Source organism: Cenococcum geophilum, assembly GCF_001692895.1.
Source record: "Cenococcum geophilum 1.58 unplaced genomic scaffold K441scaffold_33, whole genome shotgun sequence".
NCBI classification, from domain to species: domain Eukaryota; kingdom Fungi; phylum Ascomycota; class Dothideomycetes; order Gloniales; family Gloniaceae; genus Cenococcum; species Cenococcum geophilum.
Genome location: NW_027137591.1, coordinates 372605 through 513730, shown reverse-complemented (window position 1 = coordinate 513730; position 141126 = coordinate 372605). Strand labels below are relative to the sequence as shown.

At 40.7% G+C, this 141126-nt stretch overlaps 23 protein-coding genes across 23 annotated transcripts; 14 read left to right on the top strand and 9 right to left on the bottom strand.

Annotated features, from left to right (window-relative positions):
* The first annotated feature begins 35956 nt into the window (after positions 1-35956).
* On the top strand, positions 35957-36539 carry K441DRAFT_727127 (uncharacterized protein). The gene has a single exon (XM_067654157.1). The coding sequence runs from the start codon at positions 36037-36039 to the stop codon at positions 36361-36363; it is 327 nt and encodes a 108-aa protein (XP_067501644.1). The 5' UTR covers positions 35957-36036; the 3' UTR covers positions 36364-36539.
* A 144-nt stretch (positions 36540-36683) lies between these two features.
* Positions 36684-37163, top strand: K441DRAFT_727123 (uncharacterized protein; the record flags this gene model as incomplete). Its single annotated transcript, XM_067654156.1, has 1 exon — positions 36684-37163. A coding segment is annotated over exon 1 (162 nt), but the record flags the coding sequence as incomplete, so codon positions are not given.
* A 21003-nt stretch (positions 37164-58166) lies between these two features.
* K441DRAFT_679071 (glycosyltransferase family 34 protein) lies at positions 58167-59028 on the bottom strand (the record flags this gene model as incomplete). The annotated part of the gene is made up of 2 exons (XM_067651219.1): positions 58167-58851; positions 58913-59028. The coding sequence occupies 2 exons, from the start codon at positions 59026-59028 to the stop codon at positions 58167-58169; spliced, it is 801 nt and encodes a 266-aa protein (XP_067501642.1).
* A 5263-nt stretch (positions 59029-64291) lies between these two features.
* K441DRAFT_679070 (uncharacterized protein) lies at positions 64292-65139 on the bottom strand (the record flags this gene model as incomplete). The annotated part of the gene is made up of 3 exons (XM_067651218.1): positions 64292-64527; positions 64597-65019; positions 65076-65139. 3 exons carry the CDS (start codon positions 65137-65139, stop codon positions 64292-64294), a joined length of 723 nt encoding a protein of 240 aa, XP_067501641.1.
* Positions 65140-65987: 848 nt separating this feature from the next.
* Positions 65988-68337, bottom strand: K441DRAFT_571247 (uncharacterized protein; the record flags this gene model as incomplete). Its single annotated transcript, XM_067643973.1, has 5 exons — positions 65988-67105; positions 67156-67828; positions 67887-68113; positions 68171-68255; positions 68305-68337. 5 exons carry the CDS (start codon positions 68335-68337, stop codon positions 65988-65990), a joined length of 2136 nt encoding a protein of 711 aa, XP_067501640.1.
* A 13350-nt stretch (positions 68338-81687) lies between these two features.
* Positions 81688-83530, top strand: K441DRAFT_663339 (uncharacterized protein). Its single transcript, XM_067649182.1, has one exon. It carries the CDS (start codon positions 82058-82060, stop codon positions 83441-83443), a length of 1386 nt encoding a protein of 461 aa, XP_067501639.1. The 5' UTR covers positions 81688-82057; the 3' UTR covers positions 83444-83530.
* Positions 83531-87120: 3590 nt separating this feature from the next.
* On the top strand, positions 87121-89905 carry K441DRAFT_706796 (uncharacterized protein; the record flags this gene model as incomplete). Its single annotated transcript, XM_067653683.1, has 2 exons — positions 87121-87733; positions 87783-89905. The coding sequence occupies 2 exons, from the start codon at positions 87121-87123 to the stop codon at positions 89903-89905; spliced, it is 2736 nt and encodes a 911-aa protein (XP_067501638.1).
* A 1100-nt stretch (positions 89906-91005) lies between these two features.
* Positions 91006-92676, bottom strand: K441DRAFT_679066 (coatomer subunit delta; the record flags this gene model as incomplete). Its single annotated transcript, XM_067651217.1, has 3 exons — positions 91006-91095; positions 91173-92621; positions 92674-92676. 3 exons carry the CDS (start codon positions 92674-92676, stop codon positions 91006-91008), a joined length of 1542 nt encoding a protein of 513 aa, XP_067501637.1.
* A 615-nt stretch (positions 92677-93291) lies between these two features.
* Positions 93292-95220, top strand: K441DRAFT_185578 (uncharacterized protein). The gene is made up of 3 exons (XM_067640400.1): positions 93292-94520; positions 94589-94760; positions 94844-95220. Exons 1-3 carry the CDS (start codon positions 93435-93437, stop codon positions 94885-94887), a joined length of 1302 nt encoding a protein of 433 aa, XP_067501636.1. The 5' UTR covers positions 93292-93434; the 3' UTR covers positions 94888-95220.
* Positions 95221-97018: 1798 nt separating this feature from the next.
* K441DRAFT_663336 (DUF803-domain-containing protein) lies at positions 97019-99636 on the top strand. The gene is made up of 8 exons (XM_067649181.1): positions 97019-97525; positions 97594-97637; positions 97694-97719; positions 97815-97905; positions 97957-98047; positions 98100-98260; positions 98336-98627; positions 98684-99636. The coding sequence occupies exons 1-8, from the start codon at positions 97512-97514 to the stop codon at positions 99222-99224; spliced, it is 1260 nt and encodes a 419-aa protein (XP_067501635.1). The 5' UTR covers positions 97019-97511; the 3' UTR covers positions 99225-99636.
* A 237-nt stretch (positions 99637-99873) lies between these two features.
* On the top strand, positions 99874-103042 carry K441DRAFT_663335 (uncharacterized protein). Its single transcript, XM_067649180.1, has 6 exons — positions 99874-100209; positions 100299-101383; positions 101432-102127; positions 102200-102266; positions 102323-102478; positions 102529-103042. The coding sequence occupies exons 1-6, from the start codon at positions 99987-99989 to the stop codon at positions 102915-102917; spliced, it is 2616 nt and encodes an 871-aa protein (XP_067501634.1). The 5' UTR covers positions 99874-99986; the 3' UTR covers positions 102918-103042.
* A 1823-nt stretch (positions 103043-104865) lies between these two features.
* K441DRAFT_663332 (glycoside hydrolase family 125 protein) lies at positions 104866-107053 on the top strand. Its single transcript, XM_067649179.1, has one exon. It carries the CDS (start codon positions 105044-105046, stop codon positions 106583-106585), a length of 1542 nt encoding a protein of 513 aa, XP_067501633.1. The 5' UTR covers positions 104866-105043; the 3' UTR covers positions 106586-107053.
* Positions 107054-109595: 2542 nt separating this feature from the next.
* Positions 109596-111764, top strand: K441DRAFT_697937 (uncharacterized protein; the record flags this gene model as incomplete). Its single annotated transcript, XM_067653023.1, has 3 exons — positions 109596-109627; positions 109685-109895; positions 109956-111764. The coding sequence occupies 3 exons, from the start codon at positions 109596-109598 to the stop codon at positions 111762-111764; spliced, it is 2052 nt and encodes a 683-aa protein (XP_067501632.1).
* Positions 111765-112546: 782 nt separating this feature from the next.
* Positions 112547-114465, bottom strand: K441DRAFT_185397 (uncharacterized protein). The gene is made up of 2 exons (XM_067640399.1): positions 114314-114465; positions 112547-114256 (listed from the first exon to the last, which is right to left on the bottom strand). Exons 1-2 carry the CDS (start codon positions 114354-114356, stop codon positions 112680-112682), a joined length of 1620 nt encoding a protein of 539 aa, XP_067501631.1. The 5' UTR covers positions 114357-114465; the 3' UTR covers positions 112547-112679.
* Positions 114466-114825: 360 nt separating this feature from the next.
* K441DRAFT_614891 (uncharacterized protein) lies at positions 114826-115463 on the bottom strand (the record flags this gene model as incomplete). Its single annotated transcript, XM_067645702.1, has 4 exons — positions 115437-115463; positions 115328-115363; positions 115140-115255; positions 114826-114879 (listed from the first exon to the last, which is right to left on the bottom strand). Exons 1-4 carry the CDS (start codon positions 115453-115455, stop codon positions 114826-114828), a joined length of 225 nt encoding a protein of 74 aa, XP_067501630.1. The 5' UTR covers positions 115456-115463.
* Positions 115464-115655: 192 nt separating this feature from the next.
* On the top strand, positions 115656-117428 carry K441DRAFT_663330 (putative glutathione S-transferase). Its single transcript, XM_067649178.1, has 3 exons — positions 115656-116162; positions 116306-116682; positions 116733-117428. The coding sequence occupies exons 1-3, from the start codon at positions 116119-116121 to the stop codon at positions 116963-116965; spliced, it is 654 nt and encodes a 217-aa protein (XP_067501629.1). The 5' UTR covers positions 115656-116118; the 3' UTR covers positions 116966-117428.
* A 1080-nt stretch (positions 117429-118508) lies between these two features.
* On the top strand, positions 118509-121176 carry K441DRAFT_679059 (uncharacterized protein; the record flags this gene model as incomplete). The annotated part of the gene is made up of 3 exons (XM_067651216.1): positions 118509-119493; positions 119555-119752; positions 119810-121176. The coding sequence occupies 3 exons, from the start codon at positions 118509-118511 to the stop codon at positions 121174-121176; spliced, it is 2550 nt and encodes an 849-aa protein (XP_067501628.1).
* A 67-nt stretch (positions 121177-121243) lies between these two features.
* Positions 121244-121806, bottom strand: K441DRAFT_185316 (uncharacterized protein). The gene has a single exon (XM_067640398.1). The coding sequence runs from the start codon at positions 121595-121597 to the stop codon at positions 121310-121312; it is 288 nt and encodes a 95-aa protein (XP_067501627.1). The 5' UTR covers positions 121598-121806; the 3' UTR covers positions 121244-121309.
* Positions 121807-122014: 208 nt separating this feature from the next.
* On the bottom strand, positions 122015-124190 carry K441DRAFT_697933 (uncharacterized protein; the record flags this gene model as incomplete). Its single annotated transcript, XM_067653022.1, has 4 exons — positions 123837-124190; positions 123718-123779; positions 123624-123656; positions 122015-123571 (listed from the first exon to the last, which is right to left on the bottom strand). The coding sequence occupies exons 1-4, from the start codon at positions 123889-123891 to the stop codon at positions 122015-122017; spliced, it is 1707 nt and encodes a 568-aa protein (XP_067501626.1). The 5' UTR covers positions 123892-124190.
* A 1026-nt stretch (positions 124191-125216) lies between these two features.
* Positions 125217-126867, bottom strand: K441DRAFT_663327 (uncharacterized protein). The gene has a single exon (XM_067649177.1). It carries the CDS (start codon positions 126635-126637, stop codon positions 125495-125497), a length of 1143 nt encoding a protein of 380 aa, XP_067501625.1. The 5' UTR covers positions 126638-126867; the 3' UTR covers positions 125217-125494.
* Positions 126868-127153: 286 nt separating this feature from the next.
* Positions 127154-128533, top strand: K441DRAFT_697931 (uncharacterized protein; the record flags this gene model as incomplete). Its single annotated transcript, XM_067653021.1, has 3 exons — positions 127154-127343; positions 127607-127843; positions 127910-128533. The coding sequence occupies 3 exons, from the start codon at positions 127154-127156 to the stop codon at positions 128161-128163; spliced, it is 681 nt and encodes a 226-aa protein (XP_067501624.1). The 3' UTR covers positions 128164-128533.
* A 1531-nt stretch (positions 128534-130064) lies between these two features.
* On the top strand, positions 130065-130968 carry K441DRAFT_727094 (uncharacterized protein). Its single transcript, XM_067654155.1, has 2 exons — positions 130065-130411; positions 130462-130968. The coding sequence occupies exons 1-2, from the start codon at positions 130202-130204 to the stop codon at positions 130576-130578; spliced, it is 327 nt and encodes a 108-aa protein (XP_067501623.1). The 5' UTR covers positions 130065-130201; the 3' UTR covers positions 130579-130968.
* Positions 130969-133511: 2543 nt separating this feature from the next.
* K441DRAFT_697930 (uncharacterized protein) lies at positions 133512-134576 on the top strand (the record flags this gene model as incomplete). The annotated part of the gene is made up of 3 exons (XM_067653020.1): positions 133512-133672; positions 133731-134042; positions 134104-134576. The coding sequence occupies exons 1-3, from the start codon at positions 133621-133623 to the stop codon at positions 134574-134576; spliced, it is 837 nt and encodes a 278-aa protein (XP_067501622.1). The 5' UTR covers positions 133512-133620.
* Between the last annotated feature and the right edge of the window lie 6550 nt (positions 134577-141126).

The window sequence follows — 141126 nt, the reverse complement described above, 5'->3', positions numbered from 1 at the left end:
AAGGATATATTTATATATATAGCGCCAAGTCCTTAGCTGAACCCCTAACTTAGCCCCCTATCTAGGTAATACGTAATAATACCATTATATATAAGATCTACGAGCTCTACTTATATACTTTATATACTTTATATACCTTACCTATATTATATATAAAGGGATTTCTTAGGAGTACGGTTATATATTTAAAGGACTATAGTCCTTACTTAGATAGTTCTCTCTTTATAGTAAATCTTAGAATATAATTAGAGTAAATCTATTAGATATATACTCTACTAGTTAAAGCTTATTATTTTACTTCTATCTATATACCTAGCCTATTAATATATCCACCGTAGTATTTCCTATAAGGCTTTATTATATATTTACTATTATAGTTACAGTAGACAGAATAATAAGATACTACCTATAACGGCGCTAGGAGTATTAAGCCTATTACGAACCTTATATTAGCAGTAGTACGACTAGTTAGGGAAGATATAAACGAGTTAGTAGCGATAGTGCAAGAGGCGGTAAAACTGGTTAAACTATAGGATAAGGGGTAGCCAAGTTATATAATAAATTAAAGATATATAACTTGGAGTATAGGAACGAGGAAATATAGAAATACGCGGCATACCAATATACTAACGTACTGATATACTTAGTATATTTCTTAGGAGGTAGTATAAGGTATATTGCTTAGGTATACGGTAAGGAGTAAATAAGCTAAGTATAAGTTATAGAAGAGTTAATAGAAGAGGACGATATAGTAAAAAGTATAGTAATATCTATATATAGAGAGAGATAAACTAATAAGTAGGGAAGGGTTATAAGCCTAAGTAAGGGATAAAAGATCCCTTATAGTTCGGTTATATATTTAAAGGACCACAGTCCCTACATTAGGAAATTTTTTTTCGGGCTCGTTGTTGCAGTTTGCGGCAATTTGCGGCAAACTGTACAGTCGCGGCAGTTGTATATAGTCTTGTGCGGTTTACGCATTTTGCGGCAAACTGCATAGAGCCTACGTATTTTATAGCAACTTATAGCAAACTGCATAGAGCCTACGCATTTTATAGCAACTCGCAGCAAACGTGTAGAGCCTATATATTTTACACATTTTGTATATTTTATATATTTTATATATTTTGCATATTTTGCATATTTTATACATTTTATATTTTGTATATTTTATATTTCTATATAACTATATAAAATGTAGAGCTATTTATTAAGTAATTAAGATAAGGGGGATACTCTTTACAAAGGCTCTAAATTATTAATTGGCGGTATTCCTAACGATCTGCTNGCTATATACNGATTTCCTAACTAGGCCTAGTGCCTNCCTNCCTGCCTNCCTACCTATCTATCTNTCTATCTATCTNCCTNTCTACCTATCTACCTACCTACCTATCTGTCTATCTGTCTGTCTATCTATCTATCTATCTATACCTACCTATACCTACCTACCTATGCCTACTATCTATGCCTACCTGTCTATACCTACTATCTATGCCTACCTATCTGTACCTACCTGTCTATACTACCTGTCTATGCCTACCTATTTATACCTACCGTCTGTGCCTACTGTCTGTGCCTCCTGTTTATACTACCGTCTATATCTACCTATCTATAATTTAGGGGAAAGGTTGGCCCGATCGAAGGCTCCGCCTAATTTAATTAATCGATTAATTGTATTAATTTAAATTGTTCTCTACGGCCGTTCGCTAGCTATATATTCGAACAGTAGTCGTCTAAGGTGCCTACCTAGGAGGCCTTAATTTAATTTGGCAACGGGCCGATATTAAAGCTCTAGTTTAATTTAATCGATCGGTTAATTAAATCGTTTATAGCGTTTGCTAGATAGTCGTTTAAACGGTGGTCGTCTGGTTCTGGTGATAGTTGTCTACTAGCTGTTGTTCTAGTGTCTCCCTAGGTAGGGAGGATATAAGGAAGGGTAGAAAATAAGGTAGCTATTTAGGTGTATATAAGGGGTATCTTAGTAGAGGCATATGTAGAGGCTATTGGGAATATAGCGGGGACCCAATACAGAGCTTTGTGTAGAGCCTCCGTACGTAAAGCTTTGCGTAAAGCCTTATGTAGAGCTTCTATACGTAGAGCTTTGTGTAGAGCCCTATATAGAGCTTCGTATAGAGCCTTATGTAGAGCCTCGTGCAAAGCTTTGTGTAGAGCTTCATGCAGAGCTTCGTATAGAGCCTCGTATAGAGCCTCTGTACGCAGACCTTTATATAGAGCCTTGTGTAAAGCCTCGCGCAAAGCTTTGTGTAGAGCTTCGTGCAGGCTTTATATAGAGCTTCGTGCAGAGCTTCGTGTAGAGCTTTGTATAGAGCTTTGTGTAGAGCCTCGTGCAGAGCCTCTATACGTAGACCTTTGTGTAGAGCCTTGTGTAGAGCCTTGTGCAAAGCTTCGTGTAGAGCTTTGTGTAGAGCTTCGTGTAGAGCTTCGTGTAGAGCTTTGTGTAGAGCTTCGTGTAGAGCTTTGTGCAGAGCTTCGTACAGAGCCTCGCATAGAGCCTCTGTACGCAGAGCTTTATATAGAGCCTTGTGTAAAGCCTCGCGTAAAGCTTTGTGTAGAGCTTCGTGCAGGGCTTTGTGTAGAGCTTCGTGCAGAGCTTTGTGTAGAGCTTCGTACAGAGCTTCGTGTAGAGCCTCGTGTAGAGCCTCTGTACGCAGACCTTCGTGTAGAGCCTCGTGTAGAGCCTCGTGCAAAGCTTCGTGTAGAGCTTTGTGTAGAGCTTCGTGTAGAGCTTCGTGTAGAGCTTTGTATAGAGCTTCGTGTAGAGCTTCGGTGTAGAGCTTCGTGTAGAGCTTCGTGTAGAGCTTCGTGTAGAGCTTTGTGTAGAGCTTTGTGTAGAGCTTCGTGTAGAGCTTCGTGTAGAGCTTTGTGTAGAGCTTTGTGTAGAGCTTTATGTAGAGCTTTGTGCAGAGCTTCGTGCAGAGCCTTAGTAGAGCTTTGTGCGGAGCTTTGTGGTATTTTTATTGCAGCCAAAAATTAGGGTCTGCTTAAGTCGCGATTTTAGCAATTTTAGCAATTTGCAGTAACTTGCACAGGCTACTTGCGTATTTACAGCAATTTGCACAGGCTACTTGTGTATTTATAGTAAATTGCTGCAAATTGCCGCAAATTGCCAAAATTGCGACTTACGCAGGTTTTGCAGACCCCGATTTTCGCTTGCGACAACGTGCCCAAAAAAAAATTTCCTAATGTACCTAGATAGTTCTTTCTTTATAGTAAATCTTAGAATATAACTAGAGCTAATCTATTAGGTACTTACTTTACCATCAAGCTTATTAACTATTGTTATCTATATACCTAGCCTATTAATAAGTCTACTGTAGTATTTCCTATAAGGCTTTGTTATACTAGTTATAATAATAAGTTAATAATGTACTATTTAAAGCGCAGACTTAACCGGTTATAATACTATCAATAGTAGTAACTTCCTTAAGGTTAGGAGGAGATACTAGTATATAGAATACCAGCTTACAGACAGTTATAATAGTATAACTTAAGAGTTTTATAGAATAGGTAGATAATAATTAACTAGCCGTTATTAAATAGCTCGCGGATTTTAAAAAAGAAGATATTAAGATGCTATTAAATAAAAGGTTTATAGAAGGAAAATATAAGCTAAAAGGATTCCTTATATAAATATAACTTAAGATTCGTTATAAAGGACGCAAGTTAGCGAAACTAATTAACTAAGTAGCCTATATAGGGTTGTTTCTAACAGGAAAGGTATTAGAGTGGTTTAACCCCTATTTTACAAAGATATAAGTTAATAAATTAGTAACTACTAATTTAAAGGCGCGGTATATATTCTTAAGCCAGTAAAGATTAGTTAGTAAGCTTATAGAAATATATAAAGACTTAGAATTAATAGCTACGGCCAAAGGAAAGACATATTAACTTATATAAAAGGGATTAGCAATAGAGTATATAACGCAGTTTTAGACATTTGCGGTATAGACTAAATAAATTAAGGGGCGTTAATAGTATAATACTAATAAGGATTAAAGGCTAAAGTTTAGAATATAATAATACTAATAGACGATCTAAGCGATATAAGAGAATTAATTAAGTAAGCTATTAAGATAGATAACCGGCTATAGAATAAAGAATAATAGAGACCGGCGTACGCGAAGGAGGTATAGTAATAGGTATTTAAACTATAGTACGGCGTAGAGCTAATAGACTTAAGTAGTACTAAAATTTTAAAAAAAAAGGAAATAGAAACCTATAGAAACCTAAAGGTTAAGGATTAAGTAATTATAGGACTAAGAAATAGAGGCTAAACTAGGGATATTAGTAGTAGAAGACGTTTAGGTAGACTCTATAGTAGAATAAATAGTTTAAAAAAGGAGCTTATATACATTATAAAAAAATAAGGATATTATACTAGAGGCTATAGGAACGGTTAGAGTACTAATATAGTAAGGGGCACCTGAGATATAAACGTATTAAAAAAATATTAGTATACTTAGAGGAATAAAGGAGTATTCAATTAAATACTTCGGCTTTTATTATAATAATATATACTAAATTTACAAAGACGCTAAGTATAGCGTAAGCTATTGGTTATAAGAACCTAAGTTAAGAGGACTATAAAGTATATAGGAATTGGGTAATAAGTAAGATAAGCTTTAGTATAGGAAAGATATATATAAATATAATATACCTAAGGATCTAATAAACCTATTTAGAATAAATACGGAATATAGTAATAATAAGGCAATAGAGGCGGCTTACTAGGAGTACGTAAACCTTAAGGACGTAATAATAGAGATAGAGACCAAAATAGCTATAGAGTAAGGATCGGTAATAAGGGTTATAACTCTATTAAATATAGTATCTATCGTTTTATAAAACGTAAGAAAGAGTATTTAAATAGTTGCTAGTATTACTTTACTACTTAATAAAGGTAAAAGGCTAAAAACCTAAGGGTCTATAGGAATAGAAGAAATAGCTAGAGAGAAAAACTATTAAATAGGTAAAAGGAGCTAACAAGCCGATAAGGAAGAGTTTAAGTAGACTAAGGTAGTAGCTTAGTATTCTAATGAGTGGATAAGTATAAAACGTAAGCTCTTAGGGAACTAAGATTTTAAAGAACGAATAAGGTCTAGTATATTAGAAGAGTATAGTGCTTAGCCTATAGGTTAAAAATTCAACACTATAATTAAAGGTTTAAGAATCTTAAAGATCTACTTACTAGATATAGGCTAGAAAAAAGCTAAATAGAATTTAAAGAGCGAATTACTACAAAGTAAGAATAGAAAGGATATTAAGGGTTTAAAATACAAGATGTTTAAAGAATAGAGTATCTATATAAGAGGTTACTAATAGGCTAAGGGTATGTATACTAAGGGCTAAATGGCTATAAGAACTAGAATAATAAGAGAATTTAGAAATCTTAACTAAATTTAAAAAACGATATATAAAACACTATTTCCTTATAAAAAGATTATAAAGGCTTGTAAAATTATACAAAAGGTGGTATAGATAGCGAGATAAAAATAATTAAAAGAGTTTTTACCTATAGTTAGATAAACGAGTTATCCCAGACTAAGTAATTATAGAGAGATATATATGAAGGCCGACGGCTTTAAAACCGGTCCAATTTTTTAAGCAAGTATTTTGCGTATTCTAGGCCCGCGATAACAAATAAATAGCAATTGCGCCTTGAATTTAACTATTGTAAAATTCTGGGGAATAACTAATCTGCTTCTTCTCTATCGTATAATACTTTAATTAAGAGTTTTGGATATTGGGTTAAAATTGTATACAAATTCCAAAAGGTAGAGATTTTAGTGTTCCTTGCGTTTTAGCAGATAGACCGTTTTCAAAGCCGTCGGCCTTCGTAGGTTATATTAAAGGAGTAGTAATTATAATATTAAAAGATTTAGAAGAAAAAATAGAGGATTAGAGAAGTAAATAACGTATTTTAATGCTAATAGAAATGTTAGTACTATTTAGGTTAATAAAATAGAAGTTTAAACTTAAGAAAGGTAATAGGCTTAGAGTTAACCTAAAGTACTTAGCGTATTATATATTGGCGTGGATTATATAAGGCAATTGTAACGGGACTAGCCCAGTTACAGTAGGAATGTCTTAGTGAAACACTTAACAGATAAATTCTAACGCTTTAACCAAATTCTGCCAAATTCTGCTAGCTTAATTAACTTCTGCTAAATTCTACTAGATTAATTAAATTCTACTAAAGTCTATTAAAGACCGCGTGCGTATATACGCATACATCGACTACTAAGCCCCTAACTATTTAATTATACGATTCTCTTATTATTCCCTTTCTCTTCTTTACGTAACGTCTTGTTCTTAGCGAGAGCTATATACCCTTAGATTTAGATAGAATTTATATTATTTCTTTAAATCTTCCCTAAAGTCTCTTAGTGCCCTTATACTATATTACGTTAAAACAACTACTATTAAAATAGTAAATAAACTTAAACCCTCCGCGTTAACTATAAGTATTATAGCCCTAGTTAGGGAATAGTTAACTATAATATAACAGTGCTTTATAGATGCTTTGGCCCAATAGCGAGCGATATTAAAAACTTAGCACTAGTAATTAATAGGAGCAATCTATAAAGAACTTTATAACCTTAAAGCACTTACGTTAAAGACCCTAATAGCAATATCTATAAATAAAATTAAAATAACTATATATAAACCTAACCTATTAAATATAAACCCTAAACTAATAATAATAGCTTAACCTATACCTATAACGAACCTAATACCTACTATAAAATCTAAAAAGCTTCCTAACCCCCTAATGTTTAATAAAAATTAAAATAACCTACGTCCCTTTATAACTAAGCTCCATCTTAAACTTTTAATAAACTATAACTAATACCCTACTAAAGCTAGCAAGATTAGCTATAGAATGTCTTATTTAAATAAAGACGCTATATAAACTATAGACCCATTTTTCCGTAATAGCACCTTTATTAATTTTAAAATCTTTATCTCTTTACTAGAATAAATATATAATAACGCTAGCCGCGAATATATAGCTATTACTAAACTTAAAAACCTATAATAACGGAACCGAGACTTTACTAGTTTCTTTTTGGAATTTTTAGGCCTTATTAGCAAACTAGATTAGAATAAAGCCGCTAGAGTTACTATTCTCCGTTAAGCTATTTTAGATAAAATTAGAGTATAGTTAGTAAGTAGAGAACTGCCAAAGGATGTACCTAAATTTGCTATAATATGTTAACAAATTAATAAGGACCTTTAATATAATAAATAGACTTATTCCCTAAAGCTAACTACACCTTACGTTTAAAACTTTATAAAATTAATATATACTCTAAAGCGCGATCCGTCTTTAAGACCTAAAAGCCCTATATATAACCCTATAAACCTTAACACTACTTAACCCTATATACCCTTAAAAACTAATAAATAAAGAATATAAGCCGTAAATGGAGAATATTTTAGATATGGAAAAAAGGGATATATTTAAAGGGATTGCCAAACTTACCCTTTTAAAAAGGTCCGCCATAGCTCCTTTTAGTCCTTAAGTCGCACTTATTCTATAAATTATACTCATTTTATAACTTATACTTAGTCGCTATAAAGTACTTCGCCTTTAATTAATTTAGAAAATAAATTATCCTTAGGCTAAGTTACGCCTTAAAATAAAAAGTGGAAGAGTATAAGTATTTAGGCTCTTTTAGCGCTAATATACAATATAAATCCCTTAATATACTTAGCAAAATTTAAATACTTAGAAAATAGAAGGAAGTATAAATCCTTAAAGATAGCGGAGCCACTAATATAGGCTTTATTAATATAAACTACGCGAAAACTTATATCTAAATAAGTTCGAACGGGAATTTATGGACGCAGTCACGTGAGCTAAGCGAGCTTAGGAAACCCCTTAAATTCTACCTCTTTATGTACGATTAGAAAGACAAGTCACCATTATTTAAAAGAGCATATAATACTATACGTATTTCGTGCCCCTAGATCTAACTTACTCGTGCTATTAAGTTAGTATAAACACTAATTAGTGAGCGCGCATAGATTAGCAATTACTTAATACCTCCCCCTAAGCGATACTTGACAGCAACTACCCGTTTAGACTCTTAGTACGACCTACTAGAAGGTTAGAAGTTGGGGATTACGGACTATTACCAACTCTATATACTTATTTAAGTCTTAGTACGGTTTACTAAAAGTATAATAGACGCGAATATAGACCTGTATAGACTCCTACCCTTAACCTCCTTCAAACCTTAAACCCTCTCACCCTTCTATAAACCGTTATGGACCCGTTAATTACTTTTACGGACTGTTACGGAGCACTTTTACCCTTCTACAAACTACTACGGACCTATTAATTGCCTTTACGGACCGTTATAAGATCTTACGAAAACCCTCTACCCTTCTGTAAACTACTACAGACCTGTTAAGACCCCTTACGGAAACCTTTTACCCTTTTGTAAACCGTTACGGACCCGCCAATTACCTTTACGGACCACTATAAGACCTCTTCCACCCGCTACGAGCCACTACTACCCGCTATTATACTATATAGTATGGCAGACATTAGAAAGTAAATTAATGAAGGTTAAGAGAAGTGGAGTTAGGGAGTCGACCTTACGTCTATAAACAACATTAATGACTATATTAAGTTTAAAGTTATTAAATACGGACATTACAATTTTTTAAATAACGATATGTGGGAACTATATAAGGAAGACTTTGTAGACTTTATGGAAGCTACCTTTAAGACTTATAACTATATAGCTCTCTACAACCTATAAACCCTCCTATATAACTAAGGCGTATAGGTTAATAAGCAAGTCACTATTATACAATCTTTATATAATATACTGTGCGAGGAAGACTAAATAGAATGGACTAAAGAAGAAATCCTAGACCATATTAATACCAATAGATTCTTCGCCACTTTTAACCTTAATAGGATCTCTGGTTTTATAGGACCAGAGATATATATAAGTCTACCACTGCCTAAAAGAGAAATAGTAGGACTCTTGCCATATATAACGTTAAAGGAAGAGACTATTAAGACGTTAGATAAGGATGAGACTTAGGTAGACTCTAGTAGAAATTGATAGGTAGACTCTAGCGGAAATTAAGACCAAGCGAACGATTAAGAGAATGTAATAAGCCCGTAAGCCTTAAAGAACAATCCTCTACCCAACCTACCTACCCTAGCTACTATAACAGCTCCGTTAATATAAGCCTCGTCCGTACAAGCCCTCTCTGTACAAGCTACGTCCGCACAAGCTCCACCCATATAAGCTCCGCCCGCGCAACCTCCGTCTATATAAGCTCCGTTAGCGCAAGCTCCGTCTATACAAGCTCCGCCTATATAAGCTCCGTCTCCATAAGCTCCGTCTATATAAGCTCCGCCCGCATAAGCTCCGTCTGCGTAAGCCCCGTCCGCGTAAGCCCCGTCCGCGCAAGCTCTGCCCACGCAAGCTCCGTTTGTATAAGCTCTGCTTGTAAAAGCTCCGTCAGCGTAAGCCCCGCCTGTACAAGCTCTGCCTACGTAAGCTTTGTTAGCGTAAGCTCCGCCTATATAAGCTACGTCCGCGTAAGCTCCGCTAGCTTTACTATCTTTGTTAACTAAAGCTAAGGAGCCACGGTAGCTAAGCTTATATAAACCTCCGTAAACTGCCTAGTAATTACTGCCTGCGGCAACTGCCCTTACCCTACCTAGTCTTCCTCCTGCCTAGTATCTTTACCCTAGTGCTGCCAATACTAACCCTAATATGCAGCTGTATATGGACTAACCTACGTATGACCCCCTAGGGGCGTATATTACGTCTACTTACTAACTAAAGGCCTTATTTAACCTACCCTTTGCTACCTAGTCTTTAGCCGTTATATAGGAGAAGGAACACCCTAGTTAAGGAATATATACTACCTCCTTTATAGACCGCCGCTACTGCTAGTAGTACCAAAATCCACCGCCTGTACCGCCGTTTTAACTACCTATTAGCCGAAAAGCCGTTCTAGTTAAGGCGTATTAGCCTATTAGGCTTATTAAGTAAGCTTACCTAGCTTTACGGAGTACTTATAGTTTATTTACGGCCTATTGGAAGGCTATATAGTTTATTTACGGCCCACTAGAAGATTATATAGCTTATTTATAGCCTGACGGAAGGCCGTATAGTTTATTCTATAGACCGTAAGCAGGATTTACGGCTGGCTTAAAGCACCGTTTAGAAGACGACCAAAAAGGTACTTTAGGAGGGATTTCCTACGCATTTCCTTTATGTTTTATAGTTTTATTTTTACGCATTTCTCTTATATTTTATGGTTTTATTAAAGCAAATTACGGAGGCTATATATAAGCGGTTCTATTTTTAAGTACCGCTAGTATATAATTATAGCACCTATTATATAGAGGAATTTCCTACGTATTTCTTTGGGTTTTATAGTTTTATTTCTTATATATTTCTTTTATACTTTACGGTTTTATTAAAGTAATTACAGAGGCTATATATAAGTGGTTTTATTTTTAAGTACCGCCAGTGTCTAAATAAGTTTGAACGGGAATTTATGGACGCAGTTACGTGAGCTAAGCGAGCTTAGGAAACCCCTTAAATTCTACCTCTTTATATACGATTAGAAAGACAAGTCACTATTATCTAAAAGAGTATACGATACTATACGTATTTCGTGCCCCTGGATCTGACTTACTTGTGCTATTAAGTTAGTACGAACAACTTAACGCTTAAATTTAAAGAAACTTAATAAGCCCTAAGGCCTATAAGCCTTTAATAGTAAGCCTTTAATATACGGTAAATTAACGCACTATACTCTTATAAAGATATAGATAGGCAAACACCTTAAATACATTTCCCTATTTATAATACCCTTAAAGTATTATAAGGTAATACTTAGATATAGATAGCTAAAACGATATAACCCTTTAATTAGCTAGGTTAAAGAAATACTAAAATTCCGTATAACCTACTGCTAAAGTTATTACTTAAAATACTACTTGCCTTATAAATATATATAAAACTATTTAAATTTAATATAATATAAATTGCCCTTATTACAAACCTTAAACTAATATAATAAAGTTATAACTATTAACTATAGTAAAGAATGAGAAGATAATATATTAAAACCCTTTAAATTTTATATAATACAAGCCGCACCCTTTTATTTGTTAGTAAGAAAACGAGACTATAAGATCTTTACTATAATACTAGAAGATATTAAGAAGGCGTTAAAACTAAAGCAATATATTAACCCCCAACCTCTTATACCTAAAGAATATTATAACCTAATTAATATATTTAAGAAACAATTTATAAACTAACTACCCCTATATTAAGATAAGCACGATTTTAAGATAGAACTTAAACCTAGTATAACGCTAAAGTTTGGCCTATTATATAGTATATTATAAGAAGAGCTGCTTATAATATAATAATACCTTAAAGAGTACCTAGTGTGAGGTAAGGATATAGATAGGGAGTCCAATGATAGAACAATAGGGTATATTGTACAGTAGACGAATCCTTAAGGGAGAAGGAGGAGTTTAAGGTGCGAGGTAAGGGGTTTCTATAGGCACGTGCAGCGCACGTGCCTTATAGGTAAGTTACCTGCGGGTCGCCTGTACCTCGCAGCTATATAGCTATCTACTTAGATTTTACCTAATAATGCCCCCCCCTTTAAAAAGGGTCGTCCCCGATCCTTTATATGCTTAGGCCTTGATAAAACCCTATAAAAACCTTAATAAGGGAAAAAATTAGAAGAGAAAGAGCGTCCTGATTTTGCGTATAGAGAGATAGGTAGTACACTTGCGGCGCGAAGATGTTAAGGAACTTTGACCGCCGGTTAAAGTTATCTAATTAGTTAGATTTAGCTTGCCAAGACTTCCCTACATTTTACTAAGCCAATAGCGATTTTATATACCCGGTATGGAAAATCCTAATTGGTCCATTTAACAGGTAGAGCTAGTAGCTTAATACTATTGCCCGAATTTGGTAGACAAGAAATATTCCAAAAGCTTACTTGTGTAGGCAGGTCGCTAGTACCTCGCGGGTAGGTTATAGGTTACTTATATACAGCTAGATTTAGGACGGTAAGGCTATATACCCATTAAACCCGCTATTAACCCTTGCTTTAGCCTTGCGCTATATAGGCATAGCGCCGTATATACTTCGCGGGTAGGTTATAGGTTACTTACATACAGCTAGTTTAGGACGGTAAGGCTATATACCCGTTAAACCCACCGCTAACCTATGCTTTAGCCTTACGCGTTATCTATATAGTATATACGTGGAATAGTGTAAGTTATTAGTACAGGTTACTACTGGCAGGTTACTAGTAGGTTAAAGACCCTAGTTAAAGGACCTTAGTTATAGACGGACCTATCTAGTATAAGTCATTAATATAGGTATAGATGTTGGGTTGTGATGCGCCTGTATAAGATATATTTAGGGGTATATAGTATCTAAGTCTTCTTCCTATCTAATATTGGGTCGCGATACGCCTGCATATAATATACATTTAGGGTATACAGTATTTAAGTCTTCTTTTCCACTTAAGGGTCTCCAGTAGGAACCCGCCTCTAGGTTAACTAATTACATATAGAGCGTATAAAGGCGTCCCTTATACTCTATAAATAGACTAGTAACTTAGGGGTATTCCTTAAAGCCGTTTTAGCTAGGGCAGTCACTATTACTACTTATTATAGCACGAGACTCTGCGTAAAGTTAGTGCTAGTAAGGTAACGTGCGATACGCAAGTCCCTTATAGGGTTATTATTATCGGGTCGCGATACGCCTACGTAAGATATGCGTTTAGGGGTATACGGTATCTAAGTCCTCTTCCTATCTAATGTTGGGTCGCGATGTCCCAGTGATCTTATTAGATTGGCGTGGCATAGATCTAAGGTCAAATCCACTCCATCCACCAAATATACAATTTAACGCCAGAAGCGCCGCGGCGCTTTAGTGTAGATATATACTATATATAGAAAGTCTTAGCACGATTTTGGTGTTGTATTTAAGAAGTAGAAGGTAGTTAAACCTATTAAAAAGACGTCAGATCAACTTCCCTAGAGTCCCCCCCAATAATCTTATCGTCCTCAATATCTCCTACATTATCGCCAGGTGTATCCTCTTCCTTAAAGCCCTCAATTACATTAAATTCCTCCTCAAAGCCCTTACCCCAAGATTCTCCAACTACTACAGCTGGTTAAGGTTAAGTTTCTACAGCTTTATAAGCCATAGAAGCTTACGCAGATAATATTAATAGAGCTACAGGCTCTCCCTCTACCTCTCTAACATCTTAATCATTAAATACACCCTTCTGCGGAGGCCCATACAAGTGTTAAAGATACTCGTTTACCTTAATTATATCCATCCGCAATTAAGAACAACGATCTTCTAAAAGGATCTTATAACTGCTAAACAGTCTCTCGCATTTGTCTAACATAGGGGGTATTATAAGGATATTAAGGGCAAAGCAAGCAAGATCTAGCTGACTTTTATAGCAATCTAGCCAGTATTATATTATATTAAAGTATTCATTTTCGTTAATAGGCTTACAGTTCGTTTCAAGGTAGGATTTAAAGCTGTCCTTATCGGGCAACTAAGTTAAATTAACTTAGTAAGAGGTTTTTAGGCGCTTATGAGCTTAAGCAAAGGTATACAACTTCTACGCCTACCGCAGTAGAGAATTTAAAGTAGGTAGGTTTAAGAGGTCTAATAGATATTTACCTTTATATTTAAGCCAAAGCTCCTTAACTAAAGTTTTAACTATTAGAATCCACTTCTGCTTCTTATTTAAATTCTCCTATTACTACTTAAACCACTTCATCTTAAGCATTAGGTTAAGTACGATTACTATATAGTATACCGCAGTATCATCAGCCTTCTTATAATACTTCTCGCACTTTTCCCATACAGCTTCCGCACAACCTACAAGATGTTTATAACTTTACGCTTCCTAGCAACCCTGCCGTTACTTCTACTTCTTAATTAAGAGCTTAAAAAACTTCTGCTTTATAGTATTAAGCTTATTTAAAAGCCAGTTAAGTGTTTAAAAGTAGTCCGTAAGGCCTATTATATTGCCTTCTACCATAAGAGTAGCCTTATAGAACGTTTCCAAGTAGTTATATAGGTGTTCAAGTTCCTACTAATAGTGCGTATAAAGTACATCATCCTTCAAGAGAGGCTTTAAGCTAGATATCGGTGTATAGCTATCGCAGAACTATTTTACGCGTTATTTACAGTTTAAGAAGCGCGTAATAGACATAAAAAGAGAATTCCAACGCGTTTAATTATTCTAGATAAGCTAGGAGGTATTAGTACTAATTTAAAGGTAAATTAAATATTGCAACCATATAGAGACTCTACGCAATTCTCTACCGGAGTATAGAAGATCTATAACCGAGCCAATTAAACCCCTTAATTTTCTTAACACCAAATTCCTATATAAGAATTACTCACCTCTAAGCTATCAAATTCAGCCAACAAGCCTCCCATTTAGATCCTCGCGAAGAAACTATAACACTAGGGCGTTAGTTAAATAAATCAAACAATATTATAAAGCAATCCAACTACTCCGCGCTTTCTCCAGAGCTTCTTAACGGTCGCTATGTCTATATCGCGATATATAATAGAGAGCTACTTATAAATCTTCTCAGAGTCCTTCCCTATAATAAACGCCTAGGCGCAGAGGTTCGTAATATAGCCAAAGCAATATAGTTAACGTGCCTTTCGCTACTTTACTAACATATTTCAATAGAGAGCTTAAAGGACCGCATTAATATACATATCGTTTAACTCCACATTATTAGCCATAAAATATCCTATATTGCCATAGATTTTATACTCCTTAAAAAGGGTAATAAGTACACCTACTTAATTCTCACCACTATATTTACTAAGGACCTCTCACAAGCCTAAAACAACCTAGCGACGCTTACCTCTCTAGTTAATAAAATAGGCAACTACACTAAGGACTATATAAGAGTTTAGTGACGTCCAAAGATTAAAGGATATTAATATCGCGCTTTAAGCTTCCTTAAAGTCCTTCTTTAAGTCTTCCTTCCGTCTTTTATACGCCTTAATTACCCAGCCATAAATTATACTTACGGCTTTTAGAAGAAGCTTTACAAGGCCTAAATATAGGAAGAAGAAAAGCTGGCGGAAATACTTATTCTTAAATTAGAAGAAGGCAATATAGCAATATACAATCCATCGAATTAGGAGCTATTTAAAGCTTATAAAGTTATAATAAAGTTTAAGCGACCACTAAACAAAATACTCCTCAATTATTAGCTAATCTAAATCAGAAGGACGCCTTTCTTCAAGCTCGCCAGTAGACCTATTTATATTATAATTATCATAAAGGTAATCTAAAGCTATATATCTTCCCTTTAATACAGTTATAAGTTTTTAGACTCGCTTTTATTTCTTATAAAGCCAGCAGTAGTAAAACGTTATACTACTGTTTAAATCCTTTAGAAATATATCCTCCCCCTACTACTAAATTGGTAATATTTATTACTTTATACTCTTCAGCTTCTTTATTAGAGCTTTACACCGTATATACTATTTACTATATAACCTAAACTCGTTAAAGTCTTTAAAGTCGTCTACCTTTAGATTAATTAATTTAGGCGCTAGGATAACATTATCGGAGGGCTCTAATACGCGTATAGGGAAATATTGCTACATAGTAATTAAGGAAGGCAAAATAGAGTCATAAAGTAGTCGTGTATAGAGGGAGGTAGTAAAAAGGGAAGGAAGATAAACAGGCTTCCTAGATTATATGGAAAAAGACTTATATTTTCAAACTCAAGTCATTATACAACCCTTCCGATTAGCTCTACATCACGCTTTAACACCTCATTAATCCTTCCTCCTCAGCCTCCTCCTTCTAATTAGGTATAGAACTGGCGCTCCAGGAGCTCCAGAGCTTTAAGATCCACTCCACGCCACCCATTTAATCAGTAGATCCACCGCCAATGCAATCCAAATCCAGCCACGCCACGCCAAATTGCCGCCAATCCAACAAGATCACTGCGATGTCCTACGTATAATGCGTTTAGGGTATATATTATCCGCGTCTTTTTATATCTAACATTAGGTCGCGATGCGCCTATATAAGGTGTGCGTTTAGGGTATACAGTATCCTAGTCTTATTCTTTAACGTTAGGTTACAATATCCTACGCATAATGCGTTTAGGGTATACGGTATCCTAGTCTTAGGTAGCTTGGCATTAAGGTTGATTTGGCACCTATTATTATATTAAGTATATAGGCGGACTTCGCTAGGGCGTATCTATCGCAATATATACCATAATACATTCCTCTTTTCCCTCCGTATTAGGCCCTAGTTATAGCTAAGAGGTGCGCCGCTAGGGCCTTAGGTTTTCTAAAAGCTGCGTTTGTCTAGCGATTTGCATTTATAGCGCCGGCGTTTAGGGGGTCCTTAGAGCCGTCCGGCTGTTAAGTAGTCTCCCTTAAAGCTTAGTTAGGAAAGCGTCGCCTTTTTAGGGTTCTGTCCTCTAAACCTAACCCTGCGGAGCCTATACTACGACCGCGCTTTAAACGCGAGGATCTGCCGCTACTAGCTGCGCGGTCTTCCGCGAGCTTTGTAGTGTAAAGCAGTTACTTTATACGGCGGATTTCTGTAAAGAGGTCTTTAGCAGTTCTTACCTATATAGCAAAGTTCTAGCGGAAGAGCTCTACTTATAGGTAGGTTGGGAGGCATAAGAACTAAAAGTCTACCTCTTAATTAGGGTTGACGAAAGGGGTGTATAAGAAAAGGTCCTTTAAGCTACGTATACGGGCTAAGAAGGTGTTAAACTTCTAGTTCTCCTTTATTACAGTTGTATAGTACATAATAGCATTTTTAAAGCGTCTTACTGTAGGGTTCTTAATCTAGTCTTAGACTATAGTCTTAAGTTCGTCCCATAGTAGAGGACCCTTATCTTTGGCGCCTAGACGGCGATACACTAGTTAGGCGACTGTCTTCTCTTTTATAAAACCTTTAATGGCCTAGCGCGTACGTCGCTTGCAGTTATAGTTAGCGTTGTAGATCTTAAATCGATTCTTAATTACAGCAATCTACCAGTTGAACTTCTATTAAGTAGTGCTACTAATATTAGGCGGTGACTTCTTAACTAGGGTGTTGAGATTTATTCGTTGTATGCGTTCGCTATACAACTTATGCTCTTTACTAGAGAGACAACGGGAGGGCTTTATTAAGTCGATAATGCTCCATAAGTTGGCTATTTTATTAGCCAGCTTATCTAGCTCCTTTAGGTCAGTAGTATTTAGTAGAACGCTGGTAACCTTACTAAGCTCCTATTAAGCCCAGGTATATAAGTCAAACTGGTCTCTAGCGTTCGTAGATGTCTAATCTTAAGATTTAGAAGGTGGCTTAGATTCTACTAGTGTGCTAGTAGCGTTTTTATCTACACTAGATGCTAAGGCGCTCTGTTGTTGTATCGCGGGCGTATTGCCGTTAAGTGTAGGCGTTAATCTTGTCTTCGGAGGTATTGTGGATCGTAGGAAATTAAACCGGCTATCCTCCTAAGGGGATTAGTAAGGATTTAAATGTAAGGTAAGGATATAGATAGGGAGTCCAATGATAGAACAATAGGGTATATTGTACAGTAGACGAATCCTTAAGGGAGAAGGAGGAGTCTAAGGTGCGAGGTAAGGGGTTTCTATAGGCACGCGTAGCGTACGTGCCTTATAGGCGGGTCGCCTACGGGTCGCCTGTACCTCGCAGCTATATAGCTATCTACTTAGGTTTCACCTAACACCTAGAGAAAGGATTTATTCGCCTTAGTTAATTACTATTTGCCTTATTTATACTATTTATTAAGAAACCTAAAGGAGGCTTAAGGTTCTGTATTAATTATTAAGCCTTAAATATAATTATAATTTAAAACCAATATCTAATTCCTTTACTTTAAGAAATGCTTAACTACTTAATAAAAGTATAATACTTTATAAAGCTTAACGTAATTACTGCCTTTAATCGAATCTGTGTTTATAAAGGAGATAAGAAGTATATAGCTTTTTATATATAATAGGGACTTTTTAAATACTTAGTAATGCTATTTAGTAAAAAGAACGGTCCTAGTACGTTTTAGTAATATATTAATAATATACTTCACAAATTCCTTAATATATTTATTACCGTGTATATTAATAATATCTTAATCTATTTATCTTTACTTTCTAAATATTAGAAGCACGTCTAAATAGTTTTTAAACGCCTGCAAGACACGGGCTTATAATGCGATATTAAGAAATACAAGTTCTACGCGTCTAAAGTTACGTACTTAGGCCTAATTATATCCCGTAACGGAATTAAAATAAATCTTAAGAAAATCGCTATAATTATAAATTAGGAAAGTCCTAGTAGTATATAAAATATCTAAGTATTTCTAGAATTCGCAAATTTCTATTCTTAATTTATTAATTACTTTTTAAAAATTATTTAGCTATTAGTAAACTTAATAAGGAAGAATATAAGATTTAAATGGACTACTAAATATAAATAAGCTTTTAACGACCTAAAATATCGTTTTATAACTGCTTTAATTCTTACCTACTTTAATTTAGACTTTAAATATATTATTAAAACAGACTTATCTAATTATGCACTAGGAGGAGTATTATCGTAATATAATAAGAGTGGTAAGCTATGCCTAGTAGCCTTTCTCTCCTAGAAACTTACCCCTACTAAATTAAACTATAAGATATATAATAAGGAACTGCTTATAATTATTAGATGCTTTAAAAAATGGCGTCTAAAACTTAAAGAATTATTATTCCTAATACGCGTATTAACGGACTATAAAAACCTATAGTACTTTATAACTATAAAGTAATTAATATAACACTAAATTCGTTAGGCTGAATACCTCTTATAATTCGACTTTAAGATTATATACTAACCTAGTAAACTTATATCTAAATAAGTTCAAACAGGAATTTATAGACGCAATTACGTGAGCTAAGCGAGCTTAGGAAACCCCTTAAATTCTACCTCTTTATATACGATATAGAAAAAAAGTCACTATTATCTAAACGAGTATATAATACTATACGTATTTCATGCCCCTGGATCTAACTTACTTATGCTATTAAATTAGTATAAACACTAATTAGTAAGCGCGCACAGATTAGTAATTACTTAATACCTCCCCCTAAGCGATACACGATAGCGACTACCCGTTTAGACTCCTAGTATAACCTACTAGAAGGTCAGAAGTCGGGGATTACGGACTATTACCAACTCTGTATACTTATTTAAGTCTTAGTATAGTTTACTAGAAGTTTATAAACGCGAATATAGACCTTTATAGAACCCTCTATCCTTAACCCCTTTAAACCTTAAACCCCTTTAGACCTTATGGAAACCCTTTACCCTTTTATAAACCGTTACGGACCCATTAATCACTTTTACGGACCGCTATAAGACCTTCCCCACCCGCTACGTCCTATACTATACTATATAGTATAGTAGACCTAAGTAAGTAAGTTAATAAAGGCTAAGAGAAGTGGAGTTAGGGAGTCAACCTTACGTCTATAAATAACGTTAATAACTATATTAAGTTTAAAGTTATTAAATATGGATATTATAATTTTTTAAATAATAATATATAGGAACTATATAAGGAAGACTTTGTAAACTTTATAGAAGCTACCTTTAAGGCTTGTGACTGTATAGCTCTCTATAACCTATAAACCCTCTTATATAACTAAGGCGTATAGGTTAATAAGTAAGTCACTATTATATAATCTTTATACAATATACTATGTGAGAAAGACTAAATAGAATGGACTAAAGAGGAAATCCTAGACCACATTAATACCAATAGATTCTTCGCCGCTTTTAACCTTAATAGGATTTCTGGTCTTATAGGACCAGAGATATATATAAGTCCACTACTGCCTAAAAGAGAAATAGTAGGACTTTTGCCATATATAACGTCAAAGGAAGAGATTATTAAAAGGTTAAATAAGAACGAGACACAGGTGGACTCTAGAAATCGTTAGGTAGACTCTAGCGGAAATTAAAACCAAGCAAACGATTAAGAGAATGTAATAAGCCCGCAAGCCTTAAAGGACGATCCTCTACCTAACCTACCTACCCTAGCTACTACAACAGCTCCGTCTATACAAGCCTCGTCCGTATAAGCCCTATCCGTACAAGCTACGTCCGCACAAGCTCCGTCTGTATAACCTCCGTCCACGCAACCCCTGTCCGCGCAACCCCCGTCTATACAAGTTCCGTCTACGCAAGCTCCGCCTACACAAGCTCCGCCTATACAAGCTCCGTCCGCACAAGCTCCGCCCGCGCAACCTCCGTCCGCGCAAGCTCCGTCTATACAAGCTCCGCCCGTATAAGCTCCGCCCGCGCAAGCTCCGTCTACGCAAGCTCTGCCTATATAAGCTCCGTCCGTATAAGCTCCGTCCGCGTAAGCCCCGTCCGCGCAAACTCCACTAGCTTTACCCTCGTTAACTAAAGCTAAGGAGCTACGGCAGCTAAGCTTATATAAGCCTCCGCAACCTGCCTAGCAATTACTGCCTACGGTAACCACCTCTACCTTCCCCCCACTATATATGGACCAACCTACGTACAACCCCTACCTTCTCCAAAACAAGCTATATAAGGCAAAGCCTATAGCTAAGGAGCCTATTATATAGGAGAAGGAACACCCTAGCCAAAGAGTATATACTACCTTCTTTACGGACCGCCGCTACCGCTAGTAGTACCAAAACCTACCGCCTGCACCGCCGTTTCAACTACCTATTAGCCAAAAAGCCGTTCTAGTTAAGGCGTATTAGCCTATTAGGCTTATTAAGTAAGCTTACCTAGCTTTACGGAGTACTTATAGTTTATTTACGGCCCATTAGAAGGCTGTACGGTTTATTCTACAGACTATAAGTAGGACTTACGGCCGGCTTAAAGCACCGTTTAGAAGACGACTAAAAGGTACTTCGGGAGGGATTTCCTACGCATTTCCTTTATGTTTTATAGTTTTATTTTTACGCATTTCTTTTATATTTTATGGTTTTATTTTTATATATTTTTGCATTTTATAGTTTTATTAAAGCAAATTACGGAGGCTATATACAAGCGGTTCTATTTTTTAAGTACCGCTAGTATATAATTACAGCACCTATTATATGGAGGAATTTCCTATATATTTCTTTTATGTTTTATAGTTTTATTTCTTAATTTATTTTATATTTTATAGTTTTATTTCTTACGTATTTCTTTTATACTTTACAGCTCTACTAAAATAATTACGGAGGCTATACACAAGTGGTTTCATTTTTTTATTTTCTAAGTACCGCCAGTGTCTGAATAAGTTTGAACGGGAATTTATAGACGCAGTTACGTGAGCTAAGCGAGCTCAGGAAACCCCTTAAATTCTACCTCTTTATATACGATTAAAAGAACAAGTCACCATTATCTAAAAGAGTATACGATACTATACGTATTTCGTGCCCCTGGATCTAACTCACTCGTGCTATTAAATTGGTACGAACAACTTAATTAGAAGCCTAACTTATTAATATAATAATTATAAAACTTACCTATAAACGCCTCTAATAAACGGATTATAAATTCTACTGCCTCCTAAATGCTTTAAGAAACTATACCCTATATTCCTAAATATAGAGCTTAATAGAAATAAATTAGAAGTTAATAAATAGGAAATAGAAATTAATAAGCTAATAGAATACGAATATAACAATAATATATGGATAATAGATATAATAAAAGCAATTTAAATAGGAAAACGACAGTATAAGGGTATTATACTCGCTAAATACGAAAATTAAAATAACCAATTATACTATTAATAGAAGATAGTAGTTTCGAATTCTAAACCTTTACGATTTAAGATACTCGGATTTATATATAACTCCCTAGTAGTAGGACATCCTGGCTATATAAAGACTTATAAGATTATTTAATAAGTATACTACTAGCCTATAATATACGACTATGTATAAAAATACGTTTAAGTATATAGGATATATGTGCGTAAAAAGACCTCTTATATAAAGAAGTAAGGAGTACTTTAACCACTACCAATTCCGATATAAAGATAGCGCAATATCTTAATTAACTTTATAGTTAACTTGCCTAGCAGTAATAAGTTTATAAATATTATAGTAGTTATTAACCGTCTTATAAAAATATAATATATAATCCCTATAGACTTAATTAATGCGGACTATTAGGACTACTAGGACCTCTAGGACTATTAGGACCATCAGGACAATAATAAAAATTCTAGATTTAAAAATAAGGTATATTAACACTCCAGTATTTACAGCTAGCCAAAAAATAGAAATTTAATTTAATTATATATAATCTAAATAATCCAAATCAATCTTTCCTGCCTACCGCCTATGTCTGTCACAATCGCTTAGGCGTCAGGCGATCGACTAAGGAGCCTCTCGCGGAGGCTCCAAATCGTCGATCGGTGGTGTTCCCGATGATCCGCCGGCCGTATATTGATTTCCTAACTAGGCCTAGTACCTGTCTGCCTGCCTGTCCTGCCTGCCCTACCTATCTATGCCTACCTGTGCCTATCGTGCCTACCTGTCTATACCTACCTGTCCGTATCTATAATTTAGGGGAAAGGTCGGCCTGATCGAAGGCTCTGCTTAATTCGATTGCGATTAATTATATTAATTTAAATCGTTCTCTATAGGCGTTCGCTGGCTATACGGTGGTCGTCTGGGGTGCCTCTCTAGGGACCTATATATAAGTCTAGCGAATATCTTTAATATAAAGCGTAGTAGCTATAAGTAGGATTTAGGATCCTAGTTTTAGGGTACCTATATAGTAGATATAATAGCTTACCTGAGGGGAAGTTACTCTATTAGTAATATAGCTTAAAAATAGATTATACTTTAGGTAAAGGGGTATCCTAAAGCCTTACCTTACACTTATAGGATAAAATACTTTTTACTTTTTACTTTTTTTAATATAATCTTAGGCATTTTATAATATCTTAAATTATTCCCTAGACTCTCTTTATTATATACGTTACTTTATTTTACACTTATAGAATAAAATACTGTATTATAAAATACTTTTTTATATAATATTAGACCTTTTATAATATCTTAGATTATCTCCCTATTTCTCTCTATTATATATTTTACTTTACCTTATATTTATAAAATAAAATACTATATTATATTTTTGTTGGTTACATAAGGTAATGTCACGTAGCTACGGTTCGTAGATAGTATAATAATTGTTATTCTATATTCTTCCTGCTTAAGGAAGGGCGAGGAGCTTAAGGCTCCTCGCCACGCTAGTGCCGCGGCGATACGTGACGGCAACTTGCCTATATTCCTAACACTAGCAACTCTTTTTTTACGGTTGCTATCTATATATATATACCGCTCGACTAGTATAACAAATATTAATCCTTATTACTTACTATTGCCATTATAATATAAGTCTTACTATCCTAAAATTTGCCTCTTAGTATATAATACTTTCTTACTTAGGAGTTATAGGTAGGTATCTTATTTAGAAGGCCGCTAAGGCACTAGTAGTAAGCGAGCTAATAGTAATTTTCTATCCTAGGAATAGAAAATCCTAATTAGCTAGGTTAAGTTAGGGTCTATAAAATATTATACTCCCCCCTCTAAAAAAAGTCTTAGTAAGAGAATCTAACTAATTAGATAACTTTAACTGCTAGTTAAAGTTCCTAAACATCTTAAGACCTTATATAACTAAGAAATTTCTAAGGACTCCCTTTTAACCTAACCTTTAACTTATATATATAGAGTATTTATATTAACAAACGTCTCTAGTGCCTTATTTAGGTTTGTCTTTATTATTATATCTACTAGGTTATCTTAGCTATTAATCTATTAAATCTTAAAGAGTTTTTAACACTTATAAAATTACTAAAGTGCTATAATATTAATTATAAGGCGCTTTTTTTTGTATTAAGCTTAACTAAATACTTATAGAGGGAATATAAGTTAATATATATAATTATAGGGATAACAGGAAGTTTAAGTTAATCTATAATTATCTTTAGGGTAGTTCTAATTGTAATTACTATATTAACTCTGCTAACCATTCTATATATCTTTAACGCTAAAACACTTTAGGTAACGCGCTTACTCTTAGTTAAGCTCTAATAAATAAGATTGCTATAGATTATAAAGTTATTCTCTCTAGTAAATTCGTTTATAATAATAATCTTATATCCCAACTAGGAGCTAAAATCTTTATTATTTATAAACGATCTATTAACAAATATAAAGAGCTTAGCGGTAGGAAGATTAATAGGCACGTAAAGTAATCCCCAATTAAGATAGTTTATTTACTAGGAAAGACATTTATTTAGGGCAAAAATATTATCCTTAGTTAGTTTCTAGTATTAGGCGGTAACGGAAAGATTAAATAAAGCCTTAGGTTAATAAATAGAAGTAATATAAGCTCTATAAGCGCGTTACTCCACATATCCTTACTTTAGGGAATTAATATTAATAATATTAATCTTCTTACCTTAACCCTTCTGGCGTAAAGCAATAGAATCCTTATTTAGGGAGAGGATGCATCTATTAAAAAGTAATAGTATTATTAAATTAAGCTTTTCCTTCGGCTTTACTATAAGATTTACCTTTACTAGCTTATCCTCTTTAAAAGCTAAGAATTAGTTGTCTCTTAAGATAATTATATTATTAGTTTATATACTAACAATTCTAAATAGGGTTCCTGTAGTTATAATAAGGAAGTAGGGATTAAATATAGAAGTAGTTATTAAAAGCTTCTCTTTATAGTGCTTACTATAGGTAGCCTACTAGTAAGTTTCTGCCTTTGCAATTCTATATAATAGCTTAAGAATAACTATAATTATATCTTTAGGATACTAGTAGCGAATTTACTCTAGAAGGTATGCTAATATTAAGCGCTAAAGGTGCGTCTCTAATTAGGTATAGGCTTAAGTAATATCTTATAAATAAACCGCCATTCTATTCTTTATTAAGGAGGGAGCTANNNNAANAATAACTNNCTAACTAGCTNGTTAAATNNTANGAGANTNNATAANAATTANCTCNTTACNATTATNGTTNTANCCTTAGATAATAAGCCTTAATTTCTTAAATAGGGCGTTAGTAGCTTTACCCTTAATCTTATTAACCATCCTTAACTTAAAGATGTAAACTTTATTAAACTTAATAGGGTTATACTTCTCAAATTTAAAGACTCCTCTTATAATAAGACTATTAATCTCTTGCTTATTAAATACTTAGAAAGGAGCTCCTAAGGTTATAATATAACCTTCCTTTTAGAGCTATTTTGCAAGCTTAAAGTTAGCCTTCTCTTTAGTTGTTATAAAGGCCATTAATAACTTAACTTTATTCTTAATAGCGGCAATAAATTATTCTTTAAAATTAACAAAATGTTGGCAATTTTATAATCCCTTTAGGCGACCTCTACTACGTCATAGTTGTAGTATATCTACTACAATTATATTAAAATTATAGTCGCCTTCTAAAGCACGTTAATTATAGTTCTTCTCTAAGGTATCTTTTAGGGCATCCTATAAAGGCTTAAAATTATTATCTTTATAATAAGGCTTAATAACAGTTAAACGGAATTAAGTGGGTCTATAAGGCATCTAAATAGTATAAGTTTAGCCATTAATTATAATAAGTTAGTATAGGCCTAACTATCCTCCCTTTTTACACTATACGCGTATTTTAGACTAGAGTAGTAGATTAAGCGCAGTTAAGGTATTTAGGCCATTTCTTATTCCTAGTGCGTTATTAACCTAATATATAGCGTAAAGACATTGCACCTCCTTTATTGCCTTGCGAATAGCCTTAGCTTATTATATAACGGAGGGAAATAGTAGATAATTATTAGTTATTTAAGGGTAGGCGTTAAAGACTAATAACGTAGGTATGAGTCTATCTAGGCCTACGGAATTATTAATAGCTTTAATAGCTATTTATAAGGTAAGTTCTTTACTAGCGTCCTTTAGTTCTAAAGAGATAATCTTATATACGCGGCGTAATAGCGTATAATATCGTTCTACTTTTTAATACTATTATATGCCTTAACGGGGACTTCCTTAACCTTAATTACTATTACCTTTATCTATTATTAAAACTCTATAAATAAGAAGTTCTTTCCTATATTATGGATAATTTAATTAGGGGGTTCTAAATAGATATTAATCTAGTATAACTAAAGGGTATCCTATATATTTCTGGCTAATATATCTTTTAAAAAACGCGTGGCTTAAAAGGAGGTTAAGAAGTTAATAACTTAAAGCACTGGCTTGCCGCTAAGATATATAACGTTAATAATAATATAGAAGTTAAAGTCGTAGTTATCCTTAAGGGTAAACTTAAATCGGCTAAGGGACTTTTAGTTTATTTAGTAGTAATAGCAGTACTTTATAAGATACTTAATTACCTTAACTTTAACTTTATAGCCTACTTGCTAAAGAACCCTAAGTAATTAATAAACGGATAGGTAGCCAAAACGATGGTGTAGTTGGCGTAATTCTAACTTAGTTAAGTGGCTTTAAGTAATACTCTTTTCTAGTTAATAAAGGAGTAACTAGGGGTAATCCTACTTGCGCATAACAGGTACCTAATTATCTCCCTAAATAAGTATATTCTTAAGGTTATTAAGCCTAACGCCTAATTTATTTATATCTTTAATGTAAAATAGAAATGGAGTATTTATAGGAATAATATAGAAGGTAATATACCCTAAGGGGGTTTAGACCCTAATTATACTAAGAAAGGTTATAGTACCCTTACCAAAACGAATTATATATTAGCTTACTGTTAAATAGTTAATCTAAATAGAGCTATTAAGCTGTTAAAGGGCTTAAACTTAAGGTTCTCCTACTATAGATACTCCTGCGGCTCTAATATCTAGTATAATACTATAGAAGATATTTGCTAAGTATTTATTATTAAAGGAGAACACGGAGCTCTCCTTTAGCTTATTAAAGATATCTAACTTTATAATAGAATAGAGTGTAGATTAGTTATTAAGAATAGCAACGGTTTATATACTATCTACCTTACTATACTTAGTAAAGTATTAGTTAGGAGAGTAGTTCTTAATTTCCATATCTATAAGAAGCTATTTAGTCTTATTAACCTCACCCTAAAGATCTTCTACGCCTTTATATTAAACTAGGAAGCTTTAAAAGTAGGCCGCAATAACCTTATAATTTTTAATATTTTTTATACTCTAATAGAACTTATTATATACCTCCTTTTGCTTATTAAGGGAGTGTTTAGTTAACTAGTAATTTAGCTTCTTATAAATATAGCACTTTTTTGGTAATTACTTTAAAATAAACCTCTATAAGGGCCTCTATAATTACCTTATAGTTAACGTTAATTATACCCTTTACTACACTCCCTACTACAGCCGCCATATATTTAATTAGTCCAGTTATAATTATATTGATTAGGAACGCTTAGTTAGATAGAGCTTTTAGTATAAAACTATTAAGATTCTTATATTTATATTATAGTACCTATAGCGGAGCGTAGCTTAGTATATACTCCTTTAAATATATTTATAGATTTATATAGCGCTAAATTATACTTAGAAACGCTATAGTAGGCTAAGATAACCTAGTCCCTTAGGCTATTCTTATTTTTGTAAGTTTTGGTAAGGCTACATTGGATTTTCTAGAGTTTATTAAAGAGTAGTTAAAGGCACTCTAAATAAGTCTTTATTAAGTTAGAAGTAATAACTCTTTAGAATATAGTCTCCTATTATTTAGATATATAAAGCTAGCGATTTTTATTAGTTTTAAAGTAGGCTTTAGTAAGCTAAAGTATTATATTAAAGCTATAGTTTCTACCCGTAATATAGTTATAATAAAATATTGCTGCCTGTCCCTTTAATATAACCAAAAAGCATAATAAAACTAGTAGTATTAGATTTTAACCTTACTGCAGCAGTTATAAAAGACCTATAGTTTTATTCCAAGTATATTATATAGTTCTCCTCTAAACTTCTTCTCCTTGTCTAAATATACCTTTATTAAATTCGTGACTTCTTATAGTAGAGGCTTACTAGTTAGCTAGGGTAGAGGAGCTAGAGGCGGCAGAGGTGGAGGAAAAGTACCTTTAGGTAGGAGAGTACCTTTAGGTAGGATATTAGCGTTCTAGGGGTTTTATTTTAAATTAAAGTTGCCTTTTAAAGAATACGGGTTAGTTCTAGGTTTCCGTAGTTAATATATAATCTTAGCTTCCGTCTATACTAGTTCTTCTATACTAATAATAACGGCCTAAATATTTCTAGTAATTAGGTTACTATTCTTAGCAATATATACCCTATTCCTATAGAGGAAGTCGCAAAAATCCTAAATAATATTAATATTGCTAAGTACCTAGGTATTAGCGGTCCATCCTATAAAATCCTCCCTAAAATATTCCTACAGCTATAAATTGGCGTAGTGTCTACTTTAGTAGAATATAATATGGTGTAGGAGAAAGCTATTAACTTATTTTACGGTACAAGTTATTATATTAAAGGTAAATTCGTCCTAATTTTTATTAATAAGTTTCGCGTATAAAGCTACCCCTAGTGGTAAAAAGTCTTCCTAGTTGTTTAAGGTAGGCGTAGCTATATTTTTAGAGGAAGGGAAGTATTATTAGTATAGGGATTGTCATTTAGTACGCGTTTGTGACATATATTTACGATTATAGGGCTTAGGACTAGTTCTAGCCTTAAATCGCGAAGACTTATAAAGCATATTATTCTGCGTAATAAACGCAAGAATCTATAATCTTAAAAAGGCTTAGGACCAGTTCTGGCCTTTAAATCCTTAGATTTATAGAAGAGTTTTATTTAAGGTTTAGGACTAGTTCTAACCTTAAAAAATAGCTTCCTCTAGCACGAGTAGCACTGGTATAGTGGCTTATCTTTTCTTAGTGGAATACCTAGCTGTTCTATAGTATAATAGTAAAGTTAACTACTAATCAGTGTTAGTTATATAAGGTAATATCACGTAGCTATGGTTTGTAGATAGTATGATAATTATTGTTTTATATTCTTCCTGCTTAAGAAAGGGCAAGGAGCTTAAGGCTCCTTGCCACGCTAGTGCCGCGGCGACACGTAACGGAAACTTGCCTATATTCCTAACAATTTTACTTTTTTATATAATCTTAGACCTTTTTTAATATCTTAGATTATTCTAAACTTATTTCCTTATCTTTTTAAAGCTACTTTACTAACTAGTTATAATATAAAGAATAGAATTATTAGCTTTTTTTATTGTTATATATTTAGTCTAGTTACTTAAGTATACCTATTAGGATATTTATTATCCTATCTATAACTCTTTAGCTTTTTATATAATATATCTAATAACTAATATTCTCAGGCTTCTATTACAGGTCATACTTATTTTTATATATTTTACTATTTATATCTTATAATTTTATTTTCTTAGTTAATAGCGTAAATCTTACATCTTATTTTACTACATACCTTTTATTACATTTCTTACTTTAAGTCTTATATTTTATCCTACTTCTTATATTAAGATTTATATTCCATTCTATTTCTTATATTACTCTTATTAATATCCACTATTATTTTAAGTTAATACTATTAGCATACGTTTTTATTATTATAACTATATAAATAGGGCGCAAATTGTTAAAGTTAGTGGCGGTTAGTTAAAGTCTTAAATTAAGTTTTATTATAAAAGGATATATAATACGTATAATATATATAACGGGATTTCTTAGGAGTATAACGGAACCTTATAGCAAGTACTACGGTAGGCTTGTTAATGGGCTAGGTGTATAAGTAATGTAAATTAAAATTAACAACGTAATATGTTATAATATTCAATTACGCTATTACGGCTCCCGTTAGGGTCCATGCAGCGGGTCTATATGGGTATATATATATATATGTATAAGAGGGGAACCGTACCGCTGGGGCCGGATAAAACCTCTCCTTCTCTTATTATACGGCCTATATAGCTTGTTATGCGGCCTATATAGCCTCTCTTCTAATTAGTAACTGCCAAGCACCAGTAGACGTCTCTTTAAGGCGCTATAGAAAAGCTATCTTAATGCGTACTCCTGGGTTTATCTAGTGGGGTGTATAGCTAGGGCCTAGGTTCCGTTCCTGGCTGCTCCGGTTATCTAGGTAGGGCATAGGCTAGTGGCCTATAAGGCTAGTAATGGTGTAAAAGGTTCCGTTATTTATATCTGCGTTAATATACGCAGCTCTATACCTTGCTAAGTTTTATTAAGTTCTGTTAGGATATTAACCTCTGCCAAGTTCTGCCTAGTTACTAAATTCTATTAGATTCTGCTAGGTTGCCAAGGTTCTGCCAACTTCTATTAGGTTATTAGATTTTACCAGGTTGCCGAGATTCTACTAAATTCTATTAGGTTGCCAAAACTCTACTAAATTCTATTAGGTTGCCAAAACTCTGCTAATTTCTATTAGGTTGCTAAAACTCTGCTAAATTCTATTAGGTTGCCAGAATTCTGCTAACTTCTATTAGGTTGCCAAATTCTACTAAATTCTGCCAGGTTAATAAGTTCTACTAAATTCTACTAGGTTACTAGAGTTCTGCTAACTTCTACTAGGTTACTATCTACCAAATTCTAAATTCTGCCATATTCTACTATCCCTATAGTATTTATCCTCCGCCTCTTAAAGCACTTCCTAGCCTCCTCTCTTTACCCTAGCCAGCTCTCTAGCAAATAAAAGGTATAGTAAAAGGTTTATCTATATAAACTAGTCCGCAACCGCCTTAGTAGCCTTTAGCTTAATTAGGAGCTCTTTATATAAGGATATTCTAGTATAGTAATACATTTCCGCCTGGCTAGTAGCGTGTCTAGGGCAGAATACTACTACGTACATTATTAATTGTTAGCTATAGCCGCATAGGTAAGCCGGGGTTAGGTGCCCTAGTACTTTTTAGTAGTAAAGGTATCTATTAAGCTCTATATGCTCGGTTTTAAGCAGTGTATTAATTATGCTCTCTACCTTTATAAGCCTTACATGGCGTTTAAAGACTTCCTTATTCTATGGCTCGGCCTAGGCTGTTGTATAGTGGGTAAGCATACTCTAGTACTTTTCCTATTCCCTTTTCCACCGCTCTTTAAACGCCTCTTATACCCTAGCCCTTCTGCTTCTCTTATACTACGCTTTAAATAAGTCTATTAGCCATATATCTATCCCTAAGATAGCGGCCGCTATCCTCTTAAGCTTATCCCGTCTAGCGGGCCGCATTAGTGGCTTTATTCTAGGCCGGAGTTAGTGGGCTATCGTAGCCTATATAGTGTTGCACTCCCTCTTAATATGCTCTCTTGCTAGTCCTTCCCACGTCCTCTCCGTGTAGGCTATAGCTAGCTCTTTAAGGTATATCTAAAGCGGCGGAAACCCTATCTTATGCTCCAGTACTGCTGTTGGCGTTAATTTATACGCCCCCGTAATAGTGCGGAAGTATAGGTTTTATGCTACGCCTAGCTAGCGTAGCTTGGTTTTACTTATTTCCTTAAACTTTATCTACTCCGGTGGTAAGTACTAGGTACTATATCTATATAAGATTACCAGCCGGACTACGGCGGAGTATATTATCCGCGCCTTCTAGAAGGAGGCGCCCTATATAAAGGCCGTGAGCCGGGTTAGTGCGGCTATTTAGGTAATTACCTTTGTTTTAACGATATTAACGTACGGTCCCTATTTAAGCTTTAAGTTAACTTATACCCCTAATATATATAGGTTACTAACTAGGCCTTCCGTAAAGCTATATATATTAGCTATAGCCTTTATATTAAACTTCTTATGGCTCCTTATAAAATAGATAAGGTAGTACTTTTTAGGGGCAAACACTACCCCATGCCGGTGTGCCTACGCTATATATACCTTATACGCCCTTTCTATAGTTCTATAGTTTTCCTCCGTAGTCTTGCTATATATTAGTATATTAGAGTTGTTAATAAATCTAAATGCCGTAGTAGTTCCCCCTTATAGCTTTAGTAGGAGTGTATAGATAAAAAAGAGGAATAGGATTGGCGATAGTGCTAAGCCTTAGGGTATACTGGTGTTTATTTATATTGTTTATACTATATATCCTCTAATTAAGAGCCTTATTATTTAATCCTTAAGGAATAACTTTATAAACTGTACTATTTAGTAGGGCACGGCTTAGGCCTTTATATTATAGATTATTCTTTTATAGGAGACTCGGTTAAAGGCCCCGGAAATATTAAGGCTAAGTAATAAGGCTACTAGGTTTAGGTTACTCCTCTACACCGTATATACCTATTAGGTTAATAGCTCCAGTGCTGTCTACGTTAAGCGCCCTAGCCTTACTTCTATCTAACTAACTAGTAGTATACCCATCTCCTCTGCAATTTTAGATAGTCGGCTAGCTATTATTCTCTTAAGTAGCTTCCTAATGGTGTTAAGTAGCGCGATTAGCTGGTAGGCCTTTACCGTAGTATAGGATGGTTTCTATAGTTTCCAGAGGACTACTATAATAGAGTCTTTAAACGGTTTTGGGTGATGTCCAATTGCTATATAGCTGCTAAAGAGTTTAGCTAGCACTAGGGCTAGCTGCTCTCCGCACATCTTAAAGAATTAGTTAATAATCTTCTTTAGACCTAAGGCCTTATTAGGGGTAAGCCCCTTTAGGGCCGTAATAATATCCTCCTTCTTAACTACTTTCTTTACTATTCACGGCTCCAGGTATACAAACCCTAGTATATTACTAAGGTCCGCCTTTACTGGCAGCGGAAAGAACTACTCTATAAGGATAGTAGCCTTCTCCTTATTATTATAGTATAGGGTCTCCTCTCCTAGTCTACTAATAGGAGGAAACTATAATAGGGCCTTTGGCTTCCCGTCCGCTATACGCGCCCATTTTACTATCCTCTATATCCCTTTAGGGTTATTTATTAGCTTTTTAATGGTTCTCCTCTATAGTTTATTAGCCTCTTATCGAATTGCCCTTTTCTTCTTATTTTGTGCAACTCTATAGTTAATCTAGTTAGGCACTAACCAAAAGACCTTTTACGCCTAAAAGGCCTATTAGGTTTCCTTTACCACTTCTATATATTCCTTTAACTATACTTTAGAGGCTTGCGGTAAGGGCCGCGCGTTAGGTACTATTTTTACTATAGTGTTCTTAATTACTTAGTATATAGCCTCCGCTAGTGCGTTTAGTTTATCTCTTATGCTATATAGGAGTCTATATAGGGGCTAGAGTCAGCCCTCTAGCTCGCTCTATACCACCTTCTAATTGGCCTTCTTCTATAGCGGTCTCCTAGGTAAGGGGGGCCCCTTTAGCATCTCTATATCTACCTCCATAATAATAGGAAAGTGGTCGGACCCTATATACTAGCGGTCTTATCTTTAACTTTATAGCAGCCTATTAGTAATCTAGGGGGAGGTAAATACTAAGTCTAGCGTGCTCCTTAACATGCCCTTTACCTACGTCTTTATACCCGCCTTAATGGCTAGGCTTAGGCTAGCTACCTCTATAGCGCGGATAAGGTTATCCACCGCGTTATCCGCGTATGTTACTATTACACCCCCCTAGAAGGGGTGGTATAGATTAAAATCACCTAACAGTATATGTTCTCCTTTAGCCCTTAGTAGCTCTAATAGTATACGGACACTACTGTTCATCTATTAGGGGTTATAAATATTATAAATCTAGATAGTCCTCTCACAGCCCTCTAGCTTAATTATGTATACATCTGCTAAGTAGTATATAGGCGCCTACTTATTTGTGTTAATAGCCTTATTTATATAAAAGCAGACCCTTATATTGCCTACTCCCGTATATACTAGGTAGTAGGATTTTATAGTATATATTATATTTCCTTAGTCCCTCTACTACGGCTTCTAAATAGCTAATATATCTAGCTAGGGGTCCGCCTACTCTACCTCTTATAGAAAGTAGAGCAGTACGCCGTTTCTACTGTTATTAGTATTATACTATATAATTATAAGTATTTTCCGGTGTCCTAATATAAGAGATCTATACTGGCCTCTGAGTTAGCTAAGTCAGTGCCCTTTAGCGTCCATTTGCTTCCTTATAACGCAGTTTTAAAGCCTCTAGATACCTTTCTCCGGATTTAGGCTTCTGCTTCCACCTCCGTATTAAACTCTATATTTAGTAGAGGCTCCTAGGTTACTAGGATTTAAATTAGGGCGTGTATACTACTATATAGTGCTATTTAGAGTGTTAATTAGAGGGTCCTTTAGCCCATTTCCTTCCTAAAATAATTAAAAGTCTACAGCCAGCTGACCTTTTAGGGGGCTTCCTCTACCTATATAGAGCTCTCTTACATAACTGTCTCCTTTAGCTTCCTTTTCTTAGCTCATTATAAGGCCTCCTTAGTAGTAATCTTGTATTATAATTGTAATTACTATCTACTTATAGGTGCCTTATAGGTGCCTACGTAGTGTATTAGCGTATAGGCCCTAATTACTGCAGCCTTCTCCTACTATATCCGCTTAACACTATACGCCCCATTCCATACCTTATAGTCTGCTTTACAGTTAATATACTTTTTAGGTAGGTCTCCTATACATTCACTAGTATTATATTACCTAGCACAGTATCCATATTTAGCTTCTCTTCTGTAACTCTTAGCTATATAATTAAAGCCTTAGCATTTAAAGCACTGCGTTACTAGAAATATTATCTCATACCTTATAACTAGGTAGTGGTCTCCTCCTAGGAAGAGGCCCTAATTGAATAGCGCATTTACTAACTCTTCTAACTGTATACCCATAATAAGTAACGATTTAACCTTTTGTCCCGTTCGGACTCTTCCTAGCCTTTTCTACGCCAGCCTTTCTACTATAAGCCCCGCTATAGTACAGTTCTGCTTTATTATATCTTCTATTATCTGCTTAGCCTCTAGGCCTTAGATAGCAAGGCTTATAGGTACCATATAAACCTCTACTAGTACTAGCGGAATAGTTAGTATAGCAAAGCGTCTAAGGACCTTCGTCCACTCTATTTCTTATAGCAGCCTATCTTTTACGTCTTTATCCGCGACGTACGCCCTAACGTCACCACTTTATAACTTCTTTACGGCCTATATCCTATAGGTGTCTAGGGGTCCTATAGCCTAAAGTTTGTATACTAGGGCTTAGCTATTCTACTTTAAGGTTTCCTTATAGTCGGCGGCGTTGCCTATATAGATTATAATCTCATATACATCTATAGGTTTATAGGCAGCTTGTCTTATAGCTTAGGGCATTATAGGTATGGCAGCGATATATACGTACAATAGCGGGCCTATAGACGTCGGTCCGCTCTTTATAGCCATCGTTGCGGCCTTCCTAAGGGCGCCAATATCTATTTAGATTGCCTTTATATCCTAGGCATATTGCTCCTAGGTTCCTTAGGTCCAGATAAGCTCCGCTAACATAGCGAAGGCTATCCGGAGGGTTATAATCGCGGTAGTAAGGAAGGAGAGCATAGTGGAGCGCTCCTCGTCTATATTAAGAGATCGTTTCTATAGTGCCTACTAGGTTTATTCTGCGGTTTATATAGTCTATAGAACGCGTTCTTAAAAGGCGCGCTATTTAATTGGGGTGGTTAGGGTGGTTGGGGTTAGGGGTTTATTTGTTTATTATAATCCGGTTTTAGGGGCTGTATATTAGAAAACACCATATATACCTCCACTAACGCCGAATTGGGGTGTGTGGTTTTGATAGGAAGGGTCTCTGCAGTCCTCTGGAGCTCGTGGGAGCTCTGTAGGGCTTGTTTCGCAGGTTTCTTTAGCGGGCGATTGCATTGTGTGAGTTGTGTAACAACGTAATAATAACTATCCGCCCCACGGACTATTCGCTTACGCTCATAGTCCTACGCAGCTCAACGGAACACCGAGCTCAACGGAACGTTTACCCAAGATCAAGCCTCACCTACTTCCTCATATAATTGAATCACCACAACCATGCCTACAGAATCTGAAATTATTGAGATACGCGTGCAAGATGCACTTCGTGAGTTATCACGCATGGAAATACCCAATATTTGATTGGCAGCCCGCCTATATAACGCGCCGTTTAAACGTGTCTATAACCGCGTTAACGGCATCAAAAGTAAGATGCAGAGGCCTGGCAGTAATAAGATGCTTAATTAACACCAAGAGGCTATGCTCCTATCCTATATCGATTGAATGGACCGCCTTAGAGTCGGCGCGCTGTTCCACTAAGTCCATAATTACGCGCAGCGTATCCTTAAGCTCCATGCGCCTAACAACACCAAACCACCTACTCTTAGACGCGACTAGACTAAGAGATTCCTTAAACAAAACCTAACAGTATATAAGGTTAAGTAGAAGCCTATAGAGATTAATTAAGCTGCTGTAAACGATCCTACCACGATATAAGAATGGTATACTTTATATAGGAATACGAAGGAGTAATGGGGTATTCTACTATGCGACGAATACAACTTTAACGAGTCTGGATTTTGTATTAGAATTAGTAGCAGCTAGTGGATAATTACGCGTGTATTAGACACTAAGAGGATATACTTAGCCAGCGAAATAAATTGCAATTTCGCGTCGGTGTTAGAGGCTATATCTAGTGATAGAGTTATACTTACTCTAGTAGTTATTATTAAGGGCTAACAAATTATATATTAATACCTTAATAATATAAGTATACCTAGCAACTATATGCTAGGCGCTTAAACTAAAGGCTATTTAAATGACGACCTCGCGTTTAATTGGATTCAGCACTTTAATAGGCAAAGCGCTGCTTAACAGATGGGTGCGCATCAGCTGCTATTACTAGATGGCCATAGTTTACACCTTATAAAGGAATTTACAGAATATTGTGAGGAGAAGAATATCCATCTATTAGCTATTCCGCCCCATATAAGCCACTTTCTGTAACCGCTCGATATTGTTCTCTTCTAGCCGTTTAAGCACTACCATAGACAGGCTGTTGAGATGGCTGTGCAAACAGGCTACACAAACTTCAACACTGTTAAATTCCTTTACGCTCTGCACCAAATTTGTATAACTATATTTAAATCCTTATCTATCCTATTAGGATGGGTAAAAACTGGCCTTATTCCATATAATCCTGAGGTTGTATTAACTAGATTGCGATGTTAAATAGCTATAGTGCGTCCATCTACGCCACCACCTACGACACTATAGCTACCGCGGCCACGACCTATAGTGCTACGAACACCTGATACACCGCGTAGCTTACAGATAACGATAAATTAGGTTCGCAGCTTTATTATTTAGCAGCCTAATAGGGTAAGGAATCCTTTGTTAATGCTTTACAAGAGCGCCAGGAAGAATGCCGTGCTTCGCTTATTAGCAGAGGAGGACCTATATTTAATGCAGGCAGCAGTACGCGCCCGCGTAAAGCGTTAAAAGACCGACCAACGGGTTGTTTAAAAGGGAGGCTTAATATCTGCAGTAGATGGACGGCTTAAAGTATTATAACGAGTTCAAAAGGAAGCAGAGAAGGCAGGTAGGGCGGCTGCACGTGCGGTGAAGAAGTAGGCAAAGGAGGACGCTACACAACGTGCAGAGGCCTCAGACTCGTAATATTTGGCAGGATTGTAGCTAGGCTATTGCTCAAGGTGCTCCACCAAGGATTTCTGTATATATGTAGCCTACGTAGAAATCTACGGCTTTAAAATTATGTGGTGGGGCTCGTGTTCCGTTGAGCTCGGTGTTCCGTTGAGCTGCGTAGGACTATAAGCGTAAGCGAATAGTCCGTGGGGCGGATAGTAGAGTAGTTGCCTAATAAATTAACTCTAATTATATTCTAAGAATTATTATAAAGAGGAACCACCTAGGTAAGGATTAAGGGTCCTTAAATACACAACCGTACTCCTATAAAATCCTCTTTATATATAATATATATATTATACATATTATATATATATTCCCCTTATATACTATATATACTGCGTATAATATTATATAACCTTAGTTACTATTCCTTATTATATAGCTCTATTAGCTCTATTTTAGACTATACCTAAATTAACTAACTAGCTTCTTCCAACTCTTCTTTAAGTAGTTGTAATATTATACTTAAAGCGTCCGTAATACCATCTTCTTCTTTTTTATCTTCGCCTTTAAAGATTCTAAATATTTCTAAGTTGTTTACTAGAGGTATAATATCTGTTTAATTAATTTAGTTAATATTATTACTTATTATACCTAAAGCTCTTTCTTCTTTATAAGCGCAACGTCATACTTATACTATTGCTGCAATATTATCTCTTAGTAAGTGTCTGTACGAGCGAGCAGAATTTGGAGGAGCAATCACGTGAGGCAACTACGTGAGCTAAGCGAGCTCAGGAACCCCTTAAATTCTACCTATCTATGTACAATAGAAAGAACACGAATGAATCAAAGAACCTGTTACCTTATATTGCAATTGCAGTACCCCCCCCCCCCGGGTGATACTGACACTGATTAGTTGATATCACAGATTAGAGCCCGGTGTTATTACGAAGAGAGACAACACGCGATTGCTCCTACTAAGGCCCGTCGATCACGTCGCGTTTGCTAAGGAGAACCCTTCCTACTAAGGCCCTGGGAACTTAAAGAACCGACTCCTACCAAGGCTTCGTTCGGTTTGCGTCTATTACGCAAAACAACCACTTGAGAGACGATACGCGATCGCTCCTACTAAGGCCCGTTGATCGTGTCGCGTTTGCTAAGGAGAACCCTTCCTACCAAGGCCCTGGGAACTTAAAGAACCGACTCCTACTAAGGCTTCGTTCGGTTCGCGTCCACTACGTAAATTAATACCCAGTACGACCTCTTTACTGAGCGCCAGTACACCCTACAACCCAGTAGCGTTAGCAGCACCCCCTATAATCCCGATACTGTCTGCTACCTTGCAGATCTGCCACGTCGAAAATTACATTAACCACTTGACACGTAAGATTACTACAAACACCACGATTAACGCCAGTTATGTCCAATACAGGAATCCAATGTCCGAACTGGGCCAACGGGATTACCCTAACCAGCGAGACTACTGCAGAAGACGTTACCAACTATATTAATTTCAAAATTAATGAGTATACTAGCTATAACTTTAAAGACAAAAGCTTATGGGATTCATACCAAGAGGACTTTGATAATTTTGAGGTATAAATATTTAAGGACGCTAATAGGTCTGCAATTAAAAGACTTAAATAACTGCTCCGATGTAATGGAGTATGGGTCTTTAACAAAAAGAGCAAGTTAGTACCACAAGCACTATACAACGTCGCTCATGAGGACGACCGTATGGAATGGTTAGATACAGAAATCAAGCTATATATTAACAACGAAGGACCCTTTAATTCGTATGCTATTAACCGTCGTCTCAAATTACGCCCACTTGCCACTACCCCTAGGACACCTTAACCACCTGTTGCACCTACACCCTAGTAAGCTGCTCCGTCTACACAAGCTCCGCCTGCGTAAGCTCTGTCCGCACAAACTCCGTCCACACAAGCTCTGCCCGCGCAAGCTCCGTCCACATAAGCTCCGCCCGCGCAAGCTCCGTCCACACAAGCTTCGTCCGCGCAATCTCTGTCTACGCAAGCTCCGCCCACGCAAGCCCCATCTGCATAAGCCCCGTCCGCGTAAGCTCCGCCCGTGCAAGCTCCGCTAGCTTTACCCTCTCCCTTAACTAAAGCTAAGGATCTACGGCAGCCAAGCTCGTACAAACCTCCGTAACCTGCCCAGCGACAGTACAACTCAGCCCCAGCTATCTTAAATGACCTTCCTCCTACAGCTGAGCTCCCCTTGCCTATAAACGTTACGGCTCCCCCTACCTATAATCCCGACACCGTCTGCTGCCTCCCCTACAGATCTGCCACGTCGAAAATTACGTTAATAGCGCGCCCTAAACGCCAGCGTGCTCCTCCCCCCCCTACGGCCTTTGCAAGCCACGAATACTACGTCAATAAAGTCTATATATTAGTGGTTTTACGCACAAAGAAAGAACTGCCAGTGTTGGAATATATAGATAGAGTCTACCGACTAAACGATTGTACCGTTACGCCTGTAGTCCGTCTAAGCTGGCACCGTACTGCTATATACTTCTCCTTTATACTTTCTTACCTTCTTTCCTTTTTGTAAATGTTGCTAGTGTCTGTACGAGCGAGTAGAATTTAGAGGAGCAATTACGTGAGGCAACTACGTGAGCTAAGCGAGCTCAGGAACCCCTTAAATTCCACCTATCTATGTACAATAGAAAGAACACGAATGAATCAAAGAACCTGTTACCTTATATTGCAATTGCAGTACCCCCCCGGGTGATACCGACAGTAAGATTATACTATCTCCGTATTCTTGCTGTTTAAAAAAGGGGTTAGTTTATATTATATTAGCGAACCCATCTTCACAACAACTATCCTCTTATTTAAAGTACACTAAAGCGAATATTTATTTGTTCTATAATATTTGCTTTATCTCTAATACTAAATATACGCGACCTATTACTCTTAATAGTCATCTAGTTCCCTAATTAATTTATCTTAGGGTCTTATATTTAATCTACTACTACGCAGCTAGATAGTAAATTATCTTAAGTACTTACTAAGTTAAAACGTTTTTATAATATAGAGCAGAAGGCTTTTAAAGCCCATATTACGGCATCTGCTTAATTACTCCGTCTTTAAATTTTTTATAAAAAGGTTTATTTTAAGGAGTAGAAACTTATAGAATAAGGTTTATAGGAACTTAGTAATAAAAGAACGGATTCTCTTTTAGCTGAGAAGGAAATAGATCTAAGTAGCTCGGCAACTGCTCTTCTTAAGTCCCCCTTAGGTAACTTATTTTTTAGCAATCCCTTTTTATTAATACTACCTAACCTAATCTCTTCTAATACTTTTATACCTTTTCTATAGCGTTCTTTAAATTCCCTAATAGCTCCTAGGTAGTCTTATTATAGCCTATTTACTTAACCTTATACTATATTTTATTATTAATATCCTTATAACTAATAATCTTTAAAACTTACTATATATCTTCTTTTTATCCTTTATATATATCTGCTTTATAAACCAGCGGCTTAATATTCCTATATACTAGCTTTAGTATTACAATATACTATATAGGATAGATCTTAATTTTAGCTAGTAGGTTTAATTTAAATATAACTAGTAAAATCCTTTACTTAATTTTAAAAGGTCTTAGTCTAACATAGTTTAACTTCTTACTTAGTTATTAACTCTTAAAATTTTTATATAGTAGCTATACTTTATCTCCTTCCTTAAGATCTAGTCTCTTAAATCTCTTAGCATTATAGTACCTTTTTATTCTCTCTTATACTTTTTTTACTAATTCTATAAGGTCTATATAAAGATTTATTAGTGTCTTTATTCTTTCTTTAGCTATACTACTTATTTTCTTTACTTACTATAGTAACAATAATATCCTTAGCTTATATCTATAATTTGCCTTAAATAGTAATATGCCTATTCCTTCTTATAGTGTTATATTATATATAAACTATATAACTAGTAATAATAATACCTTATTATTCTATATGTAATTAATATAGTGTCTTAGATACTGCTTTAGTATCTAATTTAATCTTTTTATTTAACCGTCTGTCTGCTGATAATATATAGTAAAAGTTACTACTCTAACTCCTTATTCCGCTAAGAATACCTCCTAAAATACTACTATAAATCTTAAATCTCTATCNAATATAATNTTNCTTAATNCTCNNTNTNTTATAAANACTTCTTTAATATAGATTNTAGCGACATCTTTTACTAATATCTCTTCTATATATGCTATAAAGTATCCCTACTTTATAAGCTTATCTATTATTACTAAGATTATATTATAATTTTATCCAGTAATAAAATCTTTTAATTTTAGTAACTTAATAATAAAGTCCTATAATATAACCTCTTATAGTCTCTCTAGTATTTTAATAGGTTATAGCCCTCCATATAGCTTATGCCTTATTAGTTTATTTCTTTAGCAATCTAGATATTCCTTTATAACTTTTTATACTAAGCCCTAGATTCTATTAATAATGTACTTCTTCTAGAGTCTTAATACTAAGCCTATAGCTCTATTATATCCCTAGGTTATTCCCTTATAGAAATCCTCTATAAAGTGTTCTGCTATGCTTTTTAGGATATACTTTACCTCTTTATACTTATATAATACTTTTTCTTCTAGATATTCTAGCTATTCTTTTAGCTATACTTTAAAGATCCTTTATACTTAAAAGCTTTTTAGTAACTTATAAACTCTATCTAGTTCCCCTTAAGTTATTATAATTTTTAGATAATTATACCTAATTAGTCCGTCTATATCTTTTTGCAATAAAGCCCCTAATGGCTTTTTATTATTTTATAGTTTAGCCTTTTTACTTAGAGCATCTGCCCGTATATTGTCTGTACCTTTAGTATACTAAATCTTAAAATAGTATTTTATAAGTATCTCTACCCATCTAATCTATCTTTAGTTAAGTTCCTTTATTATTAGGAATTCTATTAGGTTTTTATAATCCGTCTTAACTATAAATAGTTTTTCTATACCTTATAAGAACGCTCTTTATTTCTTTAATATTATAACTATACCTAATAACTTCTTATTATAGATGTTATAGTTTAACTTTAGTGGTATTATCTTCCGACTATAGTATACTACTAGGTGCTATCTATCTAGATATTTCTATATAAAGTATGCCCCTAGTATATAGTCTAATATATCCATTTCTATAACTATTTCTAGTCCTAGTTAATAGATTTTAAGAATTAGCTCTTAGGTAAACAATTTTTTAACTTTCTTAAATAGGTCTCTTTATTCCTCTCCCTATACCTATAGTTTTTCTTTCTTTATTAGTTATATAAATAGTTTAATATCCTTTAATTATTACGCTATAAACCTTCTACAGTAATTATAAAACCTTAAGAATAATCTTAACTATGTAACGTTCTTTAGTTTTTACTAATTTACTATAGCCTTAATCTTTTTTAGATCTATACTAAGTTAGCCTAGTTTAATAATAAATCTAATAAAATTAGTCTTCCTAGTAAAGAACTTGCATTTTTTAATTACTACTAGCATCTATTCTTTTTATAGTCTCTTTAAAACTTATTTAATATATTCTCTATACTCTTCCTTATTTATTAAGTAAATAATAATATTATTAAGATATGCTATAATAAATTTATCTAAGTGTTCTCCTAATATATTATTAATACGCTTTTAAAATGTTGCTAGTGCGTTTATAAGCCCGAATTGTATAACTAATAGTTTATATAGTTCTTCCTTTAACCTAAAAGCTGCTTTCTATTTATTGCCTTCTTTAATCCTAATCTAATAGTACGCCCATCTCAAATCTATCTTTATAAAGATTTATATATTACCTATCCTATCTTAAATTTCGCTAATTAAGGGTAAAGGATACCTATCCTTCCTAATAATACTATTTAACTATCTATAGTCGATACATAGCCTTAGTTTACTATTCTTCTTTAGTATAAATAGTACTAGATAACCTACTAATGACTATAATAGTCTAATATATCCCTTTTATAAGTTTTCCTAGATAAACTCTTTTAATACTCTACCTTCTTTTTTAGTAAGCTTATAGATTAAAAAGAACCTTAAACTTATTCCCAGTTCTAATTCTATTTTATAGTCCTATACTATATATTTTAATAGCTTCTCGCTTTTTAGTAACTATAGTTTCTTACCATACTTATAGTATTTCTTTAGTATATAGCTTAGCCCTTTTTCCGTTTCTTTATAGATTGCCCCTACTTAATACTATACTAACTTAGCTTATTATTACATCTTACGTTATTAAGTATTTCTAATATTAACCTAACCTATAATTAAGGTATTCTTAATACTGCCTTATTATTCCCTAATAGTAATATATTAAAAGATATCTCGATTTATCTCCCTTTAATAGTTAGCTAAATAGGTCCGGTTTTAAGATTAATAATCCCTCCTCTATAGGCTATTAGATCCCCTAAAATTATAACTAATAAGTAAGGGTGCTCCTTTTTCCCATATAGTAATCCTATTTTTTTAACTACTGCTAATAAGATGTGGTTCCTTATTACTTTACTATCTATTAATGCCTTAAACTGTTAATCTTACTACTTAACTTATAGGTTTAGGTATTGTCCTTAAGTTCCTTTAAGGGTTTAACACTCTACTACTAGTTCCCTCTAGTTCTATAAACCTCTACTTTTTCTAACTATTAGCTACTTAATTCTACTTATACTTAGTCTCGCTTTAACTAATACTTAGTTTATTTTTTATTTTTAATATATTATAAATACGTATTCTCTAGGCACTCCTACTACTATTATTTATCTAGGTATTCTTCTATAAGGAATCTTCCTGGCTAAAGTATTAAGTCCTCTTAGCGCTATACTTCTACTAGGTGCTAATTATATATATACTTAATATTTCTATATTTCGCCTTATCCGGTATCTAATATATCCTTACTAAGTACTTCTAGTTCTTATCTTTAGGTGCTCTATATATATTATATATATTATCTATATATACAATCCATACCAATATATAATATACTTAGTATCTTAGGTTAACTCTTAGCTTATCTTTGTCCTTAAGTTTAAACCTTTTTTATATTAATTTAAGCATTATAACTTTATTTGCAAGTACTAAGATTTACCTTTTACTTCTTTAGTCCTCTAATTACTCCTTTAGATCTTTTAATATTATAATTAAGGCTCCTTTAATGTAACTTATAGCCTTTTCTATAATTAGGTGGTCTTAGACAACCTTTTTATTCAGCTATATATAGAAATCTTCCCACTTATCATTATGTCGTTATCTATACTACTTTTAGTATAACCCCTTAAGTATATACGGCTTGTCCATAAGAAAGTATCTTCTTATTACTATATTATAACAGCCTTTAGTATGTCGTTTTTTAAACCTAGTTAGAATCCTTAAATCCTCTTCTTATTCTAGTTTAATAAGCTACTTAGCTTTTAGTGTGCCTATCCTAGGCCTATTAGTAATTCTTTATATAGGTACTTTATCCCTTATATGGCTTAGTATACTAAATCTTTTATCTAGTTTCTAATCTTGCTATAAGGTAATTCTTACTCTAAATTTCTCTATAGTTTCTTTTTTTTCGCGTCTTATCCCTTAACCCGTCAAGGCCCTTAGCGTAAGTGGTCCGTGCGAAACATTGTTCTTAACGAAGTCAAAGGCTTCGTATTTCTGAGAACGGCTGCTTAATTCAACTGGTTTGATTGGTGAGCTCTTATCGATACCGTAAGGACCAATTTTGACGAGTTAAGGGATAAGTGGATCCTTAAAGTCTTTTTACTTCTTAATCTTATTAATAGTCCTTATTTATGTCTTAAAGTCTTAGTTCTATAGGATTTTTAATCCTAAGCTTGCTTTTATTTTAAGCTTTACTCCTACCTTAGTCTAACTAGGCTTAGGTATTCTTATCTCGTCTTAAGAGTCTTATACCTATAGGAAACTCTATCCTAAGCTTATTTATATATCTTTAAACTAAGCTACTACCCTACTATATTAGTTTCTATCCGTTATAGGTCCTTAGGTATACCTTATCTTATCTTAAAAATCTTAAGCCTTTGGCCTTTTGCCTTTATTAAGTAATAGATTAACACTAGTAGTTATCTACTTACTTAATCTCTGTAAAATACTCTCCCTTTTATTTTAACATGCGGATCGTTAGTACCCCCCAACGAAAATTTTGACCCGAGTTTATGATTAATAAGCCGATTAATTAACCCAAAGCTTTAATTTAGAGCCTTATTGTATAGAGCTTAATTAACATATACTAGTAGGTATGGTTTTGTTTCGTAAATCCTATACCTTTGTCATGCTTCGCAGTAGGGGTAAGCTTTAGGCAGAGCCTTGTGTAGAGACTTATGCAGAGCTTTAATAGAGCCTTATATAGAGCTTTAGTAGAGCCTCGTGCGGAGCTTTGTGTAGAGCCTTGCGCAGAGCCACGTACAGACATGCAGACGTGCAAACGTGCAGCCGTTTGTTCTGGCGATTAATTGTAGAGACATTTATAGAGACGATTGTATAGGCAATTGTATAGGCAATTATATAGGCGTTTAATTNATCGTTTGTACGGGCNTTTNTATNGGCAATTAATTNATTNATTAATTNTATNNACGTTTGTAGAGCTNTGCGTAAAGCCNTGCATANAGCCATTTGTAGAGCCGTTCGTATAGGCATTTATATAGGCAATTAATCGATTAATCGACTAATTATATGGGCGTTTGTACGGGCGATTGTATAGACGTTTNTAGAGCCGTTATAGAGCNGTTTNTGTAGACGATTATAGAGCCTTCCTAGTATATCAGTGCTGCATGTTAGTAGAGCTTTGAGCTCAAGGGGGAGACCCCCTTGGACCCCCCCTGGGGACTGCGTGCTCTATTTACCGCGTGGGCAGGGCTCTTGCAGAGGCTTTGGTAGAGTGTTNGGTAGAGCTTTTACAGAGCTCTGTGCAGAGCTTCGGTAGAGCTTCGTGCAGAGCTTTGGTGGAGCTTCGTGCAGAGCTTCGGTAGAGCTTCGTGCAGAACTTTGGCAGAGCTTCGTGTAGAGCTTCGTGTAGAGCTTCGGTAGAGCTTCGTGCAGAGCCTTGTGCAGAGCCACATGCAGGCGTTCGCACGGGCGATTAACTGCAGAGACGTTTGTAGAGACGATTGTATAGGCAATTGCATGGGACGTTTGATTGATCGATTGTATGGGTGTTCGATCGATCGATTGATTGTATGGGCGTTCGTACGGGTGATTGTGCAGACGTTCGTAGAGCCGTTTGTAGAGTCGTTCGTGTAGACGATTATAGAGCCTTCCTAGTATATCAGTGCTGCGTGTTAGTAGAGCTTTAGAGCTCCATATTAAGCTTCGAGTAGAGCTTCGAGTAAAGCTTCGAGTAAAGCTTCGAGTAGGGTTTTAAGCTCAAGGGGGAGACCCCCTTGGACCCCCCCTGCGCACTGCGTGCTCCATTCACTGCGTGGGCAGAGCTCTTGCAGAGGCTTTGGTAGAGGCTTTGGTAGAGCTTTTAGTAGAGCTTTTGCAGAGCTTCGTACGGAGGTTCGTGCAGAGCTTTTGTAGAGCTTTAGTAGAGCTCCATGTAGAGCTTTAATAGAGCTTCGAGTAGAGCTTCGAGTAGAGCTTCGAGCAGAGCTTTATATAGGCGTTCGTGTAGGCGTTCGTGTAGGCGTTCGTATAGACGTTTGTAGAGACAATCGTATAGATGTTCGTACGGACGATTGTATGGGCGATTGTAGATGTTCGTAGAGACGTTTATACGGGCGTCTGATTGATTATATAGGCGTTTAATCGATTGATTGTATAGACGTTTAATTGATCGATCGTATGGGCGTTCGTATGGGCGATTGTGTAGACGTTTGTAGAGCTGTTTGTAGAGCCGTTTGTACGGACGATTGTATGGGCAATTGTAGAGCCGTCGTAGAGGTGTTTGTAGAGATGTTTGTAGAGACGATTATAAGACTTCCTAGTATATTAGTGCTGCGTGTTAGTGGAGATTTAGAGCTTCGTATAGGGCATTGAGCAGAGCTTCGAGTAGAGCTTTAAGGGGAGATCCCTTGGACCCCCCTGCGCACTTCGTGTTCTATTTCACTACGTGGCTAGTACACTGGGTGGGTAGAGGTGTTGCAAAGCCTTTAGTAGAGCTTTTGGTAGAGCTTGGTGCAGAGCCCTTGCAGAGCTTTTGGTGTTTTGAAGTTCGTCACGTGGATTCTGCCACAACTTACCGCGCGCAACATTTTTTGAACCAACCAAAAGCTGGCTTGGCAAAGTTTGAAATCCAGGACCCGAAAATATAGACCACTCGTACCTCGGGTCAATAAAGCGATAGATATTATATCTAGTAGGGTCTTAATCCCTACTAATATTCCCTATTCTGTAGTGGAATTATCCTTTACCTCTTTTATAATATCTTTAAGGTCTATATACTCTTAATAAGCTACCCTTATTACCTTATTATTACTAAATATTTCGCCTATATTAAATTTATTATCCTTAATATCCGATCTATAAACTAGTTTATTAGTTCCCCTATATTTTAAGAATTTTAGCTCCTATAGCTAATAGCTTACACTATACTTAGCGTCTTTATAAATTTAGTATACATTATTATAATAAAACGCAAAACTTTTAATTAAATATTCTTTTATTCCTTATAGTATACTATTATCCCTCTATACGTATATATCTTCTACTAATCTAGTTCCCTTTATTATATAGTAACTCTAACTATCTTTATAATCCCTTATAAAGTAACCTTATTTTCTATAATTTATATAAGCTTTATTTTTAAACTATTAACTTTATTATAAAGTTCGCCTAAACGTCTTTTACTATTAAGATCCCTAGTTTAGCCTCTACTCCTTAGTTCTATAATTACTAGATCCTTAACTTTTAGGTTTTTATGGTTTTTTACTCCATCTCTTATAGGCTTCTTTAGTACTACTTAAGTCTATTAGCTTTGCGCTATACTATAGTTTCTAACTTAGCTTTAGTTATTATATACTCTGCGCCTTATATAACTATAAAACTCTATCTTAGCTTCTTTTAGCCTATTCCCTTTAGTAGATCTAATTATTAATCTTAATTACTTAATCTATTAACTCCTATAAGGTATCCGCATCTTCTATTAAAATAATTATATTTTAGACTTTAGCCTTAAGTCCTTATTTATACTATACTATAAGCGCCTTATTATTCTACTTAACTTATATAACTAATATCTGGAACTGCGTTATATACTTAATTACTAAGGTTTATTATATAATATTTTAGAGTTTTCTTTCCGCTATAGTTACTACCTTTAGGTCTTTAAATATTTATATAAGTTATTCTATAAACCTTTCCTAGCTTAAGAATATAAACTACACCTTTTAGTTAGTAGTTGTTATTTCGTTTACTTATATTTCTATAAGGTAAGGCTTAAACTACTTAAGTGCCCTTCTTAATAGGAATAGTCCTATATATACTATTCGATCTATAGGTATTAGTAGCTTCGCTCCTTTTTATATAACCTTAAAGTATATTTATATAAGAAATCCTTTAAGCTTTAATCTTTCTCCTAAGTACTTCTTAATTAATAGTAACTTAATCTTTACCGCTTTTATCCTATTAACCCTTTCTTTTAGCGCCGTATTATTTGTTATTAATTAGTTAACTATCTCTTATAATTATCTAACCGTTATAGGTTGCTATAAGTTAGTATCTACTATATTAGTATCGCCTCCTAACCTTAAAGTAGTTGCCGCTATTAATAGCGTTATAGTAGCTGCTTTTAGTAGCATGTTATTTAACTTTTTATATTTAATACTATAACTAGGTAGTAATTATATAACGGAACCTTATAGCAAGTACTACGGTTGTTATAAACGCTTTAAGTACAATATTATAACTACTTAGAGAAGAGTCGGAAGAAGCTAGTTGGTTAATTTAGGCACGGTCCAGGATGGAGCCGATAGAGCTATATAACGAGGAATAGTAACTAAGGTCACGTAGGGTGATCTGTATAATCTATAGGATCTATATAATCCGTAATAGAGTAGATAGAGTATACGTATATTACGTATAAGAAGGATTTCTTAGGAGTACGGTTATGTATTTAAAGGACTACAGTCCCTACCTAGATAGTTCCTTCCTTGTAGTAATTCTTAAAATACAATTAAAGTTAATCTATTAGGCAACCACTCCACCAGTTATTATTACGTTGTTAACTTTAACTTGCTTTACCTATACACTTAGCCTAATAATAAGCCCACCATAGTTCCTGCTATAAGGTTCCGTTATATAATCACTACCTAGTTATAGTATAAGTGCAGAAAGTTAAACAATATACCACCAAAAACAGCCACCACAACGCTATTGACGGCGGTAACTACTTTAAGGTCAGCGGACACTAGTATAGTAGATACTGACTTATAACAACCTATAACAGTTAGATAATTATAAGAGGTAATTAACTAGCTAATAATAAATAATACGGCGCTAGAAGAAAAGGTTAATAGGATAGAAGTAGTAAGGGTTAAGCTACTATTAATTAAGAGATTCTTAGGAGAAAGATTAAAGCTTAAGGGATTCCTTACATAAATGCACTTTAAAGTTACATAAAAAGGAGCCAAGCTACCAATACCTATAGATTAAATAGCCTATATAGGACTATTCCTATTAGGGAGAGCACTTAAGTAGTTTAAGCTATATTTTACGGAGATATAGGCAAACAGAATAACGACCACTAATTAGGAGGTGCAATTTATATTCTTAAGCTGGGAAGGGTTTATAGAGCGACTTATATAAATATTTAGAGACCTAGAGGCAGTAACTATAGTAGAAAGAAAACTCTAAGATATTACGTAATAAACCTTAGCAATTAAGTATACAATATAGTTCCAGACGTTAGCGATATAAGTAAAGTAGAATAACAAGGCGCTTATAGTATAGTATAAGTAAGGACTTAAGGCTAAAGTCTAAGACGCGATTATCCTAATAGAAGATGCGGACACCCTAAGGGATTTAATAAATTAGGCGATTAAAATTAATAATTAGATTTACTAAAGGGAACAGGCTAAGAGAGGTTAGGATAGAGTTCTATAGTTATATAAGGCGTAGAGTACGCATTAACTAAAGCTAAGCTAGAAACTATAGTATAGCGCAGAGCTAATAGACCTAAGTAGTACTAAAGAAGCCTATAAAAGATAGAGTAAGAAACTATAGAAACCTAAAGGTTAAGGATTTAGTAATTATANGACTAAGGAGCAAAGGCTAAACTAGGGATCTTAGTAGCAGAAGACGTTTAGGCAGACTTTATAGCAAAGTTAATAGTTTAAAGATAGAGCTTGCATAAATTGTAGGAAATAGAGTTATTTTATAAGGGATTGCAAAGATGGTTAGAGTTACTATATAATAAAGGAAATAAGACTAACGGCAGAAGATATATATATATAGAGGGATAATAGTATACTACGAGGAACAAAGGAATATTTAATTAGAAGTTTTATGTTTTATTATAATAACGTATACTAAATTTATAAAGACGCTAAGTATAGCGCAAGCTATTAGCTATAGGAGCCGAAATCTATAGCGTATAGAGGAACTAATAAACTAGTTTATAGATTAGATATTAAGGATAATAAATTTAATATAGGCGAAACATTTTATAATAATAAGGTAATAAAGGCAGCTTACTAGGAGCACGTAGACCTTAGAGATGTTATACTAGAGGTAGAGGATAATTCTACTACAGAATAAGGAATATTAGTAGGGATTAAGACCCCGCTAGATATAATATCTATCACTTTATAAGATGTAAGAGAAGTAAAATAGTAAACCACTTTGGCACTTAATAAAGGTAAAAAGCTAAAAGCTTAAGATTTTTAAGATAAGATAAGGTAGACCTAAGGGCCCATAATGGATAGAAACTAATAGAGTAGGGCAGTAGCTTAGTTTAAAGATATATAAATAAGCTCGGGACAGAGTTTCTTATAGGTATAAGACTCTTAAAACAAGATAAGTAAGATTTAAGATTTTTAAAATAAGATAAGAATACCTAATAAGCCTAGTTAGACTAAGGTAGGAGTAAAGCTTAAGTTAGAAGCAAGCTTAGGATTAAGAATTCTATAGAACTAAGACTTTAAAACACAAATAAGGACCATTAATTAGATTAGAGAATCTGCGGTATAAATAGCAACTAGATTAGGAGATAGATATATAAACCTAGAGGACTTACTAGGAGAACACAGTGTTTAGCCTAAAGATTAAAAAGTTAATACTAAGATTAGGAAGTAAGAAGACTTTAAGGATCTACTTACAAGACGCGAAAAAAAAGAAACTATAGAGGAATTTAGAGCAAGAATCGCCTTATAGCAAGAATAGAAACTAGATAAGAGATCTAGTATATTAGGACGTATAAGGGATAAAGTACCTATATAAAGAATTACTAATAGGCCTAGGGTAGGCATACTAAGAGCTAAGTAGCTTATTAAACTAAAATAAAAAGAGGATCTAGAAATTCTAACTAGGTTTAAGGAGCGTTACACTAAAAGGTATTATAACGCAGTAATAAGAAGATACTTCCTTACGGATAAGCCGTATATACTCTAGTAGCTATACTAAAAGTAGTATAGGCAAAGGCATAATAATAAGTAGGAAGATTTTTACATATAGTTAAACGAAAGAGTTATTTAGGACTACCTAATTATGGAAAAAGCAATAAGTTATATTAAGGGAGCCTTAATTATAATATTAAGAGATCTAAAGAAGCGTTTAGAGGACTAGAGAAGTAAGAGACGTATCTTAGTACCTACAAATAAAGTTATAACGTTTAGATTAATATAATAAAGGTTTAAACTTAAGGATAAAGATAAACTAAGAGTTAACCTAAAACACTAAGCATACTATATGTTATTGTGGATTGCGTATATAGATAATACGTATAACATATACAGAGCACCTAAGGATAAGCATTAAAAATATCCTATAAGAATATATTAGATAACCAAGGAATAAAAGTACCGGAATGCTAAGTATATATATAGCTAGCATCTAGTAGAAGTTTAGGAGTTAGGAGACTTAATACTTTAGCTAGAAAGATTTCTTATAGAAGAATACCTAGACGGATAACAGTGGTGGGAATGCCTAGAGAATACGTGTTTATAGTATATTAAAGATAAAAAGCGAACTAAGTATTAGCTAAAGGTAGACTAAGTATAAATAGGATTAAGCAGCTAATAGTTAGGAAAAGTAGAGGCCTATAGAACTAGAAGGAGCTAGTAGTAAAGCCTTAGACCCTTAAAGGAATTTAAAAATAATACCTAAATTTACAAGTTAAATAGCAAGATTAGTAGTTTGAAGCTTTAATAGATAGTAGAGCAATAAGGAACTACATCTTACTAGCAGCGGTTAAGAGGATGGGATTACTATATAGGAAGAAGGAGTACCCTTACCTATTAGTAATAATTTTAGGAGATCTAATAGCCTACGGGGGAGGTATTATTAACCTTAAAACAAGACCTATTTAGCTAACCATTAAAGAGAAATAGATTAAGATGTCTTTTAATATATTACTATTAGGGAATAATAAGGCAGTATTAGGAATGCCTTAGTTATAGGAATATAACCTAAGGATTAATTGGGTTATAGGTTAAGTTAATATTAGGGATACTTAATAACATAAGATGCAACAATAAGCTAAGTTAGTATAGTACTAAGTAGGGGCGACCTACGAAGAAATGGAAAAAGGACTAAGTTATATACTAAAGAGATACTATAAATATAGCAAAAAACTATAGTTACTAAAGAGTGAAAAGCTATTAGAATATATAGTATGGGACTATAAAATAGAGTTAGAACTAGAAATAAGTCTAAAGTTCTTTCTAATCTATAAGCTTACTAAAGAAGAAGGTAGAGCACTAAAAGAGTTTATCTAGGAAAACCTATAAAAGGGATATATTAGACCATTATAGTTATTAGTAGGTTATCTAGTACTGTTCGTACCAAAGAAGAATAATAAACTACGGCTGTGTATTAACTATAGATAGTTAAACAGCATTACTAGAAAGGATAGGTATCTTTTACCTTTAATTAGCGAAATTTAAGATAGGATAGGTAATACGTAAATCTTTATAAAGATAGATCTAAGATAGGCGTACCATTAGATTAGGATTAAAAAAGGCGACAAATAAAAGGCAGCCTTTAGGTTAAAGGAAGGACTATATAAACTATTAGTTATATAATTCGGGCTTATAAACATACTAGCAACGTTCTAGAAGTATATTAATAATGTATTAGAAGAACACTTAGATAAATTTGTTATGGTATACCTTAATAATATTATTATCTACTTAATAAGTAAGGAAGAGCATGGGGAATACGTTAAGTGGGTCTTAAAGAAACTACAAGAAGAATAGATACTAGTAGTAATTAAGAAATACGAGTTCTTTACTAAGAAGACAGATTTCGTCGGATTTATTATTAAACTAGGCCAGCTTAGTATAGATTTAAAGAAGATTAAGGCTATAGTAAATTGGTAAGAACTAGAAAACGTTATATAGTTAAAATCGTTCCTAAGGTTTTGTAATTACTATAGAAGGTTTATAGCGCAATAGTTAAAGGACATTAAGCCATTTACGCGATTAATAAAGAAAGAAGAACTATAGGTATAGGGAGAGGAATAGTAAGAACTTTTTAAGAAAGTTAAGGGGTTGTTTACCTAGAAGCTAGTTTTTAAAATCTATTAACTAGGATTAGAGACGGTTGTAGAAATAGATATATTAGACTATATATTAGGGGCATACTTTATATAGAAATATTAAGATAGATAGCACCTAGTGGTATACTATAGTCGAAAGATAACACTACTAGAGTTAAACTATAATATTTATAATAAGGAGTTATTAGGTATAGTTATAGCACTAAAAAAATAAAGAGTATTCTTATAAGGCATAGAGAAACTATTTATAGTTAAGACGGATTATAAGAACCTAATAGGATTCCTAATAATAAAGAAACTTAACTAAAGATAGGTTAGATAGGCAGAGATGCTTATAAAATACTATTTTAAAATTTAGTATATTAAAGGTATAGACAACACATAAGCAGATACTCTAAGTTAGAAAGCTAAACTATAAAACGATAAAAAGCTATTAGGGGCTTTACTGCGAAAAGACATAGACGGATTAATTAGGTATAATTATCTAAAGATTATAGTAACTTAGGAAATTAAGGAACTAGGAAGAGTCTATAAAACACTAAAAAGCTTTTAGGTATAAAGAATTTTAAAAATATAGCTAGAAAATTTATAGACGGATATATATAAGAATTAAGAAGTAAAGTATATCCTAAGAAGCATAGCAGAGCATTTTATAGAAGATTTCTATAAGGGAATGACTTAAGGATATAATAGAGCTATAGGCTTAGTATTAAGACTCTAAGAGGAGTATATTATTAATGGAATCTAAGAACTAGTATAGAAAGTTATAAAAAAATATTTAGATTACTAAAGAAATAAACTAATAAGGCATAAGCTATATAGAGGGCTATAACCTATTAAAATACCAGAGAGACTATAAAAGGTTATATTATAGGACTTTATTATTAAGTTACTAAGGTTAAGAGACCCTATTACCGGATAAAATTATAATATAATCTTAGTAATAGTAGATAAGCTTATAAAGTAGGGATACTTTATAGCGTATATAGAAGAGATATTAGTAGAAGATGTTGCTAGAATCTATATTAAAGAAATATTTATAAGATATAGAGTACTAAGCAAAATTATATCGGATAGAGATCTAAGATTTATAACAGTATTTTAGGAGGTGTTTTTAGCGGAATAAGGAATTAGAGCAGCAACTTTTACCGCATATTATCTATAAACAGACAGTTAAACGGAAAGATTAAATTAGACACTAGAGTAGTATTTAAGGCACTATATTAATTACGCGCAGAATAATTAGGTATCGCTATTACTAGTTATATAGTTTGTATATAATATAACACCTTAAGAAGGAATAGGCATATTACTATTTAAGGCAAATTACGGGTATAAGCTAAGAACATCGTTATTACTACGGTAAGTAAAGAAAACGAGTAATATAGCTAAAGAAAGAATAAAGACGTTAATAAATCTTTATATAGACCTTATAGAATTAGTAAAGAAAGTATTAAAAAAAATAAAAAAGTACTATAATGCTAAGAGATCTAAGGGACTAGATCTTAAGGAGGGAGATAAAGTATAGCTACTACATAAAAATTTTAAGAGTTAACGACTAAGTAAGAAGTTAAACTATATTAGATTAGGACCTTTTAAAATTATATAAAGGATTTCACTAGTTATATTTAAGTTAGACCTACTAGCTAAAATAAAGATCTACCCTATATAGTATATCGCAATGCTAGAGCTAGCACGTAGGAATATTAAGCTATTAGTTTATAAAGCAAACACATATAGAGGATAGGAAGAAGATAAATAGTAAGTTTTAAGGATTATTAGTTATAAGGATATTAACGATAAAATATAGTATAAGGTTAAGTAAATAGGCTATACTAAGACTACTTAGGAGCTATTAGAGAATTTAAAAAATGCTATAGGAAAGGTATAGGAGTATTAAAAGAAATTAGGTTAGGCAGTATTAATAAAGAAGGATCGCTAAAAAATAAGTCACCTAAGGGGGACCTAAGAAGAGTAGTTGCCGAACTACTCGGATCTATTTCCTTCTTTATTAAAAAAAATCCGTTCTTTTATTACTAAGTTCCTATAGACCCTATTCTATAAGTTTCTACTCCTTAAAACGCACCTTCTTACGAACCTTTTTAAGACGGATTAACTAAGCGGACGCCGCAAGATGAGACTTAAGGGCCCATTACTAAGCATTGGCAGCCTCCTATTTAGCGTCCTAAGAACGGCGTAGTTCCGCTAAAGTAACAAACAGCTTATTATCTAGCTGCGTAGCAGTAAATTAAATATAAAACCCTAAGATAAATTAATTAGGGAACTAGACGACTATTAAAAGTAATAGGTTGTATATATTTAGTATTAGAGATAGAGTGAACATTATAGAACGAATAAATATTTACTTTAGTGCACTTTAAATAAGAGGACGGTTGTTATAAGGATGGGTTTACTAACGTAATATAGACTAACCCCTCTTTTAAACAGTAAGAATATAGAGACGGTATAATCTTACTAAGAGATAATATTATAGCGACAGTGCGAGTATAACGAGCAGTTAAGGAGGAAGAAATTGCTTTAGGTATAATAAGCAATAATATTAACTAAATTAATTAGATAGATATTATACCTCTAGTAAATAACCTAGAGATATTTAGGATCTTTAAGGACGAAGATGGTAAGGAGGGAGATAGTGTTATAAACGCTTTAAGTATAATATTATAACTACTTAGAGAAGAGTTAGAAGAAGCTAGTTAGTTAATTTAGGTATAGTTTAGGATAAAGCTAATAGAGCTATATAACGAGGAATAGTAACTAAGGTTATATAGGGTGATCTATATAATCTATAGGATCTATATAATCCGTAATAGAGTAGATAGAGTATACGTATATTATATATAAGAAGGATTTCTTAAGAGTATAGTTGTGTATTTAAAGGACTACAGTCCCTACCTAGATAGTTCCTTCCTTATAGTAATTCTTAGAATATAATTAGAGTTAATCTATTAGGCAACCACTCCACTAGTTATTATTACGTTATTAACTTTAACTTACTTTACCTATATACCTAGCCTAATAATAAGCCCACCGTAGTTCCTGCTATAAGGTTTCGTTATAATGGTAGGCTTATTAATAGGCTAGGTATATAGGTAATATAAATTAAAGTTAATAATATAATAATAACTAGTAAAGTAGTTACCTAATAGATTAACTCTAATTATATTCTAAGAATTACTATAAGGAGGAATTATCTAGGTAGGGACTAAGGGTCCTTAAATACATAACCGTACTCTTATAAAATCCTCTTTATACATAATATACGTATTATACGTATTATACGTACGTTCCCCTTGTATACTACGTACGCTACGTACAACTTCATATAACTTTAGTTACTATTCCTTATCATATAGCTCTATCGGCTCCATCCTAGACCGTGCCTAAATTAACTAACTAGCTTCTTCTGACTCTTCTCTAAGTAGTTATAACATTGTACTTAAAGCGTCCGTAACAAGGAGTTAGGATTGTATTTAAGGACCTATATAGTCCCTAGCTAGATAGCTCTCTTATTATAGTAAATCTTAGAATCAATACTTAGTAATCTATTAGATATACTAAGTAACCTAGCCACTGACCGTTTATGTATATATCCTATATCCTATCTAATACGTAGACCGAAAGTTCGCAGCCATAGCGATCATTCCCCCTCTTCATCAACTTCGTCATGAACATGCGAAATTGAAGCACAGAAAGGACAGATAAATGGAACGCTAAATGTACTTAAGCAAAATACATTGGCTTGGTGTTTGACAGATTTTTCCTAAACACTCAATATGGTATCACCCGCAACGCCGGCCTAATGCAAAACTCGCTCGTCAATGCCAATTATTCACGCTTGAAACATTATCTTTCGTAATTAGTGGTACTACTGAGGCATATAATTCCTCAACTCCATAACCGCCTCCTCAATCTTTTGTTGGTCAAACGCCTCTGTGGCAATGACCTCCTTTAGATAAGAAATAGCATTGTTCAGTTCATCAGCGGCGTCATCTTTCAACTCATTGACTTTTGTTTCTGCGTCGTGTAAAACTCCTCTAGCATTCCGGACAAAGGTCCAATATTGGTCGATTTCAGATTGGTAAGATGTGTCACCAACAGATCTTTCCCACTTCTTCGGGTGTGATTGCAGTTCCGCAAGCCAATCTGACATACCCTTCCATCGGGACCCTTCAAGACCGCCTGGGAATTGAACGAGGAGGTCCCCGCTTCTACCCTCGAATCCTTCCCGTGTTTGGAGAGTGTTGAACCAGGTACGCGGTTGGTAGAGGGCGCCAGGGCGGAAGTTTTCTTCGTCTAGAATGTATTTAAGGGAGGTCTCGTCCATGTTATAACCTAGGTCGATAGTGGGGTCGAACATTGGCAACGCCATTGCCTTTACCAAGAGCCTGACTGACCAGGGTGATACCCTTAGGAAAAAAGCACCGACATTCAACCCATGTGTGGTTTTGCTGCCGAGGAAGTTGACATGCTTGAATTGTTCGTCCGGGGGTGGGAGGAATATCTTGAGCGGGATTTGCGGGTTAATTAGAATATTGTTTGCATCCACCCACCTGAAACAGTCCAACGTTAGCACGTTTGGTCTTTCGTGGTCTCGTTCTAATATATGCCTACAATATCCACTCAATTCGCTCATCCGCCGGTTTTGCCAACTCTTGCACCACAAGTGACAGAAGATATGCATATTTATTCCAGTATCCGTTCGTAACACCCCTTCTCAGCACATGCATACTATAGCCGTGAATCTCATTATGCCGCTTATGGCTCTCAAACGCTCACTCATAGATATCGTTCTGGGGTCCGTAGAGCATAGACGCTTTCGAAATATAGGGCCCTTTCTTAACTTTTAGAACCGTTTTGCTCACACCTAGACTCGATGTACTCGAGGAGAGGAACCGAAAAGCAGAGAATAAAATGAGGACGACTATAACAGCGAAAGCAACGCCGCGGTACTTTCGTAAGTTAGGTTTCATCTTCGGGGGCTTTCGGAGGGGAGAATCGCATACTGTCGCAGGTCAAGGAGTTAGCCATAATTCTAACACTCCTTTCCTTTATGGGAAAGCAGGAGCCGGCGTCAAGAGAGGGAAACGAGGAAGCTTTTTTTGTTCCGGATCTAGACTCACCCTTATTCAAAACAAGCATCTTACAGATTGACCTCTAACGAGATGCGCTGGATCCCACGCGCGGTCCTGGTGATGAGAGCTTGCACTCGATATTAATATGTACAGGTGTGAAGGGTCTTTGAAGCCGTGGCTTGCTCATAAAGGGCCTGATGAGTGGTTGCGCCGCCTTGAGAGAAACAAACAAATATGCGACGCTGATAAAGGCTTAGGCCTTGTTTGGCTACTTTTTTCTACCTGTTCGATTCCACCGTTTCGACTACTAAAATTCGACCTGTTCGAATCTTTGACGCCGAATAGCTCCAATTGTAAGCGCCACTAGTTGATACCTTACAGGGGTGTAGAATGAACAGGTGGATGTCTATCGTTTAGTAGAATCGCCGTAAGGGACCTATTCGAGCCGCTCCTTGGCGAACGGACGAAAAGGTGATAAGGTATCGTAGGTAGAGGACGCCAAAAAGGTCCTATTAGATCCTTATCAATACCATTAACTTCTCCCTTAATTACACACCTATCGTGATAGCCAACTACCTTGCCTCTGTTAGCACCCCTCCTATAACTAGCGTACCGAGTATAACGTCCTCTACCTCTGCCTCTACCTCTGCCTCTACCTCTACCGAGCTAATATTAATATCTGGTGTATTGGAGCCTATAAAGAAGCTAACGGCGAAGTAAGGGAGGGCAAATACGGCGAAGGATAGTAGATCTGATACTGCGACTGCTGGATCTCCTCTAAAGCCTGCCAAGAAGACGCGGAAGAAGAAGGTAGTAATAGAGGACGCTGATTTGGGCAAGAAGCCTAGTAGGTTAATATAGTTAGAGGCCTCAACTAAAGCCTTTTTGGAGTACTTATAATTACTTATAAGGGTAGGGAAGGAGATAAACAGTGCGACGTTTAAAGTTACCGCCTATGCCGACTTTATTGGCTATATTAAGACTAAATTAGGCTAGAATATTAGCCTTAGGCAGTATATAAATAAGTATAATATGCTTAAGGCTACCTGGCGTAAATGGGAGGCCTATATTAACACGTATTTTAGATAGGGCCGTTATAAGGTTACTGATGTTCCATGGATGGATAAGGAAGGCGTTATAGATACCTACTTCTTTAAGCACGTTTAAAGGAGGCCTTTTAGGAAGCGGAAACCTGCCTTTTTTAGCTAGCTAGATAAGTTGCTTACTGGTAAAATAGCTAGTGGCCATATAGCCGCATTAATTGATGACGCACTAGATGAGGTGTTAGAGTGGAACTGCTAAAACGAGGACTCTAATATATCTAATATTAACGCTAAATATGAGGATAAGGATGAGGATATTATGGACCTAAATAAGCTATATAGAACAGTTAAACCTAGCCTATCTGGCACGCTAATAGAGGGCTAGAGCCTAACTCCCTTACCTACTCCTTTATCTAATATATTAACGCCTTTAACTCCCTTACGTTCCTTATCTATGGCTTCCTTAGAGTCTTCTTTGTTAAGCTAATTGCGCTCCTATATAGTAGGAAAGAAGCCTTATAATACCTAAAAGGTAAAGGATCTGGACCTTATAAGGCGTTTAATAAGGAACGCTGCCAAAGCGGCTAGTAGAGGCCGTTTAAAGCCGTTAATAGTGGCAGAGTCTTTAAGCGAGAGTATTAATAAAGTAATAGCGGCGCTTAGTTTTTTTAGGGTAACGCTATTAGTAATACAGAGTTTGTTTATTAAAAGGGCAGTAAGTAGCTTTATAAAAGAGTTTTACTACCTATCTACCGTTAATTAGCAATTAGTTCTAAAAGGCTTTAAGGTTAAAAGTAGGACCTATATCTTTAATTTACTTACTAGTAAAGCTTAGGAAGGGTATATAAAATAGCTTATAACTAATATAAGGCGGCAGCAGGCGTTTTTTAATTAATTTAGGTTAGTAGAGGAGAGATTTAAGCTTAGTGGTAAGTTAGAGGCTTAATTTAATAAGGATTTTAGGTTAGATTAATAGAGAAGGCTAGTTATATAGATAAGCTGTAATCAAGTTATCTATTATAACTTTTTTATTAATGGTGTTATATATTATTTTACTGCTCTAAATACTCTATTTATAGATTAATTACTTCTGCAGCTTTTTAAGGCAACTATTATAATATAAAAGATATTAACAATACCCTACTAAAGCTTTATATTAACTTCTTTATCTATACTATAATATTATACTCTCTAGCAGCTAGAACCTCACTATATTACTCCTATATTGCAGTAGCAATATCACTACGCCGCTATATTATATTATAGTAATCCTTGCTTAAAATATCCTTATCTTTCTTATTTTCCTTATTACTACTTTTATATCTAGAGTCCTTATCCTATAGGTTCCACCTAATCTAGTTTAAGAAGTTATAAACCGCCGTTATTGCCCACACAATCTTAATCTACGTTTTAATTAAATAGCCTTTTTAGGGCTTATTAAATATAAGGAATCGCGCCTTTAGAATACTAAACGCCCGTTTAATTATATTCCTTAGCTATATATAGCGTAAGTTAAATAGCTTATACTTATCCTTTGGCCTCTAAGCCGCTTTGGCTTATTCTTTTAGGTAATATTAAACCTTTTAATATGGTATAAGCAGTATAGGATCCTTTTAAGCGTATCCGGCGTTAGCTAGGTAGTATTTTTTTAGTAGTATTTTAAACCCTTAATCCTTCGCGTAACTAAGCACCTAACTATTATATACAGATCCTTCCTATCCAGGCAATATATATACGAAGTTTATATTAAAATCGCACGCCGTAAGAACGTTTTGTAAGAGCTAGCCCTTTCTATTCCTCTAAGCTAATTGTTTATATAAAGGAACTGATATTAGGATATATAAGCCGTCAAGTGCGCTAATATAATTAGTAAAAAAGGGCTATATCTTATTATTAGATTCGACTCAATTAGGCGTTATTTTATTAGAAAGAATAATAATATCCTTATACAGCTTATAGTATACATTAAGAACTTTATAGAATACGCTGATACTAGTAAGTTCTAGTCCTCTACCGCTTTAAATATTAACTACTTACAGGCTTATTATATGCGTTAAGTGCTGCTACTTATAGGCTATATATTGCATGCTAAGTCCTCCACCGCAAATTAATATAAATATTATTAACTTTTAAGTAGTAGAGAGGCCTGCCTGCGGGTATAAACTATATTTATTTATAAGCCGATTTAGTAGCAATTTAAACAACTGTTAATTAAGCCGCGTTACCATCTTAATTGCCTGCGGAGGCCTATATAATAACTTAATCGTCTTCCTTTTACTATGTAGAGGGTTAATAATTTACTAACGCCGTCTACCGCTGCTAGGAAGTTGCTTGGCGCACTCTATAAGTATATAGAATAGTGTTAACAGGGTATATAGGCCTGTAGATACAGCGGTAGCAATAGGCAGGTTTATCGTATATAAGGTGGAGGTTAATATACACAATTATAAATTGGGTAGGATAGTGCATAAATGAGCATCGAAACGGCTAGGCAGGTGTTAAAAAGTACCTCAAGAGGTACTTTAAGATTTTAACCTGTTTGACAACCTTTTCGCAGCCAAGACCTAGATATCGCGCACTCTATACTACTTTGGGCCGCAGAATCGCGGTAGACGTAATAAAGTCGAAACGGCCGTTTCGAGCCTTAATTTCAGCTGCCAAGCTATTTGAATAGGTTGATCTACTAAACGGAAGGCCCAAACCTGTTCAATTTTTGACCTGTTCGATTTATTTGACCTGTTCGTTCCGTTTCGAATTTTTGGTGGTTGAAACGGTGGAATCGAACAGGTAGAAAAAAGTAACCAAACAAGGCCTTAGGCTATGTAGCCAATTTGGCCTCAAGCCGCGAGACCAGTTTCCTTAGAATTGCCGCCCAGCGCGCAAGGACACTCGGGGTGGCTTACGGGGTGGAGACACGAGATTTCTAAATTACGAGCGCCAGTTCGTGATGACTAGTGGTAGGCGTAGGCGTGCATCCTGTAGCTGACAGAAGCTGAGAGAGATTACGGGTGTAACCATGCCGGGAGACATACAGTAACTGACACAATTGTCGGCGACACTCTGCTGCCACGGTAGGAGAGCAAGATGCCTCGGCCACAGCGCCATTACCCTTGATCATTTAAGAGGCTTGAAGCAGCTCTAGGAATCAAACTTCGTGTTTGAAACATATCTTGTTGCAAAACATCGGCAAAGAAACACAACGGGAGGCTGCACGCCTTTTGGAGGGCCCCAACTAGTTCGCAGGACGTGATTATGACACTGGCAGAGTTTCATGGAACAGGCTCGAGCCGATGAGCTTGCTGTTGCCCAAATACAAATACTCTGCATCATCTCAGTTTCTTCAGTTCGCATGTTGCAGTTCTTCATCCTTTTCCCGGGTGATCTCCTCTCCATTTCTGTTTCATGCCTCATAAGGAATAGTCTCTCAGCCTCTCCGATGTTCATCGCTCCACCGCTCCACCGCTCCACCAAGACACGATAGAAACCGCGGACACCCGCTATTTGAACCAACGTCCGCTGCCCGCACAGCAGGGCAAGGTAGCCACATGGCCATCGCCTCCAACTATACATTTTTAATCATATCACTTCTGAATTCTCTCTAATGTCTGGCTTATCTATGCATTTATCCTCAAAAGAAATATCGTCTAAATTTCAGTATTTCCATCAAATAAAGTCCACGTATCGAGATAACATGCTCATCAAAGATTTGGTAAAATAACTGTCTACAATTCCACCCACTTAGCAATTCTCGTCTGTCACATCAAGAACGCCAGGTTCTGCACAAGAAACAGCATTGAACGCTCCCGTTACTCATCCACCGATAGTTGCTTTCATCTTATATCAACTCCAGTCCCCCTGGCCTACAGTATCTTCCCCTATTCCTTAACCCCCCCGAGAGATTGAAATAGACTGATTGCTGACGCGAGCGGGTCTGGGTCGACTGACGTCCATGTTGGTGCGATATCAGCGAGGATGACTGACTGTGTCGAATTCGCAGCAGCTATCGCAGCGGGGTCCGTAACTGCGCCAGTAACAGCGGCAGCAGTGCCTGTAGCGTCTACAGCTCCTTGGGTAGGGGCAACGTTGGCGATCAGTGTAGAGGCGTCGGTGACTATTGTTGTCAGCATCAATGGGTTCACTGACCCAATGGACTAAATGCGGTAAATGAAGATGTACTAACTCATTACAGTCTGCGTAGATCCTCGGCCTCTATTAGCAGTGATGGCACTCTCCGCAAAGATGATTTCTTGGAAGCTGTTCCCGCTATTATCAACAACTTGGACAACGATTTGTTGAACGACGAGAATGACTATGGACTGATTGCTATTCCTCCTGCGATAGGCCGCCTTTCGCTTTCTGTTCTTCCTATTGTTATTGTTGCTGTTCTGTATCAGAACTTGCTGGACCTGTTCCACGATGACAGTGTTGCCTCCTTCCTGAACCTTGGTGATATCAACCTTGGTTATCTCGACTACATTGTTGTTGTTGTTGTTGTTATTGTTCCTGCCCCGCTTAAGTGGAGGGAAGACTCCTGGAGCTGGTAGTGCCGGAACTGCAGGGTGCCGGACCACCAAATTGGAATTGTGGGCCTTGTGATATGGAGCTAATGGTACTATTAGATAACGTCGGTGATAACGAACTGCCCCATAGTTCACCTACCAGCTTCCGTGACAAAACCTGTGGTCAGCGCTAGCAAAAGAGTCGCAGTTTTGGAGAAGAACATGATGCCCGATAGTGGTTAAGAACTACCCAAAGAATGTATTAAAACAAATGCTGTTGAAGTGCGCAGTCACAGACTCGAAGAGAGCGTGAAAGTAATGCTGTCGAAGCAAGCAACTATCAAAGTCGCGCAAAAAAGACGAAAAAAGAATGATTGCTGGGCAGGTCCAAGGAACGTGATGTGGTGGAAAGGTGGAGTGCAGAGGTAGTAGGGAATTCGAGACGAGGAGAATAGCAACAGCTTAAGAAGGTCTTTATCAGCCCCAGTGCTCATCATTGCTCACCATCATGCGATCCGGCCGCTTGCGCACCCGAACTACTGGCCAAGCCGTACAACGGGCGGGAAATTAAAGCTATTGTTTGGAGTCCTGCCTTATGCTGTGCGCATGCCTCAATCCAGTTTTGGACGGCCGGGCCAACCGCTCAACATCCGTACAGATGAGGGATGGGCACAGTTTTGGGATTTGTCAATGAGGCAAAGATTAGACCACTAAAGGCAAAGATTTCAAATGTCGAGACGCCAAATGTGTGACTTTGCTGTAAGGCTGATGTGCTTGCTGTCCAAAGTGTGTCGGAAAGTTAAGGTAAGACTGAACTGAAACGGTCTTAGTCGCATTGCGAGATCCCATGCAGCCAATGCACAGCCGAGGATTTTCTAAATTAAGCTTAATTTTTGCTTTGTCACCGCCAAGGTTTATGCGAGTTTGCTCGGAAACTGGAGTTTCCTTGGTTCATTGCACTTTGCAGAAACCTGCTAGTTTATCCAGTCCGTCAGTCATATAAACTGATATTACCAAAGCAACGCTAAACGCCTAGAAATGCTTGTGTTTTGTATACTAGTACATCCGGTTTCTACTCCTCGTCAGTGTCAGTGTCCGTGTCAGTCTCACTCTCTGAATCAACATCGCCTTCCGTATCGCTGCCATCACTAGAATCCTCCTCTTGCCTGCGTTTCTTCGGTTTGGTTACTCCCGAAAGACCGCCAGACTTGAGGGTCCTCATCTGGCCAGCTATTGTGTCTAGTCGGTCATTAGAAACTGAGCTTCCATCCCCACGAGAGGGAAACTTACCCCCATCGGGTTCACTTATTTCATCTTCCTCGTCCATATCCTCCGCCTTTGATGCTTCTTCCACCACCAATGTGACCTCCATTTTTGTGTCCATACCGACATAGCTATCACAAATCAGATGCATAACGAAAGTATATCGACCCGCTTGTGGTGGAGCCCCAAATTGCATCTTGAGCGTCTGGACATTAAATGTCGGCTTCCCACTCTCATCCAGCAGTGGCTTGTCAAATGTAGAGAATGTGAAAGGCGGGACCGCGATCTTGCCTTGTTTGCTATCCGCAAGGAATACATGCCAACGTGGTGAGCGATCTCGAGCAAAGTATGGCGCATGTGCTAGAGAAGGTTGGATCGGTTTCCCGGCAGACTGGTCATCTTTTTGAGCACGCAGAGCATCTAGATCGCCCTCAGCAGGATCAATGTCTTCTAGGTCCGCTTCTTTCACATCAGGAATATTGACACTACCTGGAGGAATGATGCGCGCTTTGACGACGAATTGGACCAGACTACTGGGCGTAATGAATCGCTCACCCACAACTTTGAAAAATGTTTTTTCAACCTGAAGCACTGGCAACTGCGAAGCAATCGTCACGGCACAATTGTACTGTGATTCTGTGAGAAGACCAGGAGCAATGGCGCGCTTCTTCCGTTGATCCACTGGAATATGCATGAAGTCTTGGATGGAAAAATGCGTCCTTGCACCCTCGCCTTCCACAGCATGAGCAATTAGTGAGGTAAAATATGGCAATTGCAGGAGTGGCGATGCACCAGGAAGTAATGCTTGTATGAGGTTCTGCGATGTATGGTACGCTGACAAAACAGCCTTCGTATTACCATATGCAAGCGCAATGGAAGTGAACGCTTCGTTTAGCTGAAGCGCGATGGGAGCAACTTCCAGCTTTTCTACAGCAGTGTTAATTATCGTAGAACAAAAAGTATAGAGGAACACTTACCGTCGTTCAAAATTTGATCGTCTAGATCTACGCGACCCAAATATGCCCATAGTAACGCCAGTGCTTTCCTACGGGCGCCCTCATCCAGATCCTCCAATTTTCGACGGGCCTTTTCTGATAGACCAGCTATTATCGGCGAATCTCCACCATTTGCTAGGACCCTCTGCTCGAGTTTTGACGTTCCGTGATCTGCTTTGTTTCCTTTCAGGGCTTCGTTAAATTCTTCGCCGCCGCTAAGCACTCCGACAACACCACCGTCACCGAGATCATTATCATATTCCCGGAAAAGATGTCCAGCACTCGCGACTAGGATCTTATCCCTTGTCACGCGCTGGGTACCATACCACCATTTCCCAACAAAATATGGCAAGAGTACTCCGAGCATGAGTGCATACATCAGCAGGACGTATTTCCCGTGCCCTTCTGTGACTATCCACTTAGGGAGCGCAATACCGATACTAAAACTCTGCTTGCCGTCTGGATGACCGTACTGTAAATAATTGTTTCGAATATCCTCGTCTGTGAGCGCCTTGAATGCCTTTGTGATCTCGACCCAATGGTCGTTTATTGACTCGATTGTGATATTCTTTGAGGGGTCTACTTGGGCTTTATCAGGATGTTGAGTAAGGGAGAGCCTTCGGTAGTGCGACTTGATTTGTTTCTCGCTGGCGGACTATCTCTCGCGTTAGCAGCAGTCCAATCGAACGAGAATGTGGAATGGCTCAACCCACCCTGGACATCCCAAGGATATTATATGGATCCCAGATCTTAGGCACCGTTCTCGCAGTAACAATCATCAAATACACCATCCAAGCCATTAGCAGCCAGCCCCCAACAGAGAACACAAATCTCTTCAACCTCCGCTCCCGCCTTTTCTGTTTCCGTCGCTGTCCCTCGATGAGGTCGGCATTTTCTGGTTTAAAGTCTGATTCTATTCGAGTCGCCGTATTTTCGAGCTCTAAGAATAAAGTCAGAGACAACACCACCGATTTAATACGGGTGCGGGTTCACATACCTTTGCTGGGTCGCAATAAGGAATATGTAACAGGGACAGTTACAAGACTGGTGATCGTAAGTATGAAATAGGGGAAGAACTGTCCCTAGTAATAGTTAATAGATGGAAGCTAGTGCGCAGTGTCGTCGTCCTACCTTGTCATCATAATTATAATCAGTAGAGGACATGCTTGCTTTCGGCCGAGAAAAGACGAAGGGAAAGTTAGGTGTTATTCAAAGAGCCTACAGTGGACGTATATGCGACAAACTTGTCATGCAAAGCAATGCAAAGAGTGAATAAACCTAGGACACAGTCATGGTTGTTCCTACAAAGAAAGTTACTTGTGAACTGAACACATTTCGCAAAACGGATTCTGCCGGCTTGTTAAAATCACATGATATGGCGGTGACCTCCGCTCGTCCTTGACTCTGGCTCTTCATTCGAAGTTACCAAGGCAGAAACGCCTAGTCTACTTTGCTGTTGGCTGAACACACTATCAGAGCATCAAGCAAAGCCTCTCCATAGGTAATCAGCAGTAGCCAAGTGTTCAATAATTTTGCTGCTTCTAATACCTTCAGCAAGCAATATCAGTGCCAGACTGGCCGGAAAAACTAGCAATTTCTATGTAAATTGCTCTCGCAGTGCTTCTGAAGAAAACGTTAAAGAGTTTTGAAGCAGAGGCAGAATTTGGAGGTTAGTCAATCAGTCTTGACCTGACGGCAAGTCCGCCGATCGTCTAACTGCCGAGCTCGGGGTGTCTAATGATATATACCTCACCCGTTTTAGTGTATGCGCCTTCTTCCAGCTTTATATTGATGTTCCTGGTCATCAAATGGTCTACATTCGCGGTAAAGGCAACGTGTATAGTTCCAAGAACCCCGAAATTAATAGTTACTTGATCCAGGACCCCAGACGTGAGCAAATAACCCCCTAATCCCTTCAACTGCCAGTCCAAGTTGTTAGGCTTTTAGGGCTGTGCTAGCCGGGCCCCGCACGTTAACTGTTATCGGGGCTTCAACAACAGCTCGTATCTGCGAAAGCGAGACGCCAGAAGTCATTAATGATACAACGAGGTAGATCTCGATGTAATGCTAGGGTCTATCCGCTAATATAGATAAGTAAATAGTTGTTTCTATGGAACCACCAAGTATACGTGCAGTTACTTCCATGGCCATTGTAACCACGATATGCTGGGGGTAAACTAATTTGAACAATAATTTTTGTAAGGATCGTGGCTGCGGCAACTAGGCCGCCGACCGAAACTACGAGAACTATTGAACACATGTGTGAACCAGGTGCTATCAGGGTCAGCTCACAGGATTGACTGCGATTGCGGGCATCTATTTACATACAAAGCCCGTACAGTGAGTTAACTCGGCCACGCTCGGAACGAGTAGGATGCGGCCACGGTCACATCTTCAAAGAACAACCACCAGGTGGGCCGAAGAGAGTTCCTGCCAAAGCGGCTATGCAAGCATACTGTCTAGATCGTACATGTACAGAACTTAGATTAGCTCAGTCCAAAGGATTGCAGTGGAATTGTATGTTAATTCTAGAAGAAACGCTGGCGACAACCAAAGTGAATTCACGAGTGTTGGGGAAAAGGTGAATAAGTAAGATCCACGTAGGCTTAACAGGGTGGGCGAAAATAAAATCTTATCTGATAAGATCGATAAATTATCATGATTTTCGCTTATCGTTATTTATCGCTTTTATTTCGATAATTTCTTGGCACGTCCCACTTAGGCCTATAATAAAAAATTCTCTGCTTTTACGGCTCGTGCACAGAAGCTTTACGTACGGAGGCTCTGCTCGAAGCTCTCTACGAAGCTCTCTACGAGGCTCTGCGTACGGAGGCTCTGCGCGAAGCTCTACGGGGGCTCTGCGCGAAGCTCTGCGGAGGCGATGCGCGAAGCTCTGCGGAGGCGATGCACGAAGCTCTACACGAAGCTCTACACAAAGCTTTTATATAGAGTCTCTGTAGTAGAGCCGTCGTACGTAGAACCGTCGTATGCAGAACTGTTGTGCGCAGAGCCGTCGCGCAGAGCCTCCGTATACAGAGCTTCGTGCAGAGCCTCCGTACGCAGAGCTTCGCGCAGAGCTTCGCGCAGAGCCTCCGTATGCAGGGCTTCGTGCAGAGCTTCGTGTAGAGCCTCCGCAGAGTTTCGTGCAGAGCCTCCGTACGCAAAGCTTCGTATAGAGCCTTCGCATGCAGAGCTTCGTGCAGAGCCTCCGTATGTAGAGCTTTGTATAGAGCCTCTATATACAGAGCTTCGTGTAGAGCTTCGTGCAGGGCTTTTATACGCGGAGCCTTTATATAATGTAATAACATTTAATTAATAATATATAATAATTAATTAATAATTCATTGCTTAACGTCCGATTCGGATCCCTATTGGGCCCACGCGGACTACTCCTTATTTACATGTGGGGAGAAAACTCTATTTAAGAAAAATGAGAAAACCCCGTAATCCATCTCCCCGCCTTTTAGGACTCGCCTACTTAGCGCCTGCGAGTCGCCTATGGTGCTCTACTACCTTGCTATTTGACCTCCTTAGGAACCACTGCTGCCGTAATAAGCCTACGGACGCGCTAGTATTATAAACTATTACTCTACTACTATAGAGTTACTAGGGGGCACCTGCTGCTCGCCCCCTTGCCTTTTATTACTATTTCCCTTGCAACCTAGAACTAATTTAGTATATTTTAACTAATAAGCTACTAGGTAACCGCCTTAAGGCCTTTTTATATTAAGAGCAGTGTATTATAGTTCTTTATACTAACTACTAAGAGTATTATTTCTTAATTAGTGCGTAGGGGGTATAGTAGTATTACGTATTTTGGTATCTGTTTTAGCTAGCTATATTTATATCTTAGGCTACCTACTAGGACACCCACCTAGTAAAGCCAATCTTTTAGTCCTATTATTCCTGTTCTTAAGAGTATTACTATTATATTTTCTGCCTTTATTAGGCCTTCTTAGAGCCCTTAAGTATTTACCCCCTATAGCGTTAACCATACTATAGCTTAGGTTTATCTTGCCTAAGTTAGCCTCTATACCTTTAACTCCTATTTACCTCTCTAGCGTTAGTCTAACTAGTATTATATTACGGTAGATAGTTTCCTAGCGTTCTTATATATTCTACTTTAGCTCCTTTCTTTATCTTACTATTATCTTTACTAACCTTTTACGCGTCTCCCTTTTTCCTTTATATAGGCCTAGGCCCTAAAGCAGTACTATTCTTCTTCTGCTTTCTTTACCTATTTCTCTAATATCTTTTCCCTACTTTAGGGTTATTAGTTTATTCTCCTATAGGGCACCCTAAGGTCCCTCTATAGTTTACTTAGGCGTGTCTTAATATACTTTATAATATTAGAGTTNNNTTTATTTTNNNTCNTTTATATTNCAGCGGCTTTAATATATAACTATAGGGGGGGAATATTGGATTCCTTCTTAAGCAGTACTATAGCCGTTCGCTTATNCCCGCCTATAATACTCTAAAGGCAGGCTATCTAGACCTTTTAAAGTAATTTAAGGAGTGATTTAGGGGGGCCCTTCTTAATTTCTCTAATAGCCTAAATACTGGATCTATATGTTATAGTGAGCCGGACGACTGCTATATATAGTAGGCGTAACCTCTAGAAGTATAGACCTTATATAGAATTAATAATCCTAGATAAAGTAATAAACTATACTTAGCCTTTATAGGCCGCTTACGCCGTATATACGCTCTACCGGAGCTTACTATCTACCTATACTCCTAATACCCTTAGGCCCTAAACTAGTTAACCCCTAAAGCCTTAAATGCGAATTATATACTAGAGATCTATAAATTAGTTGCGTTTTTTTATGAAATAGATTAGCTAGTATTTCTCTAATAAGAATTAGACTCTATAACGTTTTGCCTATTCTATATAAGTATTATAGGCTTTCTCTAGTATTCTACAATTTTCTGCGGCTGTTAGCCCGTATATAATTAGGTTTATATTATTAATAAAGCTTATCCCCTAGGTCGCCCCTTCCTTAAAGAAGTTAAGTAGGTTGCTTATAAAGAAAAGGAAGAGTATAGGCGAGAGGGGTAATTCTTATAGTATTCCTATTGTAACTGTAATAGGGGGGCTCTAGTATCCGCTAAAGACTAGTAATATTTCTTTTTAGCCTATAAACCCTTAGATAAATTATATAATCTATTTTAGGAAGCCCTTTGCCCTAAGGATATATAGAAGACGCTTGTAGGGTATATTATTATAGGCACTACTAATGTTTAGGCTAAGCATTAATACTATAAAGTCCTTTCGCATCGCCTATATAGATTTAATGGTAGTAGTAAGTAGCGTAAGTGCTAATAGTATTAAGCGGTTCTTTCTTACCCCTATTTAGCTTTATGGTAGTAAGGCGTATTCCTCTACTATATCTGCTATATATTCCGCTATTACCCTTTTTAAGATCTTACTAAGGGTGTTTTCTAAGGTAATAGGGCGGTAGCTTCTTAGAATTAAGTAATCTGCTTTACCTTCTTTTTATAGGATAACCGTCGTTATAGATCTTTTAAGTTGCGGGTAGTAGCCTATAGTAAAGTATGCTCTAGCTATATCTATAAGCTAAGGTGCTATAAATAGCCTATAGGTTTTTAGGGCCTTATTTAGAATCCTATCTAGTTCTAGTACTATATTATTTAAAAGGCGGCTAATAGTTCTAGCCATTTTCTTTATTATTATATCGCTATTGACCTATAGGCGAGTTACCGGTATTTCGCCTATGATATTACTAAGGTCTACTAGAGCTAGTTAGGGGAAGAATCTTTCTATAAAAATCTTTGCCTTTTTATTATTGTTATTTATAGCCTATAATTCTCCTACTCTTTATAGGGGTGGTAGGTATAGGTTTTCTGCTAGGCGCCTTGCCTTTTTCTTTACCTATTTTGCTATAGCCTAAAGGCCCTTATTATAGGGGAGGCTCGGGTTAAAAGTATACTTATTTATAAACCGTCTCTAGTTATTCCTTACTTCTTTTTTTAGGGTATTCTTTAGCCAGTTTCTTATATCTTTATATCGTCTCTTATCTTTAGGGTTATAGCTACTTATATATTTCCTTCTTACTTATTATTAGCTGGTAACTAGAACTGCGTATTATGTGGACTATGCGTGTTATATATAGGGGCCCAGTTTTAAGATCGGGCAGTGCTCTTCTAGCCTATTTTTAATCGCTGCCTAGATCCTTTTTAGTCTTCGGTTAATTTCCTTAGGGGTGGCCAATAAGCCTTACTTATTTAGTATTAGGTAGATTTCTTCTAGGTCTTAGAGTTATTATTTAACTGTATTAAGGAAACTATTTATCTTAAGCTTCCTTATTACATATCTTTTTTTATTTAGTTACGCTTTAGTATCTAAGTCTAGCTATATTTAGATAGGGATATAGTTTAGGGTAAGTGCCTATTCTTCTTTGGGGTTATACCTTTTAAGTCTCTGGTATAGGCCTTTGTCTATAAATATGAGGTTAATTATACTTCTAGCGGTGCCTCATTGCCATATAATTGCTCCTAGGGGGGTAGCTAGCTTAAGGCCCCAGATATTCATAACTCTTAGTAGGCACTCTAACTGTTAATCTACAGTAATATAGATACCCCCCTACCGCGGGTGGTAGAGGTTTATGTCTCTTAGTAGGATAGACTCTATACCTTTAGTTTTTAGTAAGCTTATTACTAATATAATATTCTCTATTTATAGGACCCCTTTGACCCTAGGGTTATACACATTAATAATTTGTACCGGTCCCCTATATATTTGGATTATTATAACTATAATATCTAGGTTAACTGCCTGCTATAACTATAAGGACAGGCTAATAGCCTTACTGATTATAAAGTACACGTGTATAGCTGCTTTTAGTTTATATAGGAGCTGGAATCCTTAGGGGTAGTATATTAATTATATAAAGGTATTATAATACGGTTCTTATATAGCAAGGATATAATATTTCTCTAAACAGGTAGTTATATAGTAGAGTTTAACATGCCTGCTTATTTAGGCCTCTACCTTAGTTTTTAAGTAGCTTTCCCTTACTAAGCCTAAGGGCCTAGGGCTTTCTATAAGCAGTTAGCTACCACTACTAATTAACGGGGAATTTCACTATTCTTTTGGGTATCTTATAATGGGATTAGCCTAAGTACTAGACCGCCCCCCAGCGGTCTATATAAGAGTCTCCTCCTAGAGTTAGTACGCTTTCGCACGGCTTAGGAGCCTTCTATAGCCTCTGGTTTTACGCCTTTTTTTATTATTTCCGCCGGTATAGGTATAAGCTGCCGTTTCTAGGGGTTGTAACTCCCTTCTTATATGCCTACTAGCGTAATCCTATAAGGGCGTTATGGCTACATCCTGCAATATAGAAGCCTTAGGTACCTTCTATAGTTAAGGCCCAGACTAAAAAGCCTCCCCTACCTAAGTAACTCCTATTTACTCCTTAAGTACATCTTACTAGTAAGCCGCCCTAGAGGTAAACGGTTCCGTCTATTAATATACCAACACGCGTATCCGTTCTCTTAAGTTACGTAGTAGTCTTCTCTAGCTAAGACGTAATCCTACCTATATACTAGGTGCACTAGGGGTTAGAGCCTAGCTAAGGGGTAAGGTCCCTAGAGCTAGCAGTGGCTACTACGCACTACGCCCTATAGGAGGCTAGTAGTAATATAGGGGCGTAACACCCTATATACTACTAGCTCCCGTTTTACGTTGCCTATAAGGGTCTCCCTATAATAGGCTAACCGTGTTTTATAGAAGAGGGGCTATAGAGATACTAGGTCCTATACTGGACGACCTACTCTTCCCTCTCTTACTAACTAAGCTTATATCCCCCCTTTTATAAGCTGGCCTATATCTCTAACTATTAAGTCCTTGTTTAACTGGCCTGTATTTCCCTTATAGCCTCCCCCATATATATATATTGGGTTGCGTACACCACGCCTATTAAGACCCTCCTATAAGTCGCCTTATGCATATACGCATTAGGTTGCGTATACTACGCCTATTAAAACCCTCCTATAAGTCGCCTATAAGTCGACTATAAGTTGAACGCCATGGGGCCGTCGAAGCTGGCCTGTGTTTCCCTGCCTAGAGCTTTGCCTATATTTCTACCTCGTTAGGCCGTCTGGTCGCCGTCGCGTCGCTATTACAGCGCCGTTGCGTCGCCGTCCCCCAGGTCGCGTGCACCACGCCTATTAAGACCCTCTTCTAAGTTACCTAATTATACCGAATACCAGATAGGCCCTTATAGAGGGGCCTTAACGAGTTCTTTAGGTAGGGCCTTAATAAGTCCTTTGTAGTGGCCTTAGGGCCTTAACAAGTTTCGTATAAAGTATCTGCGACGCGTTAATCTTAACAAGTTCTTATAAAAGGAGGATCCCTACGCCCTTATTATGCTTACTTCGCGATCTTAGAGCTAGTGTAAGCCTAAGGGTGTCCTGTTATACGCCTAGGACGCGTCTATATTAACTAGCTGGATAAGGCCAGTTTTGGGCCTAGCTATAAGCCAGGTAGTTATATATTAGGCGGTTTTTGTATCCTAGTTTCCCTTAATAGGCCTCCCTGAATAGTAGAACAAGAGCTCTAAGTAGAGGCAGTGAGGCTCCTGGTGTTATTAAGGGTAATACTTTGCACGCGTCGCGAGCTCGTCACCATAGAGTTGAATGACAGCGCTACACGCGCTACGACGGCTCTCTACCATCGCCTCTGCACTTGGCTATTAAGAGGAATAGGATTCCAGATGATGTTTCCACCTGTGGCGACGTGGACGCGTACAGTAGGGCTTCGCGGGCAATTAAAAATATATATAATTTTTAAGTATTAGATTTACCCTATTATACTTTTAAATAATATATTATTTAATTAATAATAAAGGCTTATTAATATTTTAGCTATAAATACTTATTTAATAGTAGGATAGGGTATATTAAAAAAAATTTAATTAATATAACATAATCTATTTACTCGCTTGCAGAGATATATTCTAAATATGTATTTATATTATATTAAGGGGTATAGGCCTAAGGAGAGGGTAATCTCGCCTTAGCCTGCTTATATAGTAGGTTCCCTACTATTAAGTAGTAGTAGATAATTACATACTTATTACCCCCCTTAAGCCTACTATAAGCCTAAAAGGCTGTAAAACTATTTATAGGGTAGAGGGTAGGAAAGCAAAAAGCCAAAAGGCTAATTGTAATAGATATTAATATTACTATTTAGAGAAGGTATAACTTCGCTTTAAATAGACATCTTTATATAATATAGTAGTAGTAATTCTTAATTAACGTCTGATACGGATCCTATTTAGGCCTACGCAGACTACTCCGTTATAGGGGGAAAACTTATAATTTACAGGAAGAAAACCCTACAGTTTGGGGGAGAAAAAACCCTATAAGCCACCTTAGTAGGATAAAAAACCCCGGTTTGCTATGTTTGTCCGTAGCGGCGGCCCTATAGGCCTACGGCTACGTCCTATCCTCCTTAGATATTTAAACTCCTTAGGAACTACTGCTTCCTTCTCTAGCTTATCCTAGCTAGGGTTTACTACATCCTAGCTAGGCCTTGCCGTTCGATTGCTGTACACTTATAGTTATATTCCGTATTTTGACTACCCCCTATATACTATCTCTTATTAACCATTGCTATATACGCTATACCTCCCCCCCCCCTAAGGCCTATCGAAGGCGTAAGGGGGATTTATCTATAAACTATTATACTAAAAGGCGAGTGGGACGTATGTGCCTAAGTATCTTTTATACCTAGGCCCTAGTCACTAGGCCCTTGCTAAGGGTTACTACTCCTTAAGAGGAGACAGGAAAACCGTACGGTGTTATCTAGGCTGCTAGGTAGTATTTAATAGTTAATAGTGAGTAACCGCATGCTCTGCGGGCGATTGCCCTAGGGGTTAGGAGGGGCCGTATATTTGCTTGTTACTCGTTTATAATCGCTTATTTATTAATATAAGAGGTCGTTAATGCTTCCTACTAGGGGTTAGGGGATATTATTAAATGCCGCGTATTTATGTTGGATCGTATAGGTGCCTTAATAGGAGAATAGTGTTGTTATTATTGCTGTAAGGGGTACTTAGTGGTTATTTTCGAGATCTTACCATCCCATATAAAAACTTTTTACCACTGCCCATAATACCTATAACCACCACCACTAGGTCGTATCGCACGCTGTGCGACGTCTCTGCGTTGGCTCTGAGTCTGAACTTCGAAGACTTAGGTTTGTAGCCGTCACCACGCATAGGTGCAGAGTCCGTTTTCGACGGCCTCTTTATATAATATAATATAATATATTGTTATATTAATTTTTATTAATTAATTTTTTGGTGACCCTAGGTAAAAAAGCTAAGGATATTAGTAGAATTCCCTATAAGTAGAATTACTTGCTTATTTAGTAGGGTTATCGAAAAAAATCAATCGATATGATATGATATGATACGATATCGCTTATCGTATCGATCTAATCGATAACGATTTTCGCCCACCCTGGTAGGCTTTGTGGAATCCAAGCACCTCCAGCAGCAGGAAACCGACGACGAGCGCAGCAAGAGTACTCTAGACGCCCCAGATGAAAAAATAAAAAATAAAAAAATTACGACTTCCTAGAACCTGCCAGGGCTTATAGATGCCGCCAAAAGACATACCCAAGAGCAGAAATGATAGGCCAGTAATCAAAAGAAAGCTGCCGACTCAATCAAGAGATGCGGCTTGTTGTTAGGCTGCCTTGCTTTCCTCTCTGGTATACTAGATAACCAGACGATAAAGTAGAAGAACGGGCATATACAATCCAAGGAGAAGACCAATCAATGAGCATCTCTCCAGCTGGCAAATTTTGCCATGCATTCCCTAAAAGCTGTTAGCAATTCGATGTTTCGATGTTGCTGCAAGTTGCTTCAGAACGTGAGTCTGCCCCTACTAATGACTAGGCCAAAGGTGGATCCTAGAGAGTACTTTGGAACTATTTCACCGAAGAAAGATCCAGCCAGCTGATGTAGGGAACAACCTACACCAATGAGCACGCTGGTACTAATAACAGTGTTTATATCATTTGCCGGAGCTGCAACACCACATTGAATGATAACAATAATATTACCAAGGAGGACATTACGACGACCAAAAATATCGCCTAAGTGTTCAACTAAGGGAGATATCACGGCGGCGTCCATTATCTGCGCTGCGGAAATCCATGTGTAGCTCGTAATTGGGCCTGCTTAAGGTAAACTTGTTCCCGCCGCATAGGAATATGTAGTGAGGGCTAAAGTTAGTCATACCAAGGTCTCTATCGATTGCTAGGAGAATGCCTGATGCCATAGAAAGAACAAAACAGTGTGTCCAACAGTCAGTCTCTAGCGAGCTTTGGGGGCCCTATAGCTGACTGACTGCGGCTAACTAGATCGCTCGCTGTCCGCTGCATCAAAATAAGGTACGCTGACTGTTCCGCTGTCAGCTCGCTTTCCTAATTAGGCAATTGGTATAGATTTAATGGTGTTTCATTCCAGATTTTGGCAGCACCTCTATATACAAATATTAAAGTTGCCCGATTAAAAATCCACCTTAATTTATCCAATATGGTGTTCAAATGTAGCTAAAATCGTCCTGTGCGCCCGCAGAGGCCTAAAAAGGGTAGGAAGGTAGTAAGTAGTAAGGGCTCCGGAGGCTCTATTTTAGTGTTAAATTTTAATTAAATACAAAGCTTTAGTAAATGTAGCTTACTAAGCCGACTTTTCTATCTCTATATTCGGCTTATAGCTAGTAAGATTAATATTTAAGTTTATTAACTGGGATGTAGTAAACGCTCCGTTAGTGTTAATATAGTCGATTAAACTACTTAATAAAAGGCCTTTAATTAGCCACCATTTCTAGCACTAATCCGCTTTAATAGTGTCGGATAACAGTTAATTACATTTATTAGTAATAATCTTTTTAGCTTAACTAAAGACTTGTTTGTATGTAGAGCTTATAGCAAGTATAGAGAATATATTAAGAGCGATCTTAGTAAGCGTTGGATAGAGAACTTAACTAATATTAAGCCACTAGGTGAGAGGATTAGGAACGATATTATTTACCTTGTCACCGTCGTCGGTACGGATCTTAATAAACTTAAGGCCTGCGTTGTAGTAGCGATTAAGCTCACTAGCAAGCTTAATCCGCTTTTAATTGCGTATAGAAGTAAGGCTTTCGTTAATAACTAACGACTGCGTATATTTATTAGCTAAATCGTCGTCGGATTTGTAAGGAACCTTCCTGCGTTACGGCTTAACTAGTTACTCATCTTCCTAATCTTACCACTAAGGCAGCGAGCTTTTAGCGCGCTATAGAATTTATGCTGACTGACTGTTCACTGACTGTTGACTGACTGTAACTACTCTATACACTGACTGACTGCTTACATGATCAGCTTCTTGGCAGCTACGCTGCCAGCGTCGCTAACTGTTGGACACACTGGAACAAAACGTCGGATATGTATCGAACCTGCTTCCGAGTTAGCAACACAGCATACAAAGACCCACTTCCTATATCATCCCTACCAACCATTACTTCTCACAATGAAACTTAATTATAAGGTAAGAGATTGCGTAGTTATCCAAGAAGGCGAGCGACGTGTGATACGAGGATGACAAGAAGTTTTCCAATGGCAGATTTATCCTCCACATCTTCTTCACTACCTGATTGGTTGATATATTATATTTTATTATTCTCCTCCAACTGGATGCTCCCTGGCACTACTTGCGGCCCGTGCTTCCTAGTTTAAAGGGGATTCGACATGGTGTTGAAGGGAAGTGTAGTTTTCCGGCTCCTGGATGGGCCGGCGAGGAATACGAAGCGAGGTGGAAAAAATTGGTCTGGTATGGGTCAGTCATGGCGACAGATATGTCACCTCGACAAATGCTGGAGTAATATTTACTGGCTAAAAAGTTCCTAGATGTCGCCATTTGTACCAGTCAAGGATGGTCACGAACCGATTCTAAAGAATTCTCGCTGCCCTTGAATGATTCGACAGATACTCCTAGCTCCCGAAATTCCGATTAAGGCATTGGAAAGGTTTAAAGATCAACTCTAGCGCTAAGTTAAAGAAGGAGTGGGAAGATGCAGAAGCTACTGAGTCGACCTGGTGTCGATCACTACTATATTAGGGTTAGATCAGGGGTACCTATGACTCATCCACCATGTATGTGGCGTCTCTTTTCTTCTTAGATCAATCTACACACGAGTCCGTTCGACATACTGTGCTTTATCTGACACTGTGATTCTGAGCAGAAATATCACACATACTTGAATTGGTTCACCTACTAGAAGATGATATCGTGATAGCTCTTCTATATTGAAATCTGGCGCTGGTTCTCTTCAGCCTGTGTTCTTATCCTGTTGAGGCTTAGCAAAACCGTCTTCGAATTCTAAGGATCTCTTCCGTGGACTATTTCCTACCAACAGTAGCACGCCATAATCCCAGATCTGGATTGGATGACCTCTTTTGGCCCCTGGTAGAGAGTACAGTGATTTCCGAGATTGATAGGATGGCAGTTCAAGAAGAGAGTCCAAAAACAATTCCGCAGACCTCATTACTACCCCGAAATACGACACTGAATCGAATTATCATTGCGCTTGGATTCTACGAAGGCAAATACTTGGCGACGAATGAAGGAATTAACCAGGACGACTTACTCATGCTTCCGAAGCCTTTCACACCCAGACATTCGCGGAACTAGCACCGGAGCGGTTAGAGATGCGAGGGAGTCTAAGACATCTTAGTTAATTTCTTCAGGCCTCATGGATCAAGTAAAGTAGTTACTATTGATGGAATGCAGTTGACTGTGTAATGGGTTCTGTAAGACCTGGAGGTCGTATATGAATTTTCACAGCCAGAGCGCCAGCAGAGTGTGTTTTGTTGGCCACCTTTGTTTTGAGCCTTGAGTTAGTGAAGTCCTACACTACCTTGGCGCAACCGGTTAAACGCAGATTTATACCCAAAAATACGTTAAAATACGTCAAAATGGTCGTGCTTATTACTTTAAAGATATATAAAATTCTGCCGTTTAATCGCCAAGATCAACACGCGCTTTCAACCGGATGCGCCAACGTGGTGTAGAAGTAAATAGCTCATCCTTTGTGAAGATTTTACTCCTCAACGATTTTCAGTACGACACGCGGGATGTTTTGAACGAGCATGTAGACAGGTGGCCGCGGCTGAACGATGCTCGAGACTTGGAGCCAACGGGTCCCAACAGACTCTTGGAAAGTGGCCATGCGAAGCGAGGCCCACGTTGTTCCCCGCAAAGACTCCATATTGCTCTTTGCGGAGGAGGGGCGTGCTGGGCGCTGAGGAACTCAAGGGCGTGTAGCGGACGTACAAAAGAAAGTCCCGTCCCGACGTCCACCCGTCCGCAACCAGTGCAAACTCGACCATGGCTTCGCTCACCAAGTGGGACGCTTCGGCCCTGCCAAGGCATTGCGAATTCTCAGCACATCAAAGGATTATGCAAGGCAAACCTTAATTCAAAGCGCGTTCATGATCCGAACCGGGCTTCTGCCGGTAGCGGATTGCCAAAGCTGCTTCGTTGCTGTAGCCAGACCTTGCTGTCACACCTGCGCCCACACGCATCCATACACGCGGATCCAGCCATGGCGAGTGCATGCCGACCGTCAGAGTTTGGCTTTCTTCGAGCCCATACTGGGGTATTGAGACCTGTAGCTGCACCGAACGAGTCATGTGTGGGTCCACGGTATATCTTTGGTAGTTTCTTCTGGGCTGGCGTTTCCTTGTTATTCCCGGAGACTTTGGCATACATATTGCTTCATTTCCGCTCTTCAACGAAGAATTTCTTCTCCGGATCCGCAGAAGAAGGTCTCCACGAGGCTGCTACGCGTGTCCATGTCACTAAAAATGGGCCGAAAATTTAGCCCTGAACAGATTCTGACAGAAAAATCCACCTGGGATGTTGCCCGGAATGCCTCCGACATCGCCCTAGAATTTGCTTTACTAGGTTACATATCAATCGCCACCTCAATCTTATCAATCACGGCAGAATTCAATAATGTCTGCAAAGGCGCGTGGAGCCCGGGGCTTTACTTCGCCTGGGAAGCAACGGATTCCTGGCCGACATACATACCACCTGCAGATCGCACGCCGGAAGCATTAGCAAAGTTGGAGAATGAGAGGATTCTTTGGAAAAGAGATACGCATATGGATGAGGCTGGGTTGGATAGGTTACTTAAAGCTGCACAGGGTGATGCCAATGGAGCGCTTTGGAGACGCTCGCCCCTCAGGCCAGATGACTTTGCTGCAGCGCTAGATCTTGCGTTGTTCCTAGGGAAGAAAGATAAGGCACGGGAGATTCTGAAGACAATAGCAGAAAATTTCCATTGGATGTTCAAAGATGTCTCTAAATCACGGCGCACATGGGACTTGTTAAAAGATAAAGCTTTGGCTCAAGAGTTAGGGTTGAAAGATGAGAAGGTTTTAGCTTTCGCAGAGGAAGTGAAGAAGGTATTTCAGCAGCGCATGGATGATGGCCCAATTCGGCGGCCGTACGAGCACAAGACAATCGCCGAGCTCGTCAAATTGTGTAATGACAATACAATTAAGAATGCGTGCTGGGAAGAAACGGACTACGACCCAGACAACCCTCCTATCACGATACTTCGCGACCCTGCAACGCCCGAAGCCATTGCTGCGCTGGAGAAGCGACTAGACCATGGGTTGCCTGACGACTACAAAGAATTTCTATCCATCAGTAACGGGCTTGGCTCTTGGTGGAATGGCTTCTTCGGTGAACCAGATATTAGCTCAACAGACACTGTACAGATCATGGACGCTACAGAGGAGCAAAACAAATGGACGGAACTTGGCGTGGAGTTCCTCAGGATCCCCAACCCCCCCGTCAGCATGAATTGGCCTGCTTTTGAAAGCGTAATTAAAATCAACAACGGCGACAGCGACAGCGAGTACGTTTGGTTGATTGGGCCCGAACATGATGGCAAAGCGCGGCAAAGTCTCTGGACAGTATATGAAGAGGCAGATGAAGCGGTCAAGAGACAGAGAGACGAGGCAATTAAGAGTGGGTACTGCAGCAAGGCGGCCAGCGATGAGGTGGACTGGATTGTTGTGACGTGGAGCTCGAGAGGTTTAGAGCTGCACACTTATGCGAGCTTTAGAGAATATCTCGAGTTTGTTACTGGCGAAACGGCGAAAGAGGATATAACGGACGAGGAAGATGAGGAGGGGAGGCCGTTGCATAGCTACTATGTCTTTGCCTATGGGTTACGGTAGTTGGCAATCTTCTGAAAAAGGGTAAATATAACATCTCTGGCGCATAGATTCTTTTAACGTTCCCAGGTGGGGATATCCTCCTTATAGGACACTCTATATTTTAGAAATTCTTTACTAGTAGAGTATTACACTTATCCTTAATTTAAGCTCTTATTGGTTCTTTAAAATCTTAAGTTATTAGCATTTTACCTTTATTAAGTGGTAAGTTAACTCTTTAGTTACTCTTCCTTCCGTCTTATAAAGCGATAGATATTATATCTAATGGAGTCCTAATCCCCATTACTAATCCGTACTCTATAGCTATTTTAGTCTCTACCTTAGTTTAGGTGATTCTAAAATACGCTATCCTAGTATCTTTAGTATTATTAAAGGCTTCTTCTTCTCCTATATTAAACTTATAGAGGTTACTTCTCTTCAGTACTTATTAGGCTCGGGCCCCCGGAACTCGGTCACCACACTAAAATCAACTCTCCAACTTGCCTACCTATTTTCTACACCACCAATCGTTTAATATAGATCAAAAGGAGCAGAACCTACAAATGGCTATCGTTAATTTTAATGCCGGTAAATTTAAATCTAGCACTTAAGCTACGCGAGCGTACGGTGTCCCTCTGTTAACTTTTTATAATTATATAGATGGCAAGTAACTACGACAAATCGTTTACTATCACAAATAGCAATTAACTCCTATATAAGAAAACTTCTTTACTAACTAGGTACTTAAATAAGACTTATAAGGATTTACCCTATCGAATATATAACTACGAAAATTAGTAGCTTAAATTATTAATTAAAATTACGATACTAAGCTCCCTAGTAAGTTATAGGTCTCTAGGTTAATAAGTATAGCGCTATATATAGAGTAGAATAGGATTTAGGTGGTGGTTATTATAGTTCTAGTAGAATTCGGTAGAACTTGGTAGAAATCGCGGATATTGCGGATATGAGACAGTCTTTGCGGTGAAACAGGTGGGCGTGTGCAGGTGTCATGGGGGTAGTCCCGTGACAAAGGGTATTCAGGATTATACGATGTGGTTGACGGCGAGTGACCTATTATTCTCCGCGGGCGCGTGTCTCCTAGAGGTTAGAAAGGGGTATATTTGCTTGTTTATACGTTAATCGTAAGGGATCGTCAATATCTTTAATTAAGGGGTTAAGGGACGTCAAATCCGACTTATATCTATAAGGATTACACAAGTGGGCTTAGGATAGGAGTATCCCTTCCGCTGGTGTATTTCGTCCTTCTGTTATCGATAAGAGCTGGCCAATAGAATCACTAAGATTAAGGTTCCGTGATCATACGGTGTTCGCGCACGGTCCGCGACAGTACGTACTTCTTAAAGCGCTTTAGAAATATTCTTTAACGTAGTCTGTGGGCAAGCTGCCCATGCGGGCATCCTACCCACCTCAAAACTTACCAAAATTCATACCCTAACATCTTAACAACCACTTAATAATAAATTCTAATAATTTAGATTTAGACTTTTATATACGCTNTNCAGCTNCTATTAAAGTTGCATAGTAATTATTTTAGTAGTTTTTAAGATATACGAATTCGTAGGAATTTGGCTTTATTTTAGCCCCTAAATTATAATATCTTAAAAACTACTAAATTAATTACTATGCAACTTTAATAGACGCTATAAAGCGTATATAAAAGTCTAAATCCAAATTATTAGAATTTATTATTAAGTGGTTATTGAGATGTTAAAGTATGAATTTTTTAATTTTTGGTGAGTTTTGAGGTTGGGCCCGCATGGGCAGCTTGCCCGCAGACTACGTTATAGTATTCTTAGGTGCTTTAGCTCTCCTCCTATACACTCTAGCGCTAGCTACAATAGGAAAAAACGCTTTAAATAGCTTTAAAAACTAGATGACAGCGATACATTAGTATAGAGGATGGGTGGTATCATGCACGAGTACAGAAAAGTTGTCTAAAAAGGTGAGGATTCGGTAAATATCGGTTTGATCATGGTTTCTAACATTTGACCAGCCTTTTCTGAAGTGACTGTAACAACTGTCACTGAGATTTGGCGGGGCGCTCGGACTTGCAACCGGGACAAGCCATCTTTCAAGCTATACATCGCGTTTATTCTCCACCGCTGGCACAAATACGTCAGCCTTACCAAGCACACATTTGTGCAAGAGTCGATTTCGACCCTACATACTCCATTTAACATACCGCCGCCTTTTTGCGAGCCTGATACTCCAGAACCACATCTACCCCTCCAAGACGTGCATCTATTAATGCTAAGGAAGCACAAGAATGTCGAACTCGCAGCCATTTCCATCTAATCTAGCAAGGTCTGGAGGGTGTTATGCTCACCCTCTTCGCCAGTCTCAGAGTTATCTTGAAACAGGGAGTAATCTTTGTGATTCGACTGATGGCGAAGAGGAATCTGTATGTTTGTTGCACCTATTATTCTTTGCACCTAGTCCTTGGTATTGCTTTATTTGCAAATTCACTTTAGAAACCTCAGATTTGGTAGTGGTAGAAAGGAGCGCTAACATGATGTCCCGACCTTCAGAATTCACAAGCGCCCCGTTTTCAGATAGCTTTCGGCCAGCGACGATCGCGCTCCCGGGGATATAGTGATGCTACCGCTACACACAACAATGATAATACAGTCTCGGCGAATAGCCTGCAAGAAAGGGACGAAAGACCTTTCTCACGCCAGGTTAACCCTTTTCGCGCTGCAAGCTCTCCTGCAAACAGTAGCTGTCTAATTCGGTCTCTGGTGTCGCCGGGAAGATTGAATGCTCGGAACAATACTACAGTAGACAGAGAAACAGACAGCTTTGGATTAGGAGCAAGCCCACGTCATAGTGACTACAATACGGCGCCGTCAAGCGTGAATTCGCAGGATCGCGGGATAGTTGCCTTTAGCAATGGATTTGACACCACTGCAACATCCTCGGTTTCTAGGCCACAAGGCCTCCCTCTAGATACTGTAGCTGCTAATAGCTGTGTCCGTCCGCCTCCGCATTGGTCACGAGGCAATAGTCGTCGGAGGGTCAGTATGGGAAGCGAGAATCGAATTTCGCGACTAGGTTCTCAAGGAGGGAGTACACCACATTTTGTTAGCTCTATAATCTCTTACAACAGTTCGTACGAACCAGATACCAACGCTGCAGAGACTTTCCGATACAACGGTCCTTACAGCCATGACCCATCCGTAGAATTTTCGACCAAGAACTTGCAGGACCCTGGTGATATCGACGCCTCCACATCAACACCTTCACTTTCCTCCAGAATCAGTAACTCCATGAATACCCAGCCGAAGCCGTCTGCAAATAGTGTAATCCCTAATGGATATCGACGACCTCCCTCGGATACCCGTTCTAGTTTCACCCCCACTAGGCTGGCGGCCCTTCCCCCCCCCTCCGAGCACGATGGCAGCGCAGTTCGAGCACCTTCCCGTCATCACTACCCGCCATGGCTTGACGTGCATTCTGATTCAGATGATGATTTAGGCACCGACGGCTATCGACTCCTTGGCCGTTTTTCAGGCTCTGCGAGCGATGACATAGTTATTGATAATTGGACTGCTCGCCGGTTATCAGAAAACTCCGATTGTAAGCGGAACGTTCGCTTCAAACTGAACCAGACTACAGATAATGCCATGAAGCGCCCGAGAGACAAGAGCGGGTCTACCATAGCGAAAAGTACCGACATTATGGAGCCTCTTGCGAAGAAGGGCGCTGTGTCTATTTTCTTTTACCACAGTGGAATTCCGAACCCTGAAGCTACTGACGTGTGGCCCAACATTCGTGACAGGTCAAAAGTTCCAGCCCAGTACTTCTGCCTTTCTCAGGAGGCCTCAGCTCTTGTGGTTCCGCCTGGCAAGGTTAATGGCTGTAGCTCGCGAGAATCTCTTCACCCAACAGGAGTCTTAAAATTGAAGGGGCCACTCTCTCAGCAAGGGAAAAGGAATAGGGGTTGGCCAGCTAGGACAGTTCCAACAGAGATGTTCGAAGAGATCGCAAGTTACCTCTCGCGTGACGACATCAAGTCAATGCGGTTAGTCTGCAGGGAGTTCGACCGACATGTCTCACAAGTTCTTTTCAACACTGTTGTTGTGCCATTTAACACAGAAATCTACGGTATGCTAGGCACAGAAAAGAAGCAAGATATTAAGGGTAAGGGCAAGATGAAAGTCGACGCAAACAAAGGTCTGTCGTGGAAGAATGCAAACGGAGACGATGTGTATAATGGCCATGGCCTCGATGTTTTCAGAGGGTTTGGACCACACATTTTGAGGTATGGTATGAGTTTTGACGTGGATGAAGGTATACTGTTTCCGTCAAGCTTTTCACATAGGACACTAAAGTTGAACAGGCGCCCTAGCCAGGCCACCTTACAAAGGAACTACGGAAGGTCATACTAGTTTTTGGGGCACTTACGACTGGCCTTTTGAGGAATATCGTCGTTTTGATGATGTCGCCGGTCTCGAGTTCGCCGCCGATGAAACACCAAAGATGAAGATAGCATTTTCCATGCTTCAAAAAGTCCGAGAATTAGCGCTTTCAATCGATAGTGGTCTTGGGTGGCTTAAAGGCCCTGATAGATCTATCCGTGCTCGGATTCTTCGACAATCACCTGAAGTTTTCGGCCGATCGAAGGACATTCCTGACAGGAAGACTCAAGCCCAGAAGGAGCTGTGGGATTACGTTGAGGCCACTCATTACGCTGCGGACATGGATGTGAAACTCGCGACTCTGTATAGAATGGATGTGAGCCGTCCATTTTCTGAACTTCAACCCACTCTGGATAGCAGAATCCTCACGGATAGCCAACGCGGCTTCCCCTTCATGGATCCACACCTCATCGCCGAGGCGACCCCGGATAACATTCCAGACGCTCAAATTCCTTCGTTCGAAGAGGTAGACTCGCTTGAGGCCTTCGTCGAGCCGCAAACGCCCCCTGCAACGGGGATCGTTTATTCGGCCACATCTTCGCCAAGCGATGCTGCACAATTGCGGAGTCCGATTATTCCGGCGCAGCTAACAAAGGCCCAGAAGGAATGGCTTCTTGAGACTGAATGGGCCCAGAGAGCTTTCCTCTCGTCGTACATGCTTGCTGTTATTGACAATCCTATAACGTTCGAGAAGGTTCACACTTTAAATATTGCTCAGGTATCTAGTCGGTATACCTTCTCACTATGCCGGCAGGATTTCTGGGATGCCTTGCCTCAGCTAAAGACGGTTATTATCCAAATCATCCCTGATTGGCGGAATGTGCTTAAAGATGAAGCTGGGTTCGTTGAAACACCGCGTATTGATCCTTCATATGCTATTGGACCATTCCACCAATTGCTTAAGGAGATCATCAGCCCGAGAGTAAATATTAAGAATCTGACTTTCGGCTGGGCTGCTGGTGGTGAGCATGCTGAAGGAGTACATGCGAGAAACAAACACATCCTACCGGCACCAATACTTCCTGATGATGCAACTCTGATCTTGTACTCCGGGCAGCTTTCTTTACCGATGCTCTACTTACCACATGTTGAGAATCTCACTTTGAAGAATTGTTGGATCACTCCACCTGCACTGCAAGCGCTGGTGAAGAAACACGAGAAAACCAAGCTACAGAAACTGACCCTAGAATCTGTTTCTCTTACCGCCGTACCACGAATGGTTGCAAATCAGAATCAGAACCAGAATCACAACTTAAATCTTAATGCGAATCTTCCTCAAGCAGCGGTCGCAGGGCAACAACCACACCCACCCGGAAATCCACAGAATCATATGGGTATACCACCAGCAATCCAGCAAGGCCATGGAAACTTGCAGCCGCAACAGCTGCTAGCCCTTCAAATCCAGGCATTGCAGATTCAAGTTCAGCAACTGCAAACACAGCAAGATGCACATGCACAAGCGCAGGTCAACGCTCTTCAGGTGCAGCTCCAAGCTCAACTTCAGCTCCATACTCATCTTCAAACGCATGGAGTCGCTATGGGAATTCCCCCACCACCTCCGCCGCCGCCACCTCCACCTCAACAATTTACTGTCATGTCAGCAGTCCGTGCAAAGCATCGCGAAGGTTCTTGGCCCTATGTAATCGACATTATCTCTCCAGGACAGAATCTCGGCCATTTCGGCTCAGCATATAGTAACGCTGAACCAGACCGCGTGACTAATTTGAGGCAATTGAAGTTCGTCTCATGTGGCTATGTCCGCCTCCCCCACAGTACAATCGATCAAGCTGCCCTAGAGCCTGCCAACCCCATGATCCGTCTTCCACACTTTACTAAACGATATAATGCCCTCGTTCCTGCGATGCTTTCGAGTAAGGACCCGTTGCTTGGCGAGATTATCCAGGAGGTTGAGCCAATGGAACTTAGCGCACTATTTACGGCATGGTCTTTAAATCAAGGATGGAGCGATCTTTTTGAAAGACAGGGTTCAGAGTTTGATGGTCTACTTCCCGGTGGTACCGGACGCTTTTCCGGGATTATTTAAAAGAACGGCCGAGTGTAGAACTTTTTATGCTCATTTTCAGCCCGCTTTGGCCAGCACTTGCGACGAATTGTGGTACCCTACAGATGCAGCCTATTTCCTCAACTGCGGTCTCTAAACTATCAGCATATGTTATCGTCACGCCTGAGTGTGCTGGACTGGACCGCTGTTCAATATGCGAATGGGAAAGCCTTCCGAAGGCATCCATCACACCCTCTCGGCCAGAACACATACCAAAATGGAGTATTATGGTGATGATCGAGTCTTAAAGATGTTATGACTCCATTGCTCTTTGCGTAACAGTGCAATCTTTTGTCGATAACCAACAAGCCTTCGATGAAGCACACATGGATACACGCATTTACTCGGAATCAAACTTCTACTTATACTGTAGCGGCAGACTGCAAAGGAGGAACAGCCCGGGATGAGTTACAAGTCTCATATGGGCTTTCCTCAAAACAAGAAAAACAAATCTGATATGGGCGTTCAGGAAATGCGGGTTGCTATGTCCGAATATCTTTGTTGACAGCCCTTCTCTTTTTTGGGTTATTTTCCTTCCCCTTCCTTGCTTCCTTTCGGGTATCTTTCATTTCTCTCAGCCCCCACGTTCGGGCGAGCAGGGCGCAGATTACGAACCATGGCGCATGGCGCATGGACCAAGAATGACTAGCATGAATGGGATGTATGAATCTCGTTGACGAACGTTAGCAGTTGCTCAAAGGCTTTCTTCGAGTAAAGTTACTTATACAATAAATTGGGTTGAACCTCTTTCGTCAGCTCCCTCAGCTATGCTGAGGTATTCAGTTCCAGATTTCAATTACGCGAGGCTTCAGTGCCGTCTTTGTATTATATATTACTTTGCGATAAGCCAAACTACCAGCTTTCACTCAGATAGTTTCAGAACTGCCTTCAGGAGGAAATGCTTCCACAAATTCTTCACATAATCCTATTATCTACGATACTCAAGGCTGAATCATGCAATTCATTTTCGTTATGATTGGGATCCGACACGAGAATAGCTTCTCTTCTATCGGCGATATTTCTACGTAGTTTAGCTACTCTAGCCCCACTAGAGCTCACTTCAGAAAAAGTAAACTGAAGTGCTATACTATCTCGTAAACATCTGCCACGGACTTAATGTCCTTTGAGAAACTAATATCCTGGTTCATGCTGAGAAGCGTGACAGAGGATACCTTGGTAGAATCATACATGTCAGTAATGGCTAAAAATGCGGGCTAACATCGGGGTAAAGAAATGCTATTTAACTTACGGTCACGTCAATAAACGGCTTAGTCTTTGAGAACCGAACTCTCATAGGGAAGAACTCGGCCTCACTGTCTGCACTTGCCTCAAACTCGAACGAACCGCTCGCATTACCATCATCCACAAGGCCGATGTTCCACTCTAGACTATCTCCGGAGACTTCGTATACAGCATCAAAGCTTGAAACGGCGGGCTCGTCGGTCGAGTACGGGATCGTGACGCTAACATCTTTTAGCACATCCCCGCCAGTCCATTCATACTCAACCGTGATGTTGAACGTTTTGCCGCTATCCTCAACCCAAACGCGGAATGTGATTGGCGGGTCGTCGATGTCCTCAAGCTTAGGGGCAAGTTTCCATTTCATGACGCCGATAGCCATGTTTGAAGGGAAACCCTTACTAGTGTCCGCAAGCTGGATTGTCCTTGAGTTCTTGAACACCGCCTTGTCAACCTTGGGGTGCGTGATTAGTTGCGCACCACGGGAGTTCCCGACTGCGAGATCAAGTTTTACCTGCGTAAAGGCAGGGTCCGAGATTCGTAATTGCAAGTCGCCTTTCACCTCAAAAGATTTGAGTAGGCCCTCGCGATCTAAGCGTGCGGAGATGAGTTCGGAGGTGGTTATGTGGACTGCTTCGCGATCTAAAGAGGTGGAGGCGCGAGCACTAGAGGGAACGGCGGCAGGAGCTGTGGTAGTTTTTGGGCTGGATACAAGTGGCTCCTGTTCAGGGGGCAGGTCGCCGGCGACTTGTTCGAAGATGTTTGTGGTTTTAGATTTCTTGCCTAGTTGCATGCCCTTCCCGCGGGTGGCCAGGGGCTTAGAGGTTTTGTTCTTCTCTGCAGCATAGGTATCGTAGGTATCTGGCACTGTGGCCGGAACACTAGGAGTGTAGGTGGGATAGGATGGCGTTCGGGGAGCAGCCCCTCCACGCCCGCTGCGGGACATCTCCTTGCGTTGCATTTCAAGTTGTTTGGCCCGCCGTTTGCGTTCTTCGCTGGCTTCGAGCTCCTTGTTCCGCGCAATGATTTCTTGTATCCGCTCCTCGTGACTCTCCATATCTAGGAATGTCTTGATCTGGCTTAACGTGAGATTCTCCCGGTATCCCAGCGTGACAAGTTCATCAAAAGCACTTAGGAGCTCAAATGCGTTCCTCAAAATCTCCCTCTCGTCCAGGCTCTTGCATATACTTGATACAACCTGAGCAAACAAATGTAAGGAATTGATGTCCTGCAGGATGTTGGATTGCCGGTTGGTAATGAGCACCATGTACAGTTCATCGAGGGGCTGGTAGACGTAGCGCACGTTGTCTTGCTCGCAAGTTGTGTGTTGTGTCCCTGAATCGGCGAGCTTGGGGAAAGATGCGAGGAGAGCTTCAATTCTCGAGCGCTGCATCTCGCGGAATTGACGGGAAAGAACAGCTTTGCCGCCCCGGGTGCATATCGAGGCTGCTAGGACGACCTAGATATTGTAAGATGGTAAGACCAATTTGGTGCCGGCTTTTATAACATACCATATTAGCAACTTGATATTGAGCGTCTTAGGGGCTGATGATGAGGTGTTTAGTCTCGAATTGTAATGTAGAATTGTAAATTGACTGCCAACAGCCTTTTGTAGAGCGTTGAGTTGAATGTTTCTTTGATCGTGATAGGGAGCCTCGTTTGAATTTAGGGAGGAGGAATGGAACGTATTTTGTAATGGGTTTAATCCTCTAATTGAGGTGAAGATTGAGCAACTTCTCTTCCGCCCCACAAAGTGGCCTCTTACTGTGTGTGAGCCTCAGTTGCAAGTATCGAAAGTTACATAAGCAACACTTGCCTGTTTGCGGGCTCACCACTTTGCCCCGTCTTTGTCGCCTTCCTCCACTTATCATCTCCTCGATCCTACCTACGCACAACATCAACTTCAACGCGCCCGCATCGCCGCCTTGACCCTACCGCAGCTTCAGCGGCCCCACTCCTTCACCCTCATATGCTACTCTGAGTAACATTCATTGCCTGATTCACCGGCTCCGACTCATTGCTCAACAAACCCCCTCTATAAATCCACAGCTGCCTACACCTCTACAATTCATGCACACCCACCACCTCGCCCCCATACTAACACACAGTTCCTACACCAAAGACCTTTTCGGATCGCTGTAGCAAAGCTCTTGGATTTTGACAGTCTTTCTGCTGAGAGACACCTTCGTTAGTTGTCGCGAAACGCGACTGAATATCTCGTCTACCCCCGCGCTCCGCTTAGACACTTGAGACGTCTTATATCGTGATAGCCATGACCACCGTTTCCCAAACGCTTCCCGGCCTCGAAGTCACAGCCCCCAACGATGATATGGAAATAACTTCTGACCTGGGGCGCCCTGACGACGATATTGACATCGACATCGATATTAGTGGCGACTACCAGCGCGATCAAGATGAAGATTTTATACTTGAAGATGCTCGCTCTGAAGCTGGTCTTGAATCGCATCTAGCTACGTACACGGAAAATAACGATGATATAATGCTCGACGGAGAAAATGACGGTGTTGAAGACGGAGCTATGCGCGACGACATTACAGTTCCTGATGAACACCTCACTGATGTTAGTGAAATGGTACAGGAGGATGTAGCTTCTTCAAACGTAGCTAACAATGACGTTGACGCAATCAACTTTGTTAACTATCAGTTTGATGAAGAGGTTCCGGGACAAGCAGATCACAGCAATGACCTCAATCCCGGGGAAACGCACGCTGTGTACGAGCAAACACTGGACAATATGGTTCCTGCAACTACCGATCAGCATGGGTTTACTGAAGCCATTCCGACTGCGGCTCCCAAGGCCACGCCACCCCAAGTGCAAGATAATCAAGAGCCTGACCCTTTTTCCAAGACGAACCTAGAAATTGATGAGTCGAACGAGCTTCGTGAGATTACGCATGAAGAACAATTTGTACAAGTAAATCCAGAGCAAGAAGATGAAGCCCACCAATCGAGTGTCCATTCATCACCGGCGCCAGAGGAAGGGGATGCCGAACAGGCTCATGAACAAGATTACTCGCAGGGGCAACTTGAGCACAGCCAACAAGGACATGAAAGAAACACAGACCCATCAAACCATATTTCTCAGCAAGGTGATACATTTCAAGTCCAGTCTAGCTCCCTACATCCAGTAATCGTAACATACCTTGATAATGAGATATCCTTATTTCCACCCCGCGAGCAGGATCAGTCCGAGACGTTCTTCCTCCAAGATGAGTCGGTTGCATATCAGACCATTGGAGACCTTCTGCAAGCTTGCAGAACAGTTTTAGGTGAGACTATTCGTGACGAAGATGAGTTAGAAATGGATATAGCGGACCTTGGCCTCTGCATTAGTGAAGTGAGTCCCCTCAAGATAATCCTTGATTTCCTTATTTGAAGAAAATATTCATTGCTGACATGTTATAGGACTGCGTTCATGCTTCAGCTATATGTTTCTCCCAGATACTCGACGTTTATACGTTGCTGCATCAACAGGATGGAACACCATCACCTGACCCCCTTTACGTGACCCTCAGTACGAAGACAAGATTCTCCTCTCGATTTGATCAATTGAATGCTGCTGCACTTGAAGGCAAAGGTATTTCCCAACTAACATTCCTTGGAAAGCCGGAAGAGGATAGCTCCGAGTATCTTACACAAGACATTATCGAATCTGAGCAGGAGGAACAGTTGTCTGGAGAGACGCCTGGAAGCGAAAAAAGTGAACAGACGAGCGCTGAGACGCAGTACACAAAGCACGAGTCGCAAAGTCCTGTCCAGGAAGATAACGGCCATCCTACTCTTGAATCTCAGGAGTCCGCAGAGAAAGGAGACGGCATAAGTCAATGTGGGGATAATGCGGATTTTGACCATGGCGCCGAACAGCATCCTAAAGATGATCACAAGAACGGTCAAATGACGGACAACACTGCGAATGTTCCGAGAGAATCAATAAAAGATCATATTCAGAAGGAGAGCCCTGAAGAACCCAGCGAGGACGACCTCATAGACTATGAAGATGGCGGTGAGGAAGATCACACGCAACACGTAGAGAGTTCCGGAAGTGGCCCTTCTTCAGGTTCCTCTACAATTCAAGGTGACCCTAACGGCTCGCCTCAGTATTATGATGATCCAGAGGTCGAAAACCAGCCCAACGACGCTGAGAAAGGCCCGGGGGATTCAGAAAATCTCAAAAACTTTGTCTCGGCAGAATATAATTCAGATGCAGTACCCTCAGGCTATAGCTATCACGATTTCGCTGAAGAAATTCAACCTTTGGAAGCCGACAATCGGGACCATGAACAAAACTACAACTACGATGAACCTCAATTGGAAGATTTAGAGCCCCAGCCAAAATCTCCACAGGAAGGATTGCCCTTAGAGCAAGAGTATGAACAAGGCGGTACCACAAATGACTATGACCACGAGCAGTATTCTAATCAGGACCACTCATTCCAAGAGAAAGGTCATAATCTCTCAGGACATGATCAAGACTTTCCAGATGAGGGCCCCTACGACTACCAAGACCATTTTCCTCCTGATACTCACCACGGAAACGAGGACCCTGCGGATTTTGACGACCCCGAACATGGAGATTTTGACTACCCTGAGTTTAATGACGACCATATCGAGCCTGATGTTGAGCAGTCTTCTCATCCTGGAGATGCTGTCGAGCAGCCAGATGATGGGCTCTATGATCATGACTCAGACGCCATAGATTACGAAGACGATGAGGATGAATCTCCCCCCAAAGCGCCAGAAACTGTGCCTCAGGCCCAACGATATCGCCCGAGTGCATCCCCACCTACTAAAAGGTCTTGGGCTGAGCATGAAGACGGCTCCGAAGAACAGAACAGTGGTCTAGGTCAGTTATTTATTCCTTCCGAGAAGAAACGTCAGCTAACGTTGGAACAGACACAAAACGCGTGAGATCTTATTAGAAACACTTCTATTTCTCCCGCCATCTTTAGATACAACTCACAAAGAAAATCATCGACATCCCATTGACTGTTTACGATTCCACCCATCCCGATTTAACCCCATAACCTTACTTACAGGTAGATCGACCCTCTGGAAAGCCGGTACGTTCGTACTGAGGTGTTCTTCTCGCGTGAGCAGAAATCTTTGTTCCTGGCCTTTTCTAATGCGCCTGCGAAAATTGCATGGCTGGCTGCCCTGAACAAAACCATGCGCTATTACTTCGTACCGTTACGGGCTCATAATATGTGGAATAATCGCACTAGGAAGGAAGTTCTAACAAGAGTAAGTTACGAAGCCCTTCACCCCCGTTCCTGCCTTAACCCTTACTACGTTTGAACCGTCATCATCGCTGCATACTGCTTCATTTCATCTATACCTTACTACTTGTTTCCTTGCTCCGGCGCCTTGGATAGTCGCTTGATTCCGCTTTTGGGGGCGGACGATGGGAAAAGCTTTGTCAGGCATTTTGTCGCGGGTGTTTAGGCGACTGGGTGTTTGGAGGGCGAGGGTATTTAGTATTCGAAAATTAATGCTGTATAATAACTGGTGGGCCGATCGTCCACCGCCAGTGATCATCTGCGAAGGAATCTAGGCGGGTGATACCCTGGCGTCAATCAGGAACACGGATTTTGCGAGGGCTGCTTTCGATGGAGTTGAGGTTGAGAATTGCAATTCTTCCTTGGTAGACCAATGTAAAGAAAGTATAATGAATACTCGTAGAAACTGATTGTGAAGTGCGAATCTCGCACATTGCCGTGAGAGTTTATTTGAGCTCCTGATTTGGATGGTGGAGACATCGGGATCCCCGCTGCGCACTGCAGCAACAATGGCTTGCACGGCGGAAGCTGACCTGCCGTGCCTGGCCTCTGAAGCCCAGCAAAAGCCCTGCTGCACCGCACCATCACCCGGACCACGCCTGAAGAATCTACATGTCGACTCCTTTTAACCCTCTGTAACCATCCAGAACTGCCTGTACAACAGTCTTTTCACGAACATTCGGCGCGCTCGTTTGCCTTTGACATTCGCTCGACTGGACAACGCATCCGCCCGCCACTCGCTGTTTTTGGCCCTGTCCAAACCGACGTCCCCAAAGCGTTTAGTGAAACGCGAACGGCTTCCACTGTTCCTGTCGTGCATTGCGGCTTCCGTTTCGGCGCCCCTTGTACCATTCAGGGAGACTGCGCTGATCTGGATCGTGATACTTAGACCGACTCGCCCGCCTGCTGCGCCATCTGGTCTCCTCGCGTCGGCCCTATCGATTAGCACAGCAGTCTCGAGACTCGGCACAGCAGGAATCCGCGTACGCAACATACAACTATACTGTGGAAGGAGGGTCGATATAGACGTCTCTGGAGACGCTGTCAGCACAATGCTAGAAGACAAGTACGTTGTCTGGATAATGGCGCTGGAGGCTCGCGCTAGCGACGAGTGCAGAGCTGATGCTAGGACAGATATGTAGGATTGGCACTGGCTATAACGTCGTCACTGGCAATCGGTAGTTTACTATGCGCCGCCACTCTCTATGTCGTATGCTAATATTATCTATTGAAGGGACTAGTTTTGTTATTACAAAAAAGGTCTGCCGCCCTACCTAATAAGCCCGCAAAGATCCGCATGCCGCACACCTTATCAGTACGCATGACCTAGGAACTAACCGTGCTTGTGGATATAGGGTTTAAACGAGGCTAAAGAAAATCACGGTTTTGAAGGAGATGGTTTTTCGTATTTACGAAGTCCCACCTGGTGGGCAGGTATAGTAACGAGTATGCCCATCCACGCCTAATATTCAGGAACCCTTTAACTGACTATTGCAGTGGTACTTGGGGAGGTGTTTAATTTTGCGGCATATGCATTCGCGCCAGCAATATTAGTGACGCCGCTGGGAGCACTGAGTGTTCTTATTGGGTATGTGGACAATACTGAGGATGTGGTACCCGGATGCTGACGATTATCATAGTTCTGTATTAGGCTCGTACTTCCTTCATGAGCGCCTTGGATTATTAGGCAAAATAGGTTGTGCCATATGCCTCATTGGTTCCGTAATCATAGTCCTTCATGCACCGCCGGACAAGGAAGTTGGATCAATTGACGAAATACTCAACTTTGCAATACAGCCAGGTGATACACCCCTTCAGTCCGAGCAACAATGCATACACATGTTTCTAGGCTGCTGCTAACCAAACCCTTTCCCAGGTTTCCTATTCTACTGTGCGATTGTCGCAGTCTTCTCAACAGTCATGATATACAAAGTTTCTCCTAAATACGGCCGCAAAAATCCCCTCATATACCTCTCGATCTGCTCAACTGTCGGCTCCGTCTCCATCATGGCCGTCAAGGCCTTCGGCATTGCGTTAAAAATGACCTTTGGAGGGAACAATCAATTTACTCACCCGTCAACCTACGTTTTCGCCATCGTAGTCGTTGTTTGTATTCTTACACAGATGAACTACTTCAACAAAGCCTTGAGCCAGTTCTCGACTTCTATGTATGGTTTTCATCTAATTCTCCTCATGAGCGTTAGACAAGATCTAATATAAGTAGTGTCAATCCTCTTTACTACGTGACCTTCACAACCTTCACACTTATTGCTTCCTTCATCCTTTTCCGCGGTTTCAACACTACATCTGCCGTCAACACAATCTCCCTCCTCTGCGGCTTCCTCATAATATTCTCCGGTGTCTACCTTCTCAACCTATCACGTGAAGACCCAGACGGCAAAAATAACCTAGGCAATGCATTCTCGGACGCCCCACCTTCGGATGGCATTGCGGGCTTTACTACTCGACGAAGCATGCAGGCTCGCAGGAGTAGCGTCGAAGCAGGGTTTAGGAGTCCTTATGGAGCCGGCCCGGGGAGCGGGAGGAACAGCCTGGGCGATCGAGAGGGCCTGATGCGCGGTTATGATGTCGAAAACCAGAGCTTCGGACTTGGCGACTTAGTTGAGGATTCTGATGAGGGAGAGACGGGAGGGAAGAGAACAAGTTTCGACGAGGAAGTTGCAGGCGCAAACGGGAGGGCCGGTGGGAGCATGAGGGTAAAGAGGGAGATTATAAGGAGTGGTGCTAGAGGGGCGGAGAGGTGAACGAGTGCGCTCGCCGCTGTTCTCGCAGTCTAGCAGTAATGGCCGATACCCTCTCGTCAGGACTAGAGCGGTATCTGTATATATGGGTCCCGGGGCCGCCCCACGATTTTAGCGGAAACGAACCGCGCGGCTGGCTGGGCGGTCGAGTGTATCGTAAGATAGATGGATTGGATCTGGCACGATCCGAGGCAAGGGAAGGCGTTTCGGTCGGGCAAAGCCTCCTTTATGAGGTTGAGGCGTTTTCAGGTTGATTGTGCTGTATACGACTTGATCATTTCGGCGTTCCGAGGGATATTTACTCCCTGAGTTGGAGATTGTATCAAATATTCCCGTCCTGTGTGTTAGGCATCAACGCGGATGGAGTGTTTGAAATGAAGCATTTTTTAATGAAAAGAAAATATTTGCTACCAGCCCGTTCAACTGCAACAATGGGAAAATTCGCATAAGTGTATTTTGGTAAAGGGTATGAAGGCACTTGAGATAGAATGAGCCATGTAGTTCACTAGAGTTGCTGAACGCTAACGAATTCTCATCAGCTAGCGAATCCAGAGCAGTGTCAGGCAATTGTGCAGAAATTCCTAGCCAGGCTGTGACAGAATTTTAGTCGGCACATCAATTCTTTTCGTTCTGACAAATAGCTGCCCAATAATGGACCTGGATTTTTTTCATTGAGCAAGCGAACGCTTGACGCGACCTCGACAACTAGACAACACGAAACGCCAACAGTGGAAGAAAGGCAAAGAAGAAGGCCTTCAGCTCGTCATGGAGGCCACAGAGGCCCCAGCAATGATGCTGCAGGCCGATAAAACCCTACTCCAGCCCATTCGCCCTCATTTGATTGCGTATTGCCCGACGATGGATCTTATTGCTGTCGTCACTGAACAGGAAACCCTGGACGTCTATAGACTCAACGGCCAACGTGCATTCAGCCACAAGCGGAAGAACTCAATCAGCTCAATAGATTACATATGCTGGAAGTTTAATGGTAGAGAACGTCCCTAATCCGAGTCAATGATTTGACTCTCGGACATGCAATGTTTTTGGCTTAACCGCAGGCTAACGAAGAGTATACAGGCCAATCTATTGTTGTTGCCTGGGGCGATGGACTTGTAGACATTGTATCAGCGGAGACAGGAAAGGTCTTGCAGAAAGATATACCCCATCCTTTCAAGTCCAAAGATACGCCGGAGAAGTACAGCGGCAAGGTTAGTTGCTTAGGCTGGGGTGTCAACTTCATCGATGTTCAAGCAGTCAAATCGAGAACGGGAATACCTAGCAAAAGTGCCAGTGCCAACTCAAATGGCCTGGATGACACGGCTCCTACTACCGACAGTTGGGACTCATTCCGAGACGACATCAATCTTGATGATTTCCTGCAGCGGCAACCAGACCTGCAGACTCTGGACCTCCGTCCTGACCTCCCCGACCAACTAGCAATTCTAGATGTTGAGAGTCTTCTCCCTAAACTACCTGTAATACCGCTGCCACCAACAACGCCGTTCATGCGACCGGCGCAAGCTGATCCCGGTTCGTTCACTTCACAAGCGCTCATCGATACTATTTTCCATTCGCACCATCTGAAAGATCACAATGCCGTTGACGTTCTTCTCCGCTGTTTTGAGGATGGTACTGTCAACCCTACCATCTATGATTCTTTGGGCGCTGTCTGTGTCCGCGTACCTGACCAGTGGGGTCTGCAGTTTTGTCGCCCAGTGCTGCACGCATCACATCCATACAGCTGTAGTCATGGAATTCTCATGGAAGTTTCAGGTAAGGACTCTGATTTCCGACCAAGTCCTAGGAAATTAGTTCAAAGTTCAGCACCCAAAGAATCCGTAGGTAGGAATAGGAACATACGACTCGCCTTAGTACCCTTAACTCTTCGCTTCATTTCCTCTGCAGGAATTTACTTGCATCTGATTTCATCGAAGACAACGCAGTTACAGAATCTGCTTCAATATGTCCATCAGTGCTTGCATCAGATCCGGGCATATTGGACTCATTCTCAAGATCTTCCCTCCAGGTTCATGCGAAATATCGGGGAAACGCTAGCAGAAAAAGGCGAGGGTGGTCTGGTTCAAAGCCTCTATCATCTTTGTGTGACAGGCAATTGTCCACCAGCCATAAAAGAATGGTTGGTTAATGAATTGACCGAAAGCGTATGTAATCCTGGTTTATCTTAAGAGAACAGGACTAAAGGCCTGCAGGGCCATAAAAGATGGGACCATACTGTCACCCAAGGTTATGCCAAAGTTATTGAACTCACTCACGAGAACCTTCTTCCCGCCTTAGACCGTTGTAGCATCGTGATCACCACGCTACGGGGGCTAGCTAGATATCACGACTCTAGTTGGATATTTAACGTATCCACCCAAGAGTTCACAGCAATTCTAGATGTCATACGGTGCCTTCGCTTGCTCGGACATAATATTCTTATCTATGCTGGAGATGAACGGCGTCAATTTGCCGTCTTCTCAAAATGGCTGCGCCACGAAATCGATGTTCAAGCTACAGATCCTACATCTTCATCCGCCGAAGAGGCTGCGGAACGAGATCCCGGCGTGGATTACTCACAGCTTTTGGAATACATACAAGGGCCAATGTCCCAGAGTGATCTAACACCATTCCTCCAGCGCCAAGCTGATATATTTACGGAACCCGTAGATTCCAGGACTTTAAGCTATGAGGATATTCAGCGGGCTATCGAGTTTTCTAAGCAGGGTGCTCCTTATAAGCAAGAAGCACTCTGCTTAGAGTATGCATACACGCACTTGCAGAACTTGTGTGCGGAGCTCTTCGCGCAAATTACTAAGTGGCAGGCTGCTAGTACGAGTATGGATTGCGGATTAGTACTAGAAGACGAGGATATTTCTAACGCTAGGGATATGAGAATGGTTTTTGAGGTAAGCTGGGTACACCCCGGTTTGTTTGAGGTTGAAGCTATGCCCGATTTGGAGACTTACTGGTATCCTTAGAAAACTGGCCACTCAAATGACATAACAACTTACGTAGCCCTTGTGCCGAAGGAGAGAAAAAATGAGAGTAAGCTACCCATTCCTACGGGATGTTTCCACCCGCATTCACTCAAAACCATTCAGTCCGCCTACACCGTATCATCCATAACGATGTTTTTGACGAAGTACCGAAATCTATCAGGACAAGTGACGCTGTCAGCATCAGTGTTGGGGATGGTGAAGTAGTCGATATTAAGTTCGCTGACGATAGTTCACTAATGGCACTTTACCGTACTAAAGGTATCACTCGTAGTTTCCACTTTCTAATACACATATCCTAACAATCGTAGATGCGTCTTTCATTCTCAGTTTACCATACAGCGGCACCGCATCTAATTCTTTGGACAATCCAATATCATATAGTCCAAGGACGGCTGAAAACCTTGATGCTATGCGACTACCAGATGGGCATGCGGGCGGTGCACGAACGCTGCTTGACCTCTCTCAGCAAGTCAAGTTAAAACCATTCATCAAACACGTCTTCCCCGCAAGTGAGCGATTTGTGCCACTTAAGTTAGAAGTCAACGGAAGGAAAGACCGGCGTGTTGCTTGCGTAGTTGGAGAGGATCTGAAACATTATAAGGTCTTTGACCTGGATTTTAGAGAGAGGGAAGCGGAGAAAGGGGATATTGCTGCAGATGAAGAGGATGACGAGAGTGATATTGAGATGACGGGCTAGCCATTAATACACGGGCAGAATCTGCGCTATTTCCGAAGAAGTTTGAGCACTCCATAGTGGCACCTGGAGCTTGTGTGAACTGGTGTACCTCTAAATAATTTATTGTAATTCTAACTCACTATGCTACCTTCATACCATGCGTGCATCAACACCATCCTCTGTCCTCGTTCATTAGCCTCTCACACTACCGAAGCAGCTCCAAAGCCTGATCCATTACCTCCATTTCAATAATCGGCCCAAACCGGTTGATGGCCAGTATAATTATAGGTTCCCAACCCGGTCAGTTCCACACAGTCAGTCCTATTGGAATGCGGTGTCACAGCATACAGACTCGTAACGTTCGCATTATACTGATTCGGACAACCTCTCATTCCGCCTTCGGATCCGACTGGCGCGTCTGGAGCCCTGAGGTTAAAGAAGCCGGACGGCAGAGTGCAGTTGTAGAGAGAATTTACGCCATCTAATTCAGCGGTAGCGGCGTCCAGGTCCAGACCTAGTACTCCCAGTAGGCGCTTGGTGGAATGGAGTGGGATTGCTAGACCGTGATGAGGATAGCACCGTCGAAGTCGACGTAGAGGCCTTGGCTAACCCGGGACTTCAGACATCTGACGAGTACATCAGTAGATAGAGTTATGCCGGGTGAGTGGGAAGCCTACTGGGTATAGACTCCCAGCGAAAACAGTTTCTGTGCCGCTGGGATAGCTTGAAGGAGGACTTAGAGCAGGATTGGGTAGCTTGCTCTTAGAAGAGGTTGAGAGGGTCTGCGAAATTGACTTTCAGGCCATCGTAGACGGCGTTCCCGTGGGGGTAGGCAGTTCGCGTGTAGATGTTTGGCATGGGAGGCGGCTCTTGCGGGTAGCCTAGCACTGTAGGCAGAGAGAACGCTGCCGTAGTGAGGATATTGCCAATGTAGCACATGGTGGGTTAAGAAGTGTAGTTCTAATCGAGTTGGAGATTTATAATGAGAGTTTTGAAAGTGGAAGAGGAAAGGACTTGAGAATTAGGTAGAACGAAGGACATATGGATTCTTGTTCGCTGCAATTATGGGACGCAATGACCGATTTTATACGTAAGGCATCTGCCATAGCGAGCCCTGTCCAGGCAGTCCGTGGCACAACAAGATCACTGCTCGTATAAGTTTACGACACAGTTTCCTATTCTGCTCACATTAAGCACCCTGGAGCTGAAGGTCAGCACATCCGCTCATTCAACTGTGAATTATCTTTCCCATGGCAATTCAAAAAGGGGATGAAGACGTGCGATCACCACTGGGGATGGGTTCGAGCTTTTGGTTGGTGTAGATCTTCCCGACTAGTTACATATTCTTGATCACAAGTACTGACTCACGGCTAATTCTCTGCGAATTCGAGTACGCTCTACGGATTTGAGTGAGCTAATCGGCCAATAATTAGGCATGCGCGAAATTCGCAGTAAAAGACTGCCACGCATTGTGGTGCGAGGCCGCGAGGCTGGTGTAGTGGCCTCCGAAGAACCTCACCACTGCAGTCGGGAGCCACAAGCCCATTGCAGGCTGGCCGAATGCTTGTGCAGTAAGCCCTGCAAGCCCAAGTTGCGCCGATGAGGTGATGGCTGAGGCGGGGACGAAAGGCGGGGTTCTTCCTGCAGCCACCACGCCGATGTGCCTGTATCTCTCCTATCTCCCCGTCCCTCCCCTGTCCCTCCCCTGTCCCTCTCTTGTCAGCCGCTCAAATCCACCCTCCTCTACTCGCTGAATGCTGAACCATCGTTCGGAATCAGCTGTATGCCAGCCACGCCAGACTACTCTAGTCAACTTCTTGTAGTAGTATTCTGAAGCCTACAGCAGCAGCAGCCTGCCACTAGCACCAAAGCAGATCTTTTCAAGCAATGATGTCGAAGAAATAGGTGAGGGCAGAATGCGGCTCTGTCGATAGCTTTCCTCCATTGTTACATTCCCATGATCTTCTCACGGGATCAACAGCAGGGTAGGTAATATGGAAGGTAACCTGCCGGTCAGAGCACATGGGCAATCCCCCGGTTCACCCGGACCGACGGCTTTACAAAATCGTGCATTTCCTCACTTTTCCAACGTCACTGCATGTTAGTTCTTGAGTAATCTTCCAGCTCAGTCCAGTGAGTCAGTCAACATGCGGGTAGCTTCTTTGCTCTTCCCCTCTCTAGCCGTCCCTCTTCTGGTATCTGCGGCATGTCCAGATTATGCACAGTACTCAACCCAGAAACACGCGCCATTCTCCTCAGGCAAATATAACCTCTCGTACCAGCGCCCGGCACCAAAGTGCAGGACATTTGTCTCGCAAGGCGTCGAGGATACAATAACCCNCATGCAAGCCGCAATCAGTGACCCAGACCTGTATCGACTCTTCGAAAATGCCTATCCAAATACCCTCGACACTGCGATCAAATGGAAGGGCTATGCTAACGGTACGGACGAGGAACTCACTTTTGTGATAACAGGAGATATTGATGCGATGTGGCTGCGTGATTCGGCGAACCAAATGCAATCATATCTCCCGCTGTTGAATGCTTCTTCGTCGCCAGATTCCATTGCCTCACTGTACCGTGGAGTTATCAATCTCCAAGCGCGATATCTCCTTACCTCACCTTACTGCAACTCTTTCCAGCCTCCAGCCGAATCGGGTATTGCGCCTGCAACGAACGGTGCGGCAAGTCAGGACACGGTCACCCCACAATACGACAATCAAAGAGTGTTCGAATGCAAGTATGAGCTTGACTCCCTAGCAGCCTTTCTTGAAGTCTCCTCGAACTACTACAGCGCGACCCAGGATATCTCTTTCTTCGCAAAATATTCATGGGCTGACGCAATAGCCACAATTCTCAATGTTGCAGACGCGATGATGACACCGACCTACGCTGCCAATGGTTCCGTTCTCACCAGCCCATACACGTTTACTCGGCAGACGACACGTGCATCGGAAACGCTCGAGAATAATGGATTGGGAAACCCGACGCAGAACGGGACCGGCTTGATCAGAAGTGCTTTCCGACCTTCTGATGACTCAACCATATACCAACTCTTCATCCCTGCAAACATGATGTTCTCATCCTACCTTGCAGCAACGTCGAATATCATGGCGCAGCTAAATACTTCGGCCTCTATGGCCCTTGCGACGAAAATGGAAGGCCTTTCGGGCAGCCTACACGCGGCGATCGAGGCACATGGCGTCGTCAATCATCCGAAATATGGCCAGATCTATGCTTATGAGATTGATGGATATGGAAGCCAAACGATAATGGATGACGCTAACATTCCATCTCTTCTTTCTGCGCCCCTCCTTTCTTATCTTTCCTCTTCTTCCCAAACATACCAGAACACGCGCGCCCTAGTCCTGAGCGGCGATAATCCTTACTTTATGCGCGGCCCGGTTCTTAGCGCAGTTGGTGGTCCACATGATGGACCTGGCTACGCCTGGCCTATGGCAAGCATCGTAAGAATTCTGACGAGCAACGACGAGGGCGAGATTGTAGAGCAGCTCAAATCGATTCTTGGGAGCACAGATGGGTTGGGCCTGGTGCATGAGAGCGTGAACAGTTGGAATATGAATGATTGGACCAGGCAATGGTTTTCGTGGGCCAACGGACTCTTCGGGCAAATGATCCTGGATTTAGAGAATCGGATGCCGGGGGTTTTGAAGACTAGCTTTCAGTGAGGCTAGGAACGAGCACCACATTCCGGTGCGGCTGAAATCCTGGGCACTATAATCTCAATAAAACGAAAACAAAAACTTTGAGCTGAAGAGCATTAGGCTCATTATTCTCTATGATGATCCGGAAAGAGCTAGCGCACTGACATACCACGCAATCCCGGAGGTCCAGACACAACGTGGGAAATATCGGCGTGGTTAATGGAAGACATACATGGGCTGTTCCACGTAAAACGTCTGTATGCCGCCACGCTTTGTTTGCGCCTGGAAATGACATAGTCGGGACTTCCGAGATTGTGGGCTGAGGTGCTGGATTGTTAAGGATCTGTACGACGAGTTTGTACAACTAGGTACTGTATCCCGTACACCAAATGAGGCCCGTGCGCGAACACCGAAATATTAACGTAGTATCTATATGCAATACACCCCTGGCCTTGCTGGCCGGAACACCTCAGCCCAATTGGGGCACGATAGAGTTAATCATATATCAAGTTTGAGCTTTATTATAATGATTTAGAGCCTTAATCTGTTGATCAAATCCACAGCTTTATTTCGCCAAGACTCTGGTTGGTTCGCTTGCGCGTACGCCTTTCTCAGGGATGAGAGATGCGCTCCAGCTCGCACAAGCTCCAGTGTCCACGTGCGCGCACAACACACAGCCATTTCGCTTTGTACGCACTAGAGAATTTCAAGTTTAACGCTTATAATTAAGCTGAAAAAAATTAAAGGCTTTGCCTTTCTGCGGGTGCACGGCTCTTTTGCCAAGCGCACAGTATCTACGTTGGATGGTGCACTTGACTAGTGATTACCGAAATTGCTGTGTGTTGCACAGGGGGAGGGGACACTGGAGCTCATACAGGCTGTCCTGAATTGTAGAGTGATTTATGTTTAGGTATGAATTTATTTATGAATGTGAAGAACCATGGCCTCTCGCATAGGGCAGTGGTTTCGTCATGGTTTTTGAGCACTGTCCACTTTGCGATCGAAGAAGAAGCAACAGTTTTGGTTGCGGGAAAGGTCTCTGGCGGTACTGAAGGTCAAGGAAATTAGCTGGGTAACACCGCCCCAAAAAAAAAACCTCATGGAATTTTGTACAGTCTCGTTGGTGTGATCTAGGAGAGCCTTGCATCGTGCAATACGCCTCTGACTGTTTGAGCTCCGCACAAGCAGTCTCCGCACACTACGCCGCCTCCTTGTCTTCGTGCCGCCGGGCGGTTATTGAGAGAGCAATGAAGCAAAGGAAGTTTATCTTAACCCTTCCATGTGATAGAGCTGCGTGCAACGCCCAGGACTGCACCATGGACCTTGGCTGTGCAAGATTCGTAGAAGCTAGTGTCAGAGTCGAAGTCTGTAGGCGGCCACTAACTTTCGGCCGCGGGACCTTCTCGACACGAATTTGAGAAAGACACGGAGAGGAAGATGCATCGGGTTAGGCGTCAACACGTCAGAGATAACAATGCTTGATTTCATGTGTGCTTGATGGTAGGATATGCACGGAGCTCAGATCGCATCTACAATTACCTAGTAACTTAGCACTCTATGTAGATAGGGAATCTGACCGGACCGCTGTCTGACAAATCCAGCAAATCCAGCACTGTCGAACCCCCCGATCGTTGTCCCAGAATCGCCAAGTTGAAGGGCCATTTGCTGGCTGTAGCTCTTACGAATCCTCTTCCAGGCAGGGGGAGATCAAGGGTCGACAAACTGGTTTCGGTGTGCTCATCCCTGTTTGGATGAACGAGCGATAGACAGGGCGACATGGTAGCTCTAATCTTGGAATCTCTGATCGACAACCAAAACATCGCTTGGTCTTTTCGCTATCGAGAGCCCCTGCAGTCCCAATTACAGTCCAATCCAAGTTGTTCAATAGAGGAACGTGCAAAGCTCACCGCAGTCCGCAGTCCACAGTCAGCAGTCCGCAGTCGTCTGCGTGCTGCTGTGCGCACAGCACTCTCGCAGTCTTACAGTCCAGCAGTCTTCTCCGAATCAGCAGCTGACGCAGCTGAGCCATGGCTGGGGGTGGCGCGGGATTCAGGACAACTGGCCTAAGGGTTTGGGCTCGGACATGAGGCGGATGAAGCAAAATGAAGGGCAGCTCCAACGCCTCCAATATGCCAGACCCTCACGGCGCGCCTGCGGGATGACGATGCATGGTGATGATCAAGATGAACCAACGAAGTAGGCTCTGGGAGTCTGGTAACTGCTGCTTGTATTTTAGCTTCCAGCCACTGTTTGAGGCTTCGGCTCCAAATATCTCTTTCCACAGTTTCATCAGTAGAGCCTTCCATCCTTTTTCTCTTGGAACGAAGCTGCTACCTTCAGCTCGCCCAAGCGTTCGCTCTCTCCACCTAGCGCCATTCCACCACCGAGTAACACACCTACCCTTTCTTAGTTGCTTCTCTTTTCTTCTCTTGCCTTGTTTTCTCCCTTTGCATTTCACCTCTTAAACCCCTGCCTGATTACGCGCTTAGTCTATGCCATCTCATTCATCAAAGCCTCCCTGTGTGGTTACGAGTACTGACCCTTCCCGGCGCCTAACCCTACACCTTGAACATCGTGTCTGCGTTTAAGGCTGAAGGATTGGAAGTTATTTTCAACCGCGGTTGAAAAGGACACAATTGTTCAGGACCGTCCATGCTCAATGTCTTGACGTTTCAAGAACCAGCTGTCAAGAACTCAGCCTCGAAAATAGCCTGGCTTACCGTCAGGCTATATACCCAAACGTTCCATAGCCTTTTTTTTTAAACAAAAAAATATCACGCCTGCCTTTCATTGCTAAGCTATTGCTTCTATTGCCTCAGGTTTGTACCAATAATTGCTAAATAAATGATCTAACTAATGTACCTATCTAGTCTCTTCACCATGTCTCTCGTTCTTTGATTAGATACTCTGGGAATAATTGTTATCATACGGGCTGGCTCCGGAACCTTGGCTTGCCTTGACTTGTGGGATATTCGAATTATTTCAAACATATCGGTGGCTTTTCATACTCGCACTAACAATTAACGCATTTACTATGGGGACCACCACGCTTGTAACGTTCTTGTTGTATGTTCGCCCGCAGTCAACTTACGCCATTCTACTAACCTGTGGATTTTTGGATAGTGAATCCCCAGCTGCTGCTCGGACCGTCGAACTCCTTGGATCTTGGGATAACTTTGCCAAGTCATATCCCATGAAGCGAGATCTTCGAAAAGGTTCATGTTTTTGGTCAGGTTGCTACAGCTTCAAAGATATAATATGCGATGGCGATCTCAACAACCTTGGCCAAAAGAGGAGTGGTGGCTTGAAGATGGGTGGCACGTACTGGTACTACGTAAGTATACCAGGCCAATTATTGATATAGCACGCACTGATTTACGTCGGACCCTTACAGTACAGGATAGATGGTAATGAGTATCATGACTCTACTCAACCGTCTACAACATTTTGCCCTTTACTCCCTGGACAGCGCTTGAATGTACTTGAAGTACCCTTCGAATCAAGAAGCAGAAGCAACTCCGCCAGTTCAATTTCATCTGGAATCCATACACTCGACCCGGAAGACAAATACTTGACACCAAGGCCAGCTCCAATTCCTCGTTTGCCAAAGCCTAGTGGCTCCCGTAGCTATGAGCACTTCAGGAAGCACTCTCATCCCGGCATAGGAGATTCTACAATAACCGTGACTTCTCATCCTCTATCAGCAAACAATGACTCCAAGCTTCAATTGCGTTTAGGGTCATCTCATGAACGGAAAATTAAATCTGCTGCGAGTTCGACATCTTCTACTCTGAAGACTGCTTTTCTAGATCTCACAGGCACCAATGAGAAGTCTGCAACCTCGCTGGACACTAGCAAGTTCAGAAGACCTGCATCCGCTGAAAACGAACGTGGTCGTAGCAGGCACGCTCGAAATGTGAGAGAGCTCCAGATTAGTCCTCCAATACTTATCGGATCTACGAGTGAACGTCGAAATCTCATTCCACTGAAAACGAACGGGTTTCCAAACCCATCGTTGTCGTCACCAATCTCCCAAATGGCTGTCAAAGGTCACGGATTCTCACCTCTGCGATGCCATCCTGTTGACGCTGAAATCGATCTCAGCTTCTCAAATGAGTCTATACAAGGAGTACAACCCCCCGTGAAGAGAGACCAGTCACAGACATCCTTATCGTCAATCAGGCTGGAGTTTGTATTAGGTCGTGAGAGGACGTCGTCAGTTGGAAGAAAGCGTACAAATTCTCCACGGAGAGCACGCAGCCCGAGCCGGTCAGAAACAATTTATCATCGAAGATCGCTGTCGATTGGAAGGGTTAGAGAGCCCTCGCCTCTTAGACACGCTGTCATATTTGACGAGCCTATGCAGATCCCCGAAGAGATCAAGGAGGTAAAGAATGAGGATGAGGCTGCTGCAGAAGTGGCACAGCCAAGTCTCTCACCACTCGTGCCGTCACACTCTATCGATACCCAACGTCCGCCTTCATGTCAGAAAGATGATCTTGACCCAGCCAAACAATCAAAACCACTGCTTGATAAAGACCTTCCAGCACTACCATCTTACCTCGTCCCAGAGCCACTGTTTTGCCAGGTGGAGACGTCCGAGGTAGACGGTGCCAATCTCATGAAAGATGAGCAGATGACCCAGACCGAACTAAGCAGTAACATCTCGTTATGGGCCAATACATCTGCAGCGCCCACCTCACCATCTCTAGACGGAGACGGGGTTAATTCCCCAACCTTCAGTTGCTTGACGACAAGTTCTAGTGATATCGACACCCCCGAGCGTTTGTCGGACCAATTTGCTACTGGAATCGATATTTTCTATCACGTTGACGGTGAAGGTCGAGAAAATGAACATTTAAATGACCCTTGCGACCGTCATGAATCTGCTGCTGCCGAATCACATAAACTCCTGGAGTCGCCACTTGGACCAGACTTTTTCAAGATAGATATAAAACGTCCCGAGAGCGCGCCACGTAGACATGCCGCGTGCTTCGGACTTTTGGACCGCTTCCACGGCTACAGTCTCCCAGACGACCAATCCGCCTCAGATGGCGCGCGTGCGAAGCCTCCAACAATGTTATCGAATTTCGGGAACTCCATTCCGTCCGAATCGCAGATTAACGCGGAGGCGGACCCGGCTGTGAGCCAGCTAGAGCACCTCATGAGCGAATTTGGGTATCTGGGAGAAGCGGTGCTCTAAGTGCCGCAACGAATACCACATCGTGTCGCTTTATCAACCGTACACCCTCCGCATATTCGCACCATTGGCTTCCTACCCTGTCCCTCGCGCGGGTTTTGCTGGTTCTGCGTACTTGATTTTCTCTTTCCGTTTTCTACCACTGCAAGCATTTAGCGTCGGCGTTTTTTTGGGGGGTTCCGACCGCCATTAGAGACAGAATTGCCAGGTTCGGGCTTCAGAATCATGGTAATCGGACTCGATATAATGGCGAATGCATGACTTTTTAGGAGGGGCTGGAACCATCCGATAGCGAGAGATGCATTGGCGATATAAAAGTAACTCGTCATACGGCAGGATAATGCTGCCTAGAGCTTTAAAAGATAGCTAGGGTGGTCAGGGTATATCGACAGGTATATATGTACATATTATGACGAATCAAAATAGCCGGGCGTAGCGCATTTGCTTTGAGAACTCGTCGCTGTTCTTGGTCATCAACCGCCGCCTTTCCTGAGCCATTCCCTCCCCTGACGCTCACTCTGTCCTGCGTACCCTCTCTGGGTATCCACTCCTTTCGAAGCTTAAGATGTGGATGCCGGGATGTGAAAGGTCCACGCTGTAGAAGGGCTTTCCACTTTGGCTTCGCTTCCGTTGAGGTTGTGTCTATGGCCATGCGGTAGGGTCATACAGTCCGATATCCTTCAAAACAGTTCAAAACACCAATTTAGGAACTCGAACAAGTAGATGAATAGATCTAAATTACGAGCGTTCTTGAGGGCAATGTTCCCGTAGAAACTAGGCCATCTAGACCACTTCATTCTTACTACAAAGCTAGCCACCCGAAGGGAGATAACCGACATGCAATTTGTATGTATAACCTCAACCAAATCTAACCACAACAATCATAAGCAACCAAGCATTCTAAAACCCGGGGGCCGGCTACGTAATACGCCACCCACTCCCCCACCAGCCCGAGTCCTCCCAGGTCCTGTTCTCCGCGCTCGCGATGTCGATAGCGCGCGTCAGTTCGCGGCGGTCGAGGTGCAGGTCCTGGTGCGCGGAGCCGTTCGCGCGGATGGTCGGGGTGCCGGAGCTGGACGCGGAGGGGGAGAGGCGTGCGGGCGTGCCTGCGCTGTCCGGGCTGGCCTTTCCTGTGGATCGCCTCGCTGGGTCGAGGATGTGGCCGGCGGCGTAGACGCATCCGCCTACGGCATGCCGGACCAGCGAGTCGCCCGCGAGGCTCCCTGTGATGAAGACGTTCGGCGCGACTTCGAGGTCGGCTTCAGCTTTGGCGCGGAGAGTGCGGCCGGATATCAGGGTCGATGCTTGGTCTTCGGTGCTGGGTGTGTCCAGAGGCCCGTCTCCAAGAACCTCATTCCGCAGTTCTGGGTCGAGATAGTCTAGCGAACCGCGCCGGCCAACAACGTACTCCAGATGGCCAACAGTCCTTTCGATAACGTCGCCAGACTCCAGCCGTACTTGGACGATGCTTTTCTCGGCATCCGTGGTCACATCTAAGATCTCGGCATTTGGCAGGCCCTCATAGATACTCTCCCAGTCGCGGTAATTGAAGAACGGATTTGATTTCCTTCGCATCAGGGGTGATTTTGCGGGTGCTCTCTTGCTAGATGATATGGCAGCTAGTTTCATCTGTCGGTGGATGGTTGCATATTCCGGGTAGGCTGTGTGATGACAGCCTCGAAGCGGTGAAGGACGCTCTTCGGGATTCCACTGAAATATGTGAATGATTTTGCGATTTGGTGGTGTTGATATGATAACATCTGCGGCCGAAAAGCCTGAGCCTATTACTAATAACGGTTCTGTTATAGAATCCTGTCCTGCAAGAGGCGCAAGAAGCGGCGGTGGCGGGATATTCGCCGTGAAGATTCCAGACGCCAAAACGAGGTGCTTGCAATGTATACCATGAGACCCAATAAAGAATCCATCCGCAGTTCTGGAGACACGGTCAGCGTGAATGGAGGTATGAATTGCATCCGATATTCCGACAGCGGCAGGATAAGCCTTGAAGTATTCGGCCACTTCTGACCGCGTAGGCCTCACGAAATCAGGCATAGTTTCCCTCCGCATCGCGGCATAGTGATCCGAGTACGAATACCCTGGAAGCGACAACATCTCTGCATAGCTTAGAGTCCCAATGTCTCGGCTTGCCCGGACCGGGCTTTCCGCCCATTGCCCTCCGGCGTGCGGAGAGTTGCCGATTGCAATATGCGATACGGCCTTCTCAAGCGCATATTCCCATTTTATACAGGACTTTGGGTTGATTTCCGTATCCGCATTTGGCCGTAGGAGAGTATCTAAAAGAGTATTGATCGGGAGTGCCTGGGTAGAGTAGCGGAGGGAAGACTGGAAGTGGGCGTATAAATCTGGAGTCGAGTTAAGCAGATTCGGGCGCGTCGATAGCTTTGAATCGAGGATAGTATCATGATGGGCCCCTACGTAGTAAGGAATGTGGCCATGAAGAATGTAGGATAGGATGAGTGCGGATGGCCCGTTGCCTGGGAAAAGTTAATACTGAGTGTGCTGAATGGTGAAGTGTCTTATTAGCAACGTGCCTATGATGACGGTATCCACATGTTGAGGTAACCTAGAAGCCATGGAAGGCTCAACAGCATAGGAGATGCCATTGAAAGAGAGGAGGGCTGAGGGGATTGATGATGATTTGTAAAGTTGTGGATGAAATGGATCCGTCGTGCCTGACCTCGGCGCTAGTGGGGGTGTGAGGTCTGAGTGGGGGCGGGCAGGGTCGCAATTTGCTTCCTTTTGCAACCTCGTATATCGAGGAGCGGCGGTATCAAATCACCGAGCGCCAGAGTATGTTGATGCGTTGATTGTCATCTCGCTTTTGCATTACAGAAATCAATGTGTAATCGGATTGACCCTTTAGCTCAGACGCTCTCAACGGCTATGTAGCTTTCAGTGCTTTATTGGAATGTGTGGTAGCTGATGCTCTATTGCACTTCTTAGGATATATATACAGGTGCACCGCTTCCGACCATATCAACAAAGGAACTTCTTCGACAAGCCCGCAACGGTAATGCCCTGCCGCGCTCTATTGACACATTTCTCAAAACTCTGCAATAGTATCCCCCCTTCGCTTGCCGCGGAAATCCCATTTACCCTAAAAAGGAATAATGTCAGTCACGCGAACCAGAGAACCTCTCGCATACAATTCTGCAATGGAACTTGGCCGGGACATCCCAGAAATTCCAATGCCCCCTGTAAAATGAAATATGTTCGACTTGGTTGTGATTATAATGATCTGAAGGAATGGAAAGGTTGGATGGTGGGTGCGACAGCCTTTGTGCAGTCCGAAACCATGAGAAACACCGTGAGCAAGGCCTCCAGCTATTCATGAAAAACAAATATACGCCCACTCACATCGGTAGTATATGCCATATAACCAAAAACGCTTGGAATAGCAACGACGTAGGCGAAGGTTAACCAGGCAGTTCGGGGTGTCCACCGGAAGTACTTGTGTCGATTGACATACATGTCTATACACCGGAAGCCACATGGATTAATATACAGTTGCTAAGGGCAAGAGGACAAGCGCAGGGCCATCATACTGGCGTATTTGACCAACGCCGGGTCCATATTGAGAGCTATAAGTTCGGAGACGTTAGCTGTCCTGTTCTCGAAGCGCAAAAGATGGAGTGATAGTCAATGGGTGCATACAGTTGTTGTGGCCCGCCATGGTAAGGGCTGCGGCGATGCGCACACAGTCGGAGCTATTGGTGGTGGTGGTAGGACTGCAGGTATCCTTTCTTGGATGCTTCAGTCGTTGTTGGTCGGCAAGTCGGGCGAGTTGATGACAAAAGAATGTCTAACTAGCCTCGTCTTGGCATATTTGCGTGCGTATTCCAGGTTGTTACATCAGCATTCCAACCTTGCCTTCCGACATCACCGACACCAATGAATTGCAAGCCACATAGAAGTCGATGTTTTGGAAAGTTGTGATAACTAGCTCTTCTCCGCTACACTACTAACGCAAACGTCCCCGCAGCCAGAGACTTTTGCGTAGCGACTGTAGGACGGACGTCAAGCTTCCCTTTGTAGCACAGGATTAAAGCTCAGAGCCCGCAATCCATCTGGCTGTGCCGAGATTTGGAATTCTTTCGAATTTAATATTAAAAGGTGGCAACAATTCCATCCTGTGAAGTTCAGACTTCCAACCACCAGCCGTGTCGTTTGTACCTTGCTCCTTTGCTTGTTCCTACATAAACTTTGGGATTTACTGCCGTCTTCTTCTAGACACCACTACGTTTCTTGCAGCCTGTCCTTACCAATAATAAGGGAGATCTCTGCAATTTCTCGATTCTTCGTAATTCGTGGAATACAACACGAGTAAGGCAACGTCATGTCCGCAGAAGCCAATCAGAAGGCTAAAGTTACCCTGTATTGGTAAGAACAGTTACAAACTTCCCAGCCACAGTCTTTGTCATTCATCGAACACCCTCAATCCTTGCGCGTCGCAGGCACATTGCCACATTTCACCGCCTGAAAGTAGGGCGCATATCCCGCAGAGGGCTAATTCGACGGTTCAGGCTAGACAAATCGCGCTCACAGCGCATCCTATGGCTGCTCGAAGAGCTCAAGGTTGATTATGAGTTGAAGATCTTCAAGCGTGGCAAGGACTTCCACGCGCCTCCCGAGCTGAAGGACGTCCATCCACTAGGAAAGTCTCCTGTGGTCGGTATCCAGGCTGCCGATGCCGCGAAGCCGCTCATTATTGCAGAGTCTGGAGCCATTGTGGAGTACCTCACCGAGTACTTTGGCAAATGGATGATTCCAAAACGCTACCTAGACGGCAAGGAGGGACTCATCGGGGCTGAAACGGAGGAGTGGTTGCGATATCGATTCCTCATGCATTACGCAGAAGGCAGCTTCATGACTATCATGCTCGTTGCTCTAATGACTCACAGTGAGTGGCGAACCAACCATGGCGCTTCTCTTGTTTTGACATTTCCCTAGACATTCGAAATGCTCCCGTGCCTTTTTTCATAAAGCCTATCATGAAGGGCGTAGCGGGCAGAGTCGACAGCTCCTTCGTATCGCCCAATCTGAAGACGCACCTAGACTTCCTAGAGGACCAACTTGTGACCTCTCCTGGCGGTGGAGAGTTCTTTTGTGGCAAAGAGCTCACTGGAGCAGACATCCTGATGATCTTCCCGTTGGAGGCAGCCATGCAGAGGGCTCCAAATTGAGGAGAATACATATCCCAAGTTGTATGCATGGGTGAGGCGCATGCAGGCAAGGGCATGCTACAAAACAGCCGGCGAGAAGGCCTCAGAGGCAAGTGGAGAGGAGTACGTCCCCATCTCGGACATAAAGATGTGAATAGGTGTTTTCGAAGCCAAAACCACTGTAGCGGCAAATTTGCATGCCGTAAATTGCACGCGGTTGATGTTGCCGATCGGTATATTTGAGAATGGCATACAGTAGAAACTGGTTAGTACGATACGGTTTGTACGGCCGAGCGTATCGTTATACCAATGGTATTGTTATATTTAGAGTCACGTGTTGGGTTAATAAGCAATAAAAAGGGGCTTTAACTTAAAAAGGCTTAAGGCGTTTGCCGGCTAAATTGGGCTCCCTCAAAATCTCTACTGGTTGTACCGATTTTGGTGGGGGAGACTAATCAAAAGTCAGAATATCGTAATATTACACCAAAAAGGCTTTGATCAAAGGGTGTAAATCGTGATATAAAGTATATCGTTATAATCAAATATCGTACTAACCAGTTTTTACTGGATGTACCGGTACCATATCCGCGGGCGGGTCAGATTGCGAGCAGGTATAATTGCTGTGGCTTTATGTAAACTGTGTGGTCGAATTGGCATGGGCAGTCAGGGGCACACGCCATCAAATATGCACTTGTACCAGATTTGGAGAGAGCTCCGACCCGCGTGGAAGGCCCCATAGCGGACAGGACCCATATATAACGAGTGTTGGTGCAATAAGCTCATGTCAGACGTACCTTTTTTAAGATAGGCGAGAAGCCGGGTGGTCGGCTTGGGAGGTTTAGGGTGGTGGTTTAGCGACGGGGACAAACAAGGGCCAATGGGTGGTAGACACACCGAAATGTCGCGGGCAGAGCGGACACACACGGCCCTGCATATGCCTGGGCTTCAGTCAGCCCCAGCCTCACTGACGGTGCACGGTGAGAAAAAGACCGATGCGGCGAAGTCATCAGCCCTACTGCTGACCTACCCCGGATTATTCTAGAAGCCTTCTAAGCTGGGCGTTTCGTACGAGCCCCCATAGGCCGAGCCCTGCGTGAAAGGGAGCCCTGAAAGCACCCTTCTGCGGATTACTGCGGCCAACGCTGCATAATTCTTCTGCTGGGGATTCGCTCAACACACACGCACACGCTCACATATATACATAGCACGCACAGCACCCAATCTGAATATTCAGAGTTATGCCATCCGTGTGCTGCCTCTGTCCTGTCCTGTCCATATCCCCCATCGCCCTCCGCTCTCTATCCTATCCCGTCACAGCATAAAAATTACCACCCGTTACGCTTTCTGGCAGCCGTGACAACGTCAGCCAGCATCGCTCGTATTGGGAATATTACTATTCCGCTCTCGCCAGCATTCCGCGCTCGGTGAACTATTGCCCGCCTTCCCCCCCCCAAAAACCTCTCTTCTTTCCTCTCTTCTTTCCTTCACCTCGTCCTCCTCCCCTCGCCGGTCCTCTGCGACTGCATCCGGGCGACGTCTTGACTGACCGTCAGCCGGTGCGTAAATGCCTGAACAGCCTGGCCGAACTTCATCGAGAGACTTTGCATTCCAAAGCACTGACCAGGCCTTTGGCCTCGGTGGTGACCCGTCGACAACACCCTTCAGATCCAACCACAGCGACCGATATGATCCAGAGAGCAATGCAAACGTCTCCGATGCCCCTTCAAATCCCGTCGCAAGTTCCTCCGCGAACCAAACGCCTACGCAAGAGACAGTCTTGAGACCACCCGACCTTTCCGCACAGCAACAGGGCCTCACAGACCAGTCGCCTAGTGCTTTCGCAAACTACGCTTACAATCCCGGTGGGCCTCTCGTCTGGGGCTGGGACAACTCAATTGAGTTCCCTGAGCTCGCCCATCACTACGAGCCTCAAGGCGAGCTAGTGCAGGAGCTGCAGAGCCAGCATTTACCCAGCCAGGACTTTAGTATTCCGCTCCCTGTCACCTACCAGGACTCAGTATACCAATCTCCTCAGCAAATACCCAGTGTTCCTGCAACAGCTACCCAAAACCCTCTGTCGCTTCCTCCGCCTCCGCCGCCTCGACAGCGGCCAGTTTTGCATACAGCAATGAAGAGAAAGGCTGACTCGGAGCCAAACTCTGCAACCTCAGCCGGCGTTAACTTCGCTGGAGATCTCCAGCAGCCCGCTGCAAAACGAGCCTCAAAATCGCGCTCTTCGTCGTCTGCCTCAGTGAACGCACCCGTCATGGCTTCAGCACAGACAGATCGGCGAACGTCAATGACACGTAGCCAATCTAACACCGGTGCTGCAGCTAGCGATGCCACGATGCAACCGAGCACCGAGCTGCAGCGGCGGAAAGGCTCTGACAAGGAAACAACGGCCGCAGGTCGGCAGCTGGAGGCGGTCAGACCGCGCAAAATAGTCGAGGCATCTGGGGATGTGGATATATTGCCTCGGGAAAAAGTGTTTCCCATTCAAATAGGGTCGGAGCTGTTTAGGTTATCGGGAGCGTCCATTTCGTCTGATGGTAAGCTGCAACTTTCTTCCATCAAATTCTCTAAATTATAGATGAGCTGAGAATTCTAGAGCACCCTCATACTTCTCGCATTTTTTCGGCGAGCAACTACATAGTACTACCGGTCGGGCTGGTGACCTGAGGACGCTATATATCGACCGAGATCCCGTTACTTTCAGAGACATATCTCTTCACCTTCAAGGCTACCATGTCAAACCTCGAGATGGGGAACATTTCGTGCGGCTCTTTGCCGACGCACAGTTCTACAGCCGTAAGCACTCCTCCTTCAACCGTCTTACATTAGAGGTATACTAATGAAAGCATCCAGTTCCGCGCCTGACCAAACAGCTCTTCAACATGGACATCTTCATCCGTATAGGGCAGCGAGACTTTCAAATCCCACGCGACCTATTCTCCTCACCTGGCGACAGTCCTAACTTTTTCTCACTCGGTTTTGCGCAATTCTTTTCCACACCATCTGAGGTCTTTCCAGGCCTTGACCGACGATCTCTGCTGCGTCCCCCGTCCATACTACCACCAGCGGTTCCAAACAGGTCGGGAGACACGTTTGCGGAGCTGCTAAGGTTACTACAGGGCTATGCGGTCAACATACGCGACGATGCGCATCGAGCAGAGCTTCTACGGGATGCCCGGTATTTTCATCTCAAAGGTCTAGAACAGCGTCTCATACCGTGCGACATCTCGTTCAATCTAGCGCGAAACACATCTGAAATCCTCATCCGCCTAGAGGATATCCGCCAATCCGGTGTCTCCTTCACGCCGGACTCTTCAGGCGCAAACTCGACATCCAACACGGCTTCTCCAGGAACAACAGCGCAAGGCATGACGCCACATGGAAGCAAGCCTCCAACCCCATCTCCAATCTCTGGTGCAGCGTCTGGCTCCGGCTCAGGTCCAGCGTCCGGCTCAGGCTCCTCGACAGGCGCCATCGCGCGCACCACAAACTCAGGCACCGTCTCCTACGCGCGCCCCTACACAGACGACCATGCCAATACTAACATTCTAATCCTCGAAATTGGCGCACCGGAATCGACCCGCCTACACTTCCCCTCGACCTCCACTTTTGCCTCGTCCAACCCTCCCTCCCTCGATCTCCGTGCGACCTTTTCGGGCCAGACGCTCGCGCGCATCACAAGCCTCTTTTCGGTTGTGGCGTCCAAAATGGGCCTGCCAGCCACCCAGCCCCTAGGCCTCATGATGATGCAGTCGGGCGGCGGCGTCGCAGCACAGCCCGTGAGCCCAGCCAACAGCGGTGTCAGCGAGAGCCGCGTACGCGTGCGGTGGGAGAGCGACGCATGGGTCGAATGCGACGGGTACGCCGTCGAAGTCGCGCGCGACGCGGAGGGCAGGGTCGGCGTGCGGCGGCGGCAGCAGCAGCTCCAGCAACAGCAGCAGCGGTCCTCCCACAAAGACCACCCTAACGATGACGACGAAGAAGGCAGTGAGGATGAGGAGGAGGCCACAAACGAGCGCGACTGGGTGTGGGGCGGGCCGCGCGACTCCGACTACGAGGAGCACGAGTGGATCGTCAAGCGCGGCCACTGGCGGCTGCGGCTCGAGCCCGTCGAGAGCGCCGACGGCATCGGCAGGATGCAGGTCGTGATGTGCGCGGTACGCATCGAGGCCATGAGCGGCGAGAAGGCGCGGAACCGGCGGCGCGGCTTTCTGGGATAAAGCCCCCTTCCTCCCTTTTCCTTCTCTCCCTTCTCTGATATGTATCTCTTTCTAAGTCGGTTTTGGAAGCTGCCAGCTGAAGGAGCTCTTTTTGGACGCTTTTGTCATCGTGTTCTTCTCTATGTCATATATTTTATTTTGGCTCTGTAGCATTTTTCGGCTGGAGAGGGATGGGGGGCGAGCAGGTGGCTGGTTCACGCGTTTGGCGTGGTATTGGCATTCGCGGTTGGAAGAAAACTTGCATGGGATAGCCCTGGCGAGCTACGAAATTGGGCTTTGTGTCAATAGCTTCCTTTTCCATTTCTTTTGAGTCACAATGGGGATCCGGGGGGTGAGGTTTTTGGAGGAGTGGCCTAGCTGTCCAAGTCAGACCGACGGCCGTTTTGCACACATTACTGAGTTGGGCGTCGTCGTGACGCATTTGCGGATGTGTGATGTGCTTCGTGTCTTTACGCGGCGTGCTGCGCGCCCTGCTGTACTTTTCTCCTCTCCTTTTCTCTTCTCCGCGCTGTCTGCTCCGCGTCTAGAAACTGACATTGGCGAGGAGCAGCGAGGCTGAGATTCGAGAAGCCCGCAATATCATTCTTGCAACAACTGTGGTATAGAACCTTCCTCCAAGAAACCAGAAAGAGAAAAAGAAAAGAGAAAACTGCTAACACAATCGCCGCTCCCGCCCGCAGAATTATAGAAAAAGGAAGAGAGGAAAAAAATACCCAGACACCCGTCCCAAGATCCCTCATCCGCCCCAATACATGAAGATCATAGTTCGCATGCCCATGCCTACACCCATATTCAAATGCCCCCTCATCTCCCCTGCCATCCACCCCCAGAGACACATCTAGTACCGATACGTGACAGGCCCCCTCTCCACAATAGGACTAACATCGCTATCCGGCCGAATCCTCACGCGCTCCGGCGAGCGCCCCTCGCTCGCCTCGTCACCGTCGCCCAGCCGCCCAGCCGGCCTTCCGCCATTACTAATCGCATAATCGCGATCGAGGTCGTCGTCGTCGTCGGACGCGAGGCGCGGCGGCGGCGACGCCGCACCATGCATCGTGACATTGCGCTCTGCGCTCTCCTGGCGCTGCAGGTACAAGGGCACGGACGCGAAGCCTAGGGTGTACGAGGTCGGGGAGTGCGTCGTCGTCGTATTGTAGCTGCTGAGGCCGAGGCCCGGGCTGCCGTTGCGGTCGCGCTCGCGGTCCCGCTGGAGCGCCTCTTCGCGGTCGCTGAGCCGCTGCAAGGCGGCGCGCGGTGGTGGTGGCAGTGGCGGGCTGGTTGGCGCGTCGTAGCCGCCTGAGTGGTGGTCAGCGAAGGGGTTGTCGGCGAAGTGGGTGGTGGTGGGCGAGGCGGTGCGCTGGCGCTGGGGCGCGGCTTGGAGGGAGAGCGGGATTGTAGGTGCGGTGGTGGGGTAGGACGGGGTGCGGGAGAGGTCGTCGGTGTGGATGTTTGAGGGGAGGGCGAAGGTCGGTTCGGCACGGGGCGGTTGAGGGGGTGGTGGTGGTGGCGGTAGCGGTGGCGGGCTTGTGAGAATGCTGCTCGAGACTGGTATTGTGGGGAGAGGGCTGTTGGAGTTTGCTGTTGAGATGGGCGGGGATGGAGTGGGACCGAGGGTGCGGCGCGCTTGCAGAACGGCGCGGTGGTGTTTTGAGGCAGCAAGGGAGAGCTGTTCGGTCGTTTCGATGAGCGTAAGCATCGTGTCGTCGTCTGGAGGCGGATTGTCGCAGTTGATGTAGCCTTGTATGCTCCGCTGAGCGGATACACAGCGCTCGGAGAACTCCTTCACCAATTCGTTGCTTAGCAGTTCCGCGGGTGGGGTGGATTGCACGAGCTGTAAGAGCAGTTTGGCGGATGTGCGTGCTTCTTCGATACGTCCTGAGAGCTCGAGAGGAGGCGGGAGGCCACGCTCAGGCCTGGAGCTGCGCCCATATGACTCTCCTCCTCCGACACCTGGTGGAGGAGCATTGGGATTCCATGCCGGTGCGGTGAGGGTGCGAGGGCCAGAGTGGCCAGGCTGCTGGCCTGTAGCGCTTGCTATTAATCCCTTCTCTTTCCTCCACATAGCAAACACGACATTGAGGTTCGTATCATAAGCTTTGTCCTTATCGAGGGTATCCAATGTCTCCCTTAGAATCTGATTTACACTAGGATCACGCCCATTCCGTAGCAATTGCTTCAATGTGTCTGTAAAGCCCTTGTCCATGTTTTTAGTGAAGGATTGGCCTGGGTTATCCGCCAGTATCCGGATGAGCATGATGGCATTGTATTGGACATGGGGACGGGCGTAGTTATCCTTTGACAGGAACTTGCGGATCTGGCCGCAGGCGGCTGAGGCAGCGCTGGGACTGGCGACGGCAGCCTCTACGATAGTGGGGAGGTGGAGGACTTCTTCTCCCTACATCAGATTTAGTTTGCGTAAGACCGTGAGATATTATGCGCACACTTACTGAATTTGCAGCTCCGGACTCGCAGAACAGCCTCTGTAGAAAAAAACGAGTTAGTGTTCACCTTCTGCCTAGCTAATCCCAGCTCAAGCCTTACCACTCCTCTTGCTGCATTGGCCTCTGGTGTATCTAGATTGGGCGAAATCTCATCGTCTTGACCTGCAGTGGAGTTCAGTCAGTCAGAAGTTACTTCTAGCATGGAGGACTTAAACGTACTGGGCCGCTTATTCAATAGACTTCCCAGTCCGCCAGTGAATCTCTTGAGTACCATTGTAGCCTTGATTGCAAGGGTGTAGTGGGGGTGTCGCTGGTGTGTAGGTGCGAGAGAAAGTCCCGAAGAGAGTCCCTCGGCGTCTCAAGAAGGGATTTCGAGTTTGAGGAGGTGAAACGTTGTTTATATGGTGGTGAGCAAGTTGAAGCTGGTGTCGCATAAGTTCGTTGCTACGCACCGGAGGAGAGCGCACGGCGCTTCTTTTTGGTACCAACGGGAGGTTGCACTGCCCCAATTGCCCAGAAAAGCCGTTGCCCAGAGAAGCCGTTGACGTCTCTCTCCACGCGTTCCAGCCATCTTAGTGGCGCTGGGAGGATGATATGCCTCATGTGCTTGTGGCTCACATGCCTTAAAGAGTTGAGAGAAGGTCTGAAGATACGCAGATTTTAGGTCGTCTGCTTCCCGGCTTCTTTACGCGCGTCCAGCACCACCCTCCACCATGCTCCACTATGCTTGCTGATCTCCACAACTCACCACCCACCAGAGCCGACTCCGCGGGCTTGAAGAGGTTTCATATAAAACCTCCGACACGCGTCACCAAGAAAACTATTATTTCTTACACAACGCATACCATATACTTGCCAGATGTTTTGTCAATGCAAGAGTCACTCCGCTTTCATGCTCCATAAACTGGGTTTGCATCAATGTCTCGTCCCTTTTCGGACAATGTTCGTATCAATCGGATGTGGATCAGTAGAACAACCGCCTGGATTTGACACGGCGAACGGTAGGGCTAGAGTTATAGAATACTGTGTCATCCTTCATTGGAAAAGTTCTTTTCGTTCTCCTTCTGCGGTCATTTACTACATCCTACCATACTATGCTATTCTCGCGTCTTCTACGCCTCCTCCAGCGAGATCAATTTATATTCTATAGGATTTTCACACGTCTCTAATTAAGAGTTTGGAATTGTATTAGACCTGGGCCTTGGAGTGCCAAACCATAAATCTAGCGCCGGATGGACCTCTCACCGCGCGAAGCTGTCATGGATATGTATCCCATACGCCAGCGAGGCATCCACTCGAATTTTGGAGCCCTCGTGGATGACTCCGGACCCTTTCGACAAATATAAAGGCCCCCTATATATTAAGTTACGAAGGACTTCCGACGCTTGTACACAATCCGGATGATATAGCGAGGACTCAACAAATAGCGTCTAGCTTGGTCGCCTTTCTCACTAGCGCTTGGGATACTCTGGCAGAGGTAGAAGGCGCGATGTGCGTTAAGGTCAGTATGATTAAGAGCCCGATGGCGTTCATAGGTCTATAAGGCGTATAGTCATTCAGCAAATCTCACGATTAACAATACTTCATATCCTCAGCCTATTGAGTTTAATGTTTATATCTATACTTCGTTATCGTGTTCACAAGCTACCTGAATAGACGAGAATCTCATTTCTCATTCATCGTAACCAAAAGAATCTACGGGTCCAACAACACAGAAGGCTGGCTTCTATATTTGTCTTGCAACGCCGTCAATATCTCAAAGCACCTTGGCATCCTTACCAGATTTCTAACATTGTCCTTGATATCAAACGCCAACAGGAACAAAACCAATCACCTCACTCGCTCTCCAACACTACCCAGAACCGATGTAGGATCACTCAAGTCGCAACGTTACTTGCGGGTTCTCCGCTTTCCTTCTCAGCTTTGACCTCTCCGATAATCCCATCCTCGATCTCATCCCGTTCCCGGTCTATATCCTGCGTCTCCTTCCCTGGGAGGTCCTCCGCTTCATCGCCCTCCACGTTGGCTTTTCCTACTTCATCCAATTTCTGAATCTTTCTTAAGTTCGTCTCCTTCACTGCCGCATGCTCCTTCCCTTTCCCTACCTCAGTCTGTTCTTGATCATTTTGCCCAGCTTCATTCCCACTGACATCTTTCCCGCCATCATCTATCTCAACAGCAGTCTTCGTCTTCTCCATTTCTTCCCGCTCCTCGAAATCCTTCAGCCAAAGCACCCTCTCATCATCTGGCGCAATCCACAACGGCCTCTTAGCAGCCCTCCTCCAAAACATCAAGCTCCTCTCCGAGATCCTACCCAAAGAGTCAAAGACCTCTTGCAATGCATGGAAGAACGCCTGCGCCTCATCAGGCAAACCCAGCACACGGAGCGAGCGCAGGATGCGGGAGATGCGCAAATGGTTATGGTCGAACCTGTGGACCCAATTCGCGAACGCCTCGCGATAATTCGGGCCCAAGACAACCCTCACACGACCCGCTCCCTCTTCCCCCTCTTCCCCCTCCTCCCCAAACCCATCAGCCTCCCCACCCTCACCACCAACCCTCAGCTCAAACCCATAAAACGCCAACATGCGCTCGAACGAGCTTCTCAGCCCAGCCCTCAACTCCTCACGTGACCGAAACGCCTCAAACACCTCACGGTCGACAACGGGAGCATCGAGATTGAACGGCGAGCCCTCGGGCAGCGGGAACAGCATCTGGATATAGTTGTGGCAGCCCTCGAGGCGAGGGTCTTCCCACGCGAGGATGTCGCGCAGGGGGCGGCCGCGGGCATCGGGCGCGCACTGCGACGGGTCATAGAATCGGATTAGCAGGCCCGAGTCCGCGGTCGGCTGGGGCTTGGAGAAGAGCGATGAGTAGGATGCGTAGGCGTACGGCATGTTGGAGGTGGCGGCGGTGGTGCTGGTGTAAGGGAATCCTTGGGGTTGTTGGGAGGGTTGCGAGGCGCGGGGCTTGCCGAGGAAGTTGATGCGGGTGAAGGCGCGGTAGTCGGATGCGTCCATTAATTTTTTTATTTTTATTTTTTGGGTGGTGAAGAGTAGGGGTTGGATTGGGTTGTTGAAAATGGAGAATTGAAGCCAGATAGTAAGGCTGGAGACCTGAGGTTTAAGTTTAGGTAGCCGCGAGCTTGGCTCGCGAATCTGAGAAGAGAGAGTTCCTTTTTCTAGTTTCCTCTATTACTCTATTATACAAATCCCATAATGAAAGTGGGTGAGTTGTGACTTAAGAGATCTGGAAGAGAAGGGATATATTGGACTGGGATTTTGTGGAAAAGCATCCGCAGAACAGCTCACGGTGCCAAGCCGCTAGACCAACCTTCTCGCCTATTCCCCCGTATTGCAGGGTGCCTATGGACAACATCCTATCATCCTTCCAACCTCAGAAATGTTGTAGATATGTCTACTATCTTGTATCAACAAACCTCAATCTCAGTTTCTTTTAATATCTTTCAATATCCTGTAGCAGCTCTAGTCAATCAATTAAAACTTGATTCTTCCTTGATTTTTTTCTCACACGGCATGGCCTCTGTAACAAACAAACTCAGCGAAGGCTGCAAAGCCGCTAAGCGCGCTGTATTATCTGCGCCGCCGAACGACACCTACTTGAAATGGGACGCACCAGGCGTGGAGACCATTAAGTCGGGCAAAGAGAGAAGCGCAGAGGATTGCCGAGACGATGAATCGGATGCAGAAGCACAACTTCGACAAGGTGTGAACGCAAAGCCAAGAGATCAAATGTATCCCATACGCTGCTGAGAAAGGCGTGTACACGAGGAGCCGTTTTTAAGTCCTCTCCACGATATATATAAGCTGTGCGTAAATATCTCAAGTCGTTTATAATTTAATACATTGTAAATCTTTATTATTTTTAAATTCTCGATGCTACTCAAGAGGCCCCGGCCGGGTTACCAAAATCAAATCGACGCCCCAGTGGCTTATTAGATGGATGTATGCTAACAAAATTCGGTTTAGTACCGTCACGCCTTCCGAGCAATGCACGTCAAAATCCGGGCATTGTGAAAGGCAAACTCTCCATCCTGCCAGAGCTTCCCCCGCACCTCCGTCAAGGCATATTTGCTGAGCCGGGGAAAACATACGACGTCAGAGCACGGTATGCAGACGAGCCTGTCTTTCTCCAACCAGACCAGGCACCGGGGCCTAGAGGGCTATCGATGAAAGTATTGGGCATGCACGGCGAACTACTCGAAGGTGGCGACAAGTCAGCTCCTATGCAGGACTTTTTCTTCAACAACGCGCTAATGATTGAATTGACAGATATCGATACATGCCTAGAGATTATAGAGCTGCGGGAAAAACACTTTGATGACCCAGCGATGCTGAAAGCGAAGACGCCGTTGAGGACAGACGCCGTTGAGGACAGACGCCGTCAAGCAGACGGCGCCCCCCTTGCTGCCAAATACCAATCTTGTGTCAATGAACTTCTACACGCAGAGCGCATTCAGGCTCGGCGAGCTCCACGGCCATATGGCAGATCCTGCGATGACGGAGAAGGCATTGGACGAAGTTAAGAGTGATCAGAGTGGTGAAATCCTCAGCAGTGATCTATTTGGACTAGCGTGGCATGGATCTGATGTCAAATCCACTCCATTGCTCTAGTCCAAATCCAATGCACCATACCTAGATAGGAATAATAGTAACCTATATAGGCTAACCCGCTATTTTGGATCCAACTGGCACGAGTGTTTGCGCCTGTCCAAATAGATCACTGAAACAGGGTAGTTTTCTTCCTCATGCTTTCACTCAAGGTGGAAGACAAAAAAAATTGTTAATTGAACCGAAGTCCAACGGATTGAGTGAGCGTCTGGAGGCAGTAAAGTAGTCAGAGCCAACATAGCCACCAGAGTCAGCTGTAGAAAGATAACAATCTAGAGTTCCCACCAATCTCGTCCACACCCAAAAGTGCAGCCGATAGGATCACCGTCGGGGTTCTGACGTCACACAAGGTAGGAAGAAACGAATTAAGGCGACAACTCAAACGAAAAGCACAGTCAAGACTGAACTAATTAATTAAGATAATTCTTTGAGAATTAGGAACACAAATTAATGTATAGCCTCTACTTTTCATACCTTCATTTTCAGCGTGGTTTTCAATAAGCGAAAATCCAGCCAATAAAATATTAGCATTTGTTAATATTTGCAGTGTTAATATTAAAATATTAGCAATAATTTGGATAAAATTATTATAATAGAAATGTATATATATTATTTAGAAAGATTATATAAAGCTAATATTAACTTAGGGCTCTTATCCTTTATAACGCTATTACTACCGCTACCGCCCTCGCCGGCGCCAACGCTAACCCCATCCTTATTATAGGATAGCAGTAATTAGCTCCCTAGTATTATAGTCCGCAGAGCCGTACATTATTAGCCCTTTTAGGGCAGAATATGGAGTTCGTATAAGGCGCAATCTCCCCTTATTAAATAGCTTCGCACTAGCCTTTATATATTAACGCCATTCTTATACAATCTTAGGGTTAGGTGGTAGGTGGCCCATACGCTGTATACCTTAGCGCTCGCCTAGGCTACCACCCGCTTTTATTATATTATTAGGTACTTAGGTACTTTAGCGGAATATATAAGAATTATAAATAGCGTAACTATGTATCCCGCTACTCCGTATAAGATAAGGATAAAGGTAATAATAGTTAATCTCTACGCTTGCTATAAGTAGGGTTTAGTAGCAATAGTAGAGATAGCACGGTAGCGGCGCCGTTATTAATTAACAATAAGCCTAAAGATATAGCCTAAAACGTAATTATTCTTATATAAGGTATATATAAACTTTTATTTAGTATATATTAGCATATATAGATTATTAAATTAAATATTATTAAATTAAAAGCTTTATATAAAAAATAAGCTAAATAACTTTAAGGAAGGACTTAGTTCGCTATTATTGTTTTTAATATTCTACTCTTTTAAGACTCTTAATACCTATTTATATCCTCTCCTATAAGATTATATAACACGCTTCTAAAAAGGATTATTCTAGTTTATTGCTTATTACTAGAATTACTCTCTTAGAGATTTAGAGGAAGTTATACATTATATAAAGCGAAGTCCAATCCTATAAAGTTAAGAAATCTTCGCCTAAAGTCTTAGTATACTTCTTTAAGTAAGAGTAAGGAAGTCTTTTATACGGCTAGGTAAGCTTTAAGTATATATAATAATATTATAGAGTTTACCTAGTATACTAAGAGCTTAAAATTAGCTACTTCTAAAGTTTAGGTTAACTTAAAGTCCTCTCTTATTCTTAACGTCGTATAATATAAGCTTATCTTCTTAAATTAAGTCTTAGAAGAGGAAGGCCTTAATAGTAAGGTAGATAATATAACTATTATACCAGATAAACCAGAACCGATAAATAAATAATTTTATCGTTATCTTATCGCATTGTTTTTGCCCACGCTGGCTTTATGGTGGTTTGCAAAAGTGCTGCGAAAATCAAATTAAGCGAGCCACGCGCACACAACATCGACTTTTGGTGAGTTCGCCATATAAATCGTATGCCTGCCACGCCTGATATACTTACATTTGCCTTTTATGTCGAAACAAATCCCTCAATGGCAGCTTCATCAAATTCTGGTAGCTTTTCTATTTGATTGGTCTATTAAGTGTATTACAGCAGCTATAAAGTTATACCTTTCAACTATATACCAAATTCAGCTTAATCTTGACCTCTATGGGGAGGCATACCCCCCCTATAATCTTAAGATTGGGCGGCTGAGAGCTATAGATAAGGTATATGAGAAAGTTTGTAATATATAATATTATAGTGTTAAGTATACTAATATTTTATATAGGCCCTTATTGCCTACCTAGAGGACCGCCTAACTGCTTTTCTTAACAAAATGGCCTGGTTTCTATGGGACGATTATGACATTATAGTATCCTTCTTATTAATTTGGCGAACTCTTTAACATAATAGGTGGAGTAGAAAGGTCGTATAAAGGAGAGCGTAGGAGCGCTCTGAGGACCTACGTGCTATATGGAAAGGACGCTAATATATATAGGACGTTAATCGCCTTATATTTATTAACGAATCAGGCGCTAATAAGAGGACTAGGTATAGGAAGTTTGGCTAGAGCCCTATAAATATTCCTACGATTAATACTGCACCAATTAAGCGATTAGAACGTTGGAGTATTCTTTCTGCCTATATAATTAACGGCTACCTCCCTAGGGCTCTTATCTGGCAGGGCTTAATTACTACCAAAATATTTAACGCCTGGATTGAATCTATAGTTCTACTATATTGTATTCCTGGCTATACAATCTTGGTATTAGATAACGCTTTAATATATAAAAGCTAGGTAAGAAAGTAATTGCGTATATAGTAGGGCTATATATTCTAACTAGTAAATATAGGAATTTATAAACCTCTATACGGCCGCCTAAATCTATATTAAGTATCTTCCTTCTTATTGCCTAGAGTTTAACCTAATTAAATATTCTTTTTACGATCTAAAGGCGTGGATTTAATTAAACTTTAATGCAATTAAGGACTATTAAAGCTTTGGTATATTTCTGCAGTTTGGTATATAGTATATAGGATTATATCGCTTAGTAGAAGGATACTTTTAGCGGGCTAGCTACCTAGTAGAGAACTAGTTAGGGACGCAATCTTTTATAATTTAGTACTGGGTATATAGAAATTAATAACTTACTATCCCTTTTGTATTGCTCGAAACGTCTTAAGCTTACGCCTTAGTTGTAGTAGGAGGCCTACTACGAGGCCTAACTTCTCCTCCTATACCTGCGCACTTATCCCTATATATAAGGCCTCTAAGTTATAGAAGTTCTTAATAAGTATATTAAGAATAAATTTAAGCTTAGTTTAAAGCTTTAGTATTATCTAGCTAGGCCGTTTTCTTACCTAGTTAAAGAATTCGCGAAGCCTTTCCTTAGAATCGGAGTCGCTAGTAATAGGACTAGTTAGTGACGCTAGCGGCGGTATAGGGGGGGTAGCTATTAAAGCTGGAGCTACCAGAGGTGGTTAAGGTGGTTGCTAAAGTAGTTAAAATGAGTTCTATTATCCTCTAGTGTTAGTATAGTAGTTAGAGGGGGGTTCTATAGGGGGGGGAGCATATTAGCCTTGGGTGGGATAATAGCTATAATTATTAACTTCTAATTAAAAATATCCTCTGGGCCCGTGCGCCCGCTACCCGCCCCCCCTTCCTACCCCCCCCGCAGCTTTATTTTTAACTAAAAGACGGACGGCAATAGTAATAGGAGGTTCCTCCTTAGTAGCTTTACTATTCTTAATTTAATTGCCCTATGCCCTTATTATAAGGTAATTAACTAGGTGGTAAAAATGAGGAAGCTCTAGGTTCCTATTTACCTAGTAGGTCCCCCCGCTATTAATATATATTTTTATGTTATAAGGCCACCGGAAGGCCACTAAAGGAGCTAGATTACCTAAAAGAACTTCTGCTAAGATGCTTTTAGGTAGGGCAAGACGTTAGGCAATAGTTGCACTTATATTACCCTTCTTTTTAGGTGTATTAGATATACCTAGGTTAAGAATATTTAATAGATGTGCGCTTATCTGCGTACTGGCTGGTAAGGTAACACTAGAATATTCCGGAGCAGATAAAGGTGTCTTAGTTAGTATAATTACTACTTCTATGCGTAGTCCTTTCTTCTTATTTATATACCAGGTCCTTATAATTTTATTAAGCTTATAGACGTATACTTTGGTGTAGATATCTTACGGGATAATATCGCGAGCTATTATACGATTGTAAGAAGCGGCCGCCCTAATAGAGTACTTATCCTTAAAGGATCTGTTTAGATAATTGGCTTTAACTTTATTAACCTAAGAGTCGATTTTAGTAAGAAGCTCTCTACCAATAATATGCTGTGCGGAAGTTGAACTAAGATCTACCTCTACTGCGCGAGCTTTCTAAATTGCTATATAGTATATCTATACTATATTAGGCTCCGAGGGAGTTGGTGAGCTTAAATCTATGCTAATAACTTGATTGGGTGTATTTTTACGTCTTAGCGGGGTAGCTTTAGTGGGCTTCTTCCTAGATGTCGACTTTTAATTCGCACTATTCTGGCTTAAATGCCTAGTAGGCTTCTAAGTACGCCGATTTAACTTAGAGGCTTTAGTGGCCTTAGTAGATTAGGCGACTTTGGCAGCTATAAGAGCTTTTATAGTCCCTCTAGTTAGACGCCTACTAGCTATTTAAAAGCTATCCTCTTCCTCCGGAGGCTTACGAGGCTCCCGCTTAATAGTTGGATTAACTAGCTCTATATCCTTATCCTTATTATCTTTCTTATCTAAGTCCTTATCTAAGTCCTCCTTTTCCTCCGCCACCTCCTTTTCCTTCTCCTCCTCCTTCTCCTCCTCCTCCTTAATGTCCTTGTTAGAACTAGGCTGTGGAGGTAGGTAGCGCGCTAGAACTGTACGTAGGCCTACGTGAATAGGGGTCTTGGGTTAAATAATAGTATTCCGTTTAATTGGTTAAGAACCTTATATAGATTAACTAGCGGCTTGTTTCTAGAGGCTCTTATAGGCTACCATGGCGCCTATAACACTTAAAAATTGACCTAGATAGATGATATAATATAAATATAAAACCTTACTATTTTAGAAGTAAAAATAATACGTGTAGGCGTGGCAGGCATACGATTTGTATGGCGAACTCACTAAAAGTCGATGTTGTGTGCGCGTGGCTCGCTTAATTTGATTTTCGCAGCACTTTTGCAAACCACCATAACACCAAGCTATATACAGTATAGAGCCTCTAGATTGTTTAAGAGGCGTGCATATACGAAAAGTGCAAGAAATCTTGCCACACAATGGGATCGGATAAACTTCGATCGTTAGGGCCAAGACTGTCCCCGCCGAGGGCCGCGCCATACCCTCGTTATACTTGCCTTAGATTCGACCATAGCTTCGTGTTTACACCTGTTCAATATATACTCCAGTTAGTCAGCAACAATAACTCACCATGGGGATCACGTTTTCGCGACGCGAAGTTGATCTAGAGAGTGCTTCTAGTGGTGATGTTCTACCCTGCAATTCCACAGTGCATTCTCCCTTACTAATACGTTTATATAGGGCGATACAAATCTCGAAGGACCCTTGATGATATTCCGCGATTATCCGAGAAGAGGCGAAAGAGGCGAGGTGGCTCTAGGGCCCCGTTCAACTTCTCCAGGATGTTGGCAGCCGCTTCCATGAATCCGGATAAACATGCACCTCTCTATACTGAGAGATATGGTAGTCCAACGATTCGAATCAGGGCACTTCAGCACATGACCATAATTCACTTAAGAAGGGTCCTGGCTGGAGAGGTCGCTGAAATTATTGAGACGGAAACTGCTGATGCAGAGCAGATGGAAAGGATTAGGGGGACTCTAAACCATTACGGTGAGTAGGCAACAGAAAAATTTACCTCGAGTATTTAACGTCTGATAAAACCTACTACAAGTTACGGCCCTTCGTGACATGAAGTATATGTTGGAGCCTGCCAGTCAAAATAAACGCACTGCAAGATTCCTAAGAGATTTGCTCTATATAAACGACCCTAATGATAGCGCTATAATGGTAGATGCGGGTATTATGCCACGTGATTCAGTACGCGAGGATCCTCGTTTGGGTGTTCCAGACTATACTGGCGATGGAGGCTATAGTTCTCGCAATGACACTGCTCAAGAGTATTCAAGGGAATTCTTTTCGCGGCTTAAAATGGCATTATTTGGTGGATCCGCACTCATTGCACCTATGCTCATTATGAGGTTACATGCAACGCTACTTACAGAACTACTCACTACCTCTCTTTTCGTTGTTGTGGTTGGGCTTATTTTGGCTTGGTATATAAAAGACGCAGATAAGAAGGATATTCTAGGTGCAACAGCTACCTATGCTGCAGTTCTTGTTGTGTTTATAGGGACTAGTGGATAGAGTTATTAGAGTAATAGTATATCCACGGTCGATTTATTAAAGTGAGCTCTTTACCTATAGCTGTATTAATAATCTTTATTAAAAACACTTAATAATAGTTTACACTTTTATATAAACTATTAAGCCTTTAATACTATTATTTTTAAAAATTAGTACTTAATTCTATTAATATAAAAACACTAAATTAATTAAATAAGACTTACTTTTATATAAAGCTTAATATTATTTTTATATTTAATTATCTTTATATTATAAAGGGAAATAAATAACTTATTATATTTTATAACTAATATAAATTATTTAAGTGCTTAATAATATTATTTAGTCTTACAAATACCTTAAGTTTATTTTAATACTATATAAATAATGCCTTATACTCCTACTTAGATATTATTTATGCTACTTGTATTAATATATAATAATAACCTAGCCATATATTAAAAATATACTAAATTTATTTTATAAGCCTTATACAAAATTAGCTTATAATTAAATATAAATAAATATAAGTTCTACTAAACGGAAGTATTATACCTTAGATTTATTGTTTTTATAAACAGTATATAAATGGATTTAAAGAACGTTAAAGTAATTATAAGTTAATAAGAATTTAAGAATGTTAAGGACGTAAAGGCCTTCATAAAATTTACTAATTTTTACTAATAATTTATTAATAACTTTTCATTTTGGTTTTATTTTTTATAACTTTAATCTAAAAAATAAAGCCTTTATTTTTAATTAAAATTATAAAAAATCCTTTACTTAATTAAAAGTTAATTTATCTAATTATATTACTGAATATATTTTAAAATATACTTTTTGTCGGAATATATGGACAGAAGTTACGTGGTTACGTGTCGTCGGTCGTGTCTTTGATTAGTCACCCTTATGGTGACTAATCAGCCCCCTACTTAGGCACCGCGATCCTTACTATCCTCTGCTTTCGATACCTATTAGACAAGAATCAATTCAACAGTTAATAGGCCAATCAAGTGCACTTGGGTGATACCGACACTTTTTAAAATAACTAAGTTTAATAAAATATAATTATAAAATTTATAATAAGGAATTAATAATAATTCATTGCTTAACGTCCGATTTAAATCCCTATTAGGCCTATATAGACTACTCCTTATTTATATATAGGGAGAAAACTTAACTTAAGAAAACCCTATAATCTATCTCTCCGCCTTTTAAGACTCGCCTACTTAGCGCCTATAAGTCGCTAGTAGTGCTTTACTACCTTACTTTTTAACCTCCTTAGGAACCACTACTGCCATAATAAGCCTACGGACGCGCTAGTATCACAATCTTTACTTTACTACTATAGAGTTATTAGGGGACGCCTATTACTCGCCCCTTTGCCTTTTATTACTATTTCCTTTATAACCCGGAACTGGTTTAGTATATTTTAGCTAATAAGCTACTAGGTAACCGCCTTAAGACCTTTTTATATTAAAAGTAGTGTATTATAGTTATCTATACTAGCTATTAAAAGTATTACTTCTTAGTTGGTATATAAGGGGCAAAATAGTATTATATATTTTAGTGTCTGTCTTAGCCAGCCACATTCACATCTTAGGCTATATACTAGAATACCTACCCAATAAAGCCAATCTTTTAGTCCTATTATTCCTATTCTCAAAAGTATTACTATTATATTTTCTGCCTTTATTAGGCCTTTTTAGAGCCCTTAGGTATTTACCCCCTATAGCGTTAACTATACTACGGCTTAGGTTACTCTTACTTAGGTTATTACGGCTTAAATAAATGCCTTTAAACCGAAGCTTAAACGAATGCTATATTACAAAGATACTAAGCTAAGGAGAAGGGAAAAAAGGGGTCGCTAAGACTGATATAAACAAATATATAGGGTGAGCCGCTAAGGCGCTAGCCTTAGGCGAGCCAATCGTAGGTTAGCAGAATTTGGCAGAATTTGGTAGGTAATGAGTAATAGCGCCGTTATATTACCCCCCTCTTTAAAAGAAAGCCTGCCCTTAGGCTTAGTTAGAAATAAGATAGTACTAGGCTATAAAACGTAAGATTACAAAATATAAGATAAGGAGAAAGAAGACATGAGCGCGTCTAAACTAAGTACTAAAAGGTAACTATAGGTTAAGTAGAAGCGCTAGGCTAGGAAGAGTAGCCGCTAAAAGTCTTAGTAAGGATCTAACCAATTAAATAACTTTAGCCGGTAGTTAAAGTTCCTAGATATTTGAAGTTTTATAGTACTGGTAGAAAACGGCAGAATATAGTAGAATTTGGCAGATAGTTGTATTAGGGCTTTAGGGTATTCTTATCCCTATGCTCCTCTAGTAACTTATTATCTTTATTATACTAGTATTCTATCTACTTATCTAAGTACTTTAGGGGTCTAGGTGCGTTAGGGTATTAATTATAAAACTCTTTAAGCTTTTAGAGATAGCCTATAAAGTTCTATATAGGGTACTAGGTTAGGTCTAAGTTATAGCCCTTTTATTAAATATGGTATTTTAATATTCCCTATACTATCTTATAGACCAGTATTTTATTAACTTCCTATTTATTATTACCGTTTACTTAAATTGGTAGAGAAGGCTTATTCTTTTATTTAGGTAACAGGTTATTTATAGCTTTCCATAACTTATCTAGTAAGAAAATAGGGTACACCCTAATTAAATCTAGGAGCTTTACTTTATACGAGTTGCCTAACTTCTTAAGAACCTTATATGGTCTTACTATTTAGTAGTCTAGCTTATAGCTAGGTCGTTTGGCCTTCTAATTCTTTATTATAACCTAAACTATATTACTAGGGGCAAAGTCAGGCTCTTAACGGTGTTTGTTCGCCTATTATTCTATTAACCTTTAGGCTTTTCCTAGGTTCTTATAAGCTACTATTTAAGCTTCCTCTAAGTATTTAGCGTACTATTAGGCCTTACTATAGGATAGCTTCTCCCGTATAGTTGGGGGTTCTTTTAGCCTTTTTTAGTTAAAGCTTATATAGGGTAAGTATCCTATTTCTAGCTAAATTAGGGCAAACCCTGTAGAGTTATAAGGTAGGGTTGCTTAGGCGTAGTCTATTAAAGGTAGCAGTTTAGACTAGTTATTTTAAAAGTAGTTAATAAAGGGCCTAAGCCTCTAGTCTAGGTACTAATTTATAATCTCCATCTAACTATCTGTCTAGGAGTAGTAAGCTATAAAAAGTTTTAGCTTAATGCCTAGGATTTAGGTAAACTTGTTCTAAAAGGCTAATATAAACTATAGCCTATAATTAGATATAATAGTATCTAGTAGTCCGTAAATTTAGTAGATGTAGTAAATATATAGCCGGGCTGCTTTTTTAGTATTAATATTCTTATAATAGGGAATTAAAAACGGGCGTTTGCTAAAGCGGTTAACTATAACTATAACTATATTATATCCGTTACGGTTTATAGGTAGCTTATAAAAGTTTATAAAGATATACTACTAAGGGCGCTCTAGTATTAGGAGTGGCTTAAGTAGTTTTAGGGTTTTGTCCTATAGGGTTATAGCTCTCTAATAATCTTTATAGTTCCGTATATATTAGTTAATATCTATAACCATTTTTAGCTAGTAGTAGCGGCAGTTAATAATTTTACGGGTTTTATTCTTGCTAGAGTATACTATAAAAACTTAGCAATAAGCTTCGCGGATTAGTTTAGTTTATAGGTTGTTAACGTTAGGGATTATAAGCCGCTTTTAGTATAGGAGTAATCCTTCCTCTATTTTAAAATTAGGGGTTCCTTTTGCTACTTAATCGCAGAGGGCCTTTAGGACGTTAGCCGTGCGGTTTACAGTTAGGAGGCAGTTAATTAGCCCTATTAGTTTATTTAAGAACTCCTCTATTAATGCTAGCTTGTTTTACTAGGAGTTTAGCTCCCTAAGAATCCATAGGTTAAGCTATTTAGGGTAAAGGAGGGCGCGTATCTAGTATTAGGTCTTTAGCTTATCTTAAGGTCCTATATCTTATTCTCTTTAGGTTAAGGCATTAGCCTTAAAGTTTTACTTACTAAAATAATATATAATTAAAAAGAAGAATTATAAGAGTATTTTAGCCTACTAGGCTTACTATTTAGTAAGCTACTTTATAGTTATAAAGTACTTTAGGGCTTTATAATCTGTATATATCTTAATCTAGAAGTTTATACCTTTAAGCTCCGCGTACTATTAGGATAGTAATTAAATAATAACTAGCATTTTTTTATTATATACTTTATAGTTATACTTAGCTAGGTCTATTATTTTTAAGAAAAAGGTAATAGGGTACTATTTACTGTTTAAATATAGCTGTAATAGGATTCCCGCTATAACCCTATTAGAAGCGTCCGTTTCTAGTATTAATTTAAGGTTTAGGTTATAGTAATAAAAAATTAAGAAAGAGATAAGCCAATCTTTTATCTCTTTAAAGGCCTTTATATAGTTATTATTAAAGACAAAAGGCGTATCCTTCCTAGTTAGTTAAATAAGAGGTTTTACTATAATTCTATAGTTATAGATAAACTAATAGTAGAAGTTATAAAAGCTAAGGAAGGACTAGATCTATTTTACTATATAAAGGGGCTTCTAGTTATATATTACCTTTACCTTCTTAGAGTTAACCTTAATTCCTTTTATAGTTACAATAAACCTAAGGTACTTTATACGTTTTACCCTAAACTTACATTTCTTAATATTAACTTATAAGCCTATGTTTTATAATCTCTCGAAGACCTTCTTAATACAGTAAAATCTCTTTAATACGATACCGTTTATTCGGCCGAGCATATCGTAATACCAATGGTATCGTTATATTAAGAGTCACGTGTAGGGTAAATAAGTAAGAAAAAGAGAATCTTTATACCTAAAAAGGTTTAGGATATCTACCTTGCGGCTAAATAGAGCCCTCTCCCATATAAATTCTCTACTGGTTATACCGATATTGGTAGTAAGTGCTTAACGATATCGTTAAAAGTCAGATTATCGTAATATTACACCAAAAAATGTTTAATCAAGGGGCGTAGATCGTAATGTAGAGGGTATCGTTATATACCCTATATCGTATTAAGGAGATTTTACTGTATAAACTTAATACTTAAGTTTATTATTTAAGTATATAAGAATATCGTTTAGGTATACTATATAGAATTTGTCTAGGTAATTAAAAAGAACGTTATTTATATACCTTTAGTATATAGCTAGTCCGTCCATTAGTCTAAAAGGAAGAACTTTATGTTTATAAGAGCTATAACGGGTATAGAATATGGTTAAATCTTTAGATGTAGGGTTTATCCTAATTTAGTAAAAAGCTTAACGGATATTAAGTTTAGTAAAGATCTTTACCCAACTTAGATATATATAAGGGTTTTATTAATTAAAGGAATAAGAAAAGGAACACTAAAATCGAGATCCGACCCATACGGTCCTATGGGGGTTCCTTTCCGTCTCATCTTGTCCGCATGGTCAAGCTGAGAGTGAGGATCTTGTCTGCTACTAATGCAGCAGCGTTACGTTGTGGCTAGAGGGGGCCTTCGAATACTCAACCCTTGACGCCGTCAGAATAGCAGAGTTTTCACAGGCCTTGGCGCCAAAGACCAGTCAAAAAGACGACTCCATAAAAGCGGCTTTTATACCCCCATGCGGTAGAGCCCGGGAACCTGGCAGCTACTATTAATGTTCCGTTTGGATTGTGTTAATAGACTACCAGAGCAAACGCAGAGACGTATATACGGCTACGCAGCGCCTGCGCAGCGACGTAGTGGTGGTGCAAAGACTTTTTACTGAGGGGTGAGCCTCAGCCAAAAAGTTTAAATACTACTATTACGTCTCTAACATATATATTTAGACATTAAATCGACAAGTACCATTCCTTTAGCGTACCCCCTCCCTCTTATGAATACTACATACACCGTATAGTATCTATATACACACATATACGTAATCCGCGCCCTAAGCGTAGCAGAGGCCCCCTATTTTAACATTATCCGGCAACCTAGGTATCTAGTTATAGGGATTAGGCCCCCTATTAAATACTAGATTGTCCTCCTATACCTTATAAATAGGTATAAGGGCCTAGGTTTAGGCCCTAGGGCAAAAGCGATACTAAGTTATATATACCCTGTTGTAGAAACCCTTTAATAGAGGAGTAGATAAGAGACCTTAGCATATAGGCCCGGGCGGAACGCAAGTGTTATTTATTAAGAGATATTTATAGAAGACTTAGAAAAGGAGCTAGGGATAGGTATATAACTTTAGATAGGCAATATATAGACGTGGCAAAGATGGTTTAAATAGCAGATAAGGGCAAGATAGGCATTTAGATACTCCTATAAGAAGTCTTAAAGCAGTAACCTAACGGTGTTTTTCCTCCCGTTAATATAGTACGGAGGCTATCTGGAGTATTACCTCTCACGTTTCCCTTGGGGGTTTTTTGTTCACCCAAAAATGGGTTTTTCTCAGTATATATTGGGGTTTTACCATAGGAATTAGTCTGCGTGGACCCATTAGGGGGACCGGGTCGGACGGTAAATTGAATCTACTACTAATTAAAGGAATAAGATACTAATTCTTTTAA

Bases quoted from the DNA above. Each gene is read 5' to 3' on its own strand.
- K441DRAFT_727127 (XM_067654157.1), top strand. From the start codon at position 36,037: ATGCACTTCGTGAGTTATCACGCATGGAAATACCCAATATTTGATTGG.
- K441DRAFT_663339 (XM_067649182.1), top strand. From the start codon at position 82,058: ATGGGCCGAAAATTTAGCCCTGAACAGATTCTGACAGAAAAATCCACC.
- K441DRAFT_185578 (XM_067640400.1), top strand. From the start codon at position 93,435: ATGACCACCGTTTCCCAAACGCTTCCCGGCCTCGAAGTCACAGCCCCC. The intron at 94,521-94,588 runs GTGAGTCCCCTC...GACATGTTATAG, and splicing joins TTGGCCTCTGCATTAGTGAA to GACTGCGTTCATGCTTCAGC. The intron at 94,761-94,843 runs GTATTTCCCAAC...GAATCTGAGCAG, and splicing joins TGCTGCACTTGAAGGCAAAG to GAGGAACAGTTGTCTGGAGA.
- K441DRAFT_663336 (XM_067649181.1), top strand. The intron at 97,720-97,814 runs GTCTGCCGCCCT...TTGTGGATATAG, and splicing joins GTTTTGTTATTACAAAAAAG to GGTTTAAACGAGGCTAAAGA. The intron at 98,628-98,683 runs GTATGGTTTTCA...TAATATAAGTAG, and splicing joins AGCCAGTTCTCGACTTCTAT to TGTCAATCCTCTTTACTACG.
- K441DRAFT_663335 (XM_067649180.1), top strand. From the start codon at position 99,987: ATGGAGGCCACAGAGGCCCCAGCAATGATGCTGCAGGCCGATAAAACC. The intron at 102,128-102,199 runs GTAAGCTGGGTA...TGGTATCCTTAG, and splicing joins ATATGAGAATGGTTTTTGAG to AAAACTGGCCACTCAAATGA. The intron at 102,267-102,322 runs GTAAGCTACCCA...AAAACCATTCAG, and splicing joins GAAGGAGAGAAAAAATGAGA to TCCGCCTACACCGTATCATC.
- K441DRAFT_185397 (XM_067640399.1), bottom strand. From the start codon at position 114,356: ATGGCTTCTAGGTTACCTCAACATGTGGATACCGTCATCATAG. The intron at 114,257-114,313 runs GCACGTTGCTAA...AACTTTTCCCAG, and splicing joins TGTGGATACCGTCATCATAG to GCAACGGGCCATCCGCACTC.
- K441DRAFT_663330 (XM_067649178.1), top strand. From the start codon at position 116,119: ATGTCCGCAGAAGCCAATCAGAAGGCTAAAGTTACCCTGTATTG. The intron at 116,163-116,305 runs GTAAGAACAGTT...TCGACGGTTCAG, and splicing joins GCTAAAGTTACCCTGTATTG to GCTAGACAAATCGCGCTCAC. The intron at 116,683-116,732 runs GTGAGTGGCGAA...ACATTTCCCTAG, and splicing joins CGTTGCTCTAATGACTCACA to ACATTCGAAATGCTCCCGTG.
- K441DRAFT_185316 (XM_067640398.1), bottom strand. From the start codon at position 121,597: ATGCGTCACGACGACGCCCAACTCAGTAATGTGTGCAAAACGGCCGTC.
- K441DRAFT_663327 (XM_067649177.1), bottom strand. From the start codon at position 126,637: ATGGACGCATCCGACTACCGCGCCTTCACCCGCATCAACTTCCTCGGC.
- K441DRAFT_727094 (XM_067654155.1), top strand. From the start codon at position 130,202: ATGTCGAAACAAATCCCTCAATGGCAGCTTCATCAAATTCTGGTAGCT. The intron at 130,412-130,461 runs GTTTGTAATATA...TATTTTATATAG, and splicing joins TAGATAAGGTATATGAGAAA to GCCCTTATTGCCTACCTAGA.